Source organism: Lynx rufus, unplaced genomic scaffold (assembly GCF_022079265.1).
Source record: "Lynx rufus isolate CCGP_SWC_20201006 ecotype Redwood Valley unplaced genomic scaffold, mLynRuf1.p SCAF_1, whole genome shotgun sequence".
NCBI lineage: Eukaryota > Metazoa > Chordata > Mammalia > Carnivora > Felidae > Lynx > Lynx rufus.
Genome location: NW_025814823.1, coordinates 137504683 through 137648861, shown reverse-complemented (window position 1 = coordinate 137648861; position 144179 = coordinate 137504683). Strand labels below are relative to the sequence as shown.

General features: G+C 37.5%; 1 protein-coding gene across 3 annotated transcripts; it reads right to left on the bottom strand.

Annotated features, from left to right (window-relative positions):
• Positions 1-26522: 26522 nt before the first annotated feature.
• TNPO1 (transportin 1) lies at positions 26523-122686 on the bottom strand. Of its 3 annotated transcripts, none has more exons than XM_047087829.1 (25): positions 122613-122686; positions 84929-85042; positions 82127-82202; positions 77865-78014; positions 73732-73838; positions 71597-71730; positions 67335-67416; positions 63874-63996; positions 61600-61718; positions 55180-55240; positions 54464-54632; positions 50719-50871; positions 49776-50001; positions 47519-47690; positions 45981-46067; positions 45205-45312; positions 44914-45072; positions 44746-44833; positions 42378-42476; positions 42070-42165; positions 39143-39218; positions 38162-38261; positions 35695-35769; positions 34531-34673; positions 26523-32275 (listed from the first exon to the last, which is right to left on the bottom strand). In XM_047087829.1, exons 1-24 carry the CDS (start codon positions 122625-122627, stop codon positions 34566-34568), a joined length of 2697 nt encoding a protein of 898 aa, XP_046943785.1. In that variant the 5' UTR covers positions 122628-122686; the 3' UTR covers positions 26523-32275; positions 34531-34565. The 3 variants fall into 3 exon arrangements, with proteins under 3 accessions (XP_046943785.1, XP_046943802.1, XP_046943793.1); XM_047087846.1 differs by lacking the exon at positions 122613-122686 and adding an exon at positions 85176-85285; XM_047087837.1 differs by lacking the exon at positions 42070-42165.
• Between the last annotated feature and the right edge of the window lie 21493 nt (positions 122687-144179).

The window sequence follows — 144179 nt, the reverse complement described above, 5'->3', positions numbered from 1 at the left end:
CACCCAGGCGCCCCTTTAAATTTTTATAAAGTAAGAAAAGAGAAATTGGTAAGTTACAGAAAGTCATAAATGTACAAAGTATGATAATGTAAAAACATAAATATGTTTGTCCTTAATAAGTGGAAAGGCAGAAGATGACATGGGAAATACATTAAAGTTATGTGTGTAAAAAACTATGAGTGCAAATGGACAAAAATCAAAAGCAAGCATGAAAACTGTGTTAGGGTGGTGAGATTATGACAATTACTAAACATCTAAATTTATTTTAATGTAATAACATAGTACAATTTAAAGAGCAATCACTGTTCTTTGTTTTCATTTGAATATAGATGTAATTGGGCCAAATCTGCCCTAAGTCTTTCACTAACTCTCTCCTCTCATTTATTCAGGCAATAGACAATTATCGGGCACTTAATACAATGAAAAGACTACCTCTGCTTTTAAGAAATTCACCATCTAATATAGACTCATAAGAAAGAAAACAATAGAGACAATGACAATTGCAAAATAATGCACCTAGAAGAGTGCCTGGCATATAGCTGAAAACCAATAAACATTTATTAAATACATGAACTGTTTGTTCTGAACCTCTCAAAGAAATTCAATTTTTTCCTTTTTCTTTTTCTTTTTCTATTTCTCTCTCTCCCCCTACCCCCTCTTTGTCTCTGTCTCTTTCGGTCTTTTCAAGAAAAGTGACAAGAGGGGTGCCTGGGTGGCTCAGGTCCATGGCTTAAGCGTCCAACTCTTGATTTCTGCTCAGGTCATGATCTCGTGGTTCGTGAGTTCAAAGTCCCACATCAGGATCTGTGCTGACGGCAGGGAGCCTGCTTGAGTTTCTGTCTCCCTCTCTCATGGCCCCTGCCCACTTGTTCTCTCTCTCTCTCAAAATATATTAAAAAAAAAAAAAAAAGACACACCCCTGTCTTTTCTTACTTTTGAAAACTGTGTTGGGTTCCCTGTGATCACTAGCACTGTAAATCTTCAACAACCTGTCAGGTGTTTTATGTTTCTTTCACAGACAGCATGATAAGAGAGTCCACTGGAAAGTACATCTCATTCTGGAGGAAGAGATGATGCCACGTCAAAGAACAGGCAGGAAACTGACCTCGGTTCACAGGATGTTTCTTCCATTAGCACAGAGGTCTTTGGGTCCCTGGGGGAGTAGATTCCAGAGCCACTTATAAAACTCAGGGCTTCCGGGAGCAGCTAGCCCCCTAGGAGCTGGCTACATATGGGAACTGGGAGAACAGAGCACTAGGGATTATAACCATAGGAGCCCAAGAAAAGAGGCACCTTTGGGTGAGCTAAGAATATAGGGGGGTAGGCTTGGTCTCCCTTGAAGATTTGCTGAGGCCTGAGCAGAGACCTCAGTGCACCTTGTGCAACTGTGTAGCACTAGGTATCAGCAGTAACACAGTGTACTGGTAAGAAGGATAGTCCCTGAGTTTCTTGGACAAATGAGGGGAAGGAAGAGTAACAAACATTCACCGTACACATATAAGCCCTCTCCTAAATACTGGGCAGTCCAATAGTAAAAGAGACAAACAACTTCATTATTCTCATGGCACTAAGTGTGGGAAGACAGGCCCTAAGGATAGTGATACATACTATGACATATAATTGGGATAGATTGAGGCAGGGAGCGGGGACTTCTTCTCCACCTGAAGTGGCATCTCTAAGGAAGCGACATTTGAGCAGCAAACTGAATGAACCAAAGGAAACAGCCGTGCAAATGTCGGCAGAGAGGTCCACGTGGAAGGATCAAACAATACAAAGGCCCAGAGTTAGCAATGAGCTTGATGTGTTCAAGTAAGTGGAAAGGAGGCCAGCATAGTTGGAGTGGTGGTCAAATGGGAAATGATAAGAGATGAAAGCAGAGTCAAGGACGGAGAGACTGGTTCATAGTCTAAGTGGCATAGGAAGCCAATGGAGGGTTTTAAAGCTGCAGAGATACCTGGTTTATGTTTTAAAAGATCACATTGACTGCTCTGGGTGAAAGGATGAGGGGGTGTTAACTGGGAGGCCACTCAAAACATAGATGCAATAGTCCTGACAAGAGAGGACACGCAGGAACTAGCTGACAGCAGTGGAAGTGAAAAGAAGAAGCAGTCAAGCTTAAGATCTATTTTGATTGTGAAGCTAACAGAATTTGCTAATGGATTGGGCATGGGGTATGAAGGGAAGAAAGAAATCAAGGATGATCTAGCAGTTATGCCTGAGAAGTAGGTGTAAAATGGTGCCACAGAGGTGGAAAAGATAGGAAGAGCTGCTGTTCTGGAGAAAGGAAGGAGGACCCAAGTGTTCTGATTGGCCAGGTTAGGCTGAGGTGCCTATTGGAAATCCAAGTGGAAATGTCCATCAGGCACCTGGATGTGTGATTTGGGAGCTCAGGACAGAGGCTGCATTGAAGACAACATTGAGGATCATCAACAAATATAGATGAGATCACAGAGAGAGAAGAGAGGAGGGGGGACCGAACAAAAAGCTCTGGGGCACTTCTACACTTTCAGGTCAGGGGAAGTAGCTGAGCCTGCAATAGAGATTAAGGAAGAGAAGCAAAGTAGAAGAAAGGTCAGGAAAAAAAGGGATGACGGGGCGCCTGGGTGGGTCAGTCGGTTAAGCGTCCAACTTTAGCTCAAGTCATGATCTCACAGTTCGTGAGTTCACACCCCGTGTCCATTTCTCTGCCGTCAGCACAGAGCCCACTTTGGGTCCTCTCTCTCCCTCTCTCTGTGCCCCTCCCCTGATAGCATTCTTTCTATCTCTAAAAAATAAATAAACAAAAAATTTATAACAATATAAGAAAAAGAAAAAGAAAAAAAAAGAGAAAAAAGGGATGACGTTGAAACCAGGAGAATGTTTTAAGAGCTGGTCAGAGGAGGACAAACACTGAGAAATGACCAATGGAGAGAGCCTTGGCAAGTGGTGGAGACATAAATACGGTGAGAATGGGTTGAAGGGAGAAGGGGAAGTAAAGACCACAAGTAAAGACAGCTCGTTCAAGAAGTTTTGCTGTGAAAGGGAACGGTGACGAAAGCGGGGCGTGTTAAGATGAGCAGTGCGAAGTCATGCTGGGATGCCACAAGGTTGAGCCAAAGTGATAGAAAGGGAAGATAATGGTAGAAATGTGGTCCTTAACTAGAGGAAAGGACATGAGATGGAGAGTACAACTGGAGCTACAGAAGAGTGCTTCTGGATTAGACCTGTCTAGGTCTAATAGGATCTTAATCACTTAGTTGGAAAAAACAACCCTAACTGCATGTGCAGTCATAGCTTAGCACCAGAAAGGCCCCTTTCATGAATCTCCCTCACTGAATCCTCACATTAAGCCTATGATGCCATTACTATTATTGTCCCAATTTTACAGATGAGAAAATATGCTCCAGAAAATTAAATCAATTGCCAAGGTCAAAAAATCTAGCAAGTGGTAAACTACCGTTAACTTGTGGAAAACTTATTCACAGTGGTAAACTACTGTTCATAGAAGCATGAAGAAAGTGTTAGGAAGGAAGGTAGGTGAGGCCACAAGAAACAGAAGAGGTCAAAAAAGGTGATTGGTCAAGGGTGGAAGCTAAATTCATCGAATCAGGGCTTTTATCTTTATTTATTTGTTTTTAATATTTATTTACTTTGGGGAGAGTGTGAGAGGGGGAGGCGCAGAGAGGGGGGGCACAGAGGATCCAAAGTAGGGTCTGTGCCGACAGGCCGACAGCAGCGGGGCCGATGTGGGTAGGGCTAGAACTCATGAATCTCAAGATCATGACCTGAGCTAAAGTCAACCACTCAACCAACTGAACCACCCAGGTGGCCCTATGGTTGTTTGTTTGTTTTTTTAACTCATGATCTGGTGTTCATCAGACAGTTCCTTGGTTACTGTCTTTCTAACCCAGGTGCTCTGAATGAATATGAATGCTAACTAATAAGGATCCCATAAAAATTTCAAACAAATATATTTCCATCTTATTCTTTTAAAAAAACCTTTTCTGTCCTCACTGTCAGTTCTGAAACATGCAAAAAATGTAATTGTCCAAAAACTCAGATTCTAATCAAAACCTAAAGCTGTCCCACCCCAAACAGGATGTCTGACAAATGTATCAAAAACCAGCCACTTTTCAAAAGACATGAATAGACACTTCTGTAAAGAAGACATCCAGATGGCCAACCGACACATGAAGAAATGCTCCACATCACTCATCATCAGGGAAATACAAATCAAAACCACAATGAGATACCACCTCACACCTGTCAGAATGGCTAACATGAACAACTCAGGCGACCACAGATGTTGGCGAGGATGCGGAGAAAGAGGATCTCTTGCAGTGCTGGTGGGAATGCAAGCTGGTCCAGCCACTCTGGAAAACAGTATGGAGGTTCCTCAAAAAACTAAAAATAGAACTACCCTACAACCCAGCAATTGCACTACTAGGCGTTTATCCAAGGGATACAGGTGTGCTGTTTCGAAGGGACACATGCACCCCCATGTTTATAGCAGCACTATCAACAATCGCCAAAGTATGGAAAGAGCCCAAATGTCCATCGGTGGATGAATGGATAAAGAAGAGGTGGTATATATATATATACAATGGAGTATTACTCAGCCATCAAAAAGGATGAAATCTTGCCATTTGCAACTACGTGGATGGAACTGGAGGGTATTATGCTAAGTGGAATTAGTCAGAGAAAGACAAACATCATATGACTTCACTCATATGAGGACTTTGAGACAAAACAGATGAACATAAGGGAAGGGAAACAAAAAGAATATAAGAACAGGAGGGGGACAAAACAGAAGGACTCATAAATATGGAGAACAAACTGAGGGTTACTGGAGGGGTTGTGGGAGGGGGAATAGGCTAAATGGGTAAGAGGCACTAAGGAATCTACTCCTGAAATCATTGTTTCCCCATATGCTAACTAATTTGGATGTAAATTTAAAAAAATAAAAATAAAATAAAACAAGTTAAAAAAAAATAACCACTTTTGCGCACCTTGGTGGCTCAGTGATTTAAGTGTCCAACTTTGGCTCGGGTCATGATCTCTCCGTTCATGAGTTCGAGGGCAGCATCGGGCTCTGTGCTGACAGCTTGGAGCCTGGAGCCTGCTTCGGATTCTGTGTCTTCCTCTCTCTTGGCCTCTCCCCCACTTGTGCTCTGTCTCTTTATCAAATAAATAAATAAATATATTTTTAAAAAGTCACTTTTGATGGGCAGAGGGAACAGCAACCAAAGGAGTCTGTAGATATGACTGCAATGTTCTCTAGCAAATCCTTAAGAAAAACCACTAAATCCTGATGAACTATTTGCAGGGAGGCAACTGGACTGGCCAAACTGGCCAGATCCAAAGGTGACAAAACAAAATTTCATTTCTAGCCTTACAACTCCACCGGATGACATATGCCTTAATATGCTTTTTTAAAAATACTGTTTCAAGAACAAACTGTCACCAAGTAGTTTTTTTTTTTTTCCATTTAAATCCAGAAAATGTATGTTTTTTTTTCTTCCCACTTCCCATATGCTGGCTAAAACCACCCCTTTCTTCAAGCTGTCTTCAAGCACAACTCCTCCAAAAAAAGAAAACTGCTAAACCATTACCTTCTGGGTAATCTCACTTATATTGCATCTTTCCTCCATGTATTCACAGATCTATTCTTTAGATTAAGTAGTTTATATCTTGGGGGTGCCAGGGTGGCTCAGTTGGTTAAGCATCCAACTCTTGATTGCAGCTCAGGTCATGATCTCATGGTTCATGAGTTCAAGCCCTGAGTCGGGCTGCGCTGGCAGTGTGGAGCCTGCTTGGGGTTCTCTCTGTCTCACACTGTCCCTCCCTCTTTCTCTCTCTCAAACATAATAAACATACAGAGAGAGAGAGAGAGAGAGAGAGAGAGAGAGAGAGACCTGGCTTTTACAACTTTTGAGTTTTGTTGCATGTGAATGTACTACTTATTTTAAAAAAGATGAGAACTCACAGGGTGCCTGGCTAGCTTAGTTGGTAGTGCATGTGACTCTTAATCTCGGGGTTCTGATTTGGAGCCCCATGTGGGACATAGAAGAAATAAATAAAATAAAAATAGATTAAAAACTTAAACATTAAAAAGAAAGAAAGAAATCGAAATAATTTTCCCCAGATGTTAAAAAATGTTAGTGAAACTAGGTTTGGGGTTAGGGCACCAGTCAAAGTTACAGAAACCAATTGGATGTTTGGGAGCAAAAAACACAGACATTTTACCACCGAAGGTACGAGTATGTAAAACAGAACAAAAGTAAAATGTTCTATTAATTTTTCACTTCAGTGACTATTTGACTGCTTCAGTTGCGTAAAATTATTATGTCCAACTTGATTTTCTCGATTTTATGGGACTGTTCTACTGTCTCCTACAAGTAAATATCCCATAGAGAAATCTGAAGTAAGCCTGATTTAGTTTTCCTTTTTTACATCATTTTTTCAATCTGTCTGTTCAAAAGGTTATCTGTTTTTGTTTGAAGTTAAAGAAATTTATTACAATATATCTTATTGGAGATGTTCCACATTCATTTTGTCTGTGACTCTGTTAGGATAGGCTAAATTACTATAATAGATCCCAAATAAAATGAAATGGCCGTTAACGAAATAAAGTTTATTTCCCCCTAGGGTAAATGTCTACACTAGGTGTTCCAGATCATAGAACAACTCTCCTCCACACAGTGATGCAGGGACTCCAGCCATGCCCAGCTCTTTGGAAGAAGGGAAAAACAAATTTTGGTATCTGGCAAGCAGATTTGGCCAATGATATGTGGTGTCTCTTTGATCAGTTGGTATAAGTCTTTTGTTACTGGAATATCCTCTTTTTTTTTAAACTTGTTTTTAATGTTTATTTATTTTTGAGAGAGAGAGAAAGAAAGAGAGACAGAGCATGAGCGGGGAGGGGCAAAGAGAGAGGGAGACATAGAATCCGAAGTAGGCTCCAGGCTGTGAGCTGTCAGAGCCCGTCGCTAGGCTTGAACTCACGAACTCTGAGATCATGACCTGAGCCAAAGATGGACGCTCAACTGCTCAAAGGATTGAGCCACCCAGGTGCCTCTGGAATGTCCTTTTGAATTATATCTTAAATGCTTCTTAAATGTTCATTTAAATGTTATCTTAACTATCTTATTGCAGTGTTTAAGCCTGACAGACACCAATCATGCATACATAGATTTGTTATCCCTTGTTTTCCAAAATTCTTATTTTTCTCTCTGATCCTTTTAAATTTTAAAAAATTTTCATTTTGTTTTGTTCTTTTTTTTAAAACCTGTCCTCTGTGTACCAACCTCACTGTGTTTTCAGCAATACCTATTTTCCTTTGTGCTGCTTCCTTTTCTTTTAATTTTTTAAAAGTTTATTTATTTATTATTTTGAAAGACAGAGAGCACAAGTGGTCGAGGGGCAGAGAGAGAGAGAGGGAGAGAAAGACAATCCCAAGCATGCTCCACACTATCAGCTGCTTTTTTTCCCCCAATTTTTAAAAAAAGTAATCACTACACCCAGCCTGGGGCTCCAACTCAGGACTCTGAGATCAGGAATCACATGCTCTACTGACTGATCCAGCCAGGCCCCTCTTTGCAATTTTTATTTTCTTTTCATTTCTTCATGAGCCCAACTGTCTCATGTCATCAACATAAAGAAAACTTATCTCCGTGTTTTCATGTTATGTTCCCTTAAATCTTATATATCTGCTTTATGCTCTTGTTTTATACAGATTAATAAAGATAAAATTTTAGGGGCTCCTAGGTGGCTCAGTTGGTTAAGCATCCGACTTCAACTCAGGTCATGATCTTGTGGTTCACGAGTTCGAGGCCCATGTCAGGCTCTGTGTGGACAGCTCAGAGCCTGGAACCTGCATCAGATTCCGTGTTTCCCTCTCTCTCTGCCCCTCCCCAGCTCACACTCTGTCTCTCTCAAAAATAAATAAGCATTAAACAAAAATGAGATAAAATTTTAAAACTTAATTTGTTTGGCCTCAGTTTTTATCTGCTCCGTGGTGAAAATTCTTCATCTGACATTTGTTTTGCCTGTCCACCTCCCTCCCCTTCTTTCTTGTCTCTTTCTATAGCTCTATGCTAGCTCTTTTTTTTTTTTTTTCTTAACTTATGCAGCTTTAAATGAACTATGAAGACAGCAATTTACTGGAATTTTGTGTGAGAGATGCCAGGACACATTCATAGTCAGAAGAAACTCTCCCCATAACACATGGTTGGTTTTGTGTGTGTATCAGTTCCTTTGGATTTTGCTTCTCTGTAGCCTATTTAAGGTCTGCACCAAAGGGATGACAATGCAGTCTCCCCCTTTCCCTCCTCCCTCAACAACTTCCTGAAAAATATGATTAGTCTATGATATTTCTTGCTTAAATCAACTTCCTTAGCTTTTTCTCAGTAACAAACTGATTCCAGAGAAGTTCTCACCACCTCCATTTTTACAAAAGAGGGACTATTAATTTTCACCCTAAGCAATGCACTTTACTTTAGAGTCATGGTTCAGCTGGCTTTTTCTCAGATATGCAGCTCTGGGTTCCATGCTTCCCTGACCTCTGTTTGACCTTTGCCAGGTTGGCAGTATTTCTTCCTATTTTAGCTTTAGATGCCTTCTAGTTTCATCAGATATGGAGTTGGCAAAATTCTTCTGATTACTTATGGGTGGTTTCTAAAAACAGAGGAAGGAGGAGCACCTGGGTGGCTCAGTTGCTTGGTTGTCTGACTTGGGCTCGGGTCATGATCTCACAGTTTGTGAGTTTGAGCCCCTCATTGATTGGGCTCTGAGCTGACAGCTCAGAACCTGGAGCTGGCTTCAGATTCTGTATCTCCCTCTCTCTCTTTGCCCCTCCCCTGCTTGTGCTCTCTCTCTCTCTCTCTCAAAAATAAACATTAAAATTTTTTTTTTTTTTAAAAAGTCTTTTTTTTTTTTTTTTACATTTATTTATTTTTTGAGAGACATAGAGAGACAGAGTACAAGTTGGGGAGGGGCAGAGAGAGAAGGAGACACAGAATCTGAAGCAGGCTCCAGGCTCTGAGTTGTCAGCACAGAGCCCGACGCGGGGCTTGAACTCACAGACAGAGATCATGACCTGAGCCGAAGTCTGACGCTTAACCGACTGAGCCACCCAGGTGCCCCAAACATTAAAATTTTTTAAAAAAAATAATAGAGGGGCACCTGGGTGGCTTGATCCATTAAGCTCAGGTCATGATCTCACGGTCCGTGAGTTCGAGCCCCGCATCAGGCTCTGTGCTGACCACTCAAAGCCTGGAGCCTGTTTCAGATTCTGTGTCTCCCTCTCTCTCTGCCCCTCCCCTGTTCATGCTCTGTCTCTCTCTGTCTCAAAAATAAATAAACGTTAAAAAAAATTTTTTTTTAAATAATAGAAACAGAGGAAGGAAAGACTTTTCATTGTCATGTTAGTTAATACTTGGGTATCTTTAGAAGATAATTTTGCATTAATTCTGCTTGGCATATAATAAGCCTCTTCTGTCCAAGTCCCTCTTTAGTTTTGGGAAATGCTTTTTTCTTATTTCTTTAATAATTTCTTCCTTTGCATTCTCACAGTACTATACCTACAATTTTTGTTGTACCTCTCTTCCAAGTCTCTTAACATTACTTTTTTCTTTTTTTCTTTTCTGTTTCTTTCTTTCTTTCTTTTTTCTCTTACTCTCTCTATCCCATCTTTCCTTCATTTTCTCTCTCCCTTTCTTTCTTTTTTCTTTTCATTTTTTGGCATACCATTTTGGAATAATTTTTGCAACTCAGTTTTCCAACTCATTTGTTGCATATTCACCCCAACTATTATGTTTAACAATCATATTTTTAATTTTTCATCAATTCTGGTTGTGTTTCATAGCAGCTCTTTCAGCTTACTCTGAGGATATTAACTATGTTTAATCTGTTTCCATTAACTCTGTATTTTTATTCCTAGGCTAGTTCTGTTTGTTGAATTTGCTACTCTCTTTCATGATCTTGGTTTTCCCAAAATGTTTGTTGAATCCAAAATTCCTATTTGTTGGTGCAGGTCTAAACTGAACTTCTTTCATAATTGGAATGCATTTGCTCACTTCAAATAAGAACTCCTGTTTACCTGGCAGTGAATGCATGTTTTGATTACAGGAATCTGCCTCATTGGATTGTGGAGGGATAGGCAGGCTATGTGGGTAACTTCTCTTCTTAGCATAGTTTCTCTGACCCTCCGGGCATTGTCCTTTTTCTCTAATCTTAGCTTACACTGGAGCAGTGGTATGCTGGTAAATGTTTAACAACCATCTCTAGAGTGAAGGGAGCACACCTTGATTTGTAGCATTTGCTGATTTCCAGGTTATAAATCTTCCTTCCCCAGCCAATTTCAAGCTAGTGATATAATATCTGGGAGTTGGAAAAAGATGTGCACATAGACTTCCAAGAGCCTTGGTCTGCTGTGATAAATAATTACTTCAGAAAACTATACCTATGGCCTTCAGGTGACCCATGCAAAGGACTTAGCTGCTGCAGGAGCAGCTCCAGGAGTTGGTGACTTGGCAGGGTTTTAGAAGTATGGCTCAACTCTTTATTTCATTAACTGCTCCAGTGCCCTGTTCTCTGTTTTAGGTTCTTCTGCTCTGCTAGATTTGTCTGTCAATCAATTCCCATTTCCTTTATTCTTTTTTTTAAAAAAATGTTTATTATTTTTTAATTTTATTTTTTAGTTTTTAAAATTTACATCCAAATTAGTTAGCATATAGTGAAACAATGATTTCAGGAGTAGATTCCTTAGTGCCCCTTACCCATTTAGCCCATCCCCCCTCCCACAACCCCTCCTGTAACCCTCTGTTTGTTCTCCATATTTATGAGTCTCTTGTGTTCTGTCCCCCTCCCTGTTTTTATATTATTTTTGCTTCCCTTCCCTTATGTTCTGGTCTTAAAGTCCTCATATGAGTGAAGTCATATGATATTTGTGTTTCTCTGACTAATTTCACTTAGCATAATACCCTCTAGTTCCATGCACGAAATGTTTGTTTATTTTTGAGGCAGGGGAGAGGCACAGAGAGGGAAACAGAGGATTGGAAGTGGGCTCCACACTGACAGCAGTGAGCCCAAGGTGAGGCCCAAACTCACAAGCCACAAGATCATGACCTGAGCTGAAGTTGGGCGCTCAGCCTACTGAGCCACCCTGGTGCCCCTCCTTTATTCTTTTCAAAAGTTCCTTACTATATTGGTCTGCTAGAAGCACCCTGATTTTCCTGTGTTGCTTTGAATTTCTTTCTTTTTTCCTTTTTTTTTTTTTGAATTTATTTTTCTATTTCTTTGCTACTTAATTGGGATTTGAAAAAGAGGTGACAAAGCAGAAGTCCCTCTCCTATTTCATCATGTCTTGTCTTGTTTTCATTAGAAGTCACGTCCTCTTATTTCAGGTTGATTCTGATCTGCTATGATCACTGGTTTTCCTGTAAGCTCAATGCCCTGCATGATGGTTTGACTAACCAGGGCCACTGGCTGCTGGCAAGTTTTAAGGAACAGGGGTAATTGATTGAGGCTATCTGCCTCTCCGCGTGGGCTCCCAACGAGGAGCACAATGCTGTGCTCATAGAGGCCGTTCTCAATGGCCAGAGAGGAGAAGTTTAGCAGGTGTCTTACCTCCAGGGTGGAGGACGGCTAGTGGCTTGGAGTGGCAGGTGGCTTCCAAAGGTGGCCAGAGCAGAAGGATCCAGGTGAACATTTTCCATGCTTACAGGCCAAATGAGATGGCTGCCCAGATTTACTCAGAAGGTAGTCAGTCCCAGATCTCCTCCATGTGACTCTTTGGTCGATGCACCTGGGACCCCAACACTTGGAAGGCCCGCTCTGGCCAGGAACAACTTTTACTTCACCTGGAAACATGGGCAGGTGGGCATAGAACAGAGTGAGTCTGTCCCTGGGGTACAATCTCCTCCAGGTTAACTATATGGCAGTCACTGTTCTAAGCCTTTATATGAGTTAACTCATTTAATTGTCATGACAAACTTCTAAAGTAGGTATTATTATTATTCTGAGTTTACAGATGGAGCAACTGAGACACAGAAAGGTCACACAGTCAGTAAGTGGTTGAGGCATGATTCAACCCGGGAAGTCTTATGACAGCTGTGGTGAGTCAGTGGTGGTGGATTCCAGGTAGGTGTGTGTATGGGTAGGTATGTTGTGGTTTCCCCTCTGATGGAAAACTCCCAAAGCACTGAACCAAAGAGGTGGCAGCAGGTCCCAGATCCTTCTCAGGTGTGCAGGCTCACCCAGGAGCTCAGCAGGCTAAATCCCAGGTCACATTAAAGAGGCAGGCTGGGGCACCTAGGTGGCTCAGTCAGTTGAGTGTCCAACTCTTGACTTGAGCTCAGGTTGTGATCTCATGCTTCATGAGATCCAGCTCTGTCCGGTTCCGTGCCGACAGTGGAGCTGGCTTGGGATTTTCTCCCCCTCCTTCTCTCTCTGGCCCTCCCTCTCTCACGCACTCTCTCTCTCTCTCAAAATAAATAAATAAACTTTTTAAAAAAATCTTAAAAAAAGAGGCAGGTTTACAACCAGTCTATCTCCTTGTGATTTATGATTTTATTTTTTAATTTTTTTTTTCAACGTTTATTCATTTTTGGGACAGAGAGAGACAGAGCATGAACGGGGGAGGGGCAGAGAGAGAGGGAGACACAGAATCGGAAACAGGCTCCAGGCTCTGAGCCATCAGCCCAGAGCCTGACGCGGGGCTCGAACTCACAGACCGCGAGATCGTGACCTGGCTGAAGTCGGACGCTCAACCGACTGCGCCACCCAGGCGCCCCGTGATTTATGATTTTAGACAAAAGATTTGAGATACAAAAAGAAATTAAAAAAAAAAAAGGGGAGCCTGGGTGGCTCAGTCAGTTAAGCGTCCGACTTCAGCTCAGGTCATGATCTCACAGTCCGTGAGTTCGAGCCCCGCGTCAGGCTCTGTGCTGACAGCTCAGAACCTGGAGTCTGCTTTGGATTCTGTGTCTCTTTCTCTCTTTGCCCCGCCCCTGCTCATGCTCTGTCTCAAAAATAAATAGAAACATTAAAAAAAAAAAATGAACATAAGGGAAGGGGAACAAAAATAATATAAAAATAGGGAGGGGGACAAAACAGAAGAGACTCATAAATATGGAGAACAAAGAGTTGGTTGCTGGAGGGGTTGTGGGAGGGGGATGGGCTGAATGGGTAAGGGGCACTAAGGAATCTACTCCTGAAATCATTGTTTCACTATATGCTAACTAATTTGGATGTAAATTTTTAAAAATAAAAAATAAAATTAAATAAATAAATAAAAACCAAGAAGAAAAAAACAGAGAGCAAGAACTAAAGTAATATTCAATAATGGCACCTAAATGGGAGAGAGTGATGACCAAAGTTACAATATCCTAATGTCCTGGTGCTGTACCCCCCTCCACCAAAAAAAAAAAAAAAAAAAAAAAAAGATACTGGCTAACTGTAGACAGCACTGAGTGACATATTAGGAATGCACATTAAAATAGCTGAGATCACCATAAAAGAATATAACTTTCAAACTAATAGGGAAAAAATGAGATTAAAGAAAGAAGAAACAAGTTTAATCAATCCCTCCAAAAAAGATAAGAAAAGTTGGGATATAGAGATAAATCCATACACAGTAGTAATCATCATATATGTAAAAGAACTAAACTTTTTTACTTATAAGACAAAAACTGTCAGGCTGGATTTGAAAAGCAAATCCAATTATGCTTTCTAATTACCATTTTTAAGTAATGCACATAAAGAAATGTAGGGGAAAAAAAGATGGAAAATATACATTAAGCAATACCAGCCAAAAGAAAGCTGGTGTCATTAACACATTTATTTATTTATTCATTTAACAATGTAATTTGTCTAAATTTATTAAAATGATAAGAATTTAATTCTCTGGGAAGTTATAATGACTTACAATTTATATGTAGATAACAACCTTTCTTCGATGTGTGTCAAGCAAATATCGACAAAACTACAAAGGGCAATAGGCAAGTCTGCAATCATGGTGAGGGATTTTAGTAGTTCTCCCTCGGTACTTGATGGGTCAAACAGTAGGCTCAACGGATCCATATACCTACCAGAGTTACCTTTCCAGATTTTGAGTTCAAATCCACATACTTGAGCGCAGCGAAAGAAGCAACTGAACTGTCTGAATGATCCTCTGAACGATCCTCTGAATGGATCCTCTGAATGGCCAAATTACCCCTTCCGGCTCCAGCTGTTTAGCAGCAGTCCTACCTCCTGATGATTATCAGGGCCAATCACGCCTACCAGTGAGATAAGTCCCGATTTTTGCCTGCCGGTCTGCTGGTACGAAAAGCTCTAAGTGACAAGCAACTTCTAAGTGTGGCAAGACTCTTCCTGTGATCCCTGCAGAAGCATCTTTCCTCCGGGAAACAGTATCTCTAGACCCACAGAGCCTAAAATTGTGGGAACAGGAAGCACAAACTCCCCAGGGGGGTCACTGGGAGTGATGTGTGTGTGGCTGCTCCAATGGATTCTAGGCAGTGCCCAGCAGCCAAGGGCAATGTTCAGGAGGAGCATGCAGCTGTGGGCTGCTGTCAGCCTACCTTTCGCCAGCTAGGGGATGGTTGGCTCACGGACTTTGGAAAGAGAATCTGGAGGGGCACGAACAATGTCTACTAAACTGAGCACTGAGTATAGCATCAGAAAAGGTTCTGTTCACCTCATCAGCTAAAGAGCACAAACACACTCAGGTACTGGCTGAGAGCAAGAAAACATGGAATGAGTAGAGGGGGGAAGGATGTTATACGTCTCAACTAGTGCTCTGACTAGATGAAGAAGAAAAAAAAGATTGTAGCAGCTATCATGGCCTCTCCCTTGCCTCGTTATTAATATATCATAAATAGTGACCGATTTTCTCCACCCTCCCCTTTTCACTGCTATTCAATACAAGATAAATCAGTAGTAGATACTTTCAACATTTTGTCCTGGGGATAACAACATATGAAGTTACGGTTGATAGCGTGGGTTAAAAAAAAAATCTATTCAGAAATCCAATTGGATTTTTTGTTCACTCTAGTTCTTTCAGCCCATCTCTGAAGTGAAAAAATTCCACACACACACACGAATGCCCACTGAGGCTCTGAACTTTATGTGTGGGGAGAGGGGAAAGGAGAGAGAAGAGAGGAGAAAGGAAAAGCCTATGCTTAGTATCACCAAATTTTATACTGACACAAATATAAAGTCAAAGTTCTTTATTTTTTTTTGTTTATTTATTTATTTGAGAGAGAGAGACAGAAAGCACGAGTGGGGGAGGGGCAGAGGGAGAGGAGAGAGAGAGTCCCAAGCAGGCTCTGCACTGTCAGCACAGAGACTGATGCAGGGTTAGAACTCACAAACTATGAGATCATGACCTGAGCTGAAGTCAGCGGCTCAATCGAGCCACCCAGGTGCCCTTAAAGTCAAAGTTCTTTAACATCCATTTAGTCATACTGATATAAATGAATAGTGACAAAGGAAAGCCGTCTCTTATAATAGAATGCCACCTAAAAAATGTGGAAAGGGGCGCCTGGGTGGCGCAGTTGGTTAAGCGTCCGACTTCAGCCAGGTCACGATCTCGCGGTCCGTGAGTTCGAGCCCCGCGTCGGGCTCTGGGCTGATGGCTCAGAGCCTGGAGCCTGCTTCCGATTCTGTGTCTCCCTCTCTCTCTGCCCCTCCCCCGTTCATGCTCTGTCTCTCTCTGTCCCAAAAATAAATAAACGTTGAAAAAAAAAATTTAAAAATGTGGAAAAACACAATAGTAACAATTGACTCAAACAAGAATAATCAATAAATGCTGGGATGAATGAGTGAAAGTTTAAAGAGAAACAGAATATTTGCCTGATTTTAAGGTATTAGCCTGCAAAATACTTACCAATTACAAAGAAGAAATTAGTGATTTTACATTTGAGAAATGTGGTAGACAGGGCCTTAATTAAGAGATCAAGGTTGCCATCACTATAACAGCACAAATTGACATATGCCTCTTGCTCTAACAGTGTTTCTGTCAAAAAATGCATATTTCTGAATCCAATAGTTAGAAAACAGTACATAAACCCAAATTGAAGGACATTTTACAAAATAATTGGCTTATCCTCTTCAAAAATGTCAGTATCATGAAAGACAATGACTGAGGAATCTTTCCAGAATAAAGGATAAAAAGAGACACATATCTGCCCGAATAAAATGAGGATATGGACATTTCATTTTGTTATAAATGACATTATTGGGGCAATGAGTAAAATTTGAATAAGCATACGAATTAGATTCTAATTGTGATCTCTCTGTGTGGTCACACAAGAGAGTATTTTATGAAATACATACTAAAGTATTTATGGACAAAGCCACATCTGCAACTAACTTACTCTCAAATGGTTCAGAGAAACAAGAGTTTTAGTTATCTATTTCTCTGGGACAAATTACCCCCAAACTTAAAGATTTAAGACAACAATACTTACCCATTAATATTTACCCAAGGAACACCTTTTGTACACCCCAAAGCTTGAATGTGCAGGTTTATAGCAGCATCATTCCTAATTTCCAAAGAAGGAAACAACCAAGATGTTCTTCAACAAATGAAAGAATAAATAAACTAGGGTATTCATACAATGGAATACTACTTAGCAATGAAAAGAAACGAGTCACTGATTCATGCAGTATGGATGAATCTTAAAAGCATTTTGCTAAGTAAAAGAAGCCAGACTCAAGAGGCTATATACTGTATGATTCCGTTTATATGATATTACTGCAAAGGCAAAAACAAAAGAATGGAAAACAGATCAGTGGCTGCTACGGGTTGGACAAAGGGAGAGCAGTTGACTAGAAGGGAATTGCATGAGGAAATTATTTTAGGTATTGAGCTGTTCTGTGTTGGTTCTCAAGTGGTGGAGAAATGATTGGTTATATTTGTCAAAACCCAGAGAACTTTTACTGGAAGCTGATTTTAAGAAATGAACCAAAAAGATGGGGGAGATAGAGATTCAAAGTATGAAATGCAGACTGATACAAGTGAATCTAACTGTATGTATATCTAAGTGTAGGGTTAAAAAAGCTGAGCTAAGCAAGGTGAAAGGGAGAACTGTACCTGAGCAGCGTGCCCTAGGTGGCAAATTTGTTTCTTACCGTGGTTCCGGTCAATAATTCTGAAACTGCTTTACTTTTATTGGAGTCGAACAAATAAGTAAATAAATAACCATCGAAGATAAGTGGTGTCAGCTTATTAGTTTCTGAGGAAGAAGTTTTAATCAACAAGGTAGGGGCAGAAGGGAAGACTAGAATGGATTAGAGTTGGAAATACCGGTATAAATTGGTGTTCATTTTTACATACTGGTACAGAAATAAGTGCAGATGTGTGGGTGTACATGGGTTAGTCTATATATACATTTATTTCCTTGCTCTGTCCAGTAAGAGGATGTAAGGACAGTTATACTCCAGCAGCAGTTAGTGCCTCCAGCACCCAGATCTTGGTTTTTCAGTTCTGTTCTCCAATAAAAGGAAGCAGGGCTCAGAAAATAGCTGAGTCTAGGCCTGGAGCATGGAATACACAAGATGAGCCTGGAGCATTACTTAGTGCCAGAGAGTAAGCAAGTGCTAAAAATAAAAATAAAGAAGGATGGGGACATGTCAAGAGTACACAGAAACCAACCTGAAAGTGTCGCCAGTAATCAAAGCTGGAAAAATCTGAGCAAGAAATAGTGATGTTATTTGGCTGTAACTCAAAGAATAAAACAAATATCGTTGAGTTCATACTCATATAAACAAACAAATAAATAAGGGAGAAGGGACACATCTTTAGAGAGGAATTCCAAATAATCCATGTACATACTCCCCCTCCTAGGGGGTGAGGTTTAATTCCCTTCTGTCTGAGTATGGGCTGGTTTTAAAGATTTGCTTCCAGGGGCGCCTGGGTGGCGCAGTCGGTTAAGCGTCCGACTTCAGCCAGGTCACGATCTCGCGGTCCGTGAGTTCGAGCCCCGCGTCGGGCTCTGGGCTGATGGCTCAGAGCCTGGAGCCTGTTTCCGACTCTGTGTCTCCCTCTCTCTCTGCCCCTCCCCCGTTCATGCTCTGTCTCTCTCTGTCCCAAAAATAAATAAACGTTGAAAAAAAAAAATTTAAAGATTTGCTTCCAAAAAGAAGGGCGTATGGAAATGGAAAACCAGTAACATCACTCCGGAGGGACCTGACTGATCATACCTTAACAAAGTGATCCGTGTGAATGTCACCAGTGAAAGCTCGTATTGATGTTACGATGCAGTGAGAAGGGTGCTTCACTTCTGCCGTACTCTTCAAAAAAAAAAAACCAACCCCCCCCAAAAACAAAAAAAAAAACATAACCCCAGTTTAAAATGAAAATAGCAGACAATCCAGAATTTGAGAAATATAAAATAAGATTCTATAAGACACCAAATACTCCTCAAAATTGTCGAGGTCAGGAAGAAGAAGGAAAGACTGAGAAACTCCAAGCTTGGAGGAGATTCAAAGAGACATGATGAGCTAAACCAGTGATAAAGAAAAATAAAACCGAGATATGACAGATAATGACTTGGGACTTGCAGGTTAGACTGCGTGATGAGGAAAGGCCCCCTGTGGGGAGGTGATATTCAATCTAAAATATGAATGACCAAGAGGAGCCAGCCATGTGAATCAAAAGGGAGGAGATGTAGGAAATAGAGGGTGTGAAGGCTGTAAGGTTTCCCTCACTTCACATGTCTGAGAACAATGAGGTAGGTGTGGCAGGAGCTTCAAGACAGATGTGAATGTGAGCTGGGAAATGTAGCAAGAGCCAGAGGACACAGAAAATTGTGAAAATTTGATTTGGCCCCTAAGAACCACAGGAAGAAAACAATTTTAATATAGTAAGTACTTCTTCAAAGTACTGAGTTAGGACAGTTATTCATTGTCGGAGAGAAGACTGGAGCAGTGATGGGACCTTTGGACCACAGGGAACAAAAACATCCAAAATAGGGAAAAGGTTTTATAGAAATTTTAATTTATACAGGCTCTGCCATTTATGTGTCCTAAGATAAGCGCTTTCTGATATGTTTCTGATATGTGGGTCTTTATAAACTGCTTAATAAATATGGTTTTACTGGGATATTAATTCCAGGTAAAATGCAAAGCCTCAGAAATTCTAAGTTTCAACCGGAAAGCACATAAAATAGAATTTGTTGTAGGAAATTTGTTCAAGTAATAGTGAATGAACTTAATTAGTACAACCCAGCCCACAACTACTTAAATAATGAGTGACTTCTGGTCGATCTGTCTCCTTTTTGCCAGGTTTGCAAACGAGATCAAAGATTAGAAGACTAGAAAATAACAAAAAATAACAATATAAAGTAAAAGTTTCTTCTGATTATATGATGATATAATTGGATTAACAATTCCCAAAAGAAGCCAGAGATGACCCAACACAGAATCCCGGCTCAGCAAGACACCTGCAAGATAGATGTTAAATGACTCCCATGTGCCTGGATACCAATGGGCACTTAGGGAGTCCCTATTGGTCATCTGCAATTTGTGATCATTTTTCATTCTTTCGGTCAATGAAACTAAAACTACAAGACTTAACCAAATTAGCTAATGGGGTAAGGACTGGTGGCATTCTGTTCCTTTGCGAACCCAGAGCGGGTCTTAGTTGAATGTCTATTTCTTTCCCACCCCAATCTGTAAGCCAACTCAGAAAGTGGGGGAATTGTGTGCACACTGATAACATACAGTCTTGACTCCCATTGTTGGGATTCTATGTAGTAGCACGGCCCCCCAATCTGGCAGGAACAAGTGACCATAAAGTGATACATTACAAAGCCTTTGGACAGTAAGTGCCTATATCACTTTGGGACTTTGTCTCTTTTTTGGTGATGGGTTACCTAAAAATGAGTGGCAACATAGTATTTTTGTCAAAAACACGGGCTCCAGAGCCAGACTGACAAGTTCAACCATGTATTGGAGTTCAAATCCTGGTTCCACTACATATGGCTTTAATTTCCTTGTCTGTGAACTGGAATAATAAAAACTGACTTCATAGGCTGTCAAGATTAAATGAGTCATCGCACAAAAAAACACTTAAGACCTTGCCTTCATTCATTCAAGAAACATTTATTGGACAGCTAATTTTGTTTCAGGAATTACTCAAGTAATTGTGAACAAAATACTTAAAGTCCCTACCCTTTTGTAAAGTTTACATACATGTTAACTGTTTATTCTCTTATGTCATAAGGGAACTTCAGGTTCCCAAGAACTCTCTAGGTTCTTGGTACTCCAAAGTAAGGTCCATAAACAAGCACCACGGCAACATTTGGGGATCTACTAGAAATGTACATACAATCTTGGGGGCACCTCGGTGGCTCAGTCGGTTAAGTGTCTGACTGACTTTGGCTCAGGTCATGATCTCATGGTTCATGGGTTCGAGCTCATGGTTCATCGGGCTGTGCTGACAGCTCAGAGCCTGGAGCTTGTTTTGAATTCTGTGTCTCTCTCTGTCCCCCTCCACTCACGCTTTCTCTCAAAAAAGAAAAAAAAAAAAAAAAGAAAAGAAAAGAAAAGAAAAGAAAAAGAAATGTAGAATCTTGGCCCCCACCCAGACTTACCAAATCAGGTTCTGCACCTCAACAAGACTGTCAAGTAACATGCATGCATGCTAAACTTTGAGATGTCCTGCCTAGACCATAAACTCTGTAGTTGAATTTAAGGAAACATCTTGAAGTTTCCCTGTGTTCTACGAGAGAGTAACATTGAAATTTAAAAATCGCAATCAGGAAAAAAAATTTTGAGATTATTTTATTTTTTTTTATTTTTATTTTTTGAGATTATTTTAATGTAAAAATGACATTTTGGGGGTGGGCCTAAGGGGTGGAAATCTCTATGTATGTGCCTTATGCTCCTACAAAATATTGTACTTACAGTCCAGAGTTAATCTAGGTAAATGGCTCCATCTAGTGGAAATGTTTTGACTTAGACATATAGTACTTGGGTATAGTTTAAGCTAGTCTTAGATCTCAAGAAAATTAAAATTAGTGTTAAGAACCTTAAAGAAAATGTGCATGCCCACAAATGACAAAAAGGATGAGGCTTACCACAAATTATTGTAAAATTCCAAAGTTCATGGAAGAAAGGCTTAGTAACCGTTAATTTCTTCCTTCCCTCATATAAAGAGGCTTTTGAACATGAGTTAAATTTTTGAAACTCTAAGTTGTGATAAGGAAATTAGTGTTAAGAAGACATCTTTTTTTTTTTTTCTGCTTTTTTTAAGTAGGCTTCATGCCCAGCTCAGAGGCTAACTCGGGGCCTGAACTCACAACCTGGGTATCAAGAGTTGGACTTTCAACTGACGGAACCACCCAATTGCCTCAAGAAGACAACATTTTAAATGAACTTTCTTATTTGGGAAAATGTGTCTTCAAAGTGAAAATGTAAAAATAAAATACTTAGAAACAACTTATCAGTAAAGATGCCGGAAAGGTGAATAGAGAAGTGTATTACCTGGCCTTGTTAGAAAGTATTGAGTACCTCAGAAGTTTAACAAGATTCTAGTTCCTAAGTATACTAGATTGAAATGACTTTGAGCTAACCCACGAAGTGTTACCAGAAGTAACTTGCCTTCAGGTCTGATTATAAAAGATGACCTTGTTATTAAGTTTTGTGTGAAACAGGGGCGCCTGGGTGGCGCAGTCAGTTAAGCGTCCGACTTCAGCCAGGTCACGATCTCGCGGTCCGTGGGTTCGAGCCCCGCGTCGGGCTCTGGGCTGATGGCTCAGAGCCTGGAGCCTGCTTCCAATTCTGTGTCTCCCTCTCTCTCTGCCCCTCCCCCATTCATGCTCGGTCTCTCTCTGTCCCAAAAATAAATAAACGTTGAAAAAAAATTAAAAAAAAAATTTTGTGTGAAACATACATGAGTACATATTTATGTACCATTTAAAGCTTTAGCATAAAATGTAGCCACAACTCACTCATTGCACCTTCAGCTCTGCAAGATGTAAACATCTTAATTTTGTATTATACATGTATTTTGCACTATACACGTATACATTCCTACTCATGTATTTTTCAGTTTCATGTTTTTGAATTTTATATAGATGGTTTTTCTATAGGCATCCTACCAAAACCCTAGCTTATTTTGCTCAGGACTCCTTATTTTTTTTTAATGTTTGTTTATTTTTGAGACAGAGAGAGAAAGAGCATGAACGGGGATGGGTCAGAGAGGGAGACCCAGAATCCAAAGCAGGCTCCAGGCTCTGAGATGTCAGCACAGAGCCCAACATGGGGCTCAAACTCAAAGTACAAGATCATGACCTGAGCCGAAGTCAGACGCTTAACCAACTGAGCCAACTGGGCACCCCTCAGCACTCTTTTTTAAATGTTTACTTGAGAGATAGCGAGTGAAGAGGGGCAGAGAGAGGAGAGAGAGAATCCTAAGTAGGCTCTGAGCTGTCAGCACAGAGCTGGATGTGAAGCTTGAACCTACGAATCATGGGATGACTTGGGCAGACTGAGCCACCCAGTAGCCCCAGTACCGCTTTAAAAAAAAAAAAAAGAGATTTTAAGTAATCTCTACATCCTATGTGGGGCTCGAATTTAAAATCCCGAGATCAAGAGCCACATGCTCTACAGACTGAACCACCCAGGCACCCCTGCTCAGTACTACTTTTAAAATTCATCCATTGTGTGGAACATTTCGACTGTTCCTTTTTTAATTTTTACAATTACAAAGCTGATATGAAGATCTTTGTAGGTTTCCTAGCACATACATGGAGTTATTCTAAGGGATAGTCGTAGAATTGTTGAGTCTTAGCATCTACAAATGTTCAACTTTACTAGGTAATGGCAAATTGTTTTGCAAAGTAGTTGTATTAAATCAGTATTGTGAGAGTTCCTGTTCCTCTGTTGTGGTATTTTCAATTTTTGCTCATTTAGGAATGTGAAAGACGTGTGGCATCTTGCCATTATGGGCTATCATCTAAGTTACTTAGGGGAGGATTTATAGGCCAAAGGATATACATATTTTAAATTTTGATATTTCTAAATTGCCCTTCATATCCTATGAATTTCACTCCTGCTAGCAGTGCACAAATTCCTGTTTCCGTACTCCACAGGGAAGAGTGCACCGTCACCACGGCTTTCTAACTTTCGTCAATGTGAAAGCAACTCAAGTATGAATTTCAGTTGACGGAGTTGAATATATGTATAAAACTGTATTTAGCCTTCTGTGAACTATTAATATCCTACTGAGCTGCCTTACTGACTTGTCTCTGTAAGTTAAGGAAATTCACCATTTTCTGTGAAAGCAGCTGCAAAGTTTCCTCCAGGTTTTTACTTTGCCATGCAGAATTTTTACACTTGTTAAAGAATCTCCTCTTTCAAGACTTTTGAGGTATCATACCTAGAAATGCCTTCCCCGTGCTAAGGAAAAAAAAATATATATAATAAGATTTAAGGTTTCAACTTAGATCTAGCATTTTCTTAGTATGAGATAGGAATATTTTTTTTTTTTTGCACCGATGTCTACCCAGATTTGCCAATACTTGTCAAATTCATCTTTTCTCACTTAAGGATCATATACTAGTTTCATGTATATTTAGATGTTTCTGGATTTAGTTCTTTTGAGCTACCTGTTCATGAAGCAGTTCTTCATTTCTGAAGCCATAATTTGAAAAGAAAATATCTGAATGAGATTGCCCCATACTTACTACCTTTCTCTCATAATTTCTTTGGCATCCATCTCTTGCTTTGGCACATGAACTCTGGGCTAATCATACCTTAAATAAAAAACTGGCTGCTAATCTTGTGGGGAAGTTTTTAACTTTTGACACTACAAGCTGCTAATCATTTAGGGAAGTTCTGTATCTCTGGCCACTTTGGGCTGCTCACTCTTCACAAGCTTCCACATTTCTTGAACAATTTAGTTTCTAGAACATAAAACTACCTTGCCTTGAGGAAAAGGAAAACCTACGGGCTTCCAACCCTTGGAGGAAGAGAGCTCCTATTCTGAGTCTTCCAGAGCCCTAAGTTTGTCAAAATGACCTCCGTTGTGTTCAATATAAATTCTTGTTCTGTTCATCAGAGTACCATGCTCCCCTATAGTTTTATCAATTCTTAAGACTTGTGTTGGAGCGTCTCTTTCCTTTTTTTCCCCTAGTCCTCTAATGATGTTCATTCAGTTTCATGGTTTGAAGCACCATTTATACACTCTCAGTTTTTCTGCATTTGTTAGCCAGGTTATCTCCGCTGACCTCCAACTGCCTACTCTACTTCTCCCCCCGCCCCACCCATGGATGTCTCAACCCAAATATTGGATTATTTCTATTCTAATTACGGGCACTTCCATTCTTCCAGCTGCTCAAGTCAGACCAAGCCTTAAGAGTTCTCTTGATTTCTTCCCTCACACAACCCATCCTCATGTTGGCAAATCTGGATTCCTCCTTTAAAATACAGCCAGGTAATCCAACCATGGTTCCTTACTTCACAAGTGCAAAACTGACCTATACCATTGGGCCTTCAGTTACCTCTTGGATCATATCTAACTACTCTTCTCCCTTACACCCAGTGCTGGAGCTACACCCTTCTCATTTGCATGCAAAACATACCAAACCTATTACTGTCTCAAGGTATTGGTCTTTCTTGCCCCCTTTACTTTTAAATACTCATTCCCAGACATCTATGGGCTGGCTCCTTCAAGTTTTTGCTCAAGTGACACCCTTTAGACTTTCTTCTATCTCCCCTCATCTCATTAAAAATAGCAAGCCTCATTCCAACCATCAATACCTTTCATCTGCTTTTTCTCCCTGGCACTTGCCACCATGTAACTCACTTATTTGCCTTCCTACAAGAGAATCTAAGTTCCATGAAACCAGGGAATGTGCCTGTGACAGAAGACTTAGACAAATGTTAAATATGTAACATGAAGATGAATTTTGTATATAAAATTTCCTGAAGTTAGAAAACCTTGCTATTAAATTATAATTCACAGCATACAACATCATTCACTGAGATTGCTGCTGAGTATGAAAATTAGAACTTTATCTGAAAGGAAATTGGGCTGCAGCTGTCTCCTTTAGACACGGCAATTCCACTAAAAACAAGAAAATCACTGCAGGCATACGAACATTTCAGCACAGGGACATTCATCACAACTTTTTTTTTTCTTTTTAAAGTAGGCTCCACACCCAACATGGAGCCCAATGCAGGGCTTGAATTCACCATCCTGAGATCAAGACCTGAGCTGAGATCAAGAATCAGACACTTTAACCAACAGCCATCTACCCAGGTGCCCCACAACTTTATTTCTAAGAGTGAAAAATGAGAACTTCTGAATGTCCAAAAGTAGTAAGATGGTTGTAAAACTGTTCATGGAAAGAGTGTAGCTATCATGTCAATGTGTATTAACAGGTAAATTTGGATACTAAAAGCAATGCACCAATTCACTATCTTCCTAGGTGCACAGAAATGGTCAATTATTAAATTGTTTAATGAAATTCTTCAAAAGGCTTGAAAAAGAATACTTGGAACTGAAAACAGTGTCAGAGAAAGATCATTATAAGAGGCATAGAATGAATCACATTAACGGCTAGCACAAAAACCTTAAGGTTCTTAGTATACCAATTTCCCCAGAAGCGCTACTGCCAATGGTTTAGAAATGGTGTTGAATTTCTGAACTGTAATTTGCAATTGTGTTGAACTGGAAATCAATGTGGATGTTTCAAGAGGTTGTCTTACATCCAGTTAACACGACTCTGAGATTAAGGATTACAAAATGACAGTCACAGCTTCAGTTTCTACATTCAACTGGTATGGTAAGGAACAAGTCCAAACTCAAGAGCTGTCTAGTTCAAAAGCTTCTTTTCCAATTACTCCTAAAGAATCATAGGTAACCTACTTAAAACAACATGAATTATGAAGTAATCACAAGATAAAAATGCCCATCAGTTAAAAAAAGAAGGATCAAGTGAAAACATCCTAACATTTGTATTTTAGTTTCACAAAAGTATTAAAAGACTTACCAAAAAACCCAAAAGTTTTTACTTTCAGGCACAGTTTCTTTGAGATTATAGCAGCAAATCAGGATCTTGAATGACCAATAATTAGGCTGCCTTTGAGTATTTTCTCCCACAATCTAAGTCCTAAACCCTGGAATCTCGCCTTAATAGGACACACATCCATACACATTCATGCAATCTATCCTCACGATGTTTTATTCAGGACTTCATCTTTTCAATTCCTTTTGCAGAGCACTATTTTTCCCTCCTTGTCCGCAAAAAGCTGAACCTAGAATCTGTTTAGAAAATACACCAACAATAGCAGTTAAATTAAAATGTGGGACAAATATTTTTACTGAACTATAAAAATAAAAAATACTTCAATTTAAAAATGGTTGCCAAACAAGAGTGCACTATATGTAAGCTAAGAAAAAAACCTGAAACAAACAAAAATCCCCAAACAACAAAAAACAACACAACAAGACTGATCTGGACCCAAAATGGGGGGTAGGGAGGGAAAGAAAGCTCATTTCCTTTCATTAAAAATCAGAGTGAAACATCTATAGTTAAACAACTTTATTAACATAGTCAAGCAGTGATTAACATTCACATCTATTATGTCACATCATACAAATGTAAATACAAAATTACTACAGTACAATATATATTCTCTGCATGATCCAAAATATTTGGTGGCCCCAAAAAACTCTCTTTAAAATTCAGCAGCTTATCAAAAATTAAAACCATATTCTATTTAAAATGAAGATCTGTTAGCACAGAGTTAGACTTCAAGAAATATCAATTTAGTACAGTTTGAGAAGTTGCAGGAGGATCTATTTGAAGGACACATTCTAACATAGTGTGGCAGGTACAGGAAACATCAGATTTAAAGCTTTTAAGCATAACTCATACAACCTAAGTTGTCAGCAGAAAGATCCAGTTATTTATAACTAACGCTAAAACTACTAAATTATTGCACCCAATGTTAACATGAATATTAATTGTAAAACTGCTTTATAATATGAAGTGAAGTCATTAACCACGTTTAAACATCTCTTCTCACAGATGATCATCTACTAAGTAAAATTAATTATACAGTATTGTCTAATTATTATCTCCATAGAAATCATCCAATCTTAATTTGGTTATATATCCACACAGGAAAACATCAGTAAGGTAATATGGGGAAAGTACAGCGAAACCCCTTTATGAGGCTGGTATTAGGAGGGGACAAACACTGCCTTACAGGCTAACCATGTTATAGTAGGCTTTGAGGAAGATAATTAGACTTGCAAAATAGCTAATTCTGCATAATACCAAGCCATAGTAAAAGAGGATTCTATGGTAGATGAACAAAAATTTCAACAGAAGGGAAAATACTATTTTCCTAATTAGTGATACAGTGCTTGGCAAAAAGATTTGGTTTGGTTTTAAAATGTACAAGAGGTGAGAAAAAAAAAATCACCATTTTAACTTCCCTTAAAATCATGCATACAGTTTTTTTAAAAACACAATACATTCTGGGATACAAATCACAATAAACAGTTGCTATTAATTTAAATGTATACCTTAAAATTAACATGTATAAGAATTAGGAATAAAGGTAAAGAATCCTCTACATATAAGTAATACCAATGGGGGAAAGGTCTAAATTAAGACTGAAAAAATTCGTCACAAGTCACCTGGAAAGTGTACAAGTGAATGAAAACTTTTATGCAAAATTTAAGAGGCATTAGAAATATCTCCGTATTTAATACAGTATGAAGTCTACTAAGTAAGTATACAATGCTCTTGCATGGTATTATTACTAGATGATATTGTTACACAGCTCTTTATCGATCTGATTTTTCACCTAGATTATCCCTTAATCTGAAGACCCTAGTTTTTAAGATTTCAATGCCTACACTTCAGTAACAGTACTAGTAGCAACAGTTAGTGTTTTCCCCCTTGTAATATTTGCAAAAATAACTCAATAAGCAAAGCTGTATTTTAAAGTACTACTAAAGAAGGATTTAAATTGCAGTTACGCATGGTACACTCTTCTCTTGGGAAGAATGTCTTTTGCACCGTTATCTGTTAATACATTCAATATGAATAATATAGATTAATTATATGAAGCAAAAAAACCACTTTTTTCTTTATGGCAAAGGATTTAAAGTTAAATTTAGACTAAAGAGCTTAAGATATAATTAGTTTAATTCTGGCATCTCAGCTACACAGGGTAATTCAGTACAGGACAGAAAAACCCCTTTTCCTATCTTGAGGGTTTGGAGAAAAGGAGGACCAAATTGAACTCACTTTCAAGGTAAACCTGCATGCAAAAGGCTTGCCAGGAGGGATCTATACCACCCTAGTCTGCTAGAGTAAGGATTGGAAAATCTGACTAAATGCGAAGATTCTTCATGAAATACACTAAAAAACGAACTAAGTACGATGAACCTTTATAGCATATGTCACCAAAGCAAAAAGGATACAAGAGTATTCACCTGAGATAAAACTTGTATCTGAATATTTCATAACTGAGTAGACAAAGCATTTCAAGAGAGGAAAAGTCAGTTCAAATTATTTTAAAATATACATCTGATCCTATTTTACAATATATGCAATTTAAGCAATTCAGATCAATGAAAAAGTCTTAACAAAAAAAATCACAGTGTTTATCAATATGTTAATTACAAAATGTATGCTACTTCTTTCGTTTTTAAGATGTAATGGCTTGGTTAAGTGTCTTAAAATCTATTCTTCTGAAACCTAACTTGCGTCACAAATCAAGTAGCAATAATGTAAAGCATCAGAACTGGCTCTTAAAGATTATTTACATGTTGATTATTTGGGAAATAACCAACTAAAAAATATAAAAAAGTGATTTTTTTTTACACGGTATGAAGTTATTAAAGAGATTAGACAATACAAAAAGCAAAATTCTTTCCTGAATAAATGAATTCTGTGGCACTAAGTTCACTTGCTAATGAACCGACTACAACACTGAACTGCCAAACATGCATTTAAATTATATTAAATACACTTTCTGTTTCCAACTTAGGTTGATCAGCAGCTTTTGTTCTGTTAGAATCCTTCAAAGAGAGAAGCTCGAACAGGAAAAAGAAGGCATATATAAAACAGTAAACACTGACCTCCTGAGGTTCCTACAACATAAAAATATTCAAGTAGAAAATCTACATCACTTAGCAGCGGCTATTTCTGTAGTTGAGCACACTAACAGCACTTTAGTGTGGAAGGAGCAGATGAAGTAAGCCGTGCTTTAAGCATGCCAAGAGGCAGAAACACTGGAATGTAACAAAGACAAACACGATTTCATAGACATTCAGTCAACATTCAAAACTATTAAGACTACACCACAAGAATTAAGTTGCTTTATATATATCCCATGATGTATTAAGTTTTATCAGAATAATAAATGCTAAATCAGAGCTTACCTCAAAAGAGAACTTAAATGGCTTCTGCAAATTCCTAGGCTACACTACGTATCTGAAATATAAATTGGGGAGAAACAATAACCTCAAGGGCAGAAAAGCACAAAAAACCCAACCCAATCTCAGGTTGCCAATCATATTTCCTTAATTTGACTATTTTTAAATTAAATTTCCTTTAAATTTAAAACAGGTTAAGTGACTACAAAAATGGGCACACTCCATCTTACATATCTGCTTAATTAAAGACCAATTTTTAATCAAAGAGGTAACAAATCGCTTTTCAGTCAGTGTGGAATTGTCAATCACAGGTCCAGATAATTTTACTGAGGGTTGTTTCTATAGGTTTGTTTTAAAGTGTTTAGGGAAGAATTTTGCCATTTCTTTCAATCTATATTTTACTTCTTCCAGAATACTAAAATATCTCCAACACTAAATTCTAAGAAGTATTTGACAAACTACAGAGTGTCACTAGGATTTAAGGATAAAATGGTTATACTAATCAGGTTTTGAAGACTGAAGCAAAATTGGAGCTCCCAATGAAGCAAGGTACTAGAAAGCAAAATGCTACATACCCTTTGGATCCAACTTTATAATTAAAAAAAACCCAAAAAAACAAACTGGACATTTGTAAAATAGGACTTAATTTTGGGCTCTACAGACTGAAATTTGCAAAGCCAAAGTAGAGGGAAAAAGGTGAAAGAACATGTTTAAAAAAATACACACATATACACACACACACGCACGCGCACACACACACACACACACACACACACAGAGTAACAAAAACCTTTCTGCATGCTACCATGCATTTGAAGTTGTTTGAAACGGTATTTTTAAATTCACACGCATACAGCTCTAACTTCAGTGCAATGGCTGTATCATTCAACACCTTTAGAAGAACAGAACCATGCAAAGAGGAGCAACTGCTTATAAAAATGGTTATTCAGGATTTATTCTGCAATGCAAAGGTGACAAACTAAAATATAAAAAGGTTGTTATGGCTTAACATTTTTGTTGCAGATTAAATATGCAGCATTGAAAAATGGAAAGGTGTGGCTTCATCTCTGACCAGCAGAGTTAAAAAGAAAAATCTCTCCATTTTCCTTCATCATCATGGGATACACTGTTCAGGCAATCCAAATTAATAAAGACTTGCACTTTCATATGGACACAAGATCAAGTGTACCAGTTAGGTTTTCACATTCACAGTATATAAGAAAATACACATGGAAGGAAAAGTAAAGGGTTAACTTAACAAGGATTTATTCACAGGAATACATGTAAGTAGAGAAAAATAACAGAAAAGCTAAACAAATGAAATGAAGAGGATCCAAACCAACTTTCACTCTGTAGCTTTTTACTTGCACCCTGTGTGCATCTGTCTAGGGCACAGAGGGCCACCAACATGCGCCAATACAGTGTAGGAACCCTGCATTACATCCATTAACTTAAACATCTTTAAGATCATGCTTTGAACAAAAAAAGAAAGCTTAGAAGGCAATATGTTGAGTGGGAATAAACATTGAGATATAGCAATCATGTCTTCAACTTCTACAATTGTCTTTATGTGCCAACTAACATTTATGCAGCCTCTTACAGATCTTTTACCATGTATTTTATGTTTTAGAAGTTTTGATAAAATCACTAGTAGTATATAACCATGCAGAAAGCACATCACACTGACAGCACGGAGGCAAAGATTTTGCACAGGTATATCAGCTTTCCACATTGTGCAGGTTACACACAATACAATATCAATCTTACTCCTAACAAGATCCTAAGAAGATATTTCAAGGCCTAGCTGTAAACTACAGTACTTTATATCTATATTCTTAATAAAAATAAAAAATCCACAAATCTTAAAAAGGAATTTTAAATGCAGGGCTATATTGAATTGGTAAACTGCAACACACACTGGCGCACCAGAGGTAAATGAATACCAATCTCACTCTATGTGATGCAAGCATGCTACTTCCCCACTAATTTAAAGTACTTTCAATCACTATGAGCCAGAATGCATGCCTGAACCTTAAACTGCACTTTAAAAAGAACGTCTTGGCCTAGAAATTAAATCTAATGAAGTACAACCATCAAATTATATCCACTACATTAATGTTTTAATGCAAAATCAAGATGTCAATCTTTAGTTTGATATGCCCAACCCCCATTTATTCCTCCCTCCCTGCCCATCCCACAAAGGTAAAAGGAGTGACTCATTTGGCATTTCACAGGGTGCTTCATTGTTTAAATTTGCTTGGTTTTATTTCCAACTTTTTTGGGGTACCTTAAATTGTAACTTCCAAGAACCTGCTTCTACTATGGGTAGGCAAGCTGATTTTAATTCTATTAGCTTCATTTGTGTAGTTCTTCATCAGCATGCAAAAACAAGGCCCCATCATGTGGGAAAATTTATAAAAATCTTTAAATTAAGAAAAAAAAAAAGCTTCTTTACTGTTTGTAACCCCATTCTTAGGTTTCCTTTATTGTGCGCTATAGAATTTTTCCTCTTTCTTATCCCTATGCATCATTTATGTGGTTCTTGTTTTGGTACAATTCCCCATAATATTCCAGGATGTACTGTTTTGTGAGTAGACTGAATAGGTTTTGTTTTTTTTTTTTGTTTTGTTTTGTTTTTTGTTTTTGCTTCTTCACATCCAGTGCGGAGTTGTAATTGGAGACAGATTTCCACCCACAAAGGCTCCAGATGTTAAAACGTTTCCCAACATCGACTTAATACAGTGACGGCAACACCTCCCTCCCGCCCCTCCCAGTAGGGTTGGGATTGTACTGTATTCCCTACTGGTTTACCCTTCCCCCCTGTAAAGGGTAACATTTTCCCTGGGTGCAGAGGCTCCCTCATAGTCTCCAAGACTGAAGGACCTATAAGAAAAGAAAACAATTTTATATTTTAACAACTGTTTCTCTTAAAGCCAGTGAAACACATAACTAATCAAGTGAGAGCGCTACTTCTAACTACAGAAAATGACAAACAGGATAAATTGTCTAAGATCATGCCAGTAGTCAATGATAACCCATGTCACTGCCTTCTCCTATGGCTTTCTACTGTCATCTGCATCAGGTATGAGAAGTGACACCAAGCTGAAGACATGCAGAGAGGTGTGGAACACCTCATATAGATGAAATTTAGATGGACATCTTGTAGGATGCTATCAATCTAATTCTTTAACCCCCTTTGCACAATGGGCCCCAATGGGAATCGGTTATTCCACATGTAACAAGTTGCCTTACCTTCTTCAAAGTCAAATAACACTTGCTTTAAAATAATTCTTTCCTCAGTGAGAATGAATACATGATCTTTTTTGGGGGCCACTATGCCCAATATTATGCACATGAAAATCCAATCCATGAAAAAATAAGAATTATTTATTTTTGGTTGTCTGATGTTTTAGCTTAGGAGGCCCTAATGGTGTTTGAACTGTACTAAGGTTACTACATTCAGCAAATACCAGAAAGTAAGTTTTAACACCTGCCTCCTTGATGTTCCTTATTAGTAATTCTTCGGGCCCTATCCTGCTCAGTCATTTCCTATGTTCTCAGACCTCTTGATTTTCCTATTAAAGACACTAGCAGTTTTAACGATAAGCACATTGAGAAATAAAACAGATTCCTAGGAGATTGTAACCAGTGCCTGACAGTGGTCTTCGTAACAAAAATCTACTAACCACTCGTACCAAACACTGGACATTTATTATGAAGACTGATGTAAATTCAGGGTGTGATTAGCCCATCTGTGGAGAAGTACATGCAACACCTTTTCTCTGCCTCTGAAAAAAGGGAACATTATAAAAAAGGCAGGAATAAAGATACTGATCCACTTTTATCTCTAATTAGATAATGAATACTTTCGTCATACATTGTCTTAGAGTAAATCAACTCAGTTAATTCCTAATTGGTGACAGGACAGAGATCACAGAAGATATTAAATCTGAAAAGTCTTTGCTAAAGATTCAGCTCACTGTTCTATTTTTCAATCCTTGATGTTAAGAATCATTCTCATCTATTACATTTTCATGATTTAACATAAAGTGAATTACGCACTTTTCCAAAATGCTAAAGCCACAAAATAGCCCCAAGGACTCAAAACTACAGGGGGATAAGATGCATACAGGGCTCTGAGATATTCCAGAGACTACAAATCCATTTCTACTGCCCTGCAGCTTTGACAACTTGGAAGCTGAAATCTTTCCAGGTTTAAAATCTAGTTCAAAGTAAACAAGCAAGTCGACAAAAACTCCCAACAGAAAAGGTGACTGAAGTTGGTGGACATCTTCTGGACACCAGTAAGTATACTCCTTGGCCCTCCAGTCAAATATGTCTCAGTTCATGTTCAACACCTAAAGAAGGGTATTCTCGTTCCCTGTACTGGTCCATATTCCTAACATTTACTGACCCAACTTAGTGTGTTAAGCAATATACACTAAGTTCTGGCATCACATACAGTTTACTATTTAATCTTCAAAATAACTCAATGATGGAACTGAAGCTAAAAGATCAGGATTATTAGTTCTACATAAGTAAAGAAAAACTTGAGGAACAAGAGTCCAAATGGACTTACCCCTCTACCACCCCAAAGCGAAATACACTCTTCCATTGTCCATTTTAAAACAGTGCTGGTCACATGGCAGGTGCTCCGTAAAATACAACCTTGAAAAATGAATATCAAATATTCCTATCTACTGAGCCCTACACTAGTTCCAATTCTAGTGGGCTTTTCCCTGAAGCTCACAACCACAGAAGTCCTTCATATATCACAGACGATAAATTCATACTTCAAAATCATTTCTACCCTGTGCCAAGGTGAATGTGGGGAGAATTCTTACAGGGCAAAAAATTTAAGAAGGATTACTATGTCGAGTAGTCTAACTAGCATACCAACTTAGATTTCCTTCTACTCAGGACTGAAAGTAAAATCATGCATTTTGTTAACCCTTGCTTGTCAGTTAAAAAAAAAAATTCTCTAGCCTTAAGGATTTTAAATTTCAAGTCTAATATAGCTTAAGAATGTTTTACTCAACCTCTGTAGAAAAACATATAGCTTTAATTTTACTCAGTAGGTTTAGATTGCAGACCTAAGTTTCTTCACCCTGAAAAACTCAAAACTTCTTACAACTTACCCCTAATTATGGGACTGCAGCTTAAGTGTATGAGATTAAACACCATAAAAAGCTGCAAGACGCTCTTTTAAGGGAAGCGGAAACTGGTCAGAGAAACGCCTCCAATTTTCATCCCCAACTTGATTTTTAAATCCATGAAGGATCTGCAAAAAGTGAAAAAAAATCATTAATTTATCACTAACAAGAGAAAAACTCCAATCTTTTTAAAAAATTTTATCCATTTTAAAGCAGTGATTTTCAAACTTTGTTGGTGTATCCTGTCTAAAAGCACCTCATAAAAGGGGCACCTGGGTGGCTCAGTTGGTTAAGCACCCGACTTCAGCTCAGGTCATGATCTCACAGTTTCTGAGTTTGAGCCCCGTGTTGGGCTCTGTGCTGACAGCTCACAGCCTGGAGCCTGCTTCAGATTGTCTCTCTCTCTATCTCTCTCTGCCCCTTCCCCATTCCCGCTATCTCTGTCTCTCAAATAAACATTAAAAAAATAATAAAAAATAAAGGCACCATATAAATTTGGCTTTGGAAAGTTTAGATAGAATTCAGCAAGTGACCTAGTAAGAGATATATACTAAATAAACTCTGACCTAATACAAGAAAGTACAGAACTCAATCAAGGGATAAAATTCCTATGCACATTAAGTTTTTTCAAATTGAAAATATATAAATTTTTGGGTTCACATCTGCAACCACAGTTCACTAATTTCAGTAATAGGTGATTCAAATGTGTAACACTGTATTTCTTATTTTGTTAATGGTTGAGTACTGACTGGAGTTGATCCAGAGGGACACTACCAGAACAACTATATAGATTTAATCCCTGTGTAAAACACTTAAAATTTACTTTGTTCAACAGTTTATACTTCAAATCTCAGTCAGTCATCTTTGAAAATATATGCTGTTTTGTACAGGTGGGATGGGGGACCACATGAAATCAGTGGTATTGCTTCAGAAAATATTTTTGAAGTGTGTACTCTATTGAGTCACTGCTATACCTTAAGAAAAGATCAAGCCAACTTTTTTGCCAAGACCAAAGGTTATATGGTCTACCAATCAATATGGATTCAAAGAGTCCAAGTTTCATATGAAATATAAAAGTAATTTAAACTTTCCAACCAGGATTGTAACAGTACCAAGGTATCTACCATAAAAACTTTTTAGTTACCTTACCTTACAGAACATGTCTCTCAGATCATCTTTTGGGTTAATCCACGATGCAACAGCATCACAAAAAAATATAAAATCCTGTAACAAGCAGGAAACACATCTTAGATTGTTATTTGTCAAACACAGCAAAACATACCTATCACGACCAAATCCTACCTCAAGTTTTTTTATGATAAGGAATTATAAAGGATTACTTAATGGGTATCCCTATTATTCCACCATCGAGGAACCTCTACTCATTCAGTTTATATTGGAATGTAATGCCCCTTTGTATTAGATTTCCTATTCCAAAACCCCAGTCTAATGAGCATCAACAATGGACTGAAAATATTAAATGAACACCAGTTTTAAAAACCTTCATTCAATGAATTAAATATATAAATTGGGGTGCCTGGATGGCTCAGTCAGTTAAGCATCCAACTCGATTTAGGCTCAGGTCATAACCTCACGGTTCATGTGATTGAGTCCTACACTAGGCTCTGCATGGACAGTGTGCAGCCTGCTTAGGATTCTCTCTCCCTCTCTCTCTCTCAAAATAAATAAATAAACTGGAGTAAAAAAAAAAAAAAAGGGGAAATACATAAATTCAATAATCTTACAGTTCTGACTGGCCTAGAAATAATTTAAAGCTAGCTAAGTAGAAGCCAAATAAGCTTGGGAGTATAGAAATTAACAGATCTAAACTTCAGGTCGAAACTTAAAACAAAATGACCAAAAGTTAGAAGAAAAACTAATTATATATCAAGTTATAATACCCAATCCAACCTAACCCAACCCAAGCAAAAAAGAATATCCAATGCTCTATTATTTGAAAGATAATTGGGTTATTCTCACTATGAAAACAAGGTGACAAAAGGTATAGGCTTTAAATGTTTCATTTAAGTATTTTTCAATCTTGACTAGCATACTTCAACAGCAGTTCAATATATAGCATTTAAGATATTGCTTATGTTCTGATGTCAACTATTTAAAATTCTGCTATTAAATTCAGGGCACTTTCTTAAATTTCAAAATTTACCGACTGAAATATGTGCATAAAACACATATTTAAGCAAATAAAATTCCATGTGCCTGAGGATCTGTTTTATTAGAATTATGATTCCTTGTCTTCCAAATATCACTCTGTTGTTAAAAATTTAAACATAAAAAATAAACCTTAAGATATTTTCTTTTAACCACATATAAGTGAAGAATGTAAAAAGCAAAGATTTCTACCAGCTCTTAAACTGGCAGTGATTTCATGACCACATACATATGTGTTAGTTTTAAGGTCTTAAAATGTGAATTCAAAACCAAACAAAAACAACAAAATTCTGATGGGAAAATGTTTCTTTGTAATGTAGTATACATCATATAACTCTAAACACATTACAGATGACATAAAGTTCTTTGGTATTGAGGGGAAAAACCCCAAAAAACAAAAAAATAACCAGAAACTTAATGCCAGGAGGTTATTTTGTAAGTAGGGACCATTTCCAAAAATAGTACAGGCTTATTTTAATACTAGGTTATTGTTTTATGAATGAGAAATTAGTCAAAAGATTTTTTCCATTTCTAACTTTTCAATGCTGATCACCTATATCAATTTGAATCTTATAAACCTGTAATTCACATGTTTCTAAACTTGAACAAACAACAGTCATTAACACAAGACAGGAAATATCAAAAAGTGTTAATTAAAAGATGTTCAAAGCATGTTATCTCTTGGAAATGAAAGGATATTTTCTTGAAAACCCCTCCCATACTTTTCCTTACAATTCATCTGTTGAGGAACCTGGGATACTTAACCTAGAATTCTACAGCCTGCATTTTGTTAATTTCATACACGTGGTGTCAATCAACACATTCCTGTTTTGTGTCTTGCAAATTGACACTTGGGTCCCGAAGTTATCAGACTCCTATCTTATACTTTTGCCAAATAATTTTTTTAAATGCTAAAAATATCTAGATATTATATAAAACTAAGATAAGAAACAAAATAACGATGAATAAATCATAAGCTCTCCAAGTTAAACCAGTTTTAATGTCTAATTCACTATTCTCTTTTGTTCACTACTGAATTTCTAAGTTTAGTTCTAAATAACAGAAAGAGAAACCTAAACTATTTGGGTCACTGTTAAGGGTAGGTATCTGCAAACTCAACAAACTGATATTCAATGATAGGAGGCACGTACAAAGTGGACGTAGATGAAAGACGCTTTGGCTTAATTTGAGACAAGAATCTGACTTTATTACCTCAATCTATTTATTTCATAAAAAAAAGATTTAAGAAATCACAAACAAGCATTACCATTTCAAGATATTAAGAAATAACACATCTTTTTAAAAACATAATTTGTTTTCAGTACCTTTGAAAATATATGTAATATATGGTATGTTTTCATGATTTAAAGCTTTAAAACAGGTGACCCTTTAAAAAGTTTCATTACTCAGAATATTAAAAGTTAAAAAATCTTTATGAACATCTTACTTGGATTACTCCACTGGGATTCACACTGATCATGGTACAAATCCCACGAAATGCTGAATCCTTTTCCTCATTGTCCCTTATGTTTCTCAGAGAAGTGCACCTATTAAATTATAGAATTGAGTTTAGCATTTAAGTAAAAAGCAGGTTCAATCACAATACTAATGGACAGTATTTAATGGAATAAGCAGCACAGTATAATGTTTATATTCAAAGAATTTTCATAAAGTTTAAGTTTCTCATACTTCCTGCATGTTGGGCCCATCTAATCTCAGTATAGTGGAAACCTCAAAATTCACATTTTCTTATTAATAGATTGCATCTATAAAATGGACAGTTGGTTTTTAATCCCCCGTTTAACTATTAAGGAGGGTGAGCCAAGAGTAAATTATTAATTTTTAAAACTGTATTATGACTTGTATTCCATTAAACACTACTAAAAATGACTTGAATTGAAAGATTATCAATCGAAAGAAGCAGAACATAGGATATACTGCCACAATATAAACTATTATTATACAACTTATGGTGTAGATGTTTATCTTTAACATTAACAAGCAAATAAGGTTTTTATACATAACGTAATTTAAACATGTATTTCTTAATGCAATCCAAGTTTTCAAATTAATTCTAAAAAAGAAACAATGCAAAAACCTAAATTTATAGAATTTGCATGCATCTTTATTTTACTGGTGGATATTTAAATGCTTTTCATGTATAATCAAGCTTTTTAACACAGCAAGCATGTGACAATCTTATCCCATGCATCAATTAGTCGTTAGCCACAACATAAAAATAAATATACATGACGATGCTACTGAAAAACCTCACAAACCTGATAGGACAAGATTAGTCACATGGTTGGCAATGATTAAGGATTGTGATTTTTGTAACCCAACTGAAAATATATCTAAAAGTGAGATAGAAAGAGAAAGAAAGAGTGAAGAAAAATGAATTAAAAAAAAAAGATTGAATAATACACACCAGGGTCTTATAAACTGCTGTAGCATGGGGGCCACCTCTTGAGGACAAACGTAACCAAGACGACCAATTGTTATTGCTAAGGTAACGCAATCACGGTTATACACCACCAAACGCCAACCAAGACATGAGCAAATGAGGGGGAAGGAGAAAAAATAAAGAAAAAACAACAAATAACTCAGAAACAGAAACCAACAGAATTTGTGTATGATAATAAACATAAGATTTCACCAGTGCTGTTTATTACCACCCCCTAAAGTAAGGGGCAGCAACATATATGGCATACTCTTGGAAAAAGGAAAACGAAAGGAATTAAAAAAAACTTTAAAGATTGAGAGAACACCAAAAACCAGGATGAATTGCTTTTCTCGCTCAATCAAGTGTGAAGACATTCTGTTAATAAAAAGATGAGCGATTAAATAGATGGATTTAGAGATTCTCCATTCAAGGCCAGTTGAAATTTCAGAATTTAATAATGAAATCTATGTTTTTCCCCCAAGAAATATTAGTAAATGTGAAAGATTACATTTCTGAATTGTTCACTCAAACACAGTTCTCAGAAGTTAAAACAGTTAAAATTTCTTTACTTCTCTGTCTTTTTAAATAAGTGATTTCCAGTCTTTGAAAATCGAGGAACTTAATTCCAATTTAGGTAGATTTTTTTCTGTTAAGATTTCTAAAACCAGTGGACTGATAGCAAATTGCCATATTGCCTAATTTCAAATCAATGGTCAAATTTTAGGTTTTGCAGTAATGCACTAAATGAAGGAATTGGAAGACTGCTGTGTTGTGTCAAATCCCATTCCAATAATCCTCTGATGGTGATAATGGTAACAACTCAGATAATAGCCCACTATTTTCAAACCGTATTTGACAGGAAGGAAATTGATAGTCCACTGTAATGAGGTGATATGTGGACAAAAGGAATAAACAAATAATCTGTCTTTGCTATAAAAGGCAATAGCATAAAATAGATAAGACATCATACTGATTACATGCTAATATTTTACTTAAAAAAAAAAATTTCGAAGTGGGAATTACTCAAACATATTCACCATCAAAATTCAGGAAGTCCTTAAACTTACAAAGAGCTAAAAGAAGTGCAACTCAGAACTGCATTCTGCAATTCAAAGGTACATACATATAAATACATTTATACACAACGGGAAAAAAAATACAAACAGAAAACAAACCATAAGGTGCTTTAATGGTGTTCTCTCAAAAACTTACAGGTTAACCTTTCATAAAAAAAGGGTGGGGGGGGGTAAAGAAAAATGTTTAAGGATTACTTGAAGCAAACTACACAGATAATACTAAAATCCAGCAGATTCATAATGAAGCAAGAGAAAGAAAACCTATGTTCAAAAGACACAAACTATGCAACATTCTCATTAAACAGGCAAGTATGAACGATCCAATGAAACATGCGATAAAGCAGATGATGGTCCATTGAGAAAGTTCAGTGTAGGATATACTAATTGGAAAAAGAGCAAATAACGGCATACACTAAGGAATTGGCTTTATGAAATATTAAGAAAATGGTAATTAAATTGCTAAAATCTATTGACCTCAGTCATTGACAGTGGTTTTAATAATTAGCCCCTGCCCTTTGGATAAGGAATAATGGAAACATTTTCTGCAGCCATTTGTGATAAAATGAATCCACTGAATCTCTTATCAATTTAAGCTATCAACTTGATGAGCATAATCAACTACTTTTTGGTTTACTTAGAGTAGAATCATACTTAGAACATAAACTTATAATAAAGCCAATTTGTAAATGGAGCTGTAACAAATTCACAAGCTGATATCCCACAAGAAACTTTAATATACATTACATTCAACATTTATTTGCTGTTATGCATTCACATTTAAAAATAAATAGGAAGTTTCTTTAGGTTCAACAGTAATTTTATAATGGTAAGTGTTCCAAATCTGAATGTCATGTATAGGTACTGCATTCTAAAGATAAAAACCCGACAAGATTTCATAACCATCCTAATACATACATTTTTGTACTTTACAGCAAGAAAAATCTAATTCGCTTTATAAAATAAACAGTACCCATACAGCCAAACAGCTATATAACTGTTTCATAATTGAAAGATTTCCTTCCATACCAATAAACATATCAATTTTCATCACATTAAAATATAAGCTTTCTATAATTAAAACATATAAAGTTAAAATGCCTTTGAAAACAAATTTCCTTATTTAGAAAACCTTAATTTTAATCTTTATCCAGTATTTCGGTAAAACCCTCACTGGCTATATTTATTCAAATTATCTTAGGTATATAAAAGAAAAGGATGTGCCTGATTGAAAATAAAATTTACACCTTTTATCACTATTAGCAAAAATTAGGGAGGGTGGGAAAAAAAAAATCACCCAGAAATGTGTTCTATAGTATGGAAGGTACTCTTTAGTATCAACATGCTCTCTATAAATGCAAAAGAGAAACAAGCCTCCTGAATAAAAATCCTACAAGGTACTGCCTAAGTTCTCAATTTGAAGGAAAGTATACAATAAAATACAAAATACACATGCCATTGTTAACCAGTTAGCCACTACTACAGTGAAGGATATTTTTGGCCACATTTTTATAGATTAAAAAGAAAAATTACTTCCCAGCTGCCAGTTACTCTCTGAATTAATGTAAAATTAAAATTCATACTGTTCAGTAGTTATTTTAGCTGGGGTCCATTTTAGGGAGTATTAAACACACAGAATAGGAGAGAAGTGTTTTTCAAAGTCTCTGAAAACTGGTTATGGAATACAGTTAAAACAGTACATATCATTACGGAGAATCTAAAATAGCTCTTACTAATAAGCTGGGTTTCTAAAGCTAGCTTTGCTTTGGTTTCTCTACGCATCTTAACCTTAAAGGCAAATAATTTTCTCTTCACCATAACAGTTCAGTCATATGGTACCTGTATTCTCTAACAACGTCTTTGGTGTGTTGGGTCTGTTAATGATTTCTACAAGCTGGTGCAACACCATAGGAATATAAGGCTGCATCTCTATACCTAAATCATCCCCAAAAGAGAAAACAAAAAAGAAAAATTTGAATGTTAAAATATCAATGGAAAATACTTTGCTCCCTCTATTCACTGTGACACAAGTTAATAATAAATATATGTATATAAAATTCATTTAAATTATAAAGAAAAAGCAATTCTAAATATACTAAGGCATCTAACAATTTATACAGTGCTTTTAAAGGGGAAAAAGATCTTACCCATTTGAATGGAGATTTCTCCAATTGCCCATGTGGCATTATTGCAGACTGAAATGAACTCTGGATTTAGGTTGGTTCCCAGTATAGGCATGAAATCAGCTAGAAAAAAAATTTTTTAACAACTATGTAGTAAACTTCTCAACAGTAGTGTACTGTGCTTTAAAGGAAATCTACTAGGTGGAAACTGAAATCTAGGCAAGAAATAATTTCTAAAAGGTATGGAGAGCATTTATTTTAAGAAAGTGAAAGGGGCATTGAACTTTCTATGAAGTAGAAGAGGAAACAGAAGTTTTGGTCTATTTGCGGTATTATTAAAAAAAGGGTTGGTCAAGAAATCTCTCATCATGAGACAGAAAATTCAAATTAAAAATGAGGAAAACATGATACAGCTTTCTTCAAAGTTCATTTTTCACACACACAATTTTTTTTTTCTTTACATCAATGGTTTTGGCTTTTAAAGTAACTTTTACCTTAGTGCTCAGATTATAGTCTCTAAATATCATTTTCCACTGAAAGGAATAAAGGCTATCAGAGAAACATCTCATTGCAGGCTAAAGGCAGGAAATGTACAAAACAAGCCTGGACTATTTTGTCATACCAGGAAGGACTAAGGAGCCCATCTGATTAAGCTCCCACTGCCAGTGATAGGACAATTTGAGCATCATGAATTCATACTGACACTCAAAAAAGAACCAAACACAAACAAAAACTAAACTCTGAAACACAATATAGATACCTGTGGAAGATGCTGGGAATCAATTCATTATTTTGAAAACTGGTAAACAAAGAGAAAGAATCAAGTAATTATCCTGCCTCCCCTATAAGGTTTGTATCTCTCGGTAATATACCGGTATGAAAAAGGACTCTACGTCCGTATTCTCACTATTGAAGAATTAGAGTATCATCCTTTTTTTAAACCCCCAATAAACTCATGGATTTGAGACAGCGTTTCTAAATCTCAGTAATACCAATCATTTGGTCCAGATCATTCTGCTGTGGGGCAAGGGGTGGGAGGGGTCGTGGCAGGGGTGAGGGGCTGGTGAGGGGCAGGGCACTGTATCATGCATTGTATGATGTTTATCAACATCATTTGCCTCTACCTACTAGATATCAGTAACACACCCCCAGTGGTAAACAAAATGTCTCCAGACACTACCAAATGTTTGGGAGGGTCGGGGGTGTCAAAATTGCCCCTGCTTGAGAAACCCTAACCTAGAAAACAATCATAGCTGATTAACACAGAGAGAGAGAGGGAGAGAGAGAAAGATAACTAGACATGGTGTACCTCCTGAAGAAGATACACATCTATATACTCTTAAAAAAAAAAGAAATGAAACCCTTCATACAAGTTTAAATTCATAAAAACTAAATATCTGTAGAACAAGCTTTCCATAAAACAAGAATTGATTACACTTTCATTTAGAGTAATTAGGCTTAAACTTGAGGGTTTAATACAGAATATTATTCAAAGTTCAGAAATATAGTTGTTATTCAAAAGCACAATTGGGAATTGGACGAAACTGGTTAAAGGCTACAAACTTCCAACTGTAAGATAGCAGATCTTAAGAGTTCTCAGTAAGAAAAAAAAATCTTTAACTATATTAAGGCGATGGATGTTAACTAAACTTACTGTGATTTTGCAAATATACATTTGAAATATACCTATTTCAAATCATTATGTCGTACACCTGAAAGTTATACAATGTTATATGTCAATTATATCTCAATAAAACTGGGGGGGGAAATGCCAAAAAAACCCAAAAAAGTGTATCATAAATAAGTATTATTCAAAACATTGGGATACAGAAATGAAAGAAAACCCAAAACCCATTTAATCCATCATTTTGATAGTCAAGTCATAGTTGATGTTATTTAAGGAATCCTTTATTATCATCACAAAAGGCTAAGACAAATGCTATCCTACTAAAATAAAAACAAATCATTATTTACTTTTGACGTAAACCGTTTGAAAAGTTCCCTAGGATATCCGAGAAAGTACACTGTTTTATCATGAGAAAACCTGATTGTTATTATTTTTGATTACCTCTAATCCAAAAAGAGGCTATTCAAAAATTATCCATAAACTGGCATACAGTCCCAAGGCTTCACAGGTGGCATGTCCTTTATACTAAATATTTTTCCAGCTTTTCTCCAGTCACACAAGTGCCTAATGAGCTGCTGTAGTTGATGATGAATTCTAAGGAGCAAGGGGGTTCCCATCCCACCTGCTTCACTCAGAGCACCTTTTACCAGTAAAATGCATGTTTATGAATGTTGGGATTCCATGACATTTCCGTTTAATACAAAAACATAGCTTATGTAAAACTATTGTTAAAAATCACATCACAGCAGTAGAAAATATTCATACCTATACAAGGCTTAACATGCTGAAAGCAAGCTTTCGTCAGGTCACCTAAGAGGGCGAAGGAACTCTGTCGAACTTCTGGCATTTTATCCTACAAGGAATAAGAAGATATTAACCCCAACGTAACACAGAGAATCAGGTCTTAAATAATTTTAATTTAACGAGTCTCACCTGCATGCACTGATACATTAGTGTTAGAATGTTACTTCGGGCTACCAGCTGTTCAATGTTGCCTCCAAGTCCTTCAGCCAGGCCACTGAGTAAATCAAGAGCCACTATCATAAAATCTTTATCTGGAGCCTCATACTGATCTGGTTGAGCATTGTTCAGCTGAAATTAGACAAAGTTTTAAAAGACTTACTTTGAATCAATTACATGAAAAAAATGTGTATACATTATGCCTATCCATAGAAAAATGTTTATGATGCCCGGAGGGCAGATATAAGTATTTTTTAAAAATACCATGGCTTGTGCAAGAGTCTTCTGTACGAGGTTCACACAACGCTGGTACACAGGTTCACAGTATGGAAGGAAACCAGACTGCAGGGCTGTGGCAACTGAAGATAGGCACTAGAAAGAATAAAGTACAGAAGTAAATTTCTGGGTACCATAAAATTATGATAAATGCTTTAGGAGTGTACTCGGTATAATTCTGGTCATTTATTAGCCTGCTCTACTATTCTATAATTAGCAGGTTATCTTTTCAAACCTCTCCTTTGGATGCCAGCCATGGCTTTAAGTTTGCTGCTGGTAAGGGGAAGCCCCCCTCCCCACCCATCAACCAATCAATAAATAAATATCAAACCTCAAGCTGGTCAGAAAGGGTATGAAGTAAAGTCCCTCCTATTAGCACCAAGTCCCAATGCTACTTCACATAAGTCTGAGTATGTGTGTATATACATTACATTAACACATAAAATAATTTGAACTATATTAATTATCATGGTATAGCTCTGTATCCATACAAAGAAATGTAGCTAAATTCACATGACATATATATATATATGCTGATGTGGTAGGATCCATTACGCTTTTTCTATTTAACAGTATTTCTTAGTATGGTTGTAACATAATTAAAGTAAGAGCAGTTACATACTTACTCAGCATTTTAACAGAAATCGTTCAGAATGCAAATGTATTAACATTTTACTTATCACGTACACTCAACACTTCATATTTAGACATGTTGTTTTTGCTGAAACACTACTATTAGAGTAACGGTTGCGAGCTTAGCATACCTCTAGTAAAGGGAAGAGATCTTTATCTTCATCCTTTAACATGTTCCATTTCTGGATCAGTGGAGGCATTAGCATCTGAATATATTCCTATTTATAATGATGAAAAACACATAAAGCTCCACTATCATATGTAAATAAGTCCATTTTGGGTCTATGAAAATTAAAATCCACTTAGAGTAATTGTGTAAAATCATTACAGAATGCCTTGTAAGATTGAGTCTGTTCCTCTTAGCACCTTTAAAATTTTTACTTTCTGCCTTATCTTTTAATTTATATAATCTTACTCTATTCTTAAGTCATCTTCTATCCTTCTTGAAATAAAATACACCACTACAGAAAAATCCTTTGATCAAAATAAGGGATAATTCCTGTAAATTTTATTCTGAATTTTTTTAGTTCTGGAACTTGCAACATGTAATATGGCTCTTGCTGTACAGCATGTTATAAATGATACGTAAACTTACAGAGGCATTTGTAGAAAAAGATCGACAGTCATTTACGTGTCTTTTTTAAACGTTAGAATCCATAAACAGCTAAATACTAAATAAACAATAGTAATCATGTAAACAAGAGGCACAGATTCTAAAGGCTCTAAGACATTCAGAGAAACACTCCCCACGCCCCAGCACACAAAGCAAAACCAACATCAAAGCAAACCCATGAATCAAGTGTCTTGCACCGTTTTAAGTATAACTTATAAACACAGACAATTTCTCAAGACTTCTTATATAGCAATCATAAAGATGTAATCTATTCTTCTGCTGGGAATTTTGATCTATAATGAAACTCTATTATTTTAATCCTATTTAAACAAATCCAATTCCATCACCTTCTTCTTAACACTACTAGAAACAAGAGTTTGGATTCTTAGCCAAACATACCTCCTCTTCTATACGGCTATTTAGCATTTTTAACTTATCCAATTTCTTGTTGTTTTACCTTAGTATATATTCCCCATACCTCTAAGTTCCAGCAAGAAAACACAGACATTTAGATATGGTATCTAAAGCTACAATATTTATGAAGTGGTGGATAGAAAAATACTTGGAATTAAAAGTTGAAATCCTTTATCCCTTTTCTATTTTATAAAAAAATTTTCATTTACTTAAATGAATAAAGTTTATTTATTTATTTTGAGAGACCGAGAAAGAGAGCAGGTGAAGGGCAGAGAGAGAATCCCAAGCAGGCTCTGCGCTGTCAGCACAGAGCCTGATGTAAGGCTTGCACTCATGACCTGTGAGATCAGGACTTGAGCCAGAGTCAGACGCTTAACCGACTGAGCCACCCAGGCATCCCATCCCTTTTCTAAAACGTGCTGGTGCATTCATGTGATATACTGATATAACTTCCACACCAAGAACATATTTATTAATACCATCTAAAAAGTAAAAATACTTGCTGCCTTTTAAAGATATACATTCTTAAAGTAACTAAGTGTTCACATCTCCCCAAACATTTTCATTTCCACATACATGTTAACCTACTGATTTTAACTATGCTAGAATTTTTTTTCTTAATAGTTAAGAACAGATACTCACTGGTTTGTTTAAATGATGTCCTACTGAATCTGCTAAAGTTCCTATGGCATCATAAAGAATGAGCAAGTTCTTATGCTGGTATTTACTAAACGCGAAGACCAGGGTATCAAGTATATAAGCAAGGTAAGGAACAAGTTCCGTACAAGCCTCCTCTTCTAGGGTAGCAAAGGCACTACAGTTAAAAAAAGAGAGAGAGATTACTGCTGTTGTAGAAAAGGAATAGGTTATAATAGAGATAGGAAGCTACCTCTATAGTTTATACAGTATTTACACTTTAAATGCCTATCTCCTTATCTCACCAAAACAGAGGCTTATTTTTATTGTTTCTCCCCCATTTCTTATCATTTCCCTCAAAGAGGCTGTCACCTATGTGCATCTGCTTCACTACAATGGTAAAATCTAAAACTATCGTTAGTTCTTATATTCAGACATTCAGCAAATTTATCTGGTATTTACTATTTAGTCACTTAGTGCTGGGAATGCAGCAAGGAACAATGAAGAAAACAATGTCCCCATTTTCAGGGAGCTTAAATTCTAGTGACCGGTCCAGATGAATGAAATCAGAATTAAAAATGTTAAACTAACTTGCACCTTACCCTTCAGATTACATACCAAGAGTCACAAAATGACATTTTTAACAGTTAGTTTGAGATGTATCGGAACAGAGCATCACGACCTCTTAAATGTTTCTCTTAGCAGGAGAGGGGAAATGGGATGATGCAGATGGTCAAAGGGCACAAATTTGCAATTACAAGAATAAATTCTGAGCACCTAATATATAGCATGGTGACTATAATTAATACTACAGTGTTGTACACTTGGAAGTTGCTGAGCATAGATCTTAACCCTTCTCACCACACAGAAAAAGACAAAGTCTTTGTCAACTACGTGAGGTGAGAGATGTGCTAATTATCTTGATCTTGGTTACTGTTCCATAATGTATATTTTTATCAAGTCATATCACTGTACATTTTAAATATGTGGGTTATTTTTGCCAACTTTTCCTCCACAATTCTTAAAAATGTTGGTCTAAGTTCTACATTATACATCAGAATGCATAGTGCGTTTATTACTACAAATTTACCTTATGTATGGCTTATCTATTAACACAAATGTACAAGAAAGGAAAAAACTCCAGAGTCGTAGTAGTTACCTCAATTTAGACCTAAATTTGTCTGGACTCTTAAAGTATACCTGGCTCTTCACTTCTAAAATTAAAGTTTGTATTAGCTTCTATTCTACCCACTCAGGGATTTTCTAAAATGACAGGCTTAAACCATTTGTTAGTGAAAGCCCCATCTTAAATTATGAACTGTTTATGTATTTCCTTTACAGCACTTGCCAGGAATTATATAGTTATTTAGTATTCTGTACTAGCCTCTAAGTTTAAAGATGGCAGGGAATGTAAACCCAGCATTTAATATACGCTTAACAACTAGTAGAAAGTTTAAAAAAATACAGATTATGTTTGTAGGAAAGCAAATATAATTTGTATCCTCCCCTCACTTCAAAAAAAAGAAAAAGAAAAAGAGTGCTATTCATCACCCAAGTCCCTTTGGTTCAACTTTCTTTCATCTTATTACGAATTAGAGGTATCTCCCAGGTATTTCTGCTTCACATCTGGTAAAGTCCAACTCTACTTAAATTTACACTTTTTCAACAACTGTTTCTTCTTATAAACAAAGTCAACAGTAAAGAAATTCTAATTAAAAAGTTAAGACCTACAAATATGTCAGGCCTTTTTAGAACACAAAGGTTTGTCGCAGAAAACTGGAATATTTATAGTAATGAAACTAACTGCTCATGTGATATAAAAACACAGCTCCAAACATAACCAACAGAGTAGCTACTGGGGTAGATTCACTAAGTGACAGATGATACGTGACTGCACTGTGGGACTTTCTATGGAGTTGTTGACCTTTAAACTAATGATGTGAATCTACCCAAACTTTTGTTATTCCTTCAAAAGCAAGACTCCCAACATCACCACTCCAGGTGTCTGTGAGAATCAGGGTAAAAGAGAATTCTACTGTTATCAAAGCCACTGAGAAAAAAAGAATGAGTTGAAGAACCAGCAAAGAATGAGGTCTAGTTGCTTTATATTTGAATTTGCAAAACCACCAGGTAAAACCTATAGATGACAAAAGCTCCACTAATGGTTTAAAACTAACATTCCATCATGGAGTTGATAATTAATTTCTCACTGAAATACCCACTCGAATGCCCCACAATGAACACTGTTATGGATTTGTCCCACCTGCAGGCAGCTTCTTGTACTCTCTTGTTGCTGTCCAGGATTCGCTTTAGCAATTCTGTCATTAATGGCTTCAGGTACGTATCGGGGGGCTGGCTGACTACCCAATGTGCATAGCGGCTAAGAGTCCAGCACGTTATTGAACGCACAAGAGCCTTTTTATCAGAGAGGCACTGAATAAGGTGAGGAATGAGCTCAGGCAAGTATGGAATCATGCCTTGCATGCAACCTGGAATAAAAAGTAACAAATATTGCAGAAAGTGCTAACATTCGGTTACAATTATTTCAATTGAATACTAAAATCATACAAGCATCCATCAAAAACACTCAGATTATCTCCATTACAATAAATATACTATAATAATCTGTTCAAAATTAAGGAAAAAAAAAAAAGGAATGAGAGCTAACTGCTCCTAAGTATCTTCTAGTAGGGTTAGGAAAGTTCATTTTACTTCTGCTACACAAATTACAGCTTTCAGAAGTGCCTGTAAAATACTTCAATTTCTTGTATATACAGGCTTATAGCTAGGACATAATAACGCTTCGCAGAGAATGAGGAGACTCTCCTACCATGTTTCTTACACTTACCTACGGAGAACATGATTTTTCTAGCAATGGGGATGCTTCTGACATTAGTCCTCTCATTCTGTTCCCTTTACTGTAACAGAAGCATTTGTGAACTATCTGGGTGGGGTTAGAGATAAGCCGATGGCTGTTAAAGAATAGTTCACTGTTCAAGGTAAAACTTATCCTAAGATGGCTTCTGAATTCAAATATCTTTTTTAAGTTAATGTAGATCACAGTATTGTCTATTTCACATCAGCAACACAAGAGAGTATGCGAATTCCAGACTGAAGAGTCTGCTTATAGCGTAACACTCTTTAAAGTGGGCCATCTGCATTAGTGCCTGTAAGGACTTCACAGTTCAGTTCTGACTTAGACTTACCTTCAGCAATTGCTCCTAAAACCAAGATGCCAGATTCTTTAACAACCCATTCATGATGAAAAAGTAATTCTTTCAAAAGGGGCAAAATATGTGGCAAAAGCTCATCACGATACACATTTGCAAGAACATCTAGGGCAGCAGCAGAACATTTTCCTAAAGAAATATTTAATTCAAAAATTTTATATTAAACTCTATTATCATTAACTCTATTATCATGACTACTGGTTACATGCATGACACTTTATTCATACATTTACCGTTTCAAAGAATTTAATTAAATAGGACACAGTCTATCTCTATAAACAAGAAATACTTTTTTATGACCAAGAATGAGCAAACTAACCTACAGCAAAATGTGTACATTTATTACTTCTACTTAACATTCTTAGGGCTAGATCATTCAGAATCAAATACATAATGACTTAGCAGGAGGTTAAGCAAATAAATCTGAACAAATCACCAGCGCATGAAGCATAAAATATGCTGGAAAGCACTCTCTCCAGACAAAGAACTATTAGCCAAGGAACTATGTATCAATTCAGATTTCATTTAATGCAATAATTAAGAAAACAAAATGGTAACAAAAATTAAGTATAAAATTTTTTTCCCAATGTGATTAGGCATACTAAATAGTTGATCACAAACTGTTAAACAATAGTAAAATCCTTTTTTAAAAAAGGCTGTTAAACTGGCTACAAGTAACACCTTACATAACAGTAAGAGTCTTAGTTATACTGTATGGCAGAACCATACCAATGAGTATTAAATTACCATGAAAGAGAATGAAATCTTTATATACTGATATAGAATGAGTTATACAATAAATGGAAAAGAACCAAGAGAGTACACAAAATCAATTTCATTTCACTGCTGTAAAGTCAACCTCTTCTCCAGGGAAAGGTATACATGTTTTTTCCACAGGTACACAGAAAAACTTCTGGAAAGATATAAAAATGGGTGGGATGAGAAGGGGAAGTAGTTCCTTTCCCCCAACTCAATGAACATTATTACTTTTATAATGTTATCTACATTATAATCTGAATCCATCCTGCTCCCAGCCTACAGGGATATATTGGGAGGAGGTAGAGTAGCACCTCACTGTGCAGTTTTTTGTACTTCATGATTTGTTACCCTTGGTTAAGTGCAGTCTAAAAGCAGATGATCCTCTTTTTAAAAAAATTTTTCGGGGCGCCTGGGTGGCGCAGTCGGTTAAGCATCCGACTTCAGCCAGGTCACGATCTCGCGGTCCGTGAGTTCGAGCCCCGCATCGGGCTCTGGGCTGATGGCTCAGAGCCTGGAGCCTGTTTCCAGTTCTGTGTCTCCCTCTCTCTCTGCCCCTCCCCCATTCATGCTCTGTCTCTCTCTGTCCCAAAAATAAACAAACGTTGAAAAAAAAAAAAAATTAAAAAAAAAATTTTTTTTCAATGTTTATTTACTTTTGAGAGAGACAGACAGATGCCAAGCAGGGGGTTGCAGAGAGAGAGGGAGACACAGAATCTGAAGCAGGCTTCAGTCTCTAACCTGGTCAGCACAGAGCTCGACATGGGGCTCAAATTCACAAACCACAAGGTCATGACCTGAGCTGAAGTCACAGCTTCAACGACTGAGCCACCCAGGCACCCAATATAACTGTTCTATTTTACTATTATGATTGTTAATCTCTTATGATGCCTGATTTATACATTCAACTTTATCATAGGTATGTATGTATGTACATGCGCGCGCGCGCGCGCGCGCGCGCGCACACACACACACACACACACACACACACACACACACACACACAATAGTACTTAGAGGGTCTGGTACTATCTGTGAGTTTCAGGCACCCACTGGGGGTCTTGGCACATATCCCCTTGTGGATTACAGGGGGCTACTATAATTTGTGGCAGCAGTGAAGACCTCGTGTTCTCTTGTGGGAGATTTGCAGTCCAAGATTAAATATGCCATTAGTACTAGCTATGTTAACCAACTTTGGGCAAGTTTCTCTTTTTGCAGTTTCCTTACCAACCTAAGGCTGTTGTAAAGATTAAATGGGATACACATGCCAAGTCCTTGGCCTAGTGCTGGGCACATTGGGCACTCTAAGGAACAGAAAACTAAATGGGCAACAGAGGAATTAGCATTATTTAACCAAATGAATTACACAGTTCAGTCTGATAATTCATGGATTTAACTGTTTCATCAGTTATTAGAAATCCCAACACTCTGAATTATAGCCGTGGTTCTTAACTAGGCATAATTTTGTTCCCCAGGGGACAATGGGCAATGTCTGGAGACACTGGTGGTCATGACAACTGTGTGTGTGGGGGGTGGGTGCTGCTCCACGTTCTACAATGTACACAACAGCCACCACAACAAAGAACCATGTGGCAAAATGTCAACAATGTGGAGGTTGAGAAACCTTGAACTAGAGCATGAAACTTTAAGGACCAGCACAGAAACAAAAACAAAACACAGGTGTCTAGATTCCTCATTTCATTAGTGTGTGGGGCGGAATGCTGGCTCAATAGATGATTTCGATTTGCAATTAAGTTTGAAAATAAACAAGTTTTAAAAACTTCATTTGTAACTTTGAGAATGAGAAAACAATTTATATTATTTTAGCGTTATCCTCGATAATCAACAGGCAAATTATCATGAAAAATAAGTTTATATCAAGAAAACAGGAAAATCTTGCAGCCAATGTTCCTATTTTATAATGTCAAACAAAATGTACGGCTTTTTGAAAAATGGCAGTTTGAGGTAAGAAGTCTTTAAGAAGCATAATCACATCTACTAGAATGGCTATAAAATAAGTGACAACAAATGCTGGCAAGCATATGTAGAAACCACAACCGTAAGATAAGCAAGATAATGCTGGTAAGAAAGTAAATGATGGCGCCACTCTGGGAAACAGCCTGGTAGTTCCTCAAAAGCTTAAACACAAAGATATACCATATGACCCAGTAATCACACTTCTGTCTATATCCACAAGTGAAAACATATGTCCACACACAAACTTTACATTAACATTCTTAGCATCATTACTCACAATAGCCAAAAGGGAGAACAAAATGTCCATCAAGTGATGAATGGATAAAAACCATGTGGCATATCCACACAATGAATTATTTTTCCACATTAAAAAGAAATGAAGTGGGGCGCATGGGTGGCTCAGTCCATTGAGCGTCCGACTTCGGCTTGGGTCATGATCTCACGGTTTGTGAGTTCAAGCCCCGTGTCAGGCTCTGTGCTGACAGCTCAGAGCCTGAAGTCTGCTTCAGATTCTGTGTCTCCATCTCTCTTGATGCCCCTCCCCCACTCATATTCTGTCTCTCCCTCTCTCAAAAATAAACATTAAAAAAAAATTAAAAAGAAATGAAATACTGATACACACCATAACACGAACAAATACTGAAAACATCCTAAGTGAAAGAAGGCAGTCATGAAGGACCACATATTGTATGATTCCATTTATAGGAAATGTCCAAAATAGGCAATTCCAGAGAGACAAAATAGAGACTGGTAGTTGCTTTGGGCTGGGGGACTGGAAGAAATATGGGGAGCAACCTCTAATAAGAACGGGGTTATTTTTAGGGTGACGAAATCATTCCGAAACTTACTGGGGTGATGGTTCCATAACTCTGAATATACGAAAACGACTGAATTGTACCCTTTAATGAGGGCACTGTACAATTATGTGTATGATTTCTCAATGAAGTTGCTATCAAAGCAGGCAACTGTATTCTTCCCTCTGACTTACTTAGATTCCAGTCAGAAATTGTATCGTCATCATCAATTTCATCGTCATCATCGTCTTCCTCTTCAATTCCATCTTCATCGTGCTGCTGAGCCACTGTCCTCGATCGATGAAAACGTGGCCTTATATCTTGTTCACTATCAGGAATTGTTTCATCTTCTTCAACATCACCCTGTTTTAAGAAAAATTTTGGTAATACTCAAACATCATTATAAGCTAATAAAATGTACATGCATAAAAGAATCAGAATAAGGAGAGATGGTGCCATGCACATGGTTTTGAAGTACACCTCCTCTTTGTTAAGAACCACTCCCCCCCTGTGCAGAAAACAGTTCTGTGTTAAGGGGAGAAGGAACTATCATGTAACACATGTCAGGTATCAGGCACTTTTAATCTCATTATAGTACTGCCTCCCATCAACTGGTATAATCTAGAGTACCTGAATAAGACTGAGATCATATTCAATATACCTTAAACTACAAATAATTTGAATCAAGAGGAAATTTCTCTACTAGTGTCACCATCTGGTTCCAATGAAGTTAGCCTATGTTATCACTCAAATTCATCGTTTGCTTCTCTGCACTTTGCAGCACATTATACGTTAACAGGAAACAGATTTACACAGGGTCTATTTTAAATAAATGTTCTATTAGTCAACTTCAAAGATTCTCTAAGTCAAAAGAAAAAAGCTTCCCTATTTATCAGAAAAGTTTCCTTACCTTAAGAAGGATAATATCTATATCTGAGTACTTCATGCCATTCACTAACACAGGAATCAATCTATAAAGAGAGAAATTCATGAAACAAAGAACTAAAGATTTCATAAGAATTTTTAAGCATCCTTAATGACCTTTTGTATACTAGTAATACCGAAGAGCCAACCATCCCTGCCAGTACTGTCTTAGGGCATATTTTGTGATGTCTGCCCATTTCAAATGACAAGTATTCCTCATTTATATCCCAGGCCTTTTACATACTCATGCATGGGATCTGCTGGATGCAATCTTAGGATAAGGTAGCTTGTCAACAGTGGTTAGAAAAAGAACGAGACACCAAAATAAATTACAGTATAGTTAAAATGAAACAAAAACGTGTAAAAACACATATAGCATTTGAGTTTCCATTTAAGTTAAAAGTATTGAGATTAACTATGTAATTACTTGTATAAAGAGACTATCTAGGAAAGATATACAAGAAAATGGTATCTTTGGAGAAGAAGCTGAACAGACTAAAAAGGGATAAAATTAATCATTTATTTCTAAATAGTGTGACATTTTTACAATGAGCCTACATTATTTGTACTTCTTTTAATAAAAGAGAGGATAATGTTCAGAATGTTAAACATACCAAGTCTAAAGTAAGTTATCCAAAAGAAATAATGCAGAAAAAAAGACATGAGGTAGGCTCAGTGCGATAAGTGTCTGACTGTTGGTTTCGGCTCAGGTCATGATCTCATGGTTCATGACTTGGAGCCCTGAATGGAGCTCTGCACTGACAGCACAGAGCCTGCTTGGCATTCTTCCCCCTCCCCTCCTTTCACCTCAGCTCTCCCCCAAATGTGCACATATGGTCTCTCTCAAAGTAAAAAAAATTTAGGGGCACTTGTGTGGCTCAGCTGGTTGTGTTCAACTTCGGCTCAGGTCACGATCTCATGGTTCATGAGTTCAAAAGCCCCGCGGTTGGGCTCTGTGCTGGCAGCTCAGATCCTGGAGCCTGCTTTGGATTCTGTGTCTCCCTCTCTCTCTGCCCCACCCCCTGCTCTCACTCTCTGTCTCTCTCAAAAGTAAACATTAAAAATAAATAAACTTAAAAAAAAAAAAAAGAGCTCTATCAAGAAGATCATAGCCTTTGATAAAAAAGTTAGGAAATTTTAATTTAAGAAATTAACTCAAATTTCCAATAAGAAAATAGTTAAATCAGGATATCATATCCAATCTAAAGTATTAATGTACTTATTAAATCAGAACCAAGATGTTTATAAAAATGGAATCCTAGGTATGTAAGAATAGTTAAAAAATTATCAAAAAACATAATAAAAAGGTCAAAACACTACAATTCCTTTGTAGCTATGAGAATTTTAAGCTTTGATAGGTTTCTTAAGCTTTGATGATTTCCTTTCTCAGTGGCCCATTACACACTTAAGAGTCTACTGAGGATAAAAGGTTATGAGAACACTATGGAAACATTAAAAAAGTCCACAGTTCTCTGCTTCTGAATTCTACCTTTAATAGTTCTGGGTGGCTTGGGAAGTGTCAATAGCCAAAAGAAACTCATACTCATGACTACCAGCTGTGGGACTTATTAGTAAGCACTTTCCTTATAATCTAGTGAAAAAGATATTATGATCTCCTTCTTACAGATGAGTCAGCTAAGCCTCAGAGATGTTACATTATTTCCACAAGGTCATTAATTTTAAGTAATGGGAGAGTCAGAATTCAAAACCAGTTTGGCGTGACTCCAAAAATAATTTTGTTTCCCTACAACAGATCTAAGAAATTCTCACTCTCTACAATAATGTCTTAGGCCTTTGTAGAGGCCTTACTTCAAAGAGTTACATCATCTGACACCAATTAAATAAACATGTGCACAACTAATTTTGGGTACAACTCTACCATCAATGAGATAATTCTGTAAGCCCTCATTAACTAAAGGAATAATAATAGGGAAAAGAAAGCAGTAAGATTCAAAATTTCCTAGACAGGTAGAAAAAATATGGGCCAGCCACACTTTCATGTTTAAATCCTTTCAAATTCTAAAATACAGATTAACATCAATTTAACATTACAGCTAATATAACACAGCTATATAAAACTTATAACAAATAAAACCCTATTTTATAAGCTACAGGCATTTTGCAGAGACAGATCCATTTGGATCACCAACAATTAAGTCATCTCTGTCAATAATTTGGGGGAAGTGGGGAGACAGATGGCAGACTGTGAAATAACATGAGGTGAGGTAAAGAAGTAAGGACAGTGAGCCTCATCTGTTCTTCTGAACCATTTTTAAGACGGAAAAAATTCAAGTTATGGAGAAAGAGAAAGAAAGTTCAAACAGAGAAAAGTATATATTTGATGGAACGAGGTATCTGAAGAAAAAATTATGCTGTCCAAGACCACTCACGTGAAAATATATCTTTAAGTTTTGGGGCAAGATGAAGGGTCACTTGTTTTTCCTATAAAGCAGAAGTGCTCAGAATGAATGAAGAGAATTCAGAAGAGTGATAAAGGTTCGAATGGCTGCTCTACTCAATGGAAGATAAAAAGTGACTTGGAATAAGAAAAACTGGCAGTGTGAAGGGGCCACTTGACATTGAAAACCATGCATTTCTACAACCATCAATCCTGGTGGTGTGACTTCCCAAAAGCATTTGACAGGAAGCAAAGACAGTTTATTAATCCAGAGCAGGGGAGATGCAGGGTAGCTAGAAGTTTATGGTCAATATAGTTGATTTGTGAATTGTGATGTCTGTGCCAGAGAAAGACAGAATGAAAAGATATGCAGGCAATAAGGGACTGATAAAGCTGGGTAAGCAAATCAAATTGGAAAGTGAGATATGGACATTAACTGTGACCATGTAGCAATATGGCGTTTGTCTGAAGAATTCCCATCTTTCAAGGCAGACCACTATTTTTAGGTCTAATTATTAAGGAGCCTTCTCCTGAAGCCTCATGTAGCCTGAAAAAAGAGAATCTTTCTTTTTTAGAAAAAAAATTAAGCACTACGCCCAACATGGGGCTTGAACTCATGATCCTGAATCAAGAGTCCCATGTTCTACTGACTGAGACAGCCAGGCACCCCAGTAAAGAGAGAAATTTTTTCTTTTTAATGTTTTTATTTATTTTTGAGACAGAGAGAGACAGAGCAGGGGAGGGGCAGGGAGAGAGGGAGACACAGAATCTGAAGCAGGCTCCAGGCTCTGTCAGCACAGAGCCTGATGCAGGGCTCGAACTCATGGACTGAGAGATCATGACCTGAGCTGAAGTTGGACGCTTAACCAACTGAGCCACCCAGGCGCCCCAAGAGAGAATTTTTAATGCAATTTCACGGAAAGGCAACGATGTCAATACCAACAATGAATGTTTACTGAGTCCTTAAATACGTACTTAGCATTACTTGCTTTACATAGATTAATCCAAACAGTGCCAGGAGGTACTAATATTAATGTATAAGAATAAAGGTGGGGGAAAAGCCAAAATAACTGGGAATAAAAAATGAAATGAGGGGCACCTGGATGCCTCAGTCAGTTAAGCATTCCACTGGTGATTTCAGCTCAGGTCATGATCTCACAGTTTGAGTTCAAGCCCTATGTTGGGCTCTGCACTGACAGTGTGGAGCCTGCTTGGGATTCTCTCTCCTTGTCTCTCTGTGCCCCCCCCCACCCCCCTGCTCACTCACACATGCACGCACTCACTCTCAAAATAAATAAACATTAAAAAAAAATGAAGAATTGCTCTGCCAGATAAGAAAATATATCATCAAATATTCAGTAATCAAAAGAGAATAATATTGGTTAAAACAAAAGAAAAAAAAAAAAGGAACAGATTTTACAAAGCCCAGAAACACATAAAAGAATTTACTGTCATCCCTTGACACTCTGGTGCTTTCTATATGAGTTCATAACAACACAGTTCTCATTACATATACAATTTTTACTCCTAAGCAAACATTTTTTGCTCATAATAAACATGGGCCTGATGAACAGTGCTAGGAAAAACTAGTGCTTTTATTATGTTTCCTATTTCAGCATCAGATAAGTGTGGTTATTCTCCAGTCCTCAAAATGCATTTTTATAATGAAAAAATAAAAGTAGCCTTGTTTTATATAAATATGGTTCCCAAACCAATGGTTCGGAAGATATATGTATCAAACCCAGTTATGGCTGCCTTAGGTTATTTAAGGTCTGCAACAATTAGCATAGAAAAAAAAAAAGATTAAGTTCTGCTCTTTTAGCCTGATACCAAGTTCTTCCTTGCTTTAAGGATGTTTAGGTTTTATTAGTGTAATAACCAAGTTGGAGCATGAAGTTATAATTGCTTATTAACAATACTTCCTAATGTTATAGCTTGGGTTTTCATGATAGAATTTCTTCAGTCTTTGTATGAATTAATGTCTGCTTATAAAACACTAAAAAAAAAAAGTTTTATTTATTTTTGAGGGAGAGAGAGAGCTGGGGAGGGACAGAGAGAGAATTCCAAGCAGGCTCTGCACTGTCAGCAGGTAGCCTGATGTGGGGCTTCAACCTACCAACCGTGAGATGACCTGAGCTGAAATCAACAATCAGATGCTTAACTGACTGAGGCACCCGTTTATATGACTTTTTGAATTATATGGTCCTATAGTAAGAATTAAGCACATCATAAAAGTGGCATCACAAGTTAAGGAGAAAAAAAGTTAATTATCTGGATTTCCTAAAGGAGGAAAATCCATTTAGCACACCACCTTGCACTTCACTCCCTAATAAACTCCAGACTGACTAGAATAAAACATAGGTACAACTGCTGCTTTCTTGGTGGAAAAAGAAAAAGAATGCGACAGATATGAAAATGAGAACATCCAAGTAACATAAATATCTGGAAAAAAAAAAGTTAACCCACCGATACCATAACATACTAAAACAAGTGGTTTTGTTTTGCTCATCCAGATGACTAAGATTACAGAAATGGTAATGGCCAGCAGAAGGCTGACAGGATGGGATGCTGGTGGTGGCTTATAAATTGGTGCAACTTCACTACAGAACAATTTGTGGAGTATTTATGATCCTTTGACTTTGGTAAACATCACTTGTAAGAATTCTACCTGAAAGAGATAACCACTTATGGACAAAGAAAAGACGCTGACTCCAGGATTACTTATAATTTTTAAAAAAGGGCAGGGGTGCCTCGGTGGCTCAGTTGGTTAAGCATCTAACTCTTGATCTCGGCTCGGGTCATGATCTCATGGTTCTGGAGTCTGAGCTGACAGCATGAAGCCTGCAGGAGATGCTTTCTCTCTCTCCCTTTCTGCCCCTCCCTTGCTTGTACTCTCTCTCAAAACAAATAAAAAAAACATTAAAAAAAAAAAGGCAAATGTAAATATTCAACAATAGAAGGGTCGAATATAAAACAGTATGCACAACATGATGGAATAGTATTCAAACCTTAAAAACTGAGAAGGGGAAACTGCACAATATACAACTGAAAACAGCAAACCACAAAACAGTATAATCAAAATTTTAAGTACTGAAGAGAGCTAGATGCCATGTGAAGTGCTTTTACATACTATCAAATTTAACTCTCCCCAAACACTCTGAATAAATGTTATTTGGCATATGGCACTAACACACACAAAAAATTTTTCAAAAGAAAAGTTAAACACTACTTTTATTTTTTTTATTCAAAAAAAAATTTTTTTTTCAATGTTTTTTAAATTTATTTTTGAAGAAAGACAGCATGAGTGGATAAGGGTCAGAGAGAGGGAGACACAGAATCTGAAGCAGGCTCCAGGCTCTGAGCTTTCAGCACAGAGCCTGACGCAGGACTCAAACCGTGAGATCATGACCTGAGCTGAAGTCAGACGCTCAACTGACTGAGCCACCCAGGTGCCCCAAGCATTACTTTTAAAAGTAATTAACTTTAACACATGTATCAAATCATTATGTAGCAAAATTAATACAATGTTTTAGGTCAATTATGTCTCAATAAAAGTGGAAAAAAGATTAAAAAAACAACCTGATAAAACAGCATTCAGAGTTAGAAATAGGCTTAATAATAGGCTAACCAAAAACCCGATAGCATCACAACTACCGGAAAATTACTTTCGGGGAGAAAACCCCACCCAAATCCAGTCAAATTAACAGGATTAAAGGGGAAAAAAAAAGAAAAAAAAGGAAAGAAAGAAACGTGCCACAAATTATCCACAATTAAGATTATGATTTAGAATAAACCACTCACATGTAATTAAAACAAAAAAACAACCCCAAAAACCGCTTCTTGAAAAATCTCTTTAGTTATAATCGACAGTTATACCAAGTAAAATTAAGTCTAACTCATTTAGAATTTCATTCCCTAACGGCAGAAGAATGCAATCTAAAAATGCAAAAACGAGGACTCACTGTTAAATATAAGAACAAGGTAGCATTCAGCAGAACGAACACTTACTTAGGAAGATGCCTTACGAGTACATCTTTGCATATCGGTTGCTCAGCCAAAGTGAGCCAGAATTCACAGGCTTCCAAAGCCACATTTTCATCTTGATCTTGTGTCCTCTGGAGCATGTACTACAAACAAAGCATTAGTATTAATCAGTTTAAATCACACAATTAAAATAAACCTAACCTTTTTCCAGCAAGCTAATGGTCATCCTCTGCTGTGGCCTTGAACTTTATAGTGATTCTCAACCTAGGCTTTGGATTTTTAAAAGTTTCTGAGTCAATTTTAAAATGCAGCCAAACTGAAGAACCACTGGTATAGAATATTGCTTAATGAAAAGTGTCCTAAGCATGTCTGGCCTATCTGCTTCTGTACAGGTGTATTTTAGTTTATGAAATGTATTAACAAACACTGTTTTCTTAGAAACATCAAAATAAGAAAGTCCATTATACCTTTCTTTAAAACGAAGAATCTTTTTATAATGTAACAACTCAAGCTGTCTTTTGTATTTTCACGAATATAAAGTGACATATACATATTATACAATTACAAAAGTTAATTTTTTTTTTTTAATTTGGAAAGAACTAGCGACATTTCTTAGTGCTACTATAATTTATAGTTTCCGAGAAAATAGGTTTATCATGTCCTTTGAACATGCCAAGGCAAATTCATTCTTAACTGTAGGAACACCTGATCATAAAATTTATCCAAATTTTGTGTCTACCCCTCTTTTAAAAAATCTTTTAAATCTTTTAATTTTTTTTTTTTAACATTTATTTATTTTTGAGACAAGAGAGAGAGCATGAACGGGGGAGGGGAAGAGAGAGAGGGAGACACAGAATCGGAAGCAGGCTCCAGGCTCTGAGCCATCAGCTCAGAGCCCGATGTGGGGCTCGAACTCATGGACCGTGAGATGGTGACCTGAGCTGAAGTCGGACGCTTAACCGACTGAGCCACCCAGGCGCCCCAAAAATCTTTTAAACCTTTTAAAAAATCTTTTAAAATATGCAAAAACAAAATAAATATAATCAAAGGCACTCATAGCATTTCCCAATGTATATGGGCGTGGAAATGACATCAAATGATGGATGAAGCTTTTATACGCACTCTCTCCCTGACTGCAACATCTCACAGGGCTAAACATGGCAATGCAAAAGATATGATAGGCCAACCCCTACTACATTCCATACCATGTCCTACTACCAAGCTCAGTATCGCTGAACAATCGTAGAACTCTACGGTTCTACGCTGGCTTCCCAGCTATGACATGGCCCTAGCAAATGATAAAATAAAGGTCTTTAACTTTCTGGTTAGCTCCAGCTTTCACTAAACTTTCAACTAACTCCACCTGATTCTTCTAAGCACTTCAGAGAGAATAAGTTCATCAGAGAAAATGTACCTTATTCCCATTTAGTGCTGCTACATACCTTTATTTCTACAACGACCCTCCATACGCTTCAGAAAAGGACTGGCTGTGCACTATCAATGCTAGCCTTTTGCTAACAGGTCTTAGACCCCAACCTTTAAAAAAAAGATTTTCTCTCTCTCTAACATACAAAGGATCTAAATAACATTCTCACACACTTGCCAAGCTATATACTACTCACACACAACTATATCCAATAATATGACAACTAGGTGCTAGAGTTTGACACTAGCAGTACTAGGTACTGCCCAAACAAGTTATTTTGTTCTAATAGTAATTTTACCTTGGTGCTATGTACTACTTACTTTAAATATGGCTAATCTATGATCAACATACTCAGAATTTCCTAGTAAAATTATTTTAATTGCATAGGGACTGAAAGAGTCTTAAAAAAAAAAAAAACAAACTATAGCAATTATGTCTTCTCAGAAATTTCACTGTTACCATAAATCACAAGTGGATCAGAATAATTTTACCAGTAATGGGTGGAAAACAAACACTGTAATTCCAAACTCCAATGACACAAGAATGTGCTACTTAATGTACCACAGTTTTAGTGATCACTTAGTCTAACCCGTATCTGATAAACACAAATAATTTAAATATTTGCTAGTTATTCTGGTTAAAAGCCATCTATTCCTTTAAATAATTTTCCCTCTCTATACACATCTTAAATCTCATGAGAGAAAAGTCACCATAAAGATAACTTATAATTTTAAGGCCATAACTGTTTTCATTATTCATCCCCAACAAATGTGTTAAATAAATTGTTAAATAAATTTGATATTATGCATTTTTATCTCAAGGATTTTCTTGGGGGAAAAATGAGGCGAGTGTCTTTAAGTTGTTTGTATTACCTCAACTATATTATGCATGTGAGGAAGCAGGCGATCCATTCGAACTTCAAGCAACATCACAAGTGCCCGGCACACATTTTTCCGTACCTCTGGTTCTTCATCACCAGCCAATGCAAAGAGGTTCTATTGCATGAGAAATTTTTCTCTTGTTAAGCATTTCAATGTATTAGAAAGGTTTATACATAATAACCAGTCATCTGTAAGTTGGTAACATTTAAAGAAACTCTAAGAAGGTACAAATAAAGATGGAATTAATTGGCCTGAAATATTAGGTTATAAGACAATTAAATGTAGGATGATAATTGTCAAAACCCATGACTTTGGTAAATGACCTAAAGCCATTCTTTTGGAGACAGTATGATTGGTTGTGGGTTTTGTTTTTATGTTTATCTTTGAGAGAGAGAGAGAGAGAGAGAGAGAGAGAAAGAGAGACAGAGAGAGACAGAGAGAGAGAATGAACATGAGCAGGGGAGGGGCAGAGAGAGGGGGCGACAGAATTTGAAGCAGGTTCCTCGCTGTCAGCGCTAAGCATGACACGGGCCCACACTCAAACCCATGAACCATGAGGTCATGACCTGAACCAAAGTTGGCCACTCAACTGACTGAGCCACCCAGGTACCACTGATTGGGTATGTTTTAAGGTAATTTTAGTTTGTGAGAATAAAACCATGTCATTAGGACATGGGGCATTCATCTCCCTCACCCAGAAGAAGATAATCTTCAGAATACAATTTAATTTTCCTTCAAAATTACGGTCAAGAGATTATTTCTACCAATACCAATTTTTAGGGTAGTAACAGGTACAAATTCTCTAAAAGTATCAATAACTGGGAAATGTATGCTGAGTTTCCAACAACTTAACCCCAAACTACTTATTGTTCTCCAAGCCAACTACTGAAACAACAGTGAAAGTAGCAATCAAGATTATGTTTTCCCAAACAGGTTTGTCACCAAGGTGAGGGGGCAAAAAGCCTGAATAAACAACAGACTATTTCATTTAGTCTTCTCTAAGATGTTGTTATACAATTTTACAGATAAAGAAGTTTAGAAGTTACATAACTTGCTACCCAGGGGGCATCTGAATTTGGTTTTCATGGAATTTTAAGTCCAGATTCATTTCCTTATACCAACAAGCTGTGTTATGTAGAGATTGCAAAGTGGAGATATAAGAAGTAGAAACTGTAATCCTCCCCCATCTCATTCCTGAATTTTATCTACACATACACATGAATTATAATAAAAAGATTATTTAAAAAAATTTAACGTGGGGGAGCCTGGATGGCTTAGTCGATTCAAGCATCCCACTCTTGATCTTGGCTCAGGCCATCATCTCATGGTTTTCTGAGTTTGAGCCCCACATCGGGCTCTGTGCTGGTGGTGTGGAACCTGTCTGGAATTCTCTCTCTCTGCCCCTCCTCCACTCGTGCTGTGCCACCACCCCCCCACTCAAAATAAATAAACATTAAGAAAACTTCAATGTCCTACAATCTTTAAAAACAAAAAGCCAAAAAACAAAAAAGAAACAAAACCAAAACCAAAAACCAGAGAAACATCTCCAAACAGATGAACTTGAAACCTTATTACAACGGATAAAACAATGGAGAAGTTCAAATATCAAATGTGACAGTATGTGAAGTACTGATGTACAATTTTAAAAACTTCGATCTTCGATTTCCCCAAGTTCTGCCTCTGCATCAGATGCTTTGAAACCTCTATAGTTCCTCTTTTCATCAGATAGATATATATTTTACACAGAGAATACTCCGACAGCGTTGCTTATAGGTTCAATACACATTCTTCGTTAAATTTAATGTTGTCTTAAGTATGAGTATTTAGCTTTGCCAAGACAGGTCTTAGCCACATAATAGTAACCAATACACTTTTCAGTCAATATTGTCAGACTCAGCAGACGTAACACCTGCCCCTGATAAAAACAATAATTCAAGAAATAAATGATCCATTTCTTCATTTAGCAAATGGTTATCGAGGGCCTACTATGTGTCAGGTGCTTCCTATGGATGTTGACTGCTCTCGTAGGATGGAGAACTAGTTGAATCTTGTAGGATTATCAAGTAGGAAAGAACTGTTAAAATGGTAATGGAACACTAATGGAAAAGACTTTAAAATGTTGGGAGATGTTCTTGCTCCACTTGCTGAGTATGGTCCTGTGGAATTTTTATTTTCTGAGGAAATTTAGTAGCTTTTATTCTAAATTATATTTCTATATAAGATATTGGTGTATCTGTTCCTGTTTTAAGCTGTTTTAAGCTGTTTTAACCTGTTCCTGTTTTAAGCTATGAAATAGCTCTGGAATAGCAGGCTCTGTTCCAATTTAGTTACAGCAAGTATCTTTTTAACAATCCAACAAGGTAAATTATTAGCCTCATTTTATAGAGAAGGTAATGGAAAACATGTTAAATAATGTGCCCAAAGTTAGCAGCTGTGGAGCTGAGATTTGAACCCAGGCAGGCTGACGCCAGACCTTGAGATAATCCACTACCTTCTACACCAAACCAGACTGAAAACACCTTGAGGCATAACATTTATTTATGTATCTATCCCTAGCACCAAGCACAATGCCTAATTCACAGGACTTGGCAATATCCACTGAAGACTCGTGTTTTAGTTTCAACTTTTAAATGGCTACAGGATCCTTATGGCTACTACTCATAGTCTACTGGTAAGATACGTTCAGAAAAAAGCTTGTCAATTTAAGTGATGAGGGAAAAGAGGACACCATTTTCCCCTCCTTTCTTATAATTTCCCAACAAAAATTCTAGCAGGATGGCCTCTAAAATTTTTAATAGCTGGAAAGGAATGAACTATTAAACTCTGATTTAATGAAAATAAAAGTGAAATGCTTAAGGAACTTTAACAACTTGTTCACAACTGTGGTGATCAAGTGGTAGCAGTTCTGAAAAAATCCTGTTCCTTAGGGTTCATGGCCAGAAAATAATGCTGTTGTTGCCTTTCTGCTTTTATCGAAAAGGTAAAAGGGCCTTTAGAAATGCTTGACGAGATTTAAGAGTCAATTTTTTCCATGACACCTCTACTTTTACAATGGAAACCAATGGAAAATGAAGCACCGTCCTTTTAGTCTATGCCTTCAGATTCTTTATCAAGTTAAGATGATTCAAACTCACCAATGTTTCATGTTTCAAATACTGCAAAATAGCTGGGAGACTTAATTTACATTTGGAATTTGAATAGTATATTCAAACAAAAAATTTGATAAAATTTGACAAAATACTCAAGATATTAAACACCCAAATTCCATAATCGATGTTTGTATCGTTAAAAAAAAAAAAATCAGTAATAGAGGAAAAGTGCTTTTATTTTTAGTTAACAAAAATCACAAAGTCTACACTGTATCCAATTTTAATACTATCAAATAATTTAACATTTTCTAACTTCCCCCAAAGCAAATGGAGGTGGGGGGAAGGGGAGAGAGACAATCTTACCTCGATAAAAGAGTCAATGTGCAACATCAGAGCTTGAGTCCTACTGATGATAAACTGATTGACACATGCAACAGCGTGAGACCTAGAAACAAAATTGAACATTTAACACATGCTCACTGCAGCATTTTCTATTTACAGAAGATTGACAAGAACTTAAATACTCCTCCGTAAAAAAAATTATGGTGTATGTAGAGCCATAAATGTATGTATGGCACACACATATATGTATACACACCCTGAAAAGAATGAGTCAAACTCTCTGTGTAGCTCACACAGAGTATGAATCTTAAGTGAAAAATGCAGGGTGCAGAACATTAGTACTTCTCTGAAAGTGGAGAGACTCAAAAAGGACATGTGCATATTTTTAAGAGTGGATACCTTTGAACAGTGGGATGGTGGGCAGAGGCATAATGGATATATATAATGGGTACACATTCCTTTAAAACTAAAGACATAGTCAACTCAATGCCATAGCAACTCCTAATGGCACTACCTGTAAAAATATACCCATAATCCAATCACTTCTTAACCACCTTCACTTCTTCCCTAGTCCAAGCCATGATTTCCTATGAGGATTACTCCAATAAGATCACATTATACCCTTGTTCAGATTTCTCCAATAAAACACAATCTATATCTTCTACAAAAGATCAAATGGTAATATTTTAAGATTTGTGGGTCACATAAGACCTCTGTGGCACGTTCACCCCCACCCCCAAACATAACCTTTTTAAGTATAAAATCATTCTTAATTCATATGTTATGGGCTGAATTTGGCCCCATGGGTCACAGTTTGCTGACTATTGGCCTAGACATTCCACTACAGTGTGGTTACTCCCTACGTTTCCTAGTATGATGCAAAGTTTTCTTTTTTGGTCAGTGTAAAAGGCTTGTTCCTAACTCTAGGACCTTTATACTTGTTCCTGGTCTTAAATGTCTTTCCCCTTTACCTTTCAAAGATGTGTTACTTTACTTTGTTCAGAATCTCTACACAAATGTTACCTGTACAGTGAAACTTCTATGTAAAATACCTCTAAGCCCTTACTCTCATTTTTCCACAGTACTTATCATGAAACTATAGTTTTTTTTCTGTCTGCCTCTTCTTCTGATAACCCAAGAGAAAAAGGCGACAGAAGAAGGTACCAGATACCCAATAAACCTATGACAAGATATTCAACATAACCAATGACACAGAAATAACCATCAAGCTCATAATGAAACACAATTTTCTATTTGGCAAAAATTAAAATACATGACAATACTAAATGCGGAATATATGCACCCAGAGAAACTTTTCCTTTGTTAATAGAAAGTATGAATTGATGCAAACGCCCTGGAAAACAGTTTGGGGTTCTTTCCTTGTTATGTGTCCAGTGTCTTAGAAATTCCTCCCCAAAGACTTTACATCTTCCTAGAAACTCTTGCAAATAGACAAAAGGAGACAAGCAAATGTTTTCAACAGCACTATCCACACTAGCAAGTACCTGGAAGCCACCCAAAGGCTTAGGGGGGGTTCAAGGGGAAGACCATGAATAAATTGTGTAAACCTTGTATGAGGTACTATACAGTTGTCAAAACAAATGAGCTATAAATGAGCTATAATGACAAAATATGGACGAATCCTAGCAAAATATTAAATTTAAAAAGTCACCAAAGATTAAGTTCAGTAAAATACTATTTATAAACTTAAGGGGCGCCTGGGTGGCGCAGTCGGTTAAGCGTCCGACTTCAGCCAGGTCACGATCTCACGGTCCGGGAGTTCGAGCCCCGCGTCGGGCTCTGGGCTGATGGCTCGGAGCCTGGAGCCTGTTTCCGATTCTGTGTCTCCCTCTCTCTCTCTGCCCCTCCCCCGTTCATGCTCTGTCTCTCTGTCCCAAAAATAAATAAAAAACGTTGAAAAAAAAAATTTAAAGTTAAAAACACATACAGATATATATATATATACATTTTTTTACATATCATATATATTTTCAATAATTGTTTTTTAACAATCCAAGGGAAGGGTCAAGTCAGGATTAGATGTAGGTTGCTGTCAAGACCTTAGCTTTCATTCTGGATGGTAGGTTGGAGTGCTTATTATTAAAAATAACTAATATGTAACTAAAGACTAAATGCAAGTGGGCCAAGATGAGAAGGTCATGAGCTAAGAATGATAACCCAACTTTGTGTATTTCTGGTAGGATTTATAAAAAATCAAGCGGCTCTGATTTTTCAATTGCTTAATCCTGTAATGGATAAAGCTATAATCCTTTGCCTCATTCTATATTCTCAAAGTTCAGCAGTTATTTTGAGATGGAAAACCACTTTTTTTTTTTTAATTTTTTTTTTCAACCTTTTTTTTTTTATTTTTGGGACAGAGAGAGACAGAGCATGAACGGGGGAGGGGCAGAGAGAGAGGGAGACACAGCATCGGAAACAGGCTCCAGGCTCCGAGCCATCAGCCCAGAGCCTGACGCGGGGCTCGAACTCCCGGACCGCGAGATCGTGACCTGGCTGAAGTCGGACGCTTAACCGACTGCGCCACCCAGGTGCCCCGGAAAACCACTTTTAATAGTACATAAAAAATATCAGTTAAACTGTATAAATAAGGCATTAAACAATAATATAGAATAAAATATAAAGATTAAGCTTAACGCGTTGCTAAAATACATAGCAAATACATTTACCCAAATACATGTTAAAATGAAGAAAAAAATTTAATGGTATGGACAACAGAATCTCAAATGGGTAGTAATGAAGAGTCACTAAACAGAAACATTTCTATATTACTGAAGTCCACCTAGTCAAGTTTTAAACAAATGTCCACCCACAAAAATGTATTAAAATTACAAAACACTGTTATATCTAGTAATGGTATGCCAATTGCCAGGAATATGCTTTTTAGATTTTTCTGTTTTTCTTTCAATTGTTAAGAATTGGGTCACAAAAAAAGTGACTTTCTTAGGAGTAAAGAAAAATATGCAAATAACTATACCTTTTTTCATCACCTTAGTTGAAAGATTAAGAGGAGAAGACTTCCTAGGGAACATGAACTCTAGTTAACTATGTCAGGAAGAGTAAAATGTCATTATTTGTTTGCACGACACTACCATAAATTAAGCATCTATTAAGTTTCCACTGTGAGAACACTGTATTAAGTACGACTTACGATGAAAAGTAATTAAAATTAGATCGAGATAAAGGAAAAAGAAATAAAGAATTTAAGCAAGAAAAAGATTCCTGATTACCCTCTGGTCACACTGTTGAAATGAGAATCCTTCAGAATACAGCTTGGAATCAATCTTGGAATAAACTCCAATGAACATCTAAACAGTTACAGCCTATGCATAAAGTTCATGCAGCTGGCTATCTCTGCCTCTGGGATCCTGCACAATTTCTACTTTAAATAGTAATATGGTGTTTGATCATTCTACCTAAAAGCATGAAGCACTGACAATGGGAAACAATAAAAATCAGAGCAACTGACAATCAGAAAAGCACTGACTTTTCCATACTAATGATAAGCAAAAGACAAAAGGAGAATTAATTGCAGAAAGCAAAAAGAAAAATACAAAAAACACAAAAAAACGAGTAGAGCAGCCTGGGGAACTTTTGGTGAAGTTACAGGAGTCTCACACACCTCAAAAGTGTGAAAGCATCATGATAATTATAGCTCAACAGGACAAGTGATGATAATCAAGTTACTCAAAGGCTAATATTCCAAAATATTTCAACAACTATATGCTAGGCACTGCTCAAGGAACTAGGGATATAACAGGAAAACAAAGCAGGCCAAGGTTAACTTGTGGCCAATTGGCCCTACTGATCTGAATGTACTCAAAAATTCTTCTACCTTCACGCTCAAAGTGTTTTAAATTAGATGTAAAACGCTTAAACTGAAATTACTAAATAATTCAGATGTCGTATTGGAGCAATTTTTACCACAAAGCTGCAAATGAAGGTACCTGTACTTGGCAAGATTCATAAATTAAAACAAAAACAACATGACAACACCCCAAAACACAATGACTTTCAGCCTTACACAAAGGATCTTTGAAGCATACCATCTAGAAGGTAGAGAACTATCGTATTGGATGAAAATTTCATCAGATAAAGTTCACATTTCATGTGTTTTGCTATGAAAGGAGTACATTTCAACTACTGAAGTTCACCTTTGTGGAATATCAGCATCTTCTGCCAATCACAAAAATATTAGGTAATGGAAAATGAGAGTGGTCAGGCTTACAGTTTACAAATTAATTTGATACTGGCTACACAGATACCTTATTTTTGGACTACTGTGCTTGAAGAACTGTAAAAACTTGGGGATCATGATGTTGAGAGGACGATCTAAAACATCACTATCTAAAATCTCAGCAGAATCTTCACAGATCTTCTGAAGGGCGCCAAATGCTCCCTGTGAAAGATATTTAAATTATTACAATTAATTAAAAGTGACGCCATTTTATTTTTAATGTTTATTTTTGAGATAGAGACAGAGCACAAGTTGGGGGAGGGGGGGGGCGGGGCAGAGAAAGAGGGAGACACAGAATTCGAAGCAGGCTCTAGGCTCTGAGCTGTCAGCACAGAGCCTGACAGAGAGCTTGAACCCAAAGACCATAGATGATGACCTAAGCCGAAGTCGAACGCTTAACCAACTGAGCCACCCAGGTGCCCCATAAATGAAGCCATTTTAAAAGCAAACTGAAGAATATTGACTAATTTGTATAAATGTTTTCAGCTCTCATAAAACCCATAAATTTAGTCATCAATTTTAATACAGAAATCATTTTACCATTGAAGTATCTAAAATCTTAGCTTAAACATAATAGTACATTTTTATCCTAGCATTTAATGACTTAAAATTAAAGGATATTTTGGTTGGGAGGGACTATAATAAATATTATCTAACTGAAAAAGCTCACTTCTCCTGAAATATTCTTTTCAATTTTAGGTCAAAAAGAAGTCTTAATATCTTTTAAAAATTACTTATATGTAAAACCATTCATTGGGTAATGGTGACAAAACATGGTAAACAGGCAAAAAATTCAAATTAGCAACTATTTCCCTACATCCATTTTACACCAAAGGGGTTAACCTAGAGCTCTTGCCAGTACACAACATGCAACCTACTAACCACCTTGAACATCTCATTTATTGCTTGTAATTCCATCAGGAGCAGAAACCTGGTACTTACTTTCCTCGTACAATTAATAGAAGAATACTTTCTCTTTAAAATGTGACTTATGGGAGTGCCTAGGTGGCTCAGTCGGTTAAGTGTCCAACTCCTGGTTTCTGCTCAGGTTGTGATCTCGTTTGTGGGTTCCAGCCCCGCACTATCAGCGCAGAGCCAGCTTGGGATCTCCTCTCTGCCCCTTCCCCCACTCACGTCCTCTCCCCCTCTCTCAAAATAAATATTTAAAATACGACTTCTATAGAAGCTCCAAAATTTCATGATTACTGTAGTTTTAATTTTTTTATTCTTGGTAAGTGCTTTCTAATATTTTGATCTCCTTTCGTGTTGTTACCACTATACCAAAGCATGATTTAAATTTTAATCAACTCTTACTTAATGGCTGAATACAATTACTATTTCAATTCTTCTGTAATCTTACCAGTGTATTTCCAAGGCATTATTGGAAAATGTACATATGGGAAAGTACGTCTTTTTTGTTTTTGTTTTTAGGGAGGGAAAAGTGTGACTTTAAAGACCCCTCTGCTTACTCCCTCTCTCTCCAGTCCCTCCTTTTCCTCTTTCAGATCAGGCGACAAACTGCCAAGTCAAAAGGCCACCTGATTTTGTTAGGTTATTTCAGTGCTTGTCCTGTCTACGAGCAAGGCTTGCTTTCTTGAGAGGGAGAGGAGTCCCTGCCTTTGAAGAAGCAAAACACCTAAAATGAATGGTTCCCATTCAAAACAGATTTCTACACAAATGGGAAGCCGGCTAATAAAAGAGATACATAAAATGAGGAATCCACACAGACTCCCTTTCCCATATGGAAAGGTTGCTGTTAATTTGATCAGTGAGTGGCAAACGAGATTATAATTACTACATGATAAAAACTAGATTACATATACTGTGGACATGTCATAAGAGGCACAGAAACAACCTAGAGAAAGCAAAAAAGTAATCATGGTTGGTAAATTTGGTAAATTTAAATCTATCTTTGAAAACTACTACCCAGATTAAACAATTGCACTTTCTTGTAGGAATTATAGTAAAGAACCTTTATAACTTAACAGTAGTTATAGAAAACAGTAAGATAAATGGTCACTAATGTAAAGCAAAAGGGTAACTTGAAACTTCTAAGTTTTGAAGTTCTGTGTTTCATAGAATTATTTTTCTCAAAGGTTACAAATACACAACTAGATGAGAAAAACAGAGAAGAAAAAGTATGTAAGAAGCAAATTTCTTTACCTCACAAGTGTTGTAATCTTCAGAATCCAACAGGCTACAGAGTTTTGGTAAGAGGTCAGGCCAATTCTGCAATTCTCCCTTGGAGGCTATGGTTGTAATCAAAATACCTTGAAAGAAAACATACACATTTAGGAAATCTGACTGCATTATGTCAGATACTGCCATGTGAATGCACACATGCACACACTTTCACTTAAACGCCTCAAATCAGCCCAGGACCTCCACACCATGTAAATAATAACATTCACCCAGGACCCCCCTTTCCACAACAGCACACCTGTAGAAAAACCACAGCATAAATCAGATGTTTCTAATCTTATTTTCCAACACTTTGCCCTCTTTTGTATTTTAACAATTATCTGCACAAAAAGACTACTCTTTTTGTACTACAAAAAGGGCAACAACTACTGCTGCCCTTTTCTAACAATACCAGTAGTTCCCCTCATTAAAATTAAAGTTAACCCACAAAGATTGGTGAACTGGGCTACATTAAAATTAAGAATCTCGGGGCGCCTGGGTGGCGCAGTCGGTTAAGCGTCCGACTTCAGCCAGGTCACGATCTCGCGCTCCGTGAGTTCAAGCCCCGCGTCAGGCTCTGGGCTGATGGCTCGGAGCCTGGAGCCTGTTTCCGATTCTGTGTCTCCCTCTCTCTCTGCCCCTCCCCCGTTCATGCTCTGTCTCTCTCTGTCCCAAAAATAAATAAAAAACGTTGAAAAAAAAAAAAAATTAAGAATCTCTGCCCATCATATAATACCATTAAGAGATGAGAAAGCAAGGCTTGATTTTTTTTTTTGCCAGTACATATACAGAAATACAATTGATTATTGATTTTTGGAATCTGTAATCTAGTTAAATTCACATATTGGTTTTAGATTTTTTTCCTAGATTCCTTAGAACTTTCTATGTAGTTAATAGTGTTTTTTGAATAAAAACAATTTTGCTTCTTCCTTTAAAAAAAAAAATTATAGTTAACCCTTGAACAATGCAGGGGGTTAGGGGCACTGGCTCCCCTCAGTCGAAAATCCACATATAACTGCTGACTTCCCAAAACTTAACTAATAGCCTACTGCTAACCGGAATCCTCAGTGATAACATAAACAGTTGACTAATATATACTTTGTGTATTACATGTATTGTACTGTTTTTACAAGTAAGCTACAGAAAAAAAAATGCTATGAAAATCTTAATGAAAACACATTTAGAATACTCTATTGTATTTATTGAAAAAAGAAATTTAGCCTAAAAGCAGACGCATGCAGTTCAAATCTGTGTTCTTCAAGGGTCAAAAGTGTTCCTCTTCTACAGAAGAGTAGAAAGAAATATACCAAAATGTGCTTAATCACTGGGTGATGAGTAGGAGTCTGTTAGTTTCAAACAAAAATACATTAAGAAAGTTGCAATCTGCTCTCTGACTTAAGCTAGGATCTCAGCCACAGACCATGGTAGGGAGAGTGAAAGCAGATGAGCCATCAAGTGAAAACAATCCTGTGCCCAATAATCCCTCTGGTGTGGAAGACCCACACACTTCTCCAACAGTTCCCACTTACGGAACTGAATCACTGTCAAAGTGATCTTGCATCTTGAAGGCTGAGGGGCACACGCTGACTGATCATGTCACCCTGACTAGACTGTTTCAACTGTGTTGTATAGATCAGTTGTGATAGTTAATGAACTTGCAAATATACAAATACATAACACAAAAGTTTTGTTATACACGGTAATAATGCAATAAGTTTTGTGTTAGTGTTTTCCTCTGCCCTAGCAAATTTAACATAAGATAGTACAGGATGTTTGATGATTTAGATCTTTTAGTACCATAAGATCTGTATAAACACTGACAGTAGGTGAATTACAAGTACTCCAAACTTCAAAGTACTAATTTGTAAAAGTGAAGAAAAAAAAAAGCGTTGTTACTTTGAGAAGTGAGATATGCAAACAAAATGCCTGGCACATAATAAATACAGTAAGTACTCAATGATCATTACCGTAGCAAATTCTACAGTTTGGGCGTATAAACAGTTTTTCAATTTTCCACTGTTAGTTTTGAGAATGTTGCTCTCAATGGCAAAGAGCTAAAAAATGTAAAGTTGTTGGTCAATATGTACTCTGCACTAAAAAAATTCTAAATTATATGGTAAGGTCATCAATGTATTGATAGCATTTTCAGACATAACCTTTAAAATATTCTAATAAAATCAAGAAGCAGCAAGGCCAAGAGTAGAGCTGTTCCTTCTCGCCATTTATTCTTTCCTGAAGTTAAAATATGTAAGAAGTGAGGTAGAGAGAAAGCTCTGGATCTGCCTCAATAAAGCCAACCATGTCTTAAAACAAGCAGTAATAAAAATTAAATGCCAGCCTACAATTTGGCACTAACAGATTGCTGACATTCGTTACTTCTGCTAGAAAAGCATTAAATGGTCAAAGACCAACAAATTCAAATTTAACTGGCCCATATAATTTCAACCACTCCCAAAAAATCTTCTAATGCCTAGCATCCCAGTTAAAAGCGAAAAATTGTAATTCTCAGTGTATATAGCAAAGGTGGGAGTGAAAATTTGTATACTTAGCAATACCTATTAAAATTTTAAATGCTTAAACACCACACTTTGACCCAGTAATGCTACTTCTATGAATTCATTCTACAGAAACGTTCCCACATTGTTGAAACACAAATGACAGTCACTAAAATAATAAAATTACAAACCAACCATAGTTCTTAAACAAGAGAAATAATTTTATATTTGCTTAAAGAATTATCACAGTCAGTGCAATGTAGTCTTTTCAAATAAACTTCCTTGGCAAGATTCCTAATATGTACTGTGAAGATTTAAAAAATTTTTAAAGTCTGGCATACACTCACCATTCTTTTTACCAGTGTCAAGAGCTGGCAGAGCACTGGAAAGGCATAGGAGGGTCCATCAGAATAAACTAGGGATTCCCTTTTGTCAAAACAGAAATGACCTCTACCCATCCCATGTAAAATCAGTGTGCATAATGTGCATAATTAAGACGTTAATATTTTGAGAGAAGCCACAGAGCCTTTGGTTATTTTAGGTAAAAGATGAACTGGGCACTTTTCAAACCCATGAGACAAAAAATACCAAAGTAGAGAACTTTTAATGAAAATGACTGAATCATTATGGAAGTTCTCAGTAACCAATCTCCATTCAACCAACCTGCTAGATTAACAGAAGCTTTCTATTTCTAGGTCCTTGTAAAATTGAGCTGCTTAAGCCCCATAGCATACTGAACACTGCCCATTACTAGGCCCCTCTAGAGTCCACCTGCCTAGTTCTGCTTCCACGAACTGATGTTACCAATAGTCAGTTGTGTTCACTCCCAAACCTATTTACACCAGTTATAATTAAAAAATTAAACATCTTAATTCAATAAACGATAGTCGTTCTTTCACTCAAGCTGAACACTCTGAAAAGACTAAAAAAACTGCTGTAATTAGACAAAGCAAATATTAAAAACAAGAGTAGAACATAGTAAGATTTAAGGTCCCATTCTTACGTTGTTTTAATAAAATTTCCTTTCCGTGTAAAGAAAGCTTCCATGCATTACACAAGGAAGCCAGGTAACAAGGAACGCAAACAAAAGGCAGTGATCCTACATTAACACCATTTGTTAATGCCCCATTTTAACCAACTTTGATTAAACCAACCACCAGTGAGTATGGTCTCACTAAATAAGGGATTTTACTATAATAAATAATATTACTTCCAAAGCATTTAGAAGTGGCAATGAAAAATTCTCCCCCTCCCTCACAATTCAACATGAAATGGGTAACAAAAATTCCTACAGAAATAGTCTATCATCTCAGGGCACCCGGGTGGCTCAGTCAGTTGAGTGTCCGACTTCAGCTCAGGTCATGATCTCTCGGTTCGTGGGTTCGAGTCCCGTGTCAGGCTCTGTGCTGACAGCTCAGAGCCTGGAGCCTGCTGCAGATTCAGTGTCTCCCTCTCTCCCTGCCCCTCCCCTGCTCACGAGCTCTCTCGCTCTCTCAAAAATAAACATTTAAAAAGAAAATTTAAAAAAATAAAAAATAAAGCTGAAAAAAAACAACCTATCATCTCAAAAAACAACCCAGTTACAAACAGAATAAGCAAAACTGTAACAGTATAACTTACCTACAGTGGCTCTAATCAGAGGAGAGGAGTCACCAATATTGTTTAAACATTCACTCTTAATAAAGTCTGTTACACCATTTGGAAAGTTCTGAAAATGTGCTTTCACGTTATTCTTCAAAATGAGACCACTCAATGATCTTGTGGGTTCGTCTGTAATAAAATATTATTGAGTTTCAAAGTAGTTTTCATTTCAAAATGTATCAAGGACGCTAACTTTTAAAATACTCCTACTCAAAAATTGATTGCAACGTTCCAATAATTTTGCTATAACCAGGAAAAAAGTATCATAAGTAATTATCAAAAGACTAGCTCCATGATTTGTAGTTCAGGGTTTCTCAACCTTGGCATGGACATTGTGGCTCAGATAATTCTTTATCGGGTGCTGTCCTGTGCATCCTATGACGTTGAGCAGTACCCCTGACCATAGATGCCAGTATTACCTTTCCAAGTTGTAACAAAAATGTTTCCAGATAATGTCTGGAATGTTGCAGGGGTGGAGTGGGTGGCAAGGGAGGACCAAATTGCACTTGGTTGAGAACCACTGACTTAAAAAGTTAATTTAGTTTACATAGGGCCACTGCACACAAGTTTTATTGGGACCTGATATAAACATCAAATTACAGATCTCAAAGTATTAGTGACTAAAAATATCTATTAAAAAAATTAAGTCGACAAAAAATACGGGATCACCTTCACATACAAATAAGTGACGTTCATTTATATCATGTTTTTCACTTGACTCTGAGCTAAAAAAAAAAAAAAAAAAAGGGTAAAACAATTTTAAAATTTCCAGAAGTTAAATACAATTTACATTAAAACGTTTAGTCCAAAGCTGGGTGTTAACAAATTTTTAAGAAGAAATTTAACACTAGTAGAATGTAATTGATGCTTTACCAACTGACATCACCACCAATATTAGCAATAGTTAGGATCTTCTGAATGCTTATTTGGTACTAAACACTGCTAAGTGCATTCCAAATAGTGTGCTTTTAATCCTCAGAACCCCATGAGACAAGAATTATTATCCCACTGCACAAATGAAGAAACTGAGGGCTCTGCCAAAGTCACACAAGGCTATCAAGTGAGGAAGTCAAAATATGAACCTCAGGAGTCTGGCTCAAGTCTACACTTGATGCATTCTACAGTATCACCCTCCTCAAAGGACTGGAAGACATGAAGTTATGGTGAGTAGAATATGCTATTACAGCACTACTGTTTTACACACGTTATTTAAAAAAATAAAATAGCCGTGGGTCGCCTGGGTGGCTTAGGGTTAAGTGTTCGACTTTGATTTGAGCTCAAGTCATGATCTCAGGGTTCCTGAGTTCAAGCCCCATGTCAGGTCTGTGCTGGCAGCACGAAGCCTACTTGGGATTCCTTCTCTCTCAAAGTAAATAAACATTAAAAAAAATAAATAAGTAAAATACCACGAGCTTGTTCCAGTTTGTAGCATGCTGCCATCATCTGATTGGCACTGAAATATTAAAGGGTGAAGCATATGGAGAGGCAAAAGGATAGCAAAATTTCTTTGCTCATAAACCCCACTCAGGCCATCACAGTAATACAGGCTAAAAGCTTTTGTCACCGTCTAGTAACTTCTTTCTGGTTTCAATTACAACCCATTCCAATGAGTAAGTTAAAATGAAACAAAAACACTTCTAAATTCACTTGCAAGTTTAAAACTGCCATATAATAAATGAATAGCCAGATATTTAACTTCGATAAGCAATAATCCTTTTTGTCTTGTTAGCCCTTAATAATTCAGTCAGATAGTTTTAATTCAAATAACATATTTGTTTATAATACACACTATGATTCTTACAATAAATGATACAAGATGAGTTTTAATAGGCCACAACACAAGGTAGAAGTGATTTAAAATTAAAAATATAAAGCATTCTATATTAAAATATTTATCTTCATTAACATAAAAAATATCCTCTCTCCTAAATGCATTAAGAGCCACTGATCACCCATTTCTTTTTTTTTTTTTTAAAGTTAAGGCTTTACTTTACTGGGCCTCAATTTGTTGATTTGTACAGCAAGGGAATTAGATGAGCCTATCTCTGAGGTCTCTTCCAGATCTAAAATTTTCCTCCATGATTCAGAGTAAACAAATTCACAAGAGAAATGGTGAAAAGATTACTAAATAAGCATTTCCACTTCAAGATGTTATTTACGTTCCTTCACTAATAGGATGATCCCAATGCCAGGTTTTTCTTTAAATAGAAAATGGAATATAACAAGCTCATGTCCCAGATAAATAAGGCACAAGAAATATTAACTGTTAAACAAATGTTAAGCTTCTATCGTGTCCTCTGAAAAATGGTGACTAATAAATTGGAGGCAGTTATATCCAACCGCTCGTGATTTGAATTGTTTGCTTTTAAAAATACTTATTTATTCTTAACATCTCAAAAAAGCTTTCAGAAAGAATATTTTAAACATCTTTAATATGTGGAACTTAGGATGTGCAGATGGACAGGACAGAGAATAGATGAACTGGTGAAAATAAATTTAAAATTTTCAAGTAAAACAATTAGTTTAGAAAAATTCATTTCCTAAATATAAAGTTCTTTAAAAAATGAGTAACACTGACTTGATTACAAATTAGAATGTGGGAAAAATAAATTTCTGTATTAAGAAACAAAGCATCAAGTACATTTATCAAACTAGGAATATTAGTTGCTTAATTTCAAGATATGCTGAAGTAATTTTCAGTTTCTTAAAACCCAGATTTAGAAAGTTTTAAAGTTGCCATTACATCCCTCAACCACAAATTAAAATCCCTAAAATTAACATTCAAAATTAATCTAAAAAAATTACTTTACTGTATAAAAACATTAAATCTGATACAAGTATTAAAATCTGTAAGATTAGGAGATTTTATTACACATGAAGGCAATTAACCCCACTAGAGCCTTGGATGTCTAACCCTTACAGACAAGACGGTCTGGCAGTCTAACACAGGGCATTATATAGCTGGAAAAAGTAAGACAGGTAAAATCAGTGTCAGAATGTAAGACTTCCCAACTCCAAGTGCCCTGTTTCTTTTTTTTTCCGTTTGTTTGTTTTTTAAATAATTGCACTATGGCTTCTGAAACACTAATCACTGAACAGGGTATAGTGCTTTCAAGTAGAGGCCAATCAGTTGCTTCATAGTAAGTATTTTCACGCCTTTTGTGTGTCTGACAATGTTCCAGGAAGAGAATCTTCAATATTCAGGTAACTCGATAAAAAACAGCTCACTACAATGTAAGTTCCATGAGGGCAGAAATTCTTATTTTTTTGTTCACTTTCATTGCCCCTGAGCCTGGAAATGAAATGGTGCTCAATAAATATTTGAGAAATGAATGAATAAAGTCTACTGGGAAACACTGACATATATACAATAAAATGACCATATCATTTAAAAATAAAACTAGTTTTCATGCTTTGAATTGCCACAAAAGTAATTGAAGTTTAAAATTATTGTAGACTGGGGGTGCCTGGTGGCACAGTCAATTAAATGTCCAACTTCGGATTACGTCATGATCTTGTGGTGTGTTTGAAACCCGCGTCAGGCTCTGTGCTGACAGCTCAGAGCCTGGAAACTACTTCAGATTCTGTGTCTCCCTCTCTACCACTCCCCAGCTCACACTCTCTCTCTCAAAAATTAACAAACATTAAAAAATTTTAAATAAAGTCATTGTAAAAGAATAGTTAATAAAGTTTCATTATACTGTTTAATATACACAGTTAGAAGTTTTAAAAAAGTCGCAAAAGTTTATAAAGAGAATGGTCCCAATTTTAATTAAATTTTAAAATAAATAGCCATATAAGACTGTAGAATTAATTAATCAAGAATAATAATAAATTCTCTCTGGGTGACAGGACAAGTGATTTTTCATTTTGGTTATATGAACTTTGAATTGTTTTCTATGAATCCACATATATTCAGTTAATGAGTAAATCCTGCATTCAATCTGTTATGACATTCATGTACAAGGATTCAAGCAAAATACCAAAATAGACTCCATAATACTCTTTTCATTCACAAAATATGAAGGAGTTTATGATAAAAACACCCGATTAACAATCGAATGTTTACTAAGGATCTAAATTAAACTTTAGAGTGGACTCTTAAATCTCTCTGCCCATTCCACATCTGTAAACCAGTGGTTACTATAAAACGCAAACCTTTGAAATTAATAACTCTCAGTATATTTTCATATATCTTGAAGACATTTCCAAGTAGTTTTATCAATACAAACCTCACTTACCTTCAGATTTTAATTTTGTAAGAACAAAAATCAGGTAGTTGTTAAAATCTGGATATTGATTGAGTTGTTCCAGTTTCTAGAACAAACAGTAGTTAAGGAAACTTCTCAATGTATCTAAGGAAGAAATTAAGCATTTTCAATCTAAAATCAGGAATCCCATTTGTGATATTTTAAAACTTGCATTTTCTTAGAAAGAATAAAATTTTCTTACTAAAACCATCAATACACTATTCCAAGAATGCACTAATGGTTATGTTAAATCTCTTTGGTGCTTTATGGCTGAAACATTAAACTTAATACTTTATATCAATGATATTCAATACAACATAAGCCAAGTTCTGAACAGGGTATATGCTCAACGTAGCAAAAAAAAATTTCAAAAGAGAATGTTTTATTTGAACTTTAAAAACCTTAACCAGAAAGGTATTTACGTATAGAAATAATGACAAAAATGAAAAGCATCGCAAAGAAATGAAAACAGGTCTTTAAAGATCATTTACAGAACTTTATAAAATGGCTTTTCAACTTAGAAATCAAAAATGCTTTTACTAGACTCATTTACTAGACTCATTCTACTGAATATTAAATGCCACTTAAACACAAGTCTGTTATCAAATCTTATTATGTAAGGTCAGTATGAAATTACTGAAATGCAACAGTTCCACAATTGTGCCCCCTCCCCAAGATCTAACATTTCCAGTGACATAAATTTGCAGGTATTTCATTCTGTTGGCAGTCAACAGTGGCATGATACTCTATTATATCTTTCTTCATGCTCTCTTAACCCCTAATTTTTTTTAACACTAATTGTTTTCTTAGTAATATTCAAATGTTTTTATTCAGCAGACCTAAATTTATTTTTAAATTAAATCCCTGATACAAACTCTAGGTACACTGTATTAGCTATTTATTACATACTAGAATACCCTCAATAGGTAGTGGTCAGATTAACTAGCAAAAGCATTCTCTACAAAATTTCCAAAGTCTACTTTCTTAGACCAAGAAAAAAACCAATGGTTTTTCTTTAGTCAATGGCAAAGACTAGCATACTGATGTGGTAATTTTTCATAAATATTTCCTGCTAAAATTTACTTGAGCTATCTATCCAAATTTTATTAATGGTCTTGCAAGAGGTAATTAGGCCTATACAAAAACAACAATGAAATAAATGCTTTCCTAAGGTCACAAAGGAACAAGATCGTCCATCATTAGGCACTTAGAAAATATAAAGCAATACGTATTTTTAAATACTATTCGCTTACTGAAATTTAACTTCTTTTGCAGAAGGCATACTATGCTCCAGGCACCCAGAATAAACTATAAATTTGATGGTTAGCCCAAGCACAGTTCCAGGCATATAAAAGGTATTTAATAAATAAGTACCAAAACAGGAATCTATAGTGCTACAGAAAAAAATTACAAGGTGGTTATGGCCTTGGCTCCCTTAAGAAATAACTGTGTCATACAATATCCGTAATTAATTCAATAAATATCAACTTCTATCATTCCTACAGCTATAACAACACAAATTAAGACTGGGCCACCACAGGGTTTCAGATACAAGCACCCACACACCCCAAAACTCTACCCTTCCCTTGGTACTGGCATTATCCCCTTTGGTTTTAAATGAGCAGTATTATATTAACCAAGAAGCTACGTGCTTCCTCCTCTATTAAAGGTTTTAAGTTACAGCAATGCAGTACTTCGACACTTATTTAGCAGAATTTCTCATGGAATTGTATATAATTTCATGTTTACAAGTGTTATTATGTTTAAGCCCTAAAGGGCTTACTTACCAAATTCTAGTTTTGCTGTTGACTAACAATAAAAATCAAGAGATTTTCTGCAAAAAAGCAGACTTAAATTGTTTAAAGAATTCACTTCTTTGGTCTCAACATAACAGGGATAAGGTTATTTATGACTGGGTGAGTAAATTTGTCTCCTTTATCGGATCCAATGATCCGATATTTATTTGCCCACAGTTCAGGGCACCACAGAAAACACAACAGAGGTTTTGCTGCTGCTTTTAACCTTTTCGGTCTCTAAAATCACAGCAACATAACCGCTACCCCAGCAAACTCCTTAAACACTGGGTACCTGAGCAGTCAACCTTTTGAGCCACAGAGACTATTTCACTCGGGAGCCAGGAAGCCTGCAACAGGTGTGAACACGAGCAGCCCTGGGGTGAGGCCTGGGACCCCCTACTTGTAGGTCTCCAGCACTTTTAGGGCAAGGGCCCTGAAGAAACCCCAGGCCCAATGCGGCGGCAGTTTAAACCCCGCGCCAGCTCCACCCCATTTCTGGTCGGACGCTCGGCCGGCGAGTCCCGTCTGGCACGCAGAGTACTCCACCCGGACTCTCGCTCGACCCGCTGCCCCCTCGGCGCGGGGCGCATTGTGTGGAGCCGGGGGGCCGGGGTCCGCGCCGCACCCGGGCCTCGCCCGCCCGCGCCGCTCTCCGCCCCATGGGCAGGTCAGCGGTGGGCGGGCGGGGACGTGGCGGCCGGGCGGGCGCACATGTAGCGATCGCGGGCGGCGGCCGGGAGCCCCCGCCTCCCGCGGGCCGGAAGCCGGCGGCCGCGGCAACACCCCGGACCCGGGCTCGAGGGCCGCGTGCGCGAGGCGCCGGGCAAGAGCTGCGGCGGCGGACGGGCCTCTCCCCGCGGGCGGGCAGGCGGACGGAGGGCGGAGGGATCCGGGGAGCGGGAGGAGGGGGAGGGGCGGCGGGAGCCACCCGGCCGCCGGGAGCGGGGCCCGCGCGGGGCGAGCTGCGCGGGCGTCGGCAAGGCCTCGGAAAGGATACTTGTTGCACGGTTCTCTGGATGGTGGTGTCTGGGGACTGGGACTCCTTCAGCAGCTGCAGGATTTGCTGAAGCCCTTGCTCGTCAGGTTTCCACTCATACTCCATCTTGGTTTGCTGCAAATAAAGCCAGACACAGGAAGAGACGGAGCAAATGTTACTCCCCGTGCACAGGCCCGAGGGCTTCCCGCGCCGAGCAACCCCCTTTTCCCCGCCAGAACGACCCCTCTGCTCCCCACACGCCTCGGACCTGCTTGGGGTGCCCCGAAAGAAGTCTCGGACGGCGAAACCCGGGGGAACTGATCCTAGCAGCTCGGCCGCCAACGTCTGCTGGTGCTGCTGCTGCTGCTGCTGCCGCCGCGGCCGCCGAGCGCAAGGAGCCGACCAGACTGAGTCACCGCGAATTTGCAATCTGGCCCCTAGATCCGCTCACGGGAGCCCCCTGGGTCCTAGTGCCACGCATTTTTCTCCAACCCAACCTAACTAGAGTTCCGTACAGTTTATTACTGATTTAAGGACTAGTCAGAAGTCGAGTCCTTATCAAAACCCCGGAGAAACACCTGAAGAGATCTGATATGGGGTATTAGTTATTTTAAGTTAACATGGTGAATAATGGAAAATGACTGAAATAGAGGGAAAAGCCTGGTAATTCCCCCGACAATTCAACAATACTTAGAAAAAATAAAAATGCTTACATTTCAACTCGATATAACTGGCACTAATAGTCTAAAACATTAAAAATATATTGCAATCACAACCCACATCTTGACAAACACCAAATACTGCATTTACATTTGCACGTGATTGAAAAAAACTGCATTCTTTTATAAACTTAAACTTTTGAACTCTTAACTGAAATAAATTACATCTCAAATAACCACATTTCACAACTAAGGGCTTTGGTTGGGATGAAGGAAAAACAAGACAAGTAACGTAATTTTATAAGTGGATGGTGTTTAATTCTATTAAAGTGTTCTCACATACATTTTCTCATTTGATTCTCTAGCCAACCTGGGGACGTATATTTGACCCCATGTGCCAATTAGGGATCAAAAAGGTCTGAGCAAAATTACCACAGTTAATTAGCAAAGACTGGGCAGAGTATAGGTTTCTTAAGCTACTAAGAGTTGCATTTGCTACAATCAGTTGAAACTATTATATCAGTGACACAGTTTCATTAAAACTAAATGCTTAGACAAAAACAAAACTTAAGTATCAAGCATAAATTATTTGTAAAAATCAAACTGAGTATGCTGAAAGAGAATTTTTCATAAGGCTTTACTACTACATGATGGTTTGACAACTGAAATTAGTCCCTCCCTAGTAGGGGTTAAAATTACCTGACCTTACTGTAGGTCTCTAGTTAGCACTGTTTTTCTTTCCTTCTTCCTTTTTTTCCTTTCTTTTTAAAACTTTCCTCTCTCCTTCACCCTTATTTTCTGGTTAATATCCTGTAATGTGGCTTGCTCACCATCTCCTATGGACTTCCTAAATGACCCAATGCAAAAAACTGTTCTTACTTAAAACAAACCTCCCCCCCCCACAACGATCATCTAAACATATCTATTAATATTATAATGTTTTTATTCCAGTCTTTATTCTGTGTGCTTATATGTACTTTATATTTTATAATGGGATTGCTGTTTCTTGCCCAACTTCATATATTAAATATTTATTGAAAATATTTTTTAAAAACATGATAGTACTCCCTTGCATTGCTGTGCCACAATTTTAATACACTTTCAAATACACATAACCTGTACAAATCATAGGCATACAACTAAATGGGAGTTTTACAAACTGAAGACGCCTGTGTAACCAATGCTCACATCAAAATATATTATGATCATTACCAGTACCAAGGTTTCCATTGTACCCAAGTCATCCAAAGTAATTCCTATTATAATTTCTATCATACAGATCTCTCCTTCCCTCTTCTTTTTACTTCAGAAACTTGTTAACAATTACAAAAATGACAAGAAATCAAACAATATGGTTGTACACATAAAGTTAGTTCAATCCTACCTCCAAGCTTATGTCCACGACAGAATCAGTATTAAGTATGATATTAATCCTGCTACACCTTTCTGTATTCTCAAACATGCATATAGTTCTGGTTTTGTTTTTTAATTTTTTTTTAACATTTATTTATTTTTGAGAGAGAAAGACAGAGTGAGAGCAAGGGAGGGACAGAGAGAGACGGGGACACAGAATCCGAAGTTGGCTCCAGGTTCCGAGCTGTCAGCACAGAGCTGGATGCAGGGCTCGAACTCACGGACTGGGAGATCATGACGTGAGCAGAAGTTGGAAGCTTAACCCACTGAGCCACCCAGGCGCTCCCATCATTCTGGTTTTGTTTTAAAAGCATACTACATACTACACTTTATTAATGCTACAACTTTTAAACACATAATATACCATCATTCCAGGCCTATATATATATGTGTGTGTGTGTGTGTGTGTGTGTGTGTGTGTGTGTGTGTGTGTGTGTGTGTATTTAAGGCACTTTTTAATAGATGCACATAGGTATTTAGAATGAATAGGTCATAATTTGTTCAACCCCTTCTTGATTGGCTTCCAGGATGCTGATGCTTTTTTTTTTTTTTTTGAACACACAAAAAAACATTCTTGTATTAATGTCTCTACACAGTAGTGGCACCCCAGTGGGATTATTAGGCCAAAAGTATGCGCATTTAAAAATTTCTAACAGTTATTACCACATTACTTTCTAAAAACAGTTATGCAATTCACACTCACAAAGAATACGAATGTTTCCCACATCTCCACCAGCACATTCTTTTCATTTTTGTGAATCTAATGGGTGAAAACTTAATTGTTACTAATATTAGGGTAGGGGGCAGGGGAAAGTTAAAGGGAGGGAACCTAAAAATTTGGACTTCAGTTATAAATGGGAGCCGTAACCATGCACATCTCACCAGTGGAGGTGACATTTGGATAGCCTACTTAACTCCCTAGCTGCCCTTTTGAATAAAGTGAAGTCAGGGCCAATAGCAGCCAGGTTGGAAAGGCATCTTCATTACATCCATCCTGAGGATAAGAGCTCCCATAAGATCATTATCATGCTTCCATCTTTATTCCTGCACCCAAATAAGTAGAATTCTTTATCTTTTCAAACAGTTTAGTATTTAAGACATTTAATTTGATCCACCCATGAGGATGGGATAGGTATAATGAAGAGAAACTGTTCCCTCACAACTTACTCAAATTATTGGAAACAAGTATTTTGAACCTCTATACCACATTTTTCTTACTGTGGTAAAATAAACATGTAACATAAAATGTGTTTTAACCATTTTAAGTATACAGTTTAATGGCGATAAGTACATTCTCATTGTTGTGCAACAATCACCACCTGTATCTGCAGAACTTACACATTGTAATAACCATTAAAATTAGCAAGAGTCTGGGGCGCCTGGGTGGCTCAGTCGGTTGAGCGGCCGACTTCGGCTCAGGTCATGATCTCACGGTCCATGAGACTTCGGCTCAGGTCATGATCTGACGGTCCATGAGTTCGAGCCCCGCGTCAGGCTCTGTGCTGACAGCTCAGAGCCTGGAGCCTGTTTCAGATTCTGTGTCTCCCTCTCTCTGACCCTCCCCCGTTCATGCTCTGTCTCTCTCTGTCTCAAAAATAAATAAACGTTAAAATTAGCAAGAGTCTTCTGCTTGGGTAGCCAGAGGGATCACAGGGTTATTTAGGTAACATCTAAAGTACTTTAAGCTAACCAAGGACACCAGAATTCTGAGGCAGAAATCATTTATTTAAATAGTAAACTACATCTGTAATAAACAATATCAAGATGAACACTGGATTTTCCTGAAGTAATTACTATTCTATTTGCATGTTGAAGACTGGGATATAACTGTTTCAAAAAAGGGAAGTAATACTTCAAATGTTTCTCTTTTAGAGTATGCAAATCATGCTGATTAGTCCACAACATTCCATGGTGAAACCGCCCCCCCCACCCCCAACCAAAGGCATTTCATTAGCCAAGACAGTTATCTGAACTAGCTAGACAGAAGATGGACCAGAATACAAAGTTACTAAGAATACTAAGTTACTGTAAGATACTATTTGGGGTCTTCAGAAAACCAAAGAGTCCCAAACTGTTAAGAACTTAAATGTACATAAAAATTTTGAATTTGCAGGGTGCCTGGGTGCCTCAGTCAGTTGAGCATCCGACATCGGCTCAGGTCATGATCTTCTGGTCTTTGAGTTCGAGCCCTGAGTCGGGCTCTGTGCTGACAGCTCAGAGCCTGGAGCCTGTTTCCGATTCTGTGTCTCCCCCTCTCTCTGCCCCTCCACCACTCGTGCTCTCTCTCAAAAACTAAATAAACATAAAAGAATTTGCTAGAGTTGAGAATCATGTGAGGTAGAGACTGGTTGAAAAAAGTAATAATAAATCTAGTTTCTTCTCTGCTGGAGGGGCTGTAAACTATAGTTTAAAAAGCAGATGGGAAGTCTGGACTCAACCAACCTAAGTTTAAATCCTAGTTCTTCCATTTAGTAGCTGTAAAAACCTGGACAAGTTAATTAATCTCTCTGAGCTTTAGTTTGTCAACTCTAAAATGAGAATATATCAACTCTGTGATAGGACTGTATGTACCTGCCTGGCATATAGTATGATTTGAAATATAATAGTTTTAATTGTCACACAAAAGGTGTTCTACTGCCTGCAAGATAAAATCTAACTTCTTTTGAATGGATCTGGTTTCATGATCTGGTCCATCACCTCTACAGACAGCTTTATCTCTTATGACTTAACCTCAAACTTTACGCTCCACCAACACCAACTGAGCCTCTCATACCTCTAAGCCTTTGAATAGGGATTTCCTCACTGGAACGTCCTCTTTACATTTGGCCATTTGGCAAACTCCTTCTCATTCTTCAGAGCTATGCTCATCTATTCAATTTCTAAATATCTACTGAGCGTCTTCCTTGGCACGATGCTTGATACTGGATACTATTTCTCTTTCATGATATTATTCTAGGACCTCCCCACAAGACTTAAGTGGTTTTTTTCATTAGAGATCCAAAGTTTATAGCTATTTCCATTTCAGAAACTATCATATTATAATTATTTCCAGGGCTGTCTTAGCAATAGATCATGTGTTCCTTGAGAAGAGGGACAGTGTGTTTTTGCCCTCTTTGCCCAGAAGAGTCTGAGTCAATAAATATTTGTTGAACAAATACTATTGCTGTTGCCATTAATTCAACTGAATATTAAGGTGAGTAACTACCATGTGCTCAATGAGCAATGAAGATTCAAAAGTAAGTAAAATATTGTTCTTGCCCCCCCCCCCACGCTCTCATTTAGTGAGAGAGACAGATGTGTGGTCTATGAATGAAGCATATGAATAAAGTACAATAGGAAGAGAGAGGAATACAAATATATATTCGGCCAGGAAAGAGAAAAGCACTTTACCCCCCTTTGGTTCAGAGCTTTTTTTCCTTCTAATTTCAATTACATTCAAAAAAATATTTACTGAGTAGCCAGATGTTTCCACCGACATGATGAATTACTATGAATGTGGTAAATGTTAACATTGACATGATTTCACAAAATAGTGAGCAATTCCAAACAAAACAAGGTATACTCTTCCCTCAATAATACAAAAGTTTTATTCCCAGAAACCTCAATATTTAATTAAAATCCTGCAAAAAATTCCACGTGCATGTGTAAAATTATATGAGGTTTTAGGCTGATATTTTTTTCCCCTATGTGACTATGTAGTGGAGCATTCAAAAGTCGTTCAGGGTTTAAGACAATTCTTAATGATGAACATCTAAAATCTCTCTGCCCTCCCAAATTCTAGGACCAAAAGCACCTCCCAAATTCTAGGACCCCTCCCCCTCGCCCCACCAGACAGCACTATGGTAGAGAAAGTACAGGGGCTGTGGGGACATTAAGCTGAACCTCCTTGAGGAAGTGACTTTTTACCTGAGAATCTAACAGGAATTACCAAAAAGTAAAAATGAGGAGGGCAGGGGCTAGGAGGACCTCACAGACCAAGGTAAGAGTTGGAATTCATCCTGAAGCTAATAGAGAGCTTGTGAAGGGGGTTATCAATTAATAGATGACAAAACCAAATAAAAATATGGAAAATAATTACTCTTCCTAGGAAGTAGAAATGAGGAAGGAGAGGTTAATCTTCTGCTTTTCAGGATTGTTTATTTTCACAGTAAGCATAATATTTTCAGAACAAAAATAACTTATGTATAAAACCCATCAGACTGCTATGTGGGAAATCCCTGGAAGGGGCAGGAGCCACAGAAGACCTAACTGTCCAATCTGCATTTAAAATGGAGTTCCAGTTTGTTAGGGGAAAGTCTGCCATATTTCACTACCAAAAATACTACTAAAAAATCTGGCTAAATAGTAAAGGCATAAACACATCTATTATTTTGTCAATAATAGCAACAGCTAATGCTTTTGAGTACTAGGCAGTGTCCTAAGCACTTACATATGCCAACTAATTTACTCCTCAGAACTTTATCATGTATTAATATTACGTATATTTTGCAGATCAGTAAATTGAGGCACACAGAAGTTACCTGCCCAAGGTTACTCACATAATAAATGAATCCCTCATTCAAACCCAACTAATTTAGCTCTAGAGTCCAGGCTCTAAGCACCTGATATTACTGTCTTTCTAAAAAAAACCCATCAATTTCTGTAAACTAGGAAACTAACCATAAATAGAACCATTTGTATTCTACAAGAATGACAAGTATTTGATACCTTTGTAGTGAGGTAAAAGACAAAATTTTAAATCACATTTCACTGGGACGCCTGAGTTAATCAGTCTGTTAGGCATCTGACTCTTGGTTTTGGCTCAGGTCATGATCTCACAGCTCATGGGATCAAACCCTATGATGAGCTCCACAATGACAGCATGGAAACTGCTTGGGATTCTTTCTCCCTCCCTCTCTCCCTCTCCCCCATACTCTCTCACTCAAAACAAATTTAAAAAATCCTATTTCACTATTGTAAAATAAATAAAACACTAAATATAGCAGTATGTATATTATGAACATATAATAAAAATGAGATATTTTAATAGCACTGAGTACATGAGTTCAAAACATCCTATATCTAATCTTTAGAACATCCCTTTACAGGAACTAGTTGGCAAGTATTATCTTCATTTGACCAACAAATAAAACAAAATACAGCTTAAGTTATTTGCTGAATGTGAATCAGATTTGTAGACTTCCAAAGAAAACGTCTCTTACACTGGCTTTTTACAAAAAGATGCTAGGATGAACAAGGAAGAAAAAAATCAGAGATAATCCAAAAGGCGAAAAAGATCCTCCTATTTCTTTTAAAGTTACTTAATAAAACTTTTATGAGAAATTGAATCAAAGCTCAGGTATGAAAGGAAAAAAGACAAAGTCTAAAGGCAGTCGATTAATAATAACTTAAAAAATGAAGCCATTTAATGTCAAAGAATCAAAATGTCAACAGGCTTGTTAAATTATAGCTACCAGTGAAACTAGAAAGTCCTTTAAGAGATTTATAAAGTAATCAGAGATTAAGCCTCAAGAAAGAAAAGCGGAAAAAGCAAAACCCAACTGTTCAGCCCAAGCTCAGATGAAAGGGTAGGGACCACAGCTTATGGACCCTCTGCTGTCACAAGGTGGAAGGCATTGAGCTGGTTTTAAATCATCCTTGATTGATTGATTGATTAGGGTGAATGATCTAGTTTACCACTCTGAAGAATTATGCTAAGAAGGGAAAATTATATCGGGGCACCTGGTGGCTCAGTCGATTAAGTGTCCAACTTCGGCTCAGGTCATAATCTCATGGTTAGTGAGTTTGAGCCCCATGTCAGGCTCTGTGCTGACAGCTCAGAGCCTGGAGCCTGCTTCAGATTCTGTCTCTCTCTCTCTCTCTCTGCCCCTCCCCTGGTTGTGTTCTCTCTCTCTCTCTCTCTCTCTCTCTCTCTCTTAAAAATAAACCTGAAAAAAATCTTTAAAAAAAACAAGTTAAAATTATAATCCTCAAGCACAAAGTATTGTCATCTAAAAACTGAAAAGATTAATAAGAAATAACAAAAGACAATGGAAAATGGGCGCTAAGGAAAACTTAAATATATTCTTAGAGTGCTCTTTCAAGACCTTTATTCATTTTTTTTAATGTTGATTTACATTTGAGAGAGAGAGAGAGAGCGCGCGCGCACGTGCGCATGAGCAAGCGAGCACGGGCAAGCAGGGGAGGGGCAGAGAGAGAGAGAGGGAGGCACAGATTCTGAAGCAGGCTCCAGGCTCTGAGCTGTCAGCACAGAGCCCTACACGGGGCTCAAACCCATGAACCGTGAGATCATGACCTGAGCCAAAGTTGAATGCTCAACCAACTGAGCCACCCAGGCGCCCCTCAAGAAGACCTTTAAAGACGACTAGACATCTGACTCAAATGCTAAAGTTTACAAATATTAAAAAAAAAAAAAAAAGTCTAGTATCACAGTAAGCAGGTGGTAATAAGGAAACTTGATCCCAAAATCCAATCCAATCTACAACTAGGTACTTCCTATATACTTCTGCTCATTTAATATGCACAGCAGCACTATGAGGTAGATGCTAACTCCATTTTATATTAACTGAGGTTGGGAGAGGTTAAGTACTTGCCTGGCCAATATGTGGCAGATATAGGCACTCAAAACCAAATCTGTGTATTTTCAAAATCTGTACTGTGCCTAGTAATAACAGCAACCCTGTTATCATTTATGGAACACTTCTATATGCCAGTTATTTACTAAGTGCCTTAAATGCATGATCTCATTTAATTTCATGAATAGGGACTATTATCATCTCCATTTTACAGAAGAAGAACAGGCTTAAATGAAGTGTTCGAGGTCACAGAGGTCACAATGAACAAAGGCAGGACCCAAGCCCAGATGTACCTGACTCCAGAGCCTGTGCACTGAACCATGCTGTCTGTCGTATTATTCTCATTCTGCTACTTTCATGAGTATGTGACTAACCATTAACACAATTCCTGGGTAGATTTCTCTTCTATTTTAAGCATCACCAAAATTCAACAACTCTCTTGATTAGTGTTTACTTTCTCCAGTGCAAGTGTGATAACTGCACCTTCCTTTTCAGGGTTTAAACTTTTCTTTCTTTCTTTTAAGTTTTACTTAATTAAGTAATCTCTACACCCAAAATGGGGCTCGAGCTAGTGATCCTGAGATCAAGAGTTGCATACTCTTCCAACTGAGCAAGCCAGGTGGCCCAGAGGGTTTAAACTTTTCATAAAAAAAAAAAAAAAAAAGGTTTATTATTTTTGAGAGAGAGAGCGCGCACAAGCAGGGGAGGGGCAGAGAGAGAGAGGGAGACACAGAATCCAAAGCTGCCTCGAGGCTCTGAGCTGTCAGTGCACAGCCCAACACGGGGCTTGAACTGAAAAACTGTGAGATCATGACCTGAGCCAAAGTTAGACGTTTAACTGACTAAGCCACCCAGGTGCCCCTAAACTTTTTATTTTTAATCAAATAAAAGACTGATAGCAGTAATATTTCCCATATGCTTAACTTTTGGTCACATCATTTTCATCAGCTTAAAATAGGATGTTATAAATATAAGATATTGTATGTAAGCCTCGTGGTCACCACAGAGGAAAAATCTGAGATTATGAAAAAGGAATTAAAGCATACTACTACAAAAAGTCATCAGCTCACATAAGAAGATAGGAAGAAACAAAGACTCTACAAACCAGCCAAAAAACAATTATCAAAATGACACCAATATGTCCTTACCTATCAGTAATTACTTTAAGTGGATTACATTCTCTAATCAAAAGACAAAAAAAATGGGAGAATGTATTAAAAAAACAAGATCCAACAGTACGCTGCATACAACAGATTTATTTTAGCTTTTTTTTTTTTTTTTCCAACGTTTATTTATTTTTGGGACAGAGAGAGACAGAGCATGAACGGGGGAGGGGCAGAGAGAGAGGGAGACACAGAATCAGAAACAGGCTCCAGGCTCTGAGCCATCAGCCCAGAGCCTGACGCGGGGCTCGAACTCACGGACCGCGAGATCGTGACCTGGCTGAAGTCGGACGCTTAACTGACTGCGCCACCCAGGCGCCCCTTATTTTAGCTTTAAGAACACACACATACAGAGACTGAAGAGATAGAAAAAGGTGTTTCAAGCAAATGGTAACCAAAATAAAGCAGGGCAGCAGTACTTAGACACAATAGATTTTATTTCTTAATTTTTATTTTTTTAAGGTTTATTTCTTTATTTTGAGAGAGAGAGAAAAAGAGAGGGAGGGAGGCAGAGAATGAGAATCCCAAGCATGCATCAGCAGAGCCCAATACAGGGCTCAAACTCCTGTAACCGTGGGATCATGACCTGAGCCGAAACCAAGAGTTGGATGCTTACCCGAATGAGCCACCTAGGCACCCCAACACAACAGATTTTTAACTAAAAATGCTCTAAACAAATAACTTCATTATGGTAATATAAAAAAGTCAATCAAGAGTTTATACATTAATTGTAAATATTTATGCATCCACTATCAAAGCACCTATATAATGTAAATATTAACAGAACTAAAAGGAGAAGTAAACAGCAATACAATAATAGTTGGGGATTGTAATATCCCACTCTCAACAATGGATAGATCATCCAGACAGAAAATCAATAAGGAAGCAGTGGACTTGAACAACACTATAAAGCAAATGGACCTAACAAACATTCCATCCAACAGAGGCAGAATACATATTCTTCTCAAGACCACATATAACACTTTCTACAGTAGATCATATGTTAGACAATGAAACAGTTTCAATAAATTTGAAATAGAAATTATATCAGGTATCTTTTCTGATCACAATGGTGAAATTAGAAATCAGTAACAGGAAGAAAGATGGAAAATTCACAAGTACATGGAAATTAAACAACACATTTCCGAACAACCAATGGATCAAAGAAGCAAAAGAGAAATAAAAAATATCTTAAGACAAATGAAAAGGGAAATCCAACATACCAAACATTAGAAAATGCAGCAAAAGCAGTTCTAAAAGGAAAGTTTAGACATAGGCACATATATATATCAAGAAAAGAAATATACCAAACAACGTAACTTTACACTTGAAGGAACTACAAAGAGAAGAACAAAGTAGGACCAAAGTTAGAAAAAGGAAGGAAAGAATAATAAAGATTAGCGTAGAAATAAATGGAATACAGATTAAGAAAACAATAGAAAAGATCAATAGATCTTTTGATCAATAGATCAACATAGAAAAGAGTTGATTCTATGGAAAGATAAAATTGACAAACCCTTAACTAGACCAAGAAAAAAAAGACAGGAACCAAATAAATAAAATTATAAATCAAAGAGGAGCTATTACAACTGATACTACAGAAATACAACAGATCATAAAAGACTACTATGAACAATTATACGCCAACAAATTGGACAACCTAGAAGAAATGGATAAATTCCTAGAAACATATAACCTACCAAAATTGAATCATGAAGAAACAAAATCTGAAGAGACCAATAATAATAAGGAGCCTAAATCAAGTTAAATCCCAATAAAGAAAAGCATAGGACCAGATGGTTTCACTAGTGAATTCTACCAAACATTTAAAGAAAAATTAACATCAATTCTTCTCAAACTCTTACAAAAAACTGAAGAGAGGGGAACACGTCCAAACTCATTTAATAAGGCATTTCTCTGATAGTGAAGTCACATGAGGACATTAGAAGAAAACTACAGGCCATTAATATAAATGCAAACATTCTCAATAAATCACTGGCACAATGAATTCAACAGCATATTAAAAAAATCATACACCTTGATCAAGTGGGTTTAGTCTCTGGGATGCAAGAACAATTCAACATACACAAATCAATCAATGTGATATATCATATTAATAGAATGAAAAGATACAAATCATATGATTTCAAGAGATGTGGAGAAAACATTTAACAAAATTCTATTTCCATTCATGATAATTCTCAACATATTTAGTATATAAGGAACATACCTCAACATACTAAAGACCATGTATCACAAACCCATAGGTAGTATCACACTCAGTGGTGAAAGGCTGAAAACCTTCCCTCTAAAATGGGAACAAAATAATGGTGCCCATTCTCACCATTCCTATTCAACGAAGTACTGGAAGTCCTAGCCAAAGCAATCAGGCAACAAAAAAGAAAAGGCATCCAAATCAGAGTGGAAGAAGTAAAACAGAACATGTCTCTATTCACAGATGACATGACCTTATACAAAGAAAATCCTACAGACTCTATAAAAAAAACTAATTTAGTAAAGTTGCAGGGTACAAAATGAACATACAAAAACCAGTTGCATTTCTATACAGTAACACTAAATTATGTGAAAGAAGAAATAATACCATATACAACATCAAAAAGAATAAAATAATTGGAAATAAATTCAAACAAGGAGGTGAAAGATCTGTACACCAGAAAACTGTAAGACACTGATGAAAGAAATTAAAGAAGATACAAACAAATGGAAAGATATCCTATGTTCATGGGTAGGAAGGATTAATATTATTTAAATGTTATACTACCCAAAGTTATCCAGAGATAATGTAATCCCTATCAAGATTCTAATGGCATTTTTTTTTTTTTACAGAAAAAGAAAAATGAATCCTAAAATTTATATGGAATCACGGAAGACTTTGAACAGCCAAAGCAATCCTAAGAAAGAACAAAGCTAAAATTACCATATTTCCTGATTTCGAAGTATACTAAAAAGCTACAGCAATCAAAACAGTATGGAACTGGCATAAAAATGGACACACAGACTTATGGAACAGAATTGAGAGCCCAGAAACAAACTCATGCATGTACAGTCAACTAATATTTGACAAGGTGGTCAAGAATACTCAATGGGGCAAAGACAGTCTCTTCTCTTGTGTTGGGAAAACTGGATATTTACATGCAAAAGAATGAAAGTGGACCCCTACCTTACACCACTCAAAAATTAACTCAAAAAGGATTAAACATAGACTTGAACATTAAGACCTGAAACAAAAAAAAAAAAAAACTCCTAAAAAAAAAAAAAACAGGGAAAAATCCCCTTGGCATTAGTCTTGGCAATGATTTCATGGGTATGACACCAAAAGCTCAAGCACCAAAAGCAAAAATAAACAGTGGGATTATATCAAACTGAACAGCTTCTGCACAGCAAAGGAGACCATCATCAAAATGAAAAGGCAACCTACAGAATGGGAGAAAGTTTTGCAAACCATGTATCTGATAAGGAGCTAATATCCAAAATATATAAGAAATTCCTACATCTCAATAGCAAAGAGCCCAAATAATTTGAAAAAAAAAAGGGGGGCAAAGAACCTAAATAAACAGTTTTCCAAAGAAGATATTCAGATGGCCAACACGTACTTGAAAAGATGCCCAACATCACTAATCATCAGACAAATGCAAACCAAAACCACAATAACATTAACACCTCAAACCTGTTAGGATAGCAATTATCAAAAAGAATAGAGATAACAAGAGCTGGCAAGGATGTGGAGAAAAGGGAACTCATATTGATGGGAATGGAAAAAAGGATGGAGGCTCCTCAAAAACTTAAAAATAGAACTATCATATAATCTAGCAATTCCACTTCTGGGTATTTATCAGAAGGAAATAAAATCACTATGTCGAAGATTTATCTGTGCCTTCATATTCACTGCAGCATTATTTACAATAGTCAAGACATGGAAATAAATTTGTGTCCATCAACAGATAAATGGATAAAGGAAATGTGATATATACTGGACCCTTGAACAACATGTTGGGTTTGAACTGTATGGGTCCACTTAGATGCAAAAATTTGTTTGCTACAAGTACTGTGTAAGTGTATTTTCTTAATAACATTTTCTTTTCTCTAGCTTACTTTATTGTAAGAATAAAGTATATAACACATGTAACATAAAATATATGTGAATCAACTTTTTATGTTATCTGTAAGGCTTCTGGTCAACAGCAGGCAATTGATAACTAAGTTTTGAGGGAGTCAAAAATTATACGTGGATTTGCGAGTGCACAGTGGTCAGCACCACTAACCTCCATGCTACTCAAAGGTCAACTGTATATACACATTATGTTTGTGTGTGTGTGTGTGTGTGTGTGTGTATATAAATATATACACACATAAAATGTGTGTATGTATATATATATATATACATAAAATGTGTGTGTGTATATATATCTATCTATATATCTATATATCTATATATATAGATAAAAATAGTATCACATATTTGAGAAATAAAAAAATCCACCAAACTCACAGAAACAGAGAGCAAACTGGTGGTTACCAGAAGTAAAAGGGGGGAGGGGAAATGAGTGAAGATAGTCAAAGGATACAAACTTCCACTTCTAAGCTGATCAAGTTCCAGGATGTAATGTATACCATAATGATTACAGTTAACGATACTGTATTATTATATTTGAAAATTAAGAGAGTAAATCTTAAAAGCTCTCACCAAAATAATAATAATAACAAAAATAAATTGTAACCATATGAGATAATGGATATGTTAACTAACCTCACTGTGGTAATCATTTCATCTTACATACATAAATCATTATGTGTACATCTTAAATTTCTGCAATGTCATATGGCAATTTTATCTCAATAAAGCTAAAAAAATGTTTTTTAAGTTTATTTATTTTGAGAGAGAGAGTGAGTGAGTGTGTGAAAAGGGGAGAGACAGAGAGGGAGAGAAAATTCCAAGCAGGATCTGTGCTAACAGCGCAGAGCAGACCCTGATGTGGGGCTCAATCTCACAACTGTGAGATTATGACCTGAGCCAAAACCAAGAGTCAGACACATAAATGACTAAGATACCCAGATGCCCCTAAAAAAAATTTTTTTAATAAATAAGTGAATAAGAAATAAGAGTAAGAAATAAGTTGTACCACTGTTCCCCCACCCCCAAAAACAACTTTGGTTTGGAACGTAGGCCTTCCTATTCTTATTTCAATGTTTCTTCCACTCTAAACTGTTTCTTTAATTCATCGTTCACAAATATGTAAGTATAATTAAAAGAGTAGCTTGTTTTAAAATAACATTGCTTGGTTAAGAGACTCTTTTTTTTTTTTTTTTTTTATAAATTTTTTTTTTTCAACGTTTATTTATTTTTGGGACAGAGAGAGACAGAGCATGAACGGGGGAGGGGCAGAGAGAGAGGGAGACACAGAATCGGAAACAGGCTCCAGGCTCTGAGCCATCAGCCCAGAGCCTGACGCGGGGCTCGAACTCACGGACCGCGAGATCGTGACCTGGCTGAAGTCGGACGCTTAACCGACTGCGCCACCCAGGCGCCCCTAAGAGACTCTTAAATATGAAGAACAGAGGGTTACTGAAGGGGTTTTGGGAGGAGGGATGGGCTAAACGGGTAAGGGGCATTAAAGAATCTACTCCTGAAATCACTGTTGCACCATACGCTAACTTAGATGTAAATTAAAAAAATAAATAAGTAAATAAAAATAATAACATTGCTCGGGGTGCCTGGGTGGCTTAGTCAGTTGACCGTCTTACTCTTGATTTTGGCTCGAGTCATGATTCCAGGGTCGTGGGAATGAGCCCTGGGTTAGGCTCCAAGCAGAGTGGGAGCTTGCTTAAAATTCTCTTTCTCCCTTCACCCCCCTCCCCTACTCAAAGTCAAAGAGTCAGATGCTCAAATGACTGAGCCACCCAAGTGTCCCTGCGTTATGTGTTTATAATGTGAGATACTGACTGTACAGTTGATAGAAATCTAAGCTGATAAATTTTAGAAAAATTAGAGCGAGCACATTAGGACAACCATCACAGATCATTATGGTAACTACAAGTATATTGTTTCATTGTGGTTAGATTGCTCCTAAAGTTCTCAAGTGACAGGGCCGTAGGAATTTCTCAGTCATGTCTAGAACTATCCCTGATTGTTATGGGGTAATGAGTGGATTGAATATTTCACATTTTCTAGTGTAAACAGAAAAAGGAACATAGCAGTATGCTCACTGGCAAGGGTTGAAGTGGAAAAGGGTCAGAGTCCTTTAGCCAATAAAAAAGTGGTTGGTAGGCTGATTATTATTAGCTTGAAAGATTGATATCTTTCTCACATATAACAAGGGCACATATCATTCAGATTTCAAGTGTGAGAAGTCAGAGACAGGAGAAACAATTTATGAGAGGAGATCAATTTTTACAATTTTTGTTCCTATGCTGAATATTGTTCTACACTATTTATTGTTGGTAAGCAGGAAGATAGAGTTCAGGAAGCATGGGTTCCAGAGTCATACACACAGGGGTTGAAATCCCAATCCTCCTCATTGTCTTTTTTAGGAAAGTAGCTTAACTTTCTTAGCCACAGTTGAGTTTTCTGTGAAATGGGTTGAAGAGAAGATTAAATGAGAATGGAAACTGCTGCAATAGTAGGTAATGTTCATTCCCTTCTCACTTCACCTCCCACTAAAATTATCAGTAAAACAGATTTACTGACAGCAGTTTGTACCACCAGATACCCATTAAGATGAAGATGACATTTTTTTAAGATATTATTTTTAAGTAATCTCTACACCCAACGTGGGGCTTGAACTTATGACCCTGACGTCAAGAGTTGCATCCTTCACCAATTGAGGCAGCCAGGCACGCCAAAGATGAAATTATTTTTGTATTATCAAAGAATATGCAACAAAATGGGCTGCTTGAATCACTTAAATGAGATGAGAGTCTAAAGAAGTAAAGATCAAAACAGAAATATTGAAGGAGAAATAAAAGTATCAGAAATCAAGTGCTAAATATATATTTTTCTAGTTTATTTACTTATTTATTTTGAGAGACAGAGAGAGTGCAAGCAGGGGAGGGGGAGAGAGGGAAGAAGAATCCCAAGCAGGATCTGCATTGTGAGTGCAGAGCCAGATGCAGGGCTCGAACTCACGAACTGTGAGATCATGACCTAAGCTGGTATCAAGAGCCGGTCGCTTAACTGACTAAGCCACCCCAGCGCCCCTCAAATGTTGAATATTAAATCAGACATGAATGTAATCAATCTGCAAAAATTTTATAAGGGCAAAAATTAAGTAGTTGACTGAGGGTAGTCTTCGCAGTATGAAAAGAGAGAGGAAAAGAATATCACAAAACAAATTCTATAGAGATAGTTCACAAATGGAAAAAAATAGCAAGAAATAATGTTGTATGACAAATAGTACTATATGACTAACAATTTAGCACAAAAAACAGTAGCACATATTCTGTGTGTTCAAGTCTGTTTTTCTCTTACTGTGACAGCGAGACTCAACCAAGATTGAGACATAAACAAATTAATGAATATAGAAATCTAGAATGAAATGTGCGAAGCTAAGGGAATCTGAGATCATACTGGACACACAAAGAATAATGCTAATCTACTATACATACTAAGAAAGTGTTTGGTTTATAAGAATATACCCTTAGAAGTTAATCTTGTGTTAAAAAGCTTATTGTCCTCTTGCAAACAGAGATACTGAGTTATTGGCCAACTGAATATCATGTCCTGACCACCATCCATCCCCCTCATCCCATGAAATTGGAATTCATCAACTTTAACTGTCCTTAGGGAATAGCAATCATAACATTTTCAGAATGCAAACATTATATCCAATCCTTTTATTTACAAAAATGGGGAAATCAAGACCTAGAAACATTACAACTCAATTAAGGGAAAAAATTTAACTTCAACAAAAAAATTTTTTTAACGTTTATTTATTTTTGAGAAGAGAGAGACAGAGCATGAGTGGGGGAGGAGAGAGAAAGAGGGAGACACAGAATCTGAAACAGGCTCCAGGCTCTGAGCTGTCAGCACAGAGCCCGACACGGGGCTCAAACTCACGGACCATGAGATCATGACCTGAGATGAATTCAGATGCTTAACCGACTGAGCCACCCAGGCGCCCCTAACTTCAACTTTTAAAAACATAGTTACAGGGGCACCTGGGTGGCTCAGTCATTAAGCATCTGACTTTGGCGTGAGTCAGGATCTCAGAGATCGTGAGTCTGAGTCCCACATAGGGTGAGCTTGAGACCCACTTTGGGTGAGCCCTGCTTCTCTCCCGCTATCTCTCTCACATAAGATTCTCTCTCTGCCCCTCATTCACTTGCTCCCTCTTTCTCAAAAAAAAAAAGTATAAAATAAATAAAAACATAGAGCATTCAGTTCTATATTATGAAGTTCTTTTCCTCCTTCATTTTTGCATACTACACCGATTTTCTGATAGGTATCTACCAGTAAACTCAAACCCTTTCTCTAAAGGGAACTGGATAGTCCATGGCCAAGCCTAAGTGTTGGGTCTAATGGCAAGGTTGACACTTTGCATTTCCTAAATGCAACTGATTAAACCAAGATTGGGTACGTGACCTTCCATATGATGAATCCTGGCATAAAAAGGTGAGCTCAATCAAGTGGATTTCCTTTCTCAGAAATATGAACAGAAAGCACTAGGATCATTTACCAGTGCTCAAAGAAGCTAAAATGTCAGTGATGTGGCCATCATTAGATTCCGTATGCCAAGACAAAATTATAAAGGGGCAGAAATTCTAAGTGAGCAGAAAGGAGAACGGACAGCACACAGAGGAGGAGGGACGCACTGAGCAAGATTACATGGTCCACCAGAGTGAGAAGTAACTGCTCCTGGGAGCTGTCGTGTTTTCTGATGGTTTTCGACTTCCACAAATGACTTAAAATAAACCTTTCCCTTTCTCTTAAGACAATCCGAATGAGTTTCTCTTCCTTGGAACCAAAAGAGCTTAATTATAATAGAAATATTAAATATTATAGATATAATCACATGATTATATATTAAATGTTATATTATAACAAGCTATTCTCAAAATGTATTTAAGTGGAAGAAACTAAACTTTTTAAGGAGTTCTCTAGGAACTGTAGGGTTGGTATAGTGAAGCTGATGATTATCGTGGAAATCAATTTCCTTAGACTGAACAACGAGAGTAAATTTGAGAGCTAACATGAAGTCTCTGGGAGATACTGAGTATAATGAATGTATCAAAATGGGTGGAGAATAAACTGAGTAGGAAAACAGAGAAAACCAATAAAGCCAGCTGCCAGTTCAGGTGTACTTCCTCTTTCCAGACACAGAATTCCTTATTCATCTACTTCTACCCTTCCCTTGCCTATAATTTGCCTATTCCAAATTATACTATTTTGGTTCTGAACAATAGCAATCACTGCTTCTGCTGTCATCAAGGGAAAAAATGCTTCATATTTGTTTCATTCATATTTATACCTGTGAGAGATGTAGGAATAGTGGCAATTTACCCTCACTATGATGTTAGCTTTCAAGTAATACTGGCTTCCCAAGACTAAGACAGTCCACATGTCAAAGAACTTACAATATCTCTTAAACATTTCCAGAGGCACCACTATTTACAAGTATGGAAGATAAACACATGTCTTATATGAGCAAATATAAAGGGAGCTCCTCCCATGTTAGAGAAATACAAAGTGAGATGATGCAACAAGACAGTAATATATTAATTATCTGGAAAACTGTTTTAGAAGAAACAGATAATACATGAAAGAAAATTCACAGAATAGTAAACAAACCCTGGAAAATACTGAATCTTATTAATAATCAATAAATGTAATGAAGTAAAAATTTTAGACTAATTAACAAAGATAATTTTATAACAATAACACCCTATGGTGCTGAAGATATGAATCACCTCCAACAGATTATTGAAGGTAAACTAATATAACCTATTGGAAATCAACTCCGCAACCTGTATCAAGAGCCATGTACATTTTAATAACCTTTGACCTCATGATTATACTTCTTAGACTATATCCTAAGAATCTTAAATAAAGGAAAAAAAGTGTTTCCCAAAGATTTAATCCTGGGATTCTTTTATTTTTTAATGTTTATTTATGTTTGAGAAAGAGAGCATGTGTGAGCAAGGGAGGGGCAGAGAAAGAGGGGGACAGAGGATCCAAAGTGGTGCTGACAGCAGTGACCCTGATATGTGGCTCGAACTCCCTAACAGCAAGATGATGACCTGAGCTGAAGTTGGACGCTCAACTGACTGAGTCACCCAGGGGCCCCAGTCATCTTTTTAATAACTGCATAATAACTGAACAGTTGAATGTTTACCCATATATTTATTGTTGAATTAGAAGTAATCCCAGGGGGTACCTGGGTGGCTCAAGTCAGTTGAGCATCCAACTATACAGCTCAGGTCATGATCTCACGATTAGTGAATTCGAGCATCACGTCAGGCTCACTGCTGTCAGCACAGAGCACTGCTTCGGAACCTCTGTCCCTCTCTTTCTCAGCCCCTCCCCTGCTCACACTCTCCCTTTCAAAAATAAATAAACATTAAAAAAAAAAGTTAATTTCTGTAATGACATGGAAAATGTTTATGGTTAGGAAGTAAAGAAACTAATCAAAGTTGTATGTAGAGAACAATAACACATAAGTAAAACATATGTATAAGATAAAGTCAGAATTGTTAAATGAAAAAGACCAGAAGGAAACAATGAAAAGCTAGCAGCAGATTAGAGGGTTAAGATTATAAGCCTTTTTTCCTTTCTATTCAAAAAAATTTCACTGCTGTGGTTAAATTACCTTTAAAATGAAAATAAATAATAATGATCTCCAAAAGTGTAAGTGTTGGAAGTCATAAATAGGACAGGGCAAAAGATCCCAGGGAATGTTACCATATTATGATACAGTGCTTGCTATTCATAATAAAAAAAGAATCATCAAAGAGCTTAAATTACACCTTTTTTACTTGTTAAAAAGGCAAAAACGTGTGAAATATAATTTAGAAAGTTTTATATGAAAATGCTTAAAGGTTGTGGCACTTAAAGGGTTAAATCTTAGTTACAGAAAATTGATGTACTTGCAGAACTTTCCCCCAGATTATGCCTTTAAAATGAGTAGACACAATGATATAGAGAGGATATTGGAAATGAAGAAAAATATCTTTATTACCAATGGAAAAAAACTCAATTTCTGCAAAGCAAAAGAATTATACCAACAAAGATATTTTATAACCCCAGACACCTAGTTTCAGAGAAAAAATGGAAATTTTACTTTTACCTAGATAATGGAAATTATTATGATTTCTACATTTGTAATTAATTTGATTACAGTTTAAATATCTTATATGTGTGGAAAATTTTTTATGTTATGATAAATTAATATTAGAACTTTTTTAACTGTTTAAATACTAAGAAAAGATATACAGAAAAGACTACTACAAAATTTAAAACAAGAATACCAAAATTTTGCTTAATATAAAAAAAGTTTCAGGGTGCCTGGCTGGCTTACTCTGTAGAGAATGCAACACTTGATCTCAGGGTTGTGAGTTCAAGCCCCACATTGGACCTAGAAACTCCTTAAAAAAAATTCCAATCACCTCTCATCAACTTCATAATTTTTCAAAACACTGGCACATAATTCCAGAAATACGACTTAAGAAAAAATCAATGAATAGCTTGATTAAACCTTATACTGAACTAGAAGGAAAAAAATCTCATGAAAATGTAAAAGCCAAAAGCAAATTAAAATATAGCTCAGAAAAGAGGGTCTATAATTCTTCTACAATGATTCTTAAAAATTCTGTGGCAGTAAGTTCTATAGATTCCCTCCCTAATCATAACTACAAATATTACAAGCAAAATTTACTAATGTATGATAAGAAAATTCTAATTGCAGGGGCTCCTGGGTGACTGACTCAGTTGGTTGAGCGCCCGACTTCGGCTCAGGTCATGATCTCACAGCTCGTGAGTTTGAGCCCGGCGTCAGGCTCTGTGCTGACAGCTCAGTATCTGGAGCCTGCTTTGGATTCTGAGTATCCCTCTCTCTCTGCCCCTAACCCACTCGCATTCTGTCTCAGTCTCTCTCAAAAATAAATAAACGTTAAAAAAAATTTTTTTTAATTAAAAAAAAAGAAAATTCTAACTGCAGAAGTAAGTACATTCTACAAATAAATTTGTCACTGAGCATATACTAAACTGATAAAGGTTAGAGTTCTAGTACTTTTTACTTTGCTATTCAATCATTTGTGTCATATACTATTTTACTCTTTAAGAAAATAATTCTTGGGATGCCTGGGTGGCTCAGTCAGTTAAACATTTGACTCTTGATTTTGGCTCAGGTCATTACCTCAGTTTGTGAGACTGAGCTGAGTGTCTGGTTCTGGGCTGACAGCGTGGAGCCTTCTTGGGATTGTCTTTCTCTCCCCCTTTCCTATGTGCATGTTCTCTCTCAAAATAAATAAATAAACATTAAAATTAATTCATAAATCAAGAGTCAGACTAAGCGCTTAACTGACTGAGCCACCCAGGCACCCCTACACCAAAGTGATTCTTTTTTTTTTCTTTTTTTCAACGTTTATTTATTTTTGGGACAGAGAGAGACAGAGCATGAACGGGGGAGGGGCAGAGAGAGAGGGAGACACAGAATCGGAAACAGGCTCCAGGCTCTGAGCCATCAGCCCAGAGCCTGACGCGGGGCTCGAACTCACAGACCGTGAGATCGTGACCTGGCTGAAGTCGGACGCTTAACCGACTGCGCCACCCAGGCGCCCCCCAAAGTGATTCTTAAAAAAAAGTTATTTATTTATTATAAAAAAACCTTTTCCTACATAATTTCCTTGGAGTAGGGTTAGGTACACAGAAACCAAATCTGTAAGTCACATGATATATTACAATTAAAAAAATTTCATACAGCAAATAATCCATATTATTATTTACAGTTAATAAAATACACAATCTCCAGTCAACTCTTCATTATGTATTCTTACAGGAGTAGTATGCATATTCTAGAAGAAAGGAACTCCAGAAATGAAATCAATAAGCCAACATTTACTAACCACTGATACATGCAGGGTTTTATAGCTGGAAACTACAAAAACAAAATTCCTAAGGTTTCTTTCTGTTATTAAGTTCAATAATTCAATGTGTGGTGGGGCATGTGAGGAACACGACCCAAAACATTTGAGATGGCCAGGAGTTTGTATTTCCACAATTCAGAAAATGATACTTTTACCTGAGATCACAATTTTGTCCTGCCTGCTGAGCAAATGAAACTCTACTAGAATCTCATGGGAGTATGACTGTACCAAATCTGTTTTATAAATAAAAATTGCCTGCTGTGTCCCTGATCAGCAAATACTGACACCAACACAAAAGCCTCTAGCCCACTAGGATGTAAGGGGCAAGTAAAGCTAGGATTTTTATTACAGTCTTTTCCTTTTTATGCTTCAGCATTTTATTTCTCTACTGGCTTTTAAGCTTCCCCATCAAATTCCTACCTCAGACCTTAAACTACTATACCACACTCTTGAATCTGAGCTTACTATTTACGCCGAAGTAAGAGTCCAGAAAAACCTCCTAACCTTTACAGTTTCTCCACTATTTCATCCTTGACCTATGGAAAGATAAAGTGTCAGGTCAGGAGAAGGATGGGCGATAGACACTTGAATCACAGCCAAAGCCCTTCTGGAGCTAACAAAAAACCACTGTTAACTCCATGGGGTTTGGGGACAAACTGTCTCTGACCATGGTTTTTGTTTGTTTGTTTGTTTAATATTTTTAAAATTTATTTTTGAGAGAGACAGAACATGAACAGGAAAGGGGTAGAGAGAGAGGGAGACACAGAATCCAAAGCAGGCTCCAGGCTTTAAGCTGTCAGCACAGAGCCCGATGCAGGGCTTGAACCCACAAACTGTGAGATCATGACCTCAGCTGAAGTCAGACGCTTAACTGACTGAGCCACCTAGGTGCCCCTGACCATGGGTCTTTTAACTCTTCTGTGCCATGAAGAGCCAAAATAATATCAGGAAAAAAAAGGAGTGGTAGAGATCTGACATGTTTGTCTCAGTTCTTCTCTGCAGAAAGAAGAGCTGGCTGGACGACCCTGTACAAATCACTTCTACTCATTTCGTTCATTTCCTCACCTATAAAGCAACTAAAGACTGTGGTCCTTTCAGCTTCTAGAAGTGAAACATTTAGTTGATTATAAACAATCAGTCTGGTCATATTCCACATACAAAAGCCAGACTTTCTTCTTTCCTTTATACTTGCTACTGAAATTCTCCAAGCCTTCAGGGAAACTTGTATTGAACTCAACTGTTCAAATGTAGTTGCGGGATTACTAAGTTACATGTCATTTGATTCTTTCAGCAAATACTTGGGTTCCCATGTCAGGCTTAGGTCACTTCTTACAGAAATCACATTCAATAGTAAGAACAATCTTTAATTGAAAATGCCAAAGAAAAATTTTCACCATAACTTGGGTTTCTATCCCACACAAGTTTTTACCCATTATCTCCTTAAAACTGTAACAGAAACTATGTAAAAGCATTATTCAACTAAAAAGCCAATGGAGCATTCTAGTTCCTGTTCTGGAGTACCTGTGGTTTCAATGATTCACTGTTTAATGCTCTTTCCCTAAATTACGTCTCATAATATTTTCTAATAAAGGTTGACAGGTAGCATTTTATGAGCTTAGACAAACTCTTTCTGAAACACAGATCAGAACTCTTTATAACCAGACAGTGCCAACTGAACTCTATCACAAAATAATTAATCCAAGCATTTTATTTTACCTTTCTAAACATTAGCACCAAGAACTCTGAAAACATATAATTTATACCAAAGTCTGATAACTTTCACATACAAAGTTTAAATATCTTCACTTTTCTTGCTTTTCTCTCTGTCCTAATGCTCATCGGGGTGATATATTAAACTTTGGTCCACCATTAAAACAGTATAATCCAGATCTAGAAAGTTACAATCACTCTTTCAATATAAGGATCATTGCCTCTGATCTGTATCTTTGACTTATTTGTCCACTTCAAACAGGGAATTTCACATTTTTCTGTGCATCACTTGAGAGGCATTTTAAGACAGAGCTTAAGAGTGCAAACCCTGGAGTTCCTCTGCTTGACTTTGAGCTCCTGTCTTGCCACTTATTGGTCATAGAAAGAATAATTAACCAAGGGGTAGTTAAGAGGATAAAACGGTCAAGTTCCATTAAAAAAAAAAAAAAACCAAAACTGTTTAAAAAAGACAATTATATGTAATATAAAACCACGGGCTGGATCCTGTACTGGAGGAAAAAATGTTATAAAGAATGTTATAGGGACAAGCAACAAAACTGTAATATAGACTGTAAAAACCCTAAATTTCCAGAATTTGATAACTATTATGTGGTTTTAGAAGAGAATATCCCAGCTCTTAAGACCCACAAATCAAAGTACTTAAGGGGTAAAAGTGCAAGATGTATAAAGCCTACTCTGAAATGATCAAAAAAATAATTGTGTGTGTGTGTGTGTAGGAGTGGGAGGAAAGCATGTGGCAAAATGTAAACAACCGGTCAATCCAGGTAAGCTGTAAGTACATGGGAACTGTCTAAATTATTCTCACAACTTTCCTCTAAGTTTAAAATTATTTTAAAATAAGGTCTTAAAAAAACAGCTTTGACTCCATTCATCCTCCACTACTACTCCATTGATCCACTTCCTTCCATTCACAGAAACATCTTGAAAGTTGTGTACAGTCACCATCTCCCCATCTTTACTCCACTCCAATGAGACGGAGATTTCCTTTTTGCCAAACCCAACAATTTCTTGGCCTTATCACAATCCCTCCATAGTGCTGAACACAGGCAACCACTCTTTCCCCTCCCAGCCTCACATCTCCCAGGTTTTCTTCTTGTATCACTGGCTACTCTTTGTCAGTCTCCTTTGCTGGCTCTCCTACCCCTAAATATCCCTTTCTTTTCTTTACCTATACATAACCTCATCCAGTCTGTGCCATTAAATAGCACTCTGAACTCCAGACTCAAACACCCAATATTTTATAAGACATACTCATTTGTTTGTGAAATGGGCATCTTAAACTTCACTGGCTAAAACACAACTCTTGATTCTTTTCCTCATCCTGCTCAAACCTAGTTCTCCTCCACTTGCCTATAATAAGTGTTTATCTAATTGTTTAGGCCAAAATACTAAGAGACCATCCTTGATTTCCTTTATATCCCACATCCAAATCATCAGCCAGGGGTATCAGAATATATTCTAAAATACACTCTGAGTCTGACCACTTCTCATGTCCCTAGTCTGGGAACCACCATGTTCTACAAGAGAATGGTCTACTACAATAGGTTTCCCTACGTTTCTGTTTTGTTCCCTTACTGCCCATTCTCTGAGACAAAGCAGCAAAAATGACCATGTTAAAGCTGCAATTAAATCACATCTTCTGACCATCAAAACTTTCCAATGGTTTCTCATCACACTTAAAATAAAACCTCATATCCTTACCACAGCTACATAGTTGTAACTAATCTGATCTCCTGCTTCTCTCTGAACTAATCTCCTAGTAGTCTCTGATCCTTTTTCACTATGTTCCATGTTGATTTTCTGGCAGTTCCCTGATGTTATGCTTATTCCTACCCAAGAGTCTTTACTTTTGCATGTTTTCCTCAGTATTCAGAGTGCTCATTCCTTCTAATTCAGATTGTTGGCAAAATACAGTATTTAAGAAAGGCAACATTTTCTTCCCTTTCCACTGCATTACTATTTCCTCTTACTGGTTTAGTTAGTACCTATTTCTTTCTTTTTCCCTTTCTCTTAAAAAAAAAAAAAATCTTTAAATGAAAAATAGACATGTGACTGCTTCACACTGTATACAAAAAAAGGAAACAATATGAATGAAATTCTAGCTCCCTTCAAGTATCTCTCCTAACCTTGATCTCCTCCCCAGAGGTATTCTAATATTCACCTGATGCATAAGCTTATAGAGCGGTTATTTTGTGCATCTAAATACATATGTTTCTATAGAAGTAATGTTTTCTGTTTTATAAAACTTAGGGGTGCCTGGTTGGCTGTTGGTAGAGCATATGATCCCTGCTTTGGGTGCAGAGATTACTTAAATAAATAATTTAAAAAATTCTTTTAAAATATGCCTTTGCTTTCCTACTCATTATATATAACTCTACTTCATTACTAATTGCAGTATGAGTTCTTGAATACTTAACCTATTTATAATTTTGTACCACTACAAGCAATTCATTCATTTAACTGATATTTACTGAATGCCTACTGTATTCTAGGCACTGTTCTAGCTGCTGTAAATACAGCAATAAACAAAACAAAGACCTTTGCCCTCTTGGAGCTTACAATTGTGTGGGAAGAGAAAGAAAATAAACAGAATATACCATTAAACTGTGCCTGCAAAGGGCCTGATAGTAAGTATTCTAGGTTTTGCAGAGCACATGTCTGTTGTAAATTCTTTATTTTTGTTTTACAACACTTCAAAATGTAAAAACTGCTCTTAGCTCACAGGCTGTACAAAAACAAGCCAGAGGGTAGTGGGGCTCTAACTTGCTGACTCCTGATATAGCAGTGTAAAAGGTAGTATGAGCTATGCAAAAAATAAAAGAATCCAGGATAAGGGGCAGGGGTGGGAGAAGGTAGGATACCATATTAAAAACGGTGTCTGGGGGATTCTGTCGGTTAAGTGTCTGACTCTTTGTTTCAACTCAGGTCATAATCTCAACGTTCCTGAGTTCGAACCCCACATCTGGCTCCATGCTAACAGCACAGAGCCTGCTCGGTGTTCTCTCACTATCCCTCTCTCTCTCTGCCCCTCCCCTGCTCATGCTTGTTCTCTCTCTCTCAAAAATTAAAAAAAAAAAAGGGGGCGCCTGGGTGGCGCAGTCGGTTAAGCGTCCGACTTCAGCCAGGTCACGATCTCGCGGTCCGTGAGTTCGAGCCCCGCGTCAGGCTCTGGGCTGATGGCTCAGAGCCTGGAGCCTGTTTCTGATTCTGTGTCTCCCTCTCTCTCTGCCCCTCCCCCGTTCATGCTCTGTCTCTCTCTGTCCCAAAAATAAATAAACGTTGAAAAAAAAAAAAAAATTTAAAAAAAAAAAAATTAAAAAAAAAAAAAAGAAGAAGAAAAAAAAAGAAGGTGTTCAAAGGAGGTAACATCTGAGCAAAGACCAGACAGTAAAGCCAGTGAGCCAAGTAGATATTTGGGAAAAGCAGATTCCAGATAGCTGAACCAGTAGCTAAAGCAAAAGTCCCAAAGTAGGAATATGACTGAAATGTTTTTGATAGAGCAAGGAGACCAGTGTGCAAAGAGGGAAACTGGTAATAGGAAATAAGGTCAAGAAGGTAAGGGACAAAGGGGAGTGGTTTGGGCAGATTATAAAAAGTTTTGTCGGCTACTGTAAAGACTAGATTTTCTCTGAATCAAAAGAAGAGCCACTGCAGTGCTCTGAATAAGGAAGTGACTGGGACTGTCTTAATTTGCAAAAGACTAGCTCTCCCTACTGTATTAAGAAAAGACTATCGGGAAGGACTAAGGTAGAATGGGGACACCTGAGTAACCTATTTAAACAGTATTTATGACAGTAGTAGCTTGCATCAAGGTGATAGTAGTGGAGAGGACGAGGCACTGTAAAATTCTGGATATATTTTGATGATATAGAAAAAACAGGTTGTCCTGAAACTATGGATGTGAAAAGTCACAGAAAAAGCAAAGTCCAGGATAACTCGAAGATTTCAGCCTGAGCTACTGGGAGGAGGAGTGGCTACTGACAGATACAAATGGGGCAAGTCTATGTGTAGAGTAGGTACTGGGGAGATGTTTAGGAGTTTAGTTTGGAAATGCTGAGTTTGATGTATATCATTAGACATTTAGGTAGAGATGTTGAAGAGGCAGCTGTACATAGGAGACTAGAATTAGTTTGGTTGTTGCTGGCATTTACATGGTATTTAAAGCCATGAGACTGAGTAAAATTATGAATGAAGTGATAGGAAAAACAAGACAACAAAAAGCAAGGACTGAGCCCTGGGTTCTTCAACAAACGAGGTCTGAAAGGAGAATTACAAGGGGCCAGGAAGGAAGCAGAAGATAAGCAGGGGGTGTGTGGTATACTGGAAAGCAAAGAAAGTGTTTCAAGGATAAGGGAACAAACAGCCCTGTCAAATGCTGCTGATAGACCAAGTAAGATGAACAGAATCGATGGCATATGGCATTTGATAACATGGAAGTTACTGGAGAACATGACCCGTTCAGCAGGAATGGGGCAGGCAAAAGCCTGATCGGAGTGGGTTTGGTGTAGTTTACAAAAGGGAAGAATTTGGCATTACCAAGTACGGACAACTCTTTCAAGGAATAATGCTGCAAAGGAAACCCCCCAAATGGGGAAACAGGTGGTGAGGAGTGGATCAAGATTTTTGCTTTTAAATACTGGGAGAAATAATAGCATGTCTGTTTGCTGATAGACATAATTCAATAAAGGAAAAACATGATGTGGAAGGAGAGAAGCTGAATTAATGTCCTTGAGCACATGAGCAAGGATGGGATCTAGTACAAAAGCAGATACAAGAACATGAACAGTTAACCTAAGTAATAAGCAGGAAGACAGCAAGTACTGACACAGATGTTGGTAGGTACACAGGGTGCTGGCAGTCTGTGTAAGTTTTCTGATTGCTTCTATTTTGTTAGCAAAGCAGGAAGCAAGGTCACGTATGAGCTAAAAGTGAGGATGGGAAAAGAGATTCGAAGGTTTGAAAAAGAGAAGATATGAAATAGTCATACAGGAATAGAAGAGTGAACAGACTAAGAAAACAGTGCAACCAACAGGCAGCATCAAGGGTCCCCTTGAGTAAAGTGGTCAGGTATGGTTGTGTGTTTTCTTCCAGCTATACTAAGTTGCATAATGGCAGGTACAAAGCAGAGAATTGGTTTTACGTAGGCCTGTGTTTCTACCAAACAAGCAAAGAGCAAGGAAGTGGATCCAAAGGAGTGATTAAAATGATAAACTGTGGGTGCCTGGGTGGCTCAGTTGGTTGAACGTCTGACTTCGGCTCAGGTCATGATCTTACAGTTCCGTGAGTTTGAGTCCTGCATCAGGCTCTCTCTTCTGTCTTCCTCTCTCTCTGCCCCTCCCCTGCTCACGTGCATGCGCTCACTCTCTCAAAACTAAATTAAAAAAAAAAAATTAAAAAAGATTAACCATGAAATTTCAGCCGGGTTAAGAAGGGGAGTGAAAATATCAAGAGCACCAGTGGCAGGGAAACAATAACAAGACCGATACAATGGAGATTACGCTGGGGTCAAAAGATGGTTGGGGCTGAGATATTAACCAGAAGGAGTGAACTACAAAAACAGAAAGTGGGGTCACAAAATAGAACACATAAAATTGTAACTACGTAAGGACTGTAGTTACTGACAAGGCAGAAGGGTGTCACTATGGGAGTGAGTGACTGAGATAGGATAGACAAGCACTGGAGGAAAGGTCTAGGAATGAGAGGCCAGGATATTGGAAAGACCACATATGTACATTTTTTTCAATTTCAATATAAAGACTGAGGCAGTACTGAAGAGAGGGGCAATGAACCTGGAGCTAAAATAATAGAAGAATGAAGAGGAATGATCTGGAGGTCACGGATAGCAATTATACTATCAACAGTTAATAACCACCATGAGGGGTAATGGATTATATAATCTGAGGATTTTTAGGGAGGGGGAAGGGAGAAGAGTCTGACAGCAGCAAGGAGTTGCACGGCAGACATCTTTCCCACCTCTAGAAACACTGATTAGAAGGGCTATAGAAAACAACACCCACGACTGCACAGTGCAAAAAGTCAGCTTTCCAGAAGAGCAAGGAAGTGAAGGAAATGTTTAAGAACAGGTTGAGACCGAATTCTGCAGATAAAGGACTGTAAATTCCAGTGGGCACAGTAGAAGGGTATAAAGAGTTAGGAGGGATTTTTAGTGTTTTGTTTTGTTTTGTTTTTTTTTTTTTTTTTTTAAATTTGTTTTTCAACATTTATTTATTTTTGGGACAGAGAGAGACAGAGCATGAACGGGGGAGGGGCAGAGAGAGAGGGAGACACAGAATCGGAAACAGGCTCCAGGCTCTGAGCCATCAGCCCAGAGCCCGACGCGGGGCTCGAACTCACGGACCGCGAGATCGTGACCTGGCTGAAGTCGGACGCTTAACCGACTGCGCCACCCAGGCGCCCCTGTTTTGTTTTTTAAAAAGACATATATAGACCCTTTTATGAACTGGAGTGCAGGCAACTTCCAGGCTGGAAGTCTGGAGGTTCTGTGGCTACCGACATTCTCGAACAAACAGGACCCCGATACACTCATTCCCATGCTTCTTCAAGAAATGGAAATTGCCGTGTCAAAATGTTTTTGCTTTAAAATTAAAATGGCTCTACTGACTTACTCAACGTAGGAGTTTCCACTACAACCTTGTCAATACACACTAGCAAAACTTTTTCACTTTTGCCAGTATGATGGCAAACAAAATATCGCCGTTTTACTTTGCACTTCTCTACTGGTGGGGCAGAGCATTAGCTGTATTGAGATTCTCTTTTGTGAAAATAAAAAAAAAATCTTTTTAATGTGTATTCATTTTTGAGAGAGAGAGAGAGATCATGAGTGAGGGAGGAGAGACAGAGGGAGACACAGAATCCGAAGCAGGGTCCAGGCTGTGAGCTGTCAGAACAGAGCCTGACGCGGGGCTCGAACTCACAAACCGCGAGATCATGCCCTGAGCTGAAGTCGGACGCTTAACCAAGACTGAGCCACCCAGGCGCCCCTCTTTTGTGAATTTGGCTGTTAAGAAACGGAGTTGTCTTCTCTTCTCTTTTTTTTTAATGTTTGTTTATTTTTGAGAGGGACAGAGAGACACAGTGACTGGGGGAGGGGCAGAGAGAGAGGGAGACACAGAATCCAAAGCAGGTTCCGTGCTGTCAGCACAGAACCCAACACGGGGTTCGAAGTCACAAATCACGAGATCATGACCTGAGCCAAAGTCGGGCGCTCAACCAACTGAGCCACCCAGGTGCCCCTTCTTCTCTTTTCTTAATGGTTTATAGTGCTTAGAAAGAAACTTTTTCTAATTCATTCCGCTCTTAATGATTCACACAAATGTTACAAATTCTTTGTTTCAAATCTTCCTATGGCTCATGCTAGGCCCAGTAGGTTATCTCTTCCTCAAATCCCTCTACTATCTACTAGAGACATTTAAGGCCCACCAGTCTTACTGGTCAAACCCATTAGTTTCCATACTATGACTGTTTTTGCACTACGTTTGAGGTGGTTTGGCCCACAGAGCAGAAAATATTTACTGTCTAGTCCTTTACAGAAAAAGTTCATGGGCTCCTGCTCTGTATCTTTTAGGGCCCCTGAACTGCTTGCAGTTTCAAGAACACGGTAGGTCCTTATCGTTGCTGACAGTGTCTGAAGCGCTGCTCCTATTCCCTGCATGAACTCTATTACTAGCCCTGCTAGATACGGCCACAGATTTATACTGTAAAGCTGTAACTACACTTTGTTACACTTTTTTCTTCACATCTCTCTCTCCAGTAGTATGTAAATCCCTAAATGACAAGGGACAATCCCAGCACTAAAAAATGTTTAGTAAATGAATAAATGGCACACAAAATCAATCCTTCATAATTTGCCATCTTTCTCATCATTTTCCTGTTTTCCTATGCTCCAGCTAAAAGTAACCATGTTTACTCTTATGTCATTATTTTTCAAAAATACTATTTTTAATGACAGCATAGTGATCAATTTTCAAAGTGTTTCTTTATAGTTTTGTCGGATACCACCTATTCCTAATCGTTTATTTATTGAGTACGGTCACGATTTGGTGAAGTATTTCTCTACTCTAATCCCTTCCTTAGTAAAGACAAAAGCAATGGAAACTTGGCCTTTCTGGGATGGACCATTTTATCTATGACAGCCACTTCTATACCTGAGGATTAAGAGGCTCTGCTGAATATTATTTTATTAAAGGCTTCAGAGTCCTTCATGGTCAACTATAAAATGCAGTTAACTTTTTCCCTTCACTTTTCAGCATATAATTAATTCCCTACAGCTTGTAGTCTTATTCTCCTTAACTGGAGTATCTTTTATTATTACTATTTTTTTTGTTATTTCTCTACTAAGACTTTCGTTTGGCAGGGGTTTTACTAAGTTTGTTTTTCAATTTGGTTTCTTAATAGGCCATTGTCACTTTTTTTTTTTCATGTTTTATTTATTTTGAGAGAGAAAGTGTGTGTGAGCAGGGCAGAGACAGAGAGAGAGAGAGGGAGACACAGAATGTGAAGCAGGCTCCAGGCTCTGAGCTGTCAGCCCAGAGCCCAACATGAGGCTCAAACTCAGGAGCCGTGAGATTATGACCTGAGCCAAAGTCAGACGCTCAACCGACTGAGTCACCCAGGCCATTGTCACTTTTTATACAGATCTCCCAAATTTGATGGATTTGTTTTTTCTTCCCCTATCTGTGTTGAGGTCATTACAAAGAGTGTTTCACCACAAATACTTTTTGCATTCATTTTAGAAACCATTCAGGTACACCTCATTACATTACTTTCAGGTAAGGATATCTTTTCCTTTTGTAAAATATATGCAGATAGTTAAGGCCTCTCTGGTTTAACTTTGTAATTTACCCATTCATTACCTCCAGCTCAAGTTTACTATCTTCATAATGTGTAGATCCACTAAGTTATAGTGAATTATAAGATTCATCACAAGGTTCTGTATTTATTCAATGTGTACATATTCATAAGATTCTGAATATGTATATTACATGAAATTTTACAATTAAAGGATATGAGCTTTGCAATCAGGTAGATCTAGACTCAGATTCAGCCTTGAACATTCTGAGTCCATGGGCAAAGTACTTGCTTATCTACAGGTAACTCCCAAGTGTAACAAAGAACTATGATACCGAGCAGCATGTATATAAAAGTAAAAAAGTATGATAAATACCTACAAATAATGCCTGGTATAGTATATGGAAAAAATGTTATTTCACTCCCTCTTCCTTCCCATCTCAAGCAATAAGGGCAATAAATGCTGTGCTCCTCAGTTTTAAGTCCATTATTAAATTTTCTTAAGTAAAAACAATATGGGAGCTTTGGATATTCATATACTCCAACCCAGTATTTTCCCTTTGGAGGATCTATCTTAATGAAATAAGCTAAACCACAGAAGCTGTTTGATGTACAAGGATGTTCATAGTAACATTTCTTAGACTGCCAAAAAAAAAAAAATTAGAAACTTGCTAACTGTCCACTAGGACATTGTTTAATTATGAGAAAATCACATTATGAGGTCATTTTTAAAAAATGCTCACAGGGTCACCTAGGTGGCTCAATTGGCTGAGTGTGTTCAGCTCTTGATTTTGGCTCAGGTCATGATCTCATGGTCATGAGTTTGAGCCCCGTGTCGGACTCTGTACTGACAGTGAGGAGCCAGCTTGGGATTCTCTCTCTCCTCCTCTCTGTCCCTCCAATGCTCATGTGCACTCTTATTTCAAAATAAATAAATAAACTTATAAAAAAGAAAATTTAAAATAAAAAAAAATTTTAAGTGCTAACAAATTAACAGGAGAAAATGCTAATGTTGCTAAGTGAAAAAGCAGAATGAAAAGCTATTCATGGGCGCCTGGGTGGTTCAGTCGGTTAAGCGTCCGACTTCAGCTCAGGTCACGATCTCACGCTCCGTGAGTTCAAGCCCTGCGTTGGGCTCTGGGCTGATGGCTCAGAGCCTGGAGCCTGCTTCCGATTCTGTGTCTCCCTCTCTCTCTGACCCTCCCCCGTTCATGCTCTGTCTCAAAAATAAATAAACATTAAAAAAAAAAAGCTATTCATATAGTAAAGTCTCAACTATGTACAAATCAAATAAACTGAGAAAAAATATTGAAAGGAAATATATCAATGGGTTTACAGCAATTATCTCAAAGTCTAGATATTAGTGATTATAATTTGATGGGTTATTTTCTAAAATATCAATGATCATGATGATAATAGCACTTATTATTTATGGAGTGTTTACCACATCAGGCCCCGTTCTAAGAGTTTACCAAATTAATTCAGTTAATCCTCACAGCATTATGAGATGAAAAAACTGAGGCACAGTGAAATGAAGTAACTTGCCCAAGTCCACACATGATTTCAGAAGGTGCCAACATTTGAATCCAAGGAGTCTGGCTCTAGAGCTCCTGTTCCTAACCGCTACATTTGAAGATTTGCTTTGCTTTTAAATTTTAACTATTAAAAAGGCAAATGTCAACTCCAATCTTGTGGTCATTCAGTTAACAGCTTTCTTTTAGCTCTAGGTATTCTTTTAGTTCTGAGTTCAACTATTTGTTCTGCCATCAGGTGCTATTTTGGAACAAGATGTAGCCACCATTCCTGTATGGGTTCTATCCACTCCAGAAAATTCCAAGACAAATCTGCATCCCTATTTCCTGTTCCAATATCTCATTTAATCACTGAGACTCATTTAACCATTCTTAGTTATTACACCCACTTTCAGTACTTCAAAGAATTCTAGTAAGGAGGTCCTGCCTGAGGCAACCAAATGAACGGAGGCTTCTAGAAACTCTCCTACACCAACACTCAACCACAGAACTACAAATCTATACAGTTACCACTATGCCTGTCCTCCATCATAAAGTTCACCCTGCAACCCAGGAGACTCCTTTCACCTGCCAACACTCACTGGATATCCGCCGCGACACTGGCTGAACGGGACCAATTAAGAAAGACTCCCAACATTTGGGGAATTTTTTGTCTCTGATCCCGATTTTTGAAGATGGCATTATTCTCCACTGTTTTTGAAAACAATCATCAGTTTATCAATCACTTTCATTCTTTCAGCTTTCTCACCCATTTGCTGGTAGACCAAATTGTTTTTCTGGGAGAAAGACCTTTTTGGCACCAGTATAAATTCAAGTATCAACTCCAGGAAAAAACAGTCACAATTTATACTCCAGGCAATAAACGTAACTCCCACTTACTGCTGTGTTCCTCTCTGCGGTTTACATTTGATAAATTTATTTCATGACTTGTTACTTGTTTTGCCTTCCTTTATTAATCAAATTTCTTTTAAAAACAGTATTTGCAGATTCCAACATGGATAAAAGCAAGCAATTCTTCTAAATATAGTACATTTACATTTCAGTGAAGTTCATTTACAATATTTAGAAAACTTGAGCTCATGTGATGGATTTAACGTTATATAAAAAAGAAAAACTAGTCATAAAAACAATGAATACAGTATCAAGTGTTGATAATGGAAATATTTACAACCAGAATCATGTGTATTTTTTTCCAAAATCTTATCCTGCTCATAACATATTTTGGTAATAAGCTTGATTACTTTAAAACATTTTTATAGGTATTTCTGTGGGAGGAATTTAATAATTCCCTGAATGCCTGGGACAAAAATGTAACCTCAAGGGTGACCCAGGTGGGGCCCCTTTAGGAAAAACAAAATGGAGCACTAGTAGTTCATTAGGCTAACATTAACTCAGGTGATGTAAAAACTGGACTGGTAAACTGTTAGGCATTTATGAATGCATATGCTGGGGAGTAAAAGAGAAATCTGCACCTTCAAACTAACATTCTCCTTTTGCGGCTGCAAGTTTTCAACCTGGTGGAGTCATTGTTCAAGAAGAAAGGTGTGCAGGGCAGGGTTCAAGTGGAAAACAAAATCGTTTCTCCCCCAAGACTGAATACTTCCCTGCTTCAGTAAGTGGAACTTACTTGCCATTCTAGTATGAAAGCTTTGATACAAAAGGGAAAGTTAAAATCTAAAAGGAACTTTTGTTACGCTAAATGAAAATAAGCCTTTCAAGGATAGCCATTTTACAACCTTGTATTTCCAAATACCGATTAGACAAGACAACTTGTTTTTTTATAGACATCTTTTCTTTAGGCTAAAAAAATTACCATTTATAAACTCATCAATGAAGTCATCACTGTTTCAAGGTAGGATTGTTATGAAGCTTCTTAAAACAACTGTCAAAACCAATTTGTGAATCCCGCCAAGTTTACATTTCTACATCCAAATCTGTTGATGGACCAAACTAATTAGTGATTAAGAAAACGGACTTAGATTTAGGTAGCAAGCAGTCCTTGCCACATGCAGCTGGTTTTTACATCAAGAGACAAATAGGCGATCATTTTTAAAGGAAGAAAGCCTTTGCTTAATTGCGGTAGCTGGTCTGCTCCTCGGCAGCTGTTCCCTGTCGCGTGTTCGCGTGGGAGAAGTACAAAAGGGTGGAAGTGAAAAAAACACAAGCCCACGCAAAGCCCGTGCAGTTACTAACATTGAAGTTATGTAAATATGTCGTGAGGCCAAGAGGCCACAAGGGGCAAGAACCGCCCAGAGAAAGCGATCCGCCCGAGCGGAGCGTGGAGAGGAAGGCGTGTGCGGGCCTGGGACACCCGGGCAAAGGGGAACGGGCGGGGGACAAAGACGGGCCATCCGGGGCAGAGGCAGGCAGTGCCCCAAAGCGCCGAGAACCGGCAGAAGCAGCTGTCCTGGCGCACCGACTGCGGCACCAAGGCCCTCAAACGCCGCGGTGTAACAGCTCCCCGGCGAGAAGACGCTCCCCTCCTCGCCGCTCTTACTGGCCCCCAGGCCGACCTCGGACACCTGAGGAGGCGCTGCCCGACCGCCGCCGGCGTCCCGCCGGACAGCTGTTGGCCTTAGAACCGCGCCGCCGCCGCCGCCGGGCTCCAAACGGCCGGGAGGGCGGCGGGTCGGGCGCCTCTCCCCGCGGCCTCTCAGGCAGCTTCGGAACAGCCTGCCTCCGCTCCCGCCCTCCAGTCAGGGGCCGCGCACCCTCACGCCACCTACCCGGTCCCACACCATCCCAGAGGCCTCCGGCGCTCGGGCCCTCTGCCGAAGCGGCGCTGCCTCCCGTCCGGGGCCTGAAATGGCTGCGGAACAAAGAGAATCTGGGCTCGGACGAGCGCTGGTCCGATTGGCCGGGGGGCGGGGCCCGCCGCGGGAACGTTCGGCGGCGGTCGCCTAGGCAACGGCGGCGCGGCGGGGAAAACCGCGGCCTGGGCCTGCTAGGTCCGCTGACCTGCGGTCGGCGGCGCGCGCCAGCGGTGGCTCAAGCCGCGCTGCAGCCGGCTGCTCTGCGCCGTGAGGCCTCCACCAAAAATGGCCCTGCAAGTGTGGACGCTTAGGGGCTGTCCAGGGCCTCCTAAGCGTGACGACCCTACCCCAGACGAACTTCCATACTTCCGGATAATCTCCAAAGTGACAGCCCTGCCCCGGGAGCCTATTTAACACCGAACATGCCGCATATCCCCCAATAATACAGTTCCAACGTTGCTGGTAAAAAACAGGAACGACTTCAGTAGATGGATATGGGCAGAGGGCTGCCTGCGAATGTTGCATGATTGACTTTTGAGGTATGCTGTATCTAGCATGTCAACTGCTTTCTATGCAAAATTAAAGGATTTATAAAATTAAGTTTTACATGTCCAGGTGTATGTTAAAACCAGTGTCTTCCTTTTAGAAATAAGAAGCCCTCCTCTTTGTAAGCAGCCATCATGAGAAATTAAAATGCCTTCTGTTTTCTAAACAGAGCATAATCCAAAATGGGAGACATAGATGTTTTTATACTCAATTATAATAATGGCAATGAACTGATAAATAACAGTTCCTTTCCCAACATTATTCTTATATATAAATTTCCTATGTATTTTTATTTTAAATTTGCATACCTAGATGATCATTATAACCCATGGTGATGATGCTGCTGATAATATCCTTCCTCATAAGATCAACGTGTGTAAAATGCCGGCAGTTTTTACTGTCCTATTTGTAAGTGCTGTATATATTATGTTTTGAAAATGTGTAGCAGTTGTTGCCTTCCAGGCTTATTGGAGGTAAAATTATAGTACCAATACTAGAAAGTTTTTTTTTATTTACATTGATAAAGCTTATTTGGTAACAAACTTGCTAATAGTTTTCATTTGCAACAAGTCATTTTACAAAACAATTTATTTCACTTAAATTTTGAATCTAGAAGGACTATTTTTTATCATTAGGAAATGGAACATACGAAGAAAAAATATTTTACATAACTAAGACACTCATAATTAGGATTCCAACATTTTCTAATGTTAATTTGATAGCAGTTAGATACAGGAGCACGCACCAAAAGAGGTCTCCAGATAGGAGTATATTACTAAGAAAACAACTTAATGTAAACCTTCCGAAATGTAGGTTAGTGTATCTGCAGGAAAATTTACCCAGAATACATATATTTATCCAAATAACAAAAAGAGCTTATTTCTGCATTTGAAAAGTCCCATCATGGGACTTTTTTGGGACATCAAGGGAGCCTTGATCCTTGCAAATCAGGGGATGTGTGGTTTCTGCAATTTACTTTGCTAAGGAAAAACAACAGGAATACTTTTTAAATGTAAAGGTTTAGCAAATAATGACAGATGTAAAGAACTACTGACAAAGCAATTAGTCAGGAATTCACCTGAATAATACCTTGGAAGTAAATGAAATTAATTTTAAAAGGTGAAGTATTATTTAGTGTATGTAAGAGGATTTATTGACCAAAATCTTTTGAAATAAAAAAATACTGATCATCAAATGTTGTGAAATTGAGACTAAGAAAATTAAATATCCACACTTTTATGAAACTTAAATGAAAGTGCATTAAAATTTAGTATGAATAGCTCTGTATTGAATGAAGAGCTGCTTGCACGTATAGCCTTTTTGTCTCTACGTTCTAGGTTAGATTAAAAATACATGTTTTAAACAGTAAATCTTCTTACCATTAAGAAGGGCTTATTAACATGGCTTATTTTATTTTACTTTTCCTGTTACCTGTTAATCCTTTTGCACAGTGTGCACATGAAATAGCAGCTACCCAGCAGTGTTTTCTCTTTAGACCTGAATACAAAGCAGCAAAGCTCATGTAGTAAAACTTTGTCCATATTTTTTAAGAACGTACACTTAAAAACAGTAAATGCCTTAGATTTTAACCCCCAACCCTACTACAGATACCTCATATTTAAATTTTCTGTATTAATTCTTTTTTTAGGTGAACAAATTGGAGAGGATAAAAATCAAAGAATGGTAGAAATTACAAAATACATTGAGAAACCTACCTATAAGCTTTCCCCTTGGAAGGAAAAGATGCTCACTCTGTCAGGCGTAGCGTTGTCAAACAAGCATGAAACTGGGAGGCACAGGGCTTGTATGGTGATACTGGCTTCACCTCTTCTGAATGCTTCCAATTCAGTCTTTCTGAGCTTCACTTCCTTGTCTTAAACAGGATTAAATAAGATAAAGTATATTAAGAGCTCATTAGCAGAGTGCCTGGCAGATAGTTAGAAGGCAATAAAAGATACTATTACTAGATGTTAATACATATGAAAGAACAGATGTTTGAGAAGGAGGAACGGTGATTGAATAAAAATTACAAGTTTGAAAGTCCAAAAATTGTTAAATATCTTTAATAGGCAATTGTTGGTGAGCGTATAGAAACACAGTAAAAGAAGTAAAATAATCTTTTAGATACAGGTGATCTTAAAAAACAGAATGCTTCTGAGTAATGTTCCCACCTTACACTTCTGAAAGATGTGGGAATTCTCATTATATTCTTTAATAGTGGACAGTTTAAGGAATTACCTTCCATTGAAATATCTTCAGACTGACATCAAGGGAAAAAAAAATTTTTTAAGTGATATTTAGAAGAATGTAATTCAAATTTCAAAAGAGGACAGTGATAGTCAATAGTTAGAAATGTGTAAATAATCTATAGGCATTTTCCTTTGAAGCAAACCCCCTATATAGTTTGAATGTACAAAAACGATAAATTAGAGAGTTATTAGGGAGTTAAAAGGATTAACTTCAAAGTTCCTTTAACTATTAATATCCCCTAGTGATTAAAATATGATTCTATTTATGAAAAGGTCTACTTAGACTTCTACTTCTGGGAAGATGGAGTAGACCTACTTTCACCCTATTCCTCCCTGTAGGTACAACTAAAAACTCTAAACATTACATATAAAACAAACATAAGGAGACTCTGAAAGATGGAGAGAAGGCAGGCCAGCCGGTGCCCTCAGGACTCAAGGAACAACACGCTAGTTAGTTCCCCAGGGTTTTGTTTTTGCCTCATATATCCCAGACTCGAAACTGAAGGAGCTGGTAACCTGGAAACGCCAATGGTTCAGACACACCAAAAAAATCCCCCACAAAATACTGCTCTCTTTAGCTGAAGAACCAGGAAAGAGGTAGTATGAGAGATAAAACAAAAACAAAAACAAAAACATTTAGACAGTAACTGCTAAAACTAAGGAAAAGTGGAAACTACAGAAAAAAATCATGGATCCCCCCCTTCCCCTCGTTCCCCAACTCAAGTCAGCAAAGACCTAGTGGAAAGCCCAGACTCCCACCCTCACCAGCCTATATAACAACGTGCTCCAACCCTACCTCCCATCCTCTGCTGTCAGAGAAGCTAAGTAGGCAGCCCAGACTTTCATCCCTGCTGGCCAGTAATGTGAGACAGAGACAGAGACTTTCTTCTTGGGTGTCAGTGGAGGCCAATGGAGGAACTTAGACTATTCTCCAACCTGGCAGTAATGAGGTGGAGCCTGCTGCCCACCCCTACTTCCTCTTCCAGTGCTTTGTCAGAAAAAGCTAGCTAAAACAGAATATTTAAATAAGATCCAAAGTCTTATAACATGATACCCCAAATGTTTAGGTCTCAGTTGAAAATTGCTCATCATATCAAGAACTAGAAAGATCTCAAACTGTATTAAAAAAGACAACTAATTGGGGTGCCTGGGTGGCTCAGTCGGTTAGGTATCTGACTCTCGATTTTGGCTCAGATCATGATCTCATGGTTCGTGAGATCAAGCCCAGGGTCTGGCTCCACGCTGACAGCACAGAGCCTGTTTGGTATCCTCGCTCTCCATCTCTCTCTGCCTCTCTCTCTCTCTCTCTCTCAATAAATAAACTTAAAAAAACAAAAGACAACTAATAGATTTCAAAACCAAGATGACAGAGATGTTAGAATTGTCTGACAAAGACATAAAACACTTTTGAGCAACTACAAAAACACTTGAAACACAGGGAAAAAATAGAAAGTCTCAGCAAAGAAATAGAAGACATAAAGAAGGACCAAAAGAAATTTCGGAACTAAAACATACAATAATCAAAATAAAAAACTAAGTGGATGAGTTCAACAACTCTCTCAGTAGAGGAGACAGAGGAAAGAATCAGTGAAATTGTAGACAGAGCAATAGAAATTGCCCATTTTAACAACAGAGAGAAAGTAAATTGAAAAAATGAATGGATGGAGTCTCATGGAATTAACAAATGGTTTAAAATTCATGTCCTCAGAGTCCTGGAAGGAGAAAAGAAAGAGAGTGACATTAAAAAATACTCAAAGAAATAATAGCTGAAAACTTTGGAAATTTGACAAAAGGCATAAACCCACAGACTTAAGAAGTTGAGCAAAGCTTCAACAAAGGTGCCAAAACAATTAAATTGGGAAAGACGGTTTTCAACAAATAGAGCTGGGACAACTGAGTATCCAAATGCAGAAGAATAAATCTGGACCTCTACCTCATATCATATACAAAAATTAACTCAAAATATAAGTGCTAAAATTAGAAAATTCTTAAAAGGAAACATGGAAATAAATCTTTATGACCTTCAGTAGGAAAGGACTTGTTAGATATGACACCAAAAGCTCACACAACAAAAGAAAAAAGTAGATAAGATGGACTTCATCAAAATTTAAAATGTTTGTGCTTCAAAGGATACTATCAAGGAAGAAAGTAAAAAGACTATCCATGGACTAAGAAAAAATATTTGCAAAGAACTTAGAAGAGACCTGTGTCTGGAATAAAGAATTCTTACATCTCAATGATAAAAAAGATGAATAAACAAATTAAAAAATGGGCAAGGGATCTGTATTTCTCTAAAGAAGATGTACAAATGGCTGATAAGCATAAGAAAAGATGTTCAACATAATTAGCCTTTAGGGAAATGCAAATCAAAATAACGAGATACCACTTTATACCCACTAAGATAGCTATAGTAAGAAGGACAGATAATAACAAGTATTGACAAAAATGGGGAGAAATTGGAACTCTCATGCATTGCTGGTGGGGATGTAAATGCTGCAGCTGCTTTGGAAAAGAGTTTGGCAATTCTTCAAACAGTTAAACATAGTGCTACCATATGACCCAGCAATTCCACTCCTAATGGAAATGAAAGCATGTGTCCACACAAAACTTGTGCACAAATGTTCACAGCAGCATTATTTGTGGGAGCCAAAAAGTGGAAATAACTCAAATGTCCATTCACTGATGGATGAATAAACAAAATATAGTATATCCATATAACAGAATATTAATTGATATTAAAAAGGAATAAAGTGCTTATACATGCTACCTCAAAAACATCATTCTAAGTGAAAAGATCCAGTTACAAAAGACTACATACTGTAGGACTATATTTATGTGACACCACTATATATCTCTCTATATTTCTATAGAGATATATATAAAATATATAGAGAGAGATATACAAAAATGTATGGGTATATAATTTTCATATGTAAAATATATATCTCCATAGATATATCTATACAGATGTACATAAATCTCCATCTATCTCCAGAATAGGCAAAGACAGAGACAGAAAGTAGATTCGTGGTTTCCAAGGATTAGAGGAGAGAAAATAGAGAGTGACTACCAGTAGATATAGGGTTTCTCTTGGGGGTGACAAAAGCGGTTTAAAATTAGATAGTAGAGATTGTACAATCCTGCGAATATACTAAAAACCACTTTGTGGTACATTTTAAAAGGGCAAATTGTATAGTACATGAATTATATATCAATATAACTGTTATTTTAAAAAATAAACAGGGGCGCCTGGGTGGCTCAGTTGGTTGAGTGTCCGGCTTCGTCTCAGGTCACGATCTCTCAGTCTGTGAGTTCGAGCCCCGCGTCGGGCTCTGTGCTGATAGCTCAGAGCCTGGAGCCTGCTTCGGATTCTGTGTCCCCCTCTCTCTCTGCCCCTCCCCCACTCATGCTCTGTCTCTCTCTGTCTCAGAAATAAATAAACATTAAAAAAAATTTAAAAAAAACAAATGAAACTGAAAAAAAGATTAACCCAAAGAAATCCATGCCAAGACACACTGTTCAATTCCTGAAAACTAAAAACAAAGGAAATAAACCTTGAAAACAGGGAGCAAAAAATGACATTTTACCTATAAGGGAAAAGCAATTTGAATGACAATGATTTCACATAAGAAATCATGGAGTCCAAAGGGAAATAACACTATGTTTTACAAGTATTGAAAGGAAGGAACTATCAACCCAGAATCCTGTACCTGGAAAAAATATCCTTAGGAATGAAAGGGAAATCATAACATTTTCACATGAAGGAAAACTAAAAGATTTTTGTCACTAGCAGACTTTTCATAAAAGGATGGCTAAACATAAAGGAAATTATAAAAGAAAGTGTATAGGAACATTGGGAAGGAAGGAAGAATAAGCTAAGCAAAAATATGGGTAAATATAATAGGCTTCTCTTCTCCTCTTGAGTTTTCTAAATTATGTTTGATGGTGGAAACAAAAATTACAACATTGTACAATGTGATTCTAAATGTATGAAGAAAAAATATTTAAGAGAATTATAGTATTTAAATGGAGAAGGTAAAGAGACATAAAGGGGGATAAGGGTTCTACAATTCACTTGAACAGGTAAAATGACACTACCAGTATGCTGGGATAAGTTATACATTCATAAAGTATATTATATATGCAACATGTATATTACATTTATATAACTAACTATAACAACTATAACTAAAGACCTAGAGCAACAAGTCAAAAAGTTATGTAGAGATACACTCAAAGACATTATATAGATAAATCAATATGGAATTCAAAACAATATGCAAGTAACCCATAGAAAGTCAGGAAAAACAAAAATAAAAAACACAACAAAAAATAAAAAGTACAGTGACAGATGTAAAGCCTTTACATATCAATAATTACATTAAATATAAATGGTCTAAAGCATTGTATTTTGACTGGCAAAGTGGATCAAAAGACACAACTCAAGCGTATGTTGTCTATGAGAAACTCACTTCAAATATAATGATAAAAGCAAGTTAAAAGTAAATGGAAATAACAAAAATAAGAGCAGAAATCACTGAAATTGAAAACAGAAAAACATTAGAGAAAAATCAATGAAACAAAAAGCTTCTTGGGGGGAAAAATCAATAAAATTGATAAACCTCTAGAAAGACTGAAAAAGAAAAAAGACACAAATTATCAAACTCAGGAATGAAACAGAGGATATCACTACAGACCCTGCAGATATCAAAAGAATGACAAGGGGATGTTATGAACAGCTTTGCACACATAAATTTGAGAACTTATATGAAATACACAAATTCCTTAAAAAGTACAAATTACCATAACTCACCCAACATGAAATAGATAATTTGAGTAGCCCTATAACTATTAAGGACATTGAATTTATAATTTAAAAAGTCTGCAAAAAGAAATCTCCAGGCCCAGATGGTTTCACTGGAGAATTCTACCAACCATTTAAGGAATTAATACAAATTATAAACAACCTCTTCAAGAAAAACAAAAGACATGGGAACACATGCCAATTCATTTTATGTAGCAACTGTTACCCTGATACCAAAACTAGACAGACAGCATAAGAAAGAAAACTATAAACCGGTATCTCTTACAGATGCAAACATAGGCTCAACATAGACTCAAAATTTCTTAGCAAAGTATTGGCAAATAAAATTAAGCAACATATGAAAAGAATAGTATACCATGACCAGGTGTGGTTTATTCCAGGGATGCAAGGCTGATTCAATATTCAAAAACTAGTCAATATCACTAACCATCAGACAAATGCAAATTAAGCCACAAGAGATGAGATATCACTATCTACCTATCTGAATGGCTGGTGAAAAAAGAAAAAAAAAGCAACAACGCTAAAATCTGGTGAGGATTCAAAGAAACTGAAACACTCACACATTGCTATTGGGAATATAAAACATTACAGCCACCCTGGAAAACAGTATGGCACTTTCTTAAAAAACTAAACATGCATACTGGCACAAGAACAGACACTCAGATCAATGGCACAGAATACAGAACTCCGAAATGGACCCACAAGTGTATGGCCAACTAATCTTTGACAAAGCAGGAAAGAATATCCAATGGAATAAAGACAGTCTCTTCAGCAAGTGGTGCTGGGAAAACTGGACAGCAACATACAGAAGAATTTACCTGGACCACTTTCTTACACCATACACAAAAATAAACTCATGGATGAAAGACCTAAATGTAAGACAGGAAGCCATCAAAAGTCTCGAGGAGAAAGCAGACAAAAACCTCTTTGATCTTGGCCGCAGCAACTTCTTACTCAACACGTCTCTGGAGGCAAGGGAAACAAAAGCAAAATTGAACTATTGGGACCTCATCAAAATAAAAAGCTTCTGCACAGCGAAGGAAACAATCAGCAAAACTGAAAGGCAACTGACAGAATAGGAGAAGATATTTGCAAATGACATATCAGATAAAGGCTTAGTATCCAAAATCTATAAAGAACTTATCAAACTCAACACCCAAAAAACAAATAATCCAGTGAAGAAATGGGCAAAAGACATGAATAGACACTTCTCCAAAGAAGACATCCAGGTGGCCAACCGACACATGAGAAAATGCTCCACATCACTCATCATCAGGGAAATACAAATCAAAACCACAATGAGATACCACCTCACACCTGTCAGAATGGCTAACATTCACAGCTCAGGCAAAAACAGATGTTGGCAAGGCTGCAGAGAAAGAGGATCTCTTTTGCATTCCTGGTGGGAATGCAAGCTGGTGCAGCCACTCTGGAAAACAGTATGGAGGTTCCTCAAAAAACTAAAAATAGAACTACCCTACGACCCAGCAATTGCACTACTAGGCATTTATCCAAGGGATACAGGTATGCTGTTTCGAAGGGGCATATGCACCCCAATGTAAGGAAAGAGCCCAAATGTCCATCGATGGATGAATGGATAAAGAAGAAGTGGTATATATATATACAATGAAGTATTACTCGGCAATTAGAAATAATGAAATCTTGCCATTTGCAACTACGTGGATGGAACTGGAGGGTATTGTGCTAAGTGAAATTAGTCAGAGAAAGACAAATATATGACTTCACTCATATGAGGACTTTAAAATACAGAACATATTAACATAAGGGAAGAGAAGCAAAAATAATATAAAAACAGGGAGGGGGACAAAATAGAAGAGATTCATAAATATGGAGAACTGAGAGTTGCTGGAGAGGTTGTGGGAGGAGGGATGGGCTAAATGGGTAAGGGGCACTAAGGCATCTACTCCTGAAATCATTGTTGCACTATATGTTAACTAATTTGGACGTAAATTTTAAAAAATAAAAAATAAAAATAAAATGAACAAACAAAAAAACTAAACATGCAATTACCATAAAATCCAGCAATTGCACTCTTGAGCATTTATCCCAGAGAAATGAAAACTTATTTTCACACAAAACCTGTATGTTGATAGCAGCTTTATTTGTAACAGCCCCAAATTAGAAACAACCCATACGTTCCTTAGTGGATGAATGGTTACCATAGAATACTACCCAGCAATAAAAAGAAATAAACTACTGATACGCACAACAACGTGGAAGAATTTCCACAGAACTGTGAGTGAGAAAAGACAACCTGATGTTTCTTCTAGCAAAGACCACTCCCCTCTGCTTGATCTCCTTCCAGGCTTCTCTCTCCTTTATCTTCAACCTATCTTTCTTCATTGGATCCAAAATGTTTCCAAATTAAAAAAAAAGTTTTTTAATGTTTATTTATTTTTGAGACAGACAGAGACAGAATGCGAGTGGGTTGGGGCAGAGAGAGAGAGAAAGGCACAGAATCTGAAGCAGGCTCCAAGCTGTCAGCACAGAGCCTGACGCGGGGCTTGAACTAACAAGCTGTGAGATCATGACCAGACACTCAACCGACTGAGCCACCCAGGTGCCCCTAAAATGTTTCCAAATTTAAACTGGATATATTTTAATATTTCAAGAGTTGTGGAGTCCTACATTAAGAAAGAGCGAGATTCTATCAAATTCAAAAGTCTTTCTAGGGTTGGAGAGAGATTGTATTTGCAAATCTTATGTCAAACAGACACAACAGTCTTTCAAGTGGTTCACCAGAATAGAATAGATCAGGGCCGCTTACTAAGTGGAGTTTGGATGTCCCAATGAGCACTCTGCCAAGTTATGGCCTCTTTATTATAAACTAGAATAGGACTCAGTATGTTCCATCAGCGTTGCTGGGAAGATTCCAGTAAGTGTCTTGGCCCTAAGTTTCTAGTCATTATGCACTCTCAAGCAAGCTAAGAACAAAGCATGTTAGGATTAGGATTAGATTAGTGACAGAAAACTAGTAACAAGATAGTAATTTATCTCTCTTGTAAATATAGGCAGTTCACAGCTGATCTAGAAGGTTCAAAATAATCTGATCAGGGGTGTAGGCTCTTCCATCTTGCTGCTTTTCCATCCTTAATAATAAGCTCCCTCCTCATGGTTCAGTGTGAATTCCTAGGTTTCAGCTTAGCGTTTTACAACCACATCCCAGCCACTGGGAAGGAGAAAAAATAAGGAGAGGTGCATGACCCACCCTTTAAAAAATTGCACATACCACTTTCCTTTGTTATCAGCTAAAACTATGTCACTTGTCACATGTCACATACCTAGCTTGGCATCTCGGCCTAACTCCACTGCCAAAGGAAAGTACAAGTTTATCTCTTACTCCAGTCCAAGGCTTATCTCTCAGAAATTGCATTCTGTCATTTTTCTGAAAACCTCCCCAATGGCCTCCAATAACTCCCAGAATAAAATTCTTATGATAATTACGAAACCCTACATGAGCTAGCCTTTGCCTACTTTCTGACCTCAGCTCCCACCTGTCCGTTACTTGCTCACCTGCCTGCAGTTACACTGTCCCTTAAACATACTGAGCTCACCTCTACCTTCGACTCTCTACACTTGAAGATTTCTCTGCTGGATTGCTGTCCCCCAGGACTTAAGACAATTAATCTCTCTTACCTCTTCAGATGCCAAATATCCCGTTAGATATTTCTTGACCAACCTATTAAACCTCTATCTTCTTACCATGAAATTCTAGGCATTGCACTTATCAGTATCTAAAATTGCATTCTCTACTTGTTTGCGACTGTCCATCTCTTTCACTCAATTGTGGACTTCATTAGAATGGGAACTTCTGTCTCTCTTATCAACAATCACGTCCTCAGCATTAAGAACAATCACGTCCTCACATAAAGTAAGTACTCAGTAAATCGTAATTGAGTGGACTAATGGATGAGTGGATGACTAGGTTGGTGTAGGAGTGCTGACAATGCTGTCTCCAACTTCGGCCCTCCATCTTGTTCATGTGCTTTCAATGACCTCCCTCTGGGCTATAATGTTCCAAGCTCCTTGGAGGTTAATGTATGCCTTGACCAGAATACAGGAAGGCTTGTTCTGATCTTGTGTAAAGTTTAGATGGCTCATAGAGGTAGCTTCCCCTCCTTCTCCTCTGGCACGTGGATGATGCCATCTTAGATAACTATATCCCTTTGCTCTATAAATATGTGAATTAAGGTCCAAATTTTCCAGAGAATAGCTGTGTAGCTGCTAGATTGTTGTCCACCCAATCCCCTCCCCTACTTCATCGGTAAGTTACCTTGAGTAAAACTCCTTGTAAATGGTATGGAATGGGCTTGCTTCATTTCTTGGGCTCAAAGTGCCTTCTCAGTCTGGAGGATACTTTACTGTCCCCATCTCCACCTTCTAACACTTGGTGAAACTAGGTATTAAGAGAATCTAACTCTTTGGCTTTTTTTTTCCATGCTCACTAAGCAACTTTCTGATTATAACCTAGCTTTCCACACAAATTTGGTTAATGAAGAAAGAAACATTCTAGGCAGGTTTGGACATTGACTGACATTCTGGTTCATAATGCATAGGTTTCCCTGCATTTGGTTAATGGGAGTTTGCTCCCGAGAGGCAGATCTCTCTTTGGGTTTACAGTCTTGCCAGGTGACCCTTGATTTTGCCGGACACCTTTTCTTAGAACAGCAGTCAGGACCACCAACATTGGACCTATCAACACCATATCAAGGAAGAGGCCCTTGTGAGGCCTTGCCTAGGAGAACAGCTCTGCTTCCTCTGTAACATTTCTAGGTTTACGTTTATCTTCAACTTGTAAAAATTTTGAGGAATACATGACATAATGTCACCAGTTTACCATTTAACCACCCCCCCCATTTTGTTCCCTCATGATATAACTTTGATTTTCTTTTTCTTCTTTAAAAAGTAGTGCACATAGAGGTTAAAGGCAAAGCCTTAATGCCCGGAATAGGTGGTTTCAAATCCTTTGTCATCTTGAAGATGTTGAGTGACCTTTGGAAACCTTGGTTTCTGTATCTGTATGATGAGAATAATAGTAGGTACCCACCTGCTAGGGCTGTGGAGAAGATGAAAAGAGACTGTCCTTGTACACAGTCTGTCACAGTGCCTGGCACAAGTAAGCACTCGCTACATGCCAGCTATCACCATCATCACCATCATCATCATTATTACTGCTTGGAATGGGTAATGATCTTTGCCGAGTGAACTGAAAATAATGCTAATTCTACTAATATTATTAACCGTATAATAGAGGGATGCAAACTTTTTTTTAAAAATGTCTCTGTTTTGATAAATGTTTTGAGTAATTGTGTTCTACTCTAGTAAAGATAAAGATGAGTTGGGCAGATTGTCGAGTCCCAACAAGGCAGAAATAGTGGCAAAGACTGGCAGAATTAGTGACAGTGGTACCTAAAGGGATCTCAAACCCAGCTCTTTTATGGAGGGCATGGTAGGAAAAATTCTGGGTTAGTCTTCTCTTATCTCTTGAGGGATATTAATCAAAATTTAAAAATGAAATCATCTTCTACTGCATGCATTCCCCCCCACCACCTGCCCTGATTCCTTTTGTTTATTTTTCTCTCTGCCTTTCAGCTTTTCACTTCAGAGCTTTCCTCAAATGTCTGGTGAGACTTTGCTCACCATTCAGGCATGTTTAAGACTAAGGCACTGAAAAGCAAATTGGAAGCTCGTTGTGCTGGAGAAATTGTGGACAAGTGGGCATCTTCATTGTGTGGTGGGGCTCTGAGACAACTTGTACGTTGACAACTTTTTTGATGTCTTGACTGGGAGGAATAAGCATGGTTTCTGGTGTTCCAGGCCCTGGGAAGGATTGCAGGGATGGATATGGGAGCTTGCATTGTTCATTAAGCCTAACTCAGATTTATTTTCATTTTGGTGGCTCATCCCTGCCCTCTACTGTGTCTAGAATCCTCAAGTCTACCGGTGCCTGGGTGGCTCAGTCGGTTAAGATTCCAACTTCGGCTCAGATCATGATCTTGCGGTTTGTGGGTTTAGAGCCCTGCGCTGGGCTCTGTGCTGACAGCTCGGAGCCTGGAGCCTGCTTCGGATTCTGTGTCCTCTGCTCCTCCCCGACTCGTGCTCGCTGTTTCTCAAAAATAAACAGGTAAATAAACAAACAAACAAACAAATAAATAAAAAGAATCCCCCAATCTAGAACCTCTCTAGTTCAATTACTAGAGAGAATAAACCTCCCCCTTTTTCTAAGGTAAGACAGGAGTTGTCATCTGGCTTCCCAGGAGAGGATTCCAGAGTTCTTTTCAATGGGCTTTCCTGTTGTCATTCAGACTCTGCATCTCTGCCTGTTTCACTACCTCCAATTCTTGAGCTCTTCCTTGGCTCTATGGAGAGTCAGCATGCTTCAGTTTGGTATTTCGGCACTTAGATTTGAGGTTTCTCCGTTCTTCTAAGCCGGTTTCCACTTCTTCATCTGCTTTCCATCTTCACGCATTTGTTAACGTTCCTTGCCTGCAGTAGTGGCTTTCCAGCTCTCTTTGTGCCAGTGGATTTAATAGACCTTTTAGAAAGTTTCCCTTGCTGCCATTTTTAGGGGATTTCCTAAGAGGGAGAAAAATATGTCTAACAGGTTAATTCAGAATGTTTGATCCTACTTTTAAAAAGTAAATTTTAAATGAGATACTGGACATGGTTTCATTTTAAATTTTGAGTAAGGTTGCGGTGCCTAGGTGGCTCAGTTGGTTGAGCGTCTGACTTCGGCTCAGGTCATGATCTCGCACTCCGGGAGTTCGAGCCCCGCGTCCGGCTCTGTGCAGACAGCTCAGAGCCTGCAGCCTGTTTCCAGTTCTGTGTCTCCCTCTCTCTCTGCCCCTCCCTTGCTCATGCTCTGTCTCTCTCACTCTCAAAAATGAGTAAGTGTTAAAAAAAATTTTTTTTTTTATTTCAGTGTATGTAATTTGAGTCAGGTTAGGTTAGCAACTGAGAATTAAATATTAAGAAAATAAAATTTAGGCTTAATTCCACTGATATCTTAGGAGTCAGTGTTATGATTGTATTATAGCCCATCGGGGATTACATTAAATCAATCCCAATGAATTTTTCATGTTTTGTATGTCATGAAAATTCTTCTCAAAATTAATTTTACAAGTGAATCCTCACCTTTCATACAAGGAAGACATTGTATCCAGACAAATTTATGTTTTTTAAAAAATGTTTATTTGTTTACTTTGAGAGAGTGAGCAAGCAGTGGAGGGTCAGAGAGAGGGAGCGAATCCCAAACAGGCTCTGTGCCGTCAGCACAGAGCCCGACCTGGGAGTCCGTCCCATGAACCATGAGATCGTGACCTGAACTCAAATCAAGAGTCGGGTGCTTAACTGACTGAGCCACCCGGGGGGCCACAGACAGATTTATGTTTTTAAACATAGACGGTCATAGCAAAACTTACAAATTAAATACATATGCACATCTGTTCGAATAAATCATTTCCGTGGAGACAGAAAATAGGAAAATCTTTTTCTAACTTTTAACTTCTGCACCAGCAATTCAGGGGTTATAATATCTAAGCATTCCACCAAACCACAGAGACTTTCTGCTCTGTTTATTCATAAATTTTAAAGCAATATAAGATTTCCTTATGAAATTTTCCCTTGGTGCTCTAAACTTACATCTATGCTGGACTGACTTCTTCCCACCTCGACATTTCTCTGGTTGTTTAGTTCAATTTTCAACCGCATCTCTCAGCTGTTACTTTTGTCTCGTCCTTGGTGTTCAGTGTTGTTCTTCCTATAAGAGTCACTAGATTGGCAGCTTGTCAGAAGACCCATTTGTGATTCCGTATGTTATGCTTCCTAGTGCCCCTGATAGGGAACATTTAGAGAATTCTAAAATGAGGGCTATCTCTTGTTTTGTTGGCTTAAAGTGGAAGTGGTAATTTGGATTTGCTTTGCCTACGCTGGTCATGATTGTACATTCAGATAAATGAATTTTAAGGCATAAAAGCTCTGCTTCCATTTCACAGGACGTGTGTTGCCTATGGGGGAAAACATATCTCATGGTCTCTAAGGACTAAACAGAAGGAAAGCTTTCTAATCTTAGAATCGGATTTTTCTGAGGGGATGCATATTCACATCAATTAGAAAGAAAACCATTAGGGAATTATTATGAAGACCATGTAAGCTGATAATACGTCTAAAAAATCAAAACAAAGGAAAATTTCAATAATAGTTGTGGATAAGCCCTTAATTTATATCCCTTAACACTTTTCCCATTTCCTCATTAACCTTTTTTCTGTGCCTGTTAGTAATATTTCTGCTCAAATAATTTGTGTTCCCTCCTCAGAAGAATGTTCCAATAGATGGAGTGCATAATTACACTGTTAAAAATGGATGTATTACTGGAATTTGGATTGCTGAGGAGGCAGGATGCCACCACAGTGCTATTTTGATGATTTACCATGATTCTAGTATATCTTGAATTGTTTTGCTTCAAATAATTATTAATTGTTTAATGTTTATTTATTTTTGAGAGAATGTGTGTAAGAATGGGTGGGGGAGGGGCAGGGGCAGAGAAAGAGAGGGAGACACAGAATCTGAAGCAGGCTCCAGGCTCTAAGCTGTTAGCACAGAACCCGACACTGGGCTTGAACCCATGAGTGATGAGATCATGACCTGAGCTGAAGTCAGACACTTAACTGACTGAGCCACCCAGGCGTCCCTCAATAATGATTTCTTACACATCTTTTATTTTTTTCTTTCACCTCAAGATCTAAGTAAATGAAGTTAAGGCCCTTCTTACAAGTGCAACAGAAATATATAGATAGCAGATATAAATACCATCTACTGATCTGCTCTATAGAATTTTCTTTTAAGGAAACTATAGTGCTCTATGCAACATAATCTGAAGGAGAAGGACTCAGTAGTGAAAGAAACAAGGTGAAGATGTCTCGAAATCATACAGGTCAATTTTAGTTGTACTTCAGAAAGTACATCTTTTGCTAGTTAAGCTAATGGGAATCCTTCAATTTAAAAGAAGTGGCATGAACAGATAACTCAAGGCAGTATTAGAGAAGTCACAGAGATGAACAAGGCTATGAGAGAAGTAGTCATCCCTGGCAGCGAGATTATCTGAAGACAAGAGATTCTGATCTATTTGGATAGAAGTTGTATTACTTTAGATTTTTGGTGAGGGTAGGGGGCAACAAAGCAGATTTTCACCAGCTAAGGCAAAAATAACTTACTGAAAGTACACTGGGGTATTTCTCAAAGAAGAGTTAAACAGTCTATTCTAGGGATGGTAATACAGTTTGTCTATGGACCAGAAATATTAGATCCTCTGCTTGCCTCCTGTTTCTGTAAACCATCTTTCCCATGGAGAACATGCCTGCCTGGTATCCCCAAGGTATACATTTATGGTTTCAAGCATTAGGGACCAAGTCTCCATTTCTTTCCTCCCTAAGACCCAAATTCCTGCGAATGGGACTTCCTGGCCTTTAGGAATGAGGTGTCCAACTTGGACCACAGGTGATTAACTGTGGCCAGAAGGAAGAGTCATGTTGCAATAGGACTGCCCTGCTGTGACTGCACTGCGGTGCGAGGGGGGACAAAAGAGGGAGGAGCAGTTTCTAGAATAAGCATTAGGGCCCAGGCCCGATGACCAGAGTTTTCCACTGCAGAAATATATCTCTAAATCGTTTGATTCATGTGATTTAATTTGAAGAGATGATTTGATGTTTGGGCATAAAAATCCCACAAAGCTACCATCATATTCTGGTAAGATGGCAGTACCTGAAGGTTTACCAAGGTTTATTTTAACTTCTTAGATTTAAAAAGAGTAGTTTATTAATATTAATTTTATAAATTTTCTCTAATGAATTATTCATTTCGAATTGCAGCTGGAAGGCATTGATAAATCTAATGCAGTTCCCTCATTCTACAGAGGAGAAATCTAAGAGGATAAATAACTTGACCAAGGTCACATGGTAAATAAATGAAAATACCTGGGCTGGAATCCAAGTGTTACTTCTTATCCAGTGCGGATATCTTGATCTTATTATTGGCTTAGAAATGGTTTCTATTTTGCTAAAAATATTTAAGGATGATGTCTTCTTATTTGTACAACCTCTGAATAAAAGTGTATATATAAATTCTGGATCTTTCTGTGTCCAGTGGCAGCAAGACTTAACAGCAGCTTAGAACATTAGCTCAGAAATTGAAAACTGTCAGTTCTACATAGTGCTGTCTCCTGAGTCAAAGGCCACTTCTGCACAGAGATGCCTTGCAAATAGTTCTGCAGGAAAAGCCAGGATTTAGGAAGCAGTTTTGGATTTCATTAGCTCCAAGATGGCTCTGTAATGCTAGATCATGGTATGTGACAATGTAATGTGGCCACGATGGTCTGACCAGTCAGGATTTCAAAGCAGCAGTGCCAATTAGGGCTCTACGTGTAGGGGACAGACAATAAATGCATAAACATATAAACAAGATAATTCCAGATAGCAGTAACTGCCATGAAGAGAATACAGTGAGAAATGTGACAGAGAGGTGGGAGGCTACTGAAGACTGGGGAATCAAAGACATTCTCTCTGAATTAATGAATGATTCAATCAAAGGGAAATTATCAAAATAAAAGCCACATATCGATAATTTCAATAATAAAACCATACAGTCACAGCAATAAAAGCCCCAAATGATATTTGATAAAATTCAATATTCAGACTTAAACACCTTAAAAGTGAGATGTAGGCTTGCTCTTTCTTGACATAAAAAAGGAAAAATTAAGAATTTTATATTGGGGCCCTTGGGTGGCTCAGTCGATTAAGCAGCTGACTCTTGATTTTGGCTCAGGTCATGATCTCATGGTTTGTGAGACTGAGTACCACATCCAGTTTTCACTGACAGCATGGAGCCTGCTTGGGATTCTCTCTCTCCCTCTCTCTCTGTCCCTCTCCTGCTCATGCTCTCTCTCTCTCACTCAAAATAAATAAACATTAAAAAAAGAATTTAATATTGAGTCAATTTTATAATGTAGAGCAAATCTAGCAATATTTTCCTTTAAGAAATTGTCTTCAGTATTTGCCAATATAATGTTAAAAAATTTATTTTATCATATATATATATATCATATTTTATATATATATGTGTGTATATATATATATATATATATATATATATATATATAAAATAATGTCTGTGCCAAATGTGGGACTCAAACTCATGACCCAAAGATCAAGAGTCATCTGCTCTCCCAACTGAGCCAGCCAGGAGCCCCTCAAAGTTATTTTAAGTTTATTTATTTGTTTTGAGAGAGAGAGAGAGAGACAGAGAGAGGGTGAGTGGGGAGGTGGCAGAGAGAGAGGGAGAGAGAGAGAAAATCCCAGGCAGGCACTGCACTGTCAGTGCAGAGCCTGATGTGGGGCTTGAACTCACGAACCACGAGATCATGACCTGAGTCAAAGTCAGATGCTTAACCAACTGAACTACCCTGGTACCCCAAAATTATTTTTATTATGGAAGGATCTCCAAAAGAAATGAAAACTAAATATAGGTGGGGTGGGGGAGGAGAAATAGACAGAAATGTTATTTGAAGAAATAAAAGACCCAAATTAAGCCATTCTCACCCTCCTCAGAACTATTTGAAATGTCTAACACATTTAATGAGATGGGAAAACACAAGATAAATCTATAAACACACATATCTTTCCTAAAAATCAGTAAAAACCAACTAGAAAAGATAACTAAAAAGATCTTATTGACAATGGCAGTAAATTATAAAATATATGGATATTAATGTGGAAAATGTAAGACACATAAAATAAATTATAAAAAAAACTTTAATAAAAGAATTCAAAAAACCAAATGAATACAGAGACATACCGTGACTGTGGATAGTAGAGATGGCACTTCCCAAATAAATATATAAATTTAACATATTCCCATTAAAAACTAAAGAATAGGGGTGCGCCTGGGTGGCTTGGTCGGTTAAGCGTCCGACTTTGGGACTTCAGCTCAGGTCATGATCTCACGGCCCGTGAGTTCGAGCCCCACGTCGGGCTCTGTGCTGACCGCTCAGAGCCTGCAGCCTGTTTCAGATTCTGTGTCTCCCTCTGTCTCTGCCCCTCCCCTGTTCATGCTCTGTCTCTCTTTGTCTCAAAAATAAATAAACGTTGAAAAAAAAATTTTTTTTAAAACTAAAGAATATTTTAGAGAGTTCAATAAAATGACTCCAGAACTGTTTTGGCAAAACAAATGAACAGAATTATCAAATATAGTTGACCCTTGAACAACACAGGTTTGAACTGGGTGGGTCCACTTACACATGGATTTTTAAAAATAAATACAGTACATAGATTGTACCCCTAAAACTAATATTACACTGTATGTTAACTAAATGGAATTTAAGTAAAAACTTAAAAAAAATTAAATGCAGTACAGTGCTATAACTGTATTTTCTCTTCCTTATGATTTTCTTAACATTTTCTTTTCTCTAGCTTACTTTATTGTGAAAATACAGTATATAATACATACAACATACAAAATATATGTTAATTGAGAGTTTATGTTATGGGTAAGGCTTCCAGTCAACAGTAGACTACTAGTAGTTAAGTTTCTGGGAAGCCAAAGTTACATGTGGATTTTCAACTGTGCCAGGGGTTCAGTGCCCCTAATCCCTACATTGGTCAAAGGTCAACTATATTACCTTCTCTCTCTATAAAAAAAAGAACAATGAGGAAGAACAATATTTGGTAGATACTAGAATTTTAAAGGAAATGAATGGAAATGATATGATATGAGTTCATAAATGAAATTAAGGGTAACCAAAAGGAATAGAAAACCTAGCTTATATAGATGCTTAATACATAAACCCAGTCTTCTCAAATGATGGAGAAAGGAGATGATTTAAGAACTCATAAGAATAATAGATATTAATATGAAGAAAAATCAACTTAGGCCTTCACCTCAAACTGCATTTTTATCCCTTCCTCAAGAGGCTGCCTATCAGGATTTTACCACTTTTGAAAGCTGGCATTATTGAAAAGTTTCCAGTTTTTTTCTTGTAGAGATGGAGTCATCTATTCATTTTTGGGGAAGACTTTCTTAGTTTTGAGAAAAGCATCAGAATAAACCCTTTTAATTACATAAATGTAGAACAAGGACATGATTGTTGCTTTTGGAGGAGATGGAAGTCTCCAGTAAGCTGAAAAGTTTAATTTTGAAGCATAAATTGTTTGTATTGACTGGTGTATGTCCTTTTGAAACCAAGGGGGAAAAATATGTCCCTGTGTCTTAGGCTGTTCACGTTGCTATAACCAAACACCAGACCAGGTAGCTATAAACAAGACAAATTTATTTCTTACAGTTTTGGAGGTTGGAAGTCCAAGATCAGGGTGTCAGCCTGTCTGATGAGGGCCCTCTTCCTGGTGGCAGACTTCCCATTGTATATTCACATGGTGGAAAGGCCCAGGAGTATCTCTGGAGCCTCTTTTATAAGGTACTAATCCCATTCATGAGGGCTCCACCTTTTTTTTTTTTTTAATTTTTATCTAATTTTTTTTTAATTCACTTCTGAGAGACAGAGACAGAGCATGGGCGTGGGGGGGGGGTGGTGGCAGGGAAGGAGAGAGAGAGGGAGACACAGAATCCGAAACAGGCTCCAGGCTCTGAGCTGTCAGCACAGAGCCCGATGTGGGGCTTGAACCCACGGACTGTGAGATCATGACCTGAGCTGAAGTCAGACTCTTAACTGACTAAGCCACCCAGGCACCTCAATGAGGGCTCCACCTTTTAATTTATGTACTTTCCCAAAGGTCCCACCTGCTCCATACCATCACATTGGGTGTTAGGACTTCAACATATGAATTTTGGTGGGGAGGAATGCAAATATTCAAACAATAGCACCTTAGAATGTGGATTTAGGCTGACCTGTCC

Excerpts from the sequence above, each read along its gene's own strand:
- TNPO1 (XM_047087829.1), bottom strand. Across the intron at positions 61,719-63,873 it reads ACATGCATAATATAGTTGAG|TACATGCTCCAGAGGACACA; the intron begins GTAATACAAACA and ends CTTTGTTTGTAG. Across the intron at positions 39,219-42,069 it reads GACGTTGTTAGAGAATACAG|CAATAACAATTGGTCGTCTT; the intron begins GTACCATATGAC and ends GCGTTACCTTAG.